Raw genomic sequence first — 144179 nt, forward strand, 5'->3', positions numbered from 1 at the left:
ATCCAATTCCCATCTCGGGCATTTGATTTAGAGTTAATAATCCAGTACATAATTGAATTGACATCAGATAAAGCCACCTGTCTATAAAACCGTTAATATCCTGTAGAGCAGGACATATTAATGCCTCCAAGGGGTAATTTGAATTTGGAGATATAATATATTACACTGCTGACTTAATGTGTTAATGCTCCAATTCAGTGGTATAAACTAACTCACCAGCTAAACTGTGTACGTGTCTGGAGTTTTCAAGGCCCAAAACATGACACTTTGTCGCACCCTCTCTCAAAAGCTGATGAGTCACACCACTAAGCCAGGAGAGAACAGCACTTCAGCACACAAGCACACATCATCCAAACAGGACTGCCAAGAGCTCTTTTCCCAGGAACCTCCCCCACAGGTCAGCTGAAGCATCAGTACAGGAGGAGCCCCCTCCAGAGAGCCGATCCCCCCTCTGAACCCCCCATCCCAACCCACCATCATTACATAAACTTCTCTGCCATCCGTGTGAGTCAACACATTTTAGTAGAAGTGCTACAGTCCTGGAGTACGAGATGAGCTCTAGGAGTTGTCATATTTGTTTTGAAAACTTTGCAGCCTTCGCTCTGTTTGATGGTATTTTCGTAGACCTAATTCTCAACACCAGTGTATCATCAACCATGCCAAGAGCAGGTGGAAAGTTTGAGTTCTCTGACTACTTTATGGCTAAACTTGTTTGAACTGAAGGTATTTTAGTAATCGTAGGTCTCTGATACTGCCAAAAAGGTCTCAACAAGATGGAATCACACCTGCGGTTGAGGTGAGGAGTCTAGCAAATTTGCACCTAAGTCATGCGGGTGCTGGCAGACTCTATCTGACGGGTGAAGACACCGAAAATATTAATCAAGGACAAAGAAATACACCAGTTCCTGTTGGTTGGCTTCTCAGAGACAAGCAGCCATTACTAAGTGATGACATTGCAGAGGGTTCTTGTGTATTAAGAGTCCAGACAGGACTTGCACATAGCAGCGCTACTGAAGTTGAGTAGACATCAATGTGGTCAGGCACCCTCACCTAGAGCTGTTTATCCAATGCCAAGACAAAAGGGATGTAAATTTCCCACAAATTTGATTGAACTTAATGACTAACCTTTCTGAACCCGTTCAACAGTTTCTATTCCACTGAACAGTTTATAAGATTTTTTACATTCCATAGTGAAATTAAACATGCCAGTTTTCAACAGCAGATCCAAGCCTCCATGTCTCACTGCAGTGAAAGCACATTTGACATATCACAGCCCTATTCTCAGCTCCTTTCTCACTCTCCCTGTTCACTTGATATGCCTTTGCTTGGATCAGCAATCATTTTGATGACATTTCACACAAGGCAAAAACAAACCATGCTGAGAATGGCACTTATCTTATCAGTCTCACTGGGGAGGAAATATTAATGCTTTTCCTACTGCTCAGAACGTGACAAGGTTTGGTAAAAGGGCAAGAAAGAGGTGCGGTTACAGAGAGGATTCCCGGGTATTAATAAAAGCTGCAGAGGAGAGGCTGGTAGTGACCCGACTCTTCATGAGCCGTCATGGCCTGGTGCTTTTTCACAGGAGGAGGCCCCCCTCACTTATGAGAAGGGGAACACACAGAGAGGCAGGGGTGATGTGTATGCCACACACTCACTTCCACTCACAGATACACACAATCTCAACGCGGACACACACACACACATGCAATTTAAAATCCTATGGCTTGATAGTCTTCCTAGGCATACTAGTTCACAAGGAGGAGTATTTCCTTTCAGGCGCAGTTTGAAAAAGGAGCTGTCATAAATTTGTTAGTTGAAGGGCCAGGGAGTTTTCACCGCTCATTAATTCTTCTCAACACAGGATCCACACTCCATACATGGCAATGCTCTGAACTCAAAAGATCTTAAATTTCAAAGCAACCTGAATCAGCACTCACATTATACCACTGCAGGATTTTCTAATGTTTTAACTTCAGGGATCGCGCAGGTAGATTCACAGTTAAGAAGTTCAAACTGGCCTGTTTTGATTATGTGGAATTACAAAATAACCTCGATGCCCTTGTCTGGTAGGTTATAAACGGCTTTGCAGCAATCCCACAGAGGTTGGAGGAACTTGCTGTGATGATAGTCTCTTGAGAAGGCACATTCTGTAGACCGTTAAAGCCGCCTCTGTCTTCTGACAGCGAGCTATAAGACGTGTGTGTGTGTGTGGGTGTGTTTCTTCAGAGAAAAGAGTGGAAGAGAAAGAGAAATAGGCTAGCCGGAAGGCGGGCTTGTTTTCCCTCCTGCAAATGGGACGGTTTAGTATGACCGCGTGTGCTGCAAAGTCACTGCAATGTCAGAGGAACGCTGATGCCAGGATGCTGGGAGAGAGGCAGCGAGAGTTTGTGTGAGCACCAGCTCACTTCACTCACTCACCTACCCGTCTGGCACATATGCCAACCACGTAGCTTGGATCACTCGACCGAAAACAACACTAATGTGGTGTGATCCGCATGAACGCGAGTGTCAGTTACGCTGGTAGAGAGAGAGAGAGAGAAAGGGAAAGAGAAAGAGAGAGAGAGAGAGAGAGTGAGTTGATGATGATACTGCAAACAGGATAAAGAAACAGGCACCATAGCCTGAACAGTAGAGAGCACATTACAAGCATGGGTGAGTACGCAAGTGCACTGCACAGGCTACTGCACAAGATGTCGCAGTGAATGTAAAGCAGACGTTCACTGTAGTGGCCTTGCAGTCGCGTGATGACACTGCAAAAATCCACAGTACAATAGATCTCAGCAGATTTCATTGAAAGATCCTAACCTGCAACTGCATCATAGTTCTGCCTAGGTGTGTAAGTGTAAGTGTGTGTGTGTGTGTGTGTGTGTGTGTGTGTGTGTGTGTGTGTGTGTGTGTGTGTGTTCATATTTTGTATAAATCCAGGATCTTCTACTCATGCGTGAAAGCACATTACTACCGATGTCCGTGACATAACCAAAAGATCAGAGACAGATTAGGGGTCACTCACGTGTTTGCTTTTTCTTGAGCCCGCATCACAAACCTACACTGTGTTTACGCAAAACAAGGGGCAAATACTCCAACAGCATGCCCTCAATGACCTTCCATAGACAGTGCTTCAGATAGAGACCATTGAGTTTTATTCCTTCTACAGTCATACATACATTCATATATATATATATATATTAAACTGTCAGAACATGAACTTGAGGGCCATTATTCCAATGAAATTCCAGGGGTGTCTGACATCTGTAGCCTACTTGCATTAAATATGGATAGATTTCCTAGTTTCCCTGATAGGTTTCCCTGTGGCTGTTCTAGGTCTTTCACTTTCTCTTCACTAATATAGCCTCCTCTCTTTTTTTTAGAAAACCTGTCAGTTTCAGGCCTACATTTAGCTGAGTACATGAGGCGCTGACATTTAATCATATTAGCCATTGCCGCAGCATGACCTATGGGAAGGACAATGGCTGACTGGGAGAGGTGCTGCTGCTCGGAGAAAAGTCACTCGCCCTGACTTCCTACTGTCAATTTGCAAGCACCTTTGAAACGGATGCTCAGAACATGAATTTCAATTCCACCCATCCATGACATAATGGGACATAATGGGAGCATTGGTATGCATGGCTGTCAGAGCTGTAAACATAATGTGTATAAACTGACTCGCTTGTGAGCGGGTAAGCCTATGTGTGCAGAATGGGATACCTGATTTTCTGTGGAAACCTGACTGGCAATGATTATTACCTAATTTAAGTCATCATAGATCTCTCTATAGATTCCTCTCTTGAATTTTCTCAGGGGGAGAAAAGATTCCATGTCCACTAGCTAAACAGTAGATAGAAATTGAGTTTATACTGACCCCTTCTATTATCTGTTATGAACTTGTCAAGAGCCGAGGAATCCGTGTAATTGGTAAGAGATTACACGGACTGACTTACTGAGCGAAACTAAAGTAAAAGAGGAACAAAGAGGGGAGTAGGGAATTTTGGAGAGGGAGGTGCAGCCCCTGCTAAGGCGGATGAAAGTGACAGGGTGAAAGCGAGGGGGGGAAAGTTGATGAGTCAAAAACGATTATCCCTTTCTGTCCCAGTTTTTTCTAATCAGACGTAGAGATTAAATTGGCACCACAGCGACCAAGACAGGTGCTTGCTGAGAGGCAAGCTGGCAAGAATTAAATTCACCTCGCAATATACCTCACACACACACACACACACACACACACACACACACACACACAGTAGGCTACTATCGTCGCTACAACTCCCCAACAAATGTCGGTCCACACAGGTGAGCCTAAAATGAGAGGGAGGGTGTTTGACCCTCGTGTTCCGCATGAGAAGGAATGAGAGGAACTATTTTGTATTCACCTCGACGCCAGGCTGGGAGCAGTCTGACTCATTGTCAGTACCAATTGGTAACATTAAGGGATCTTGCCGTTCAGACTACGCCTTTTCTCCGAGCTGATTGCGTCGTCAATCCTAGAATATTATAGTTCGATTTACACACCGGCAAGAGAGTGAGTCCGCGTGAGAGTGCAAACTGCTCATTGAGACTAATCAGCAAAGTGACCTTGTGATGGGAAGAAAGGGCGCTGTTGAAACTGGAAATCATTTTCTGCATCTAAATAGAAATGGGGTTGTTTTCTTTCCTTCATTTCCTGCAACCTTCTAGTTGTTTTGCTACTCAGTAGGAAGAATGGATAGAATACGTAAAACCAGGAGAACAGCTGTTCATTTAAATACAAAAGTGAAAGGCCTTGAGGTTCTCCAACTACGGACGTTCAAGCTTGATCACTCAAAACATTTGTTATGTGTAATCCTTTCCTTTCGTCATGGTTCATTTCGAAAACAGGAATAAAGGTAATCAACAAACAAAGGTCATAAGGATTTTACAGGGATTTTTTTTGTCATCGATAGACCATGCCTACCATCTACCCCAGTTCTGCGATGATAGGCCTACATCTATATATATATATACAGTACTGTGCAAAAGTTTTAGGCAGGTGTGAAAAAATGCTGTAAACTAAGAAAGCTTTGAAAAATATAAACAATAAATGTTTATTTTTATCAATTTACAAAATCCAAAGTGAGTAAACAAAAGAAAAATCGAATTCAAATCAATATTTGGTGTTACTACCCTTTGCCCCTTAAACTAGCATCAATTCTTATTGGTACACTTGCACAAATAAAACTGGATGAGTAACAGCCAAACTCTGCTACAAAGATGAGGTTGTAGAAGACAGTTTCATGTCAAAGGTCATACATTGCCAGACTGAGCACAGCAACAAGACACAACGTAGTTATACTGCATCAGCAAGATCTCTCCCGACAAAGATTTCAAAGGAGACAGGGGTTTCCAGATGTGCTGTTCAAGCTCTTTTTAAGAAGCACAAATAAACGGGCAACGTTGAGGATCATACACAGTGGTAGGCCAAGGAAACTTACTGCAGCTGATGAAAAACACATCAAGCTTATTTCCCTTCGAAATCGGAAGATGTCAAGCAGTGCCATCAGCTCAGAACTGGTAGAAACCAGTGGTACCCAGGTACACACATCTACTGTCTGGAGAAGTCTGGCTAGAAGTGGTCTTCATTGAAGAGTTGCAGCCAAAAAGCTCTACCCCGACATGGAAACAAGGCCAAGTGACTCGACTAAGCACAAAAACAGAAACCGGGGTGCAGAAACATGGCAGCAGGTGCTCTGGACTGATGAGCCAAAATTTGAAATATCTGGTTGTAGAAGAAAACAGTTTGTTCGCCAAAGGACTGGAGAGCGGTATAATAATGAGTGTCTACAGGCAACAGTCAAGCATGATGGAGGTTCCTTGCAAGTTTGGGGCTGCATTTCTGCAAGTGGGGTTGGAGATTTGGTAAGGATTAATGGTGTCCTGAATGCTGAGAAATACAGGCAGATACGTATCCATCATGCAATACCATCAGGGAGGCGTATGATTGGCACCAAATGTATTCTGCAGCAGGACAACAACCCCAAAAATACAGTCAATGTCATTAAGAACTATCTTCAGCATAAAGAAGAACAGAAAGTCCTGGAAGTGATGGTATGGCCCCCACAGAGCCCTGATCTCAACATCATCGAGTCTGTCTGGGATATCATGAAGATGGAGAAGGATTTAAGGAAGCCTACATTCACAGAAGATCTGTGGTTAGTTCACCAAGATGTTTGGAACAACTTACCAGCCGAGTTCCTTCAAAAACTGTGTGCAAGTGTATCTGGAAGAATTTATGCTATTTTGAAGGCAAAGGGTGGTCACACCAAATATTGATTTTATTTACATTTCTCTTCTGTTCATTCACTGCATTTTGTTAATTGATGAAGAATTGATAAAAAATTAACTGTAAAAACATTTTTGAAAGCATTCCTAGTTTACAGCATTTTTTCACACCTGCCTAAAACTTTTGCACAGTACTGTGTGTATATATATATATATATATATTTCTTTCATTTGTACCACAAAGTTAACAAAGTACAGTAAATTATTTAACATGCTGATCTCACTGATGGTAAAAAAAAAGGATGGCATTTGAGCGACTGGCCTTTTCCTACGCTGACATTAGACCCAATCATGCCACATCTGTAGTGCACTTCATACACTCGGGGGTTACAGCCAGCCAAAGCTAGTTGTGTGCAGTCCAATTCTTTTAAACCAATGGCACAGTATTCTTAAGTATAAAGACGCAGTTGGGGCCCTAAAATATTCACACAATACTCATTATGACTCATCCTAGTATTCTGACGCCTGAATGTATGGGTATAGAAAAAAATGAATAGCCTGCATGAGTTCATTTCAGCACAGCAGGAATGCTTTTGTGATGTGAAACGTGAATGCCATTACAAAGACCACCTGCGGTAATCTCATTTTGGTGTCCAGACGGATGATCTCGCTAATCTGGTTTCAAACTTCCACGTGCCAGATTACTGGCGGATGGTTTGAACAATAATCAATTACCAGACCATCATATAATTACAGCAAGGAGACTGTTTTACCTCGTGAGAAGATGAGGCGATTAAGAACTAAATAGAGTGTCTTAATGAAATCAACACTTTTCCCACACGCTTAGAATTTATCTGCTTTGATGTGATTTGGTTAAAAGTGTCTGGGCAAAAGGAACTAGGATTTTTCTGCTTTACTGGCAACATACTGCCACTCTGTGGCTGGAAGTAGGTACTACCCCTGCTTAAATTCCAAACTCCTTGGCCAATGTCTGCATTATGAGCAATAGACACACACACACAAAAAAAGATCTCCCAAATGATCTAAGGTTGTGCCATGCTGCGGTTGTGCGAATGGGTATTTTTCAGTGAAATCAAACACAACACCAGCTGTTCTGCCATGTGGTTTATTGTTGACTTGGGAAGCGATCACATATTCCTGACAGAAAAAGGGATGCCTTTACTACAGCCTCAAAACCCAACAACCACATCCCCCCCCCCAAAAAAAGAAAAAAATGTTCCATCGAAAAAAAAAATCTGCCAATCCTTCTTGCTTTAAAAAAACAAACAAACAAATAATAATAATAAAAAAACAACTGGCTGGTTAAAATTCACATAAAACATCTTTTCCCACAAATCTGAAACTTAAAAACTGAGAATCCAAAAGTAACGGAGGAAACCACAAATTAAATGTTAGATTAAAATCAGTTCTGCAATGATACCAGGATTTCTCTTTTTTCCAATGTCTTATTCAGATTGCAGGTTTTCCCCATGTTACATTCCTATTGCACATTAACCACATATAACTGCCTCTCTGAACAGAAAATTCCTCTCAGTATATGGACTTGATAAAAGTGCTCATTCCAAAACAGCAGTTGGGAACCGCTGGGCCCCGTTTCTGCCACAATGTCGTTACAAAATGCCAAACAGCCCTACCGTGGCCTTTTATTCTTAACCTTTTCTTGTCGTCTTCAACATCAGAGTTGATCAAGATGATAACACTGACAATTATAATATTAATAAAAGCAGCAACTTGTCATGTTCACTAATATTGACTGGGCTTCCAATTTAATATTTGTCTGTAAAAACTGGTTTTGTTGTATGGCCTGAACTGTGAGGGAAAAAGAAAAGAAAAGAAACAATCACATTTCCCTCTCCCCATTGAGTTCTCGTAAATTACCTTGAGACACTTCTTGTAGCCAACAGGCTCTAGAGGGCGGCGCTGGCTGAAGTGGTTTGTAAAGCCTGTTCTATACTGCTCAGCAGTAACACAACTGTCAGTTTCACAAACAGTTCAGTTTTCTTACATCAAAAGAGTGAACAATCTGTGAAACTTGTCAATCGCCTGTAGTCCAATTCCTGAACTAAAATGGATGCCAAACCTCCACCTCAAGGCTTGATTAAGTTCAAGGAGGAGCACTACTTCGCTCTCTGCTTGCTTTAACCCACGGGCATGGTCATGAATCTGCATTTGACAGCACAGGACAGCCTTCTACCTCAATCACTTCAGCTTAAGTGTCGCCCCCTGGAGTTTTGGAGGCCCCCCGTTTGTGTCGTACTTGCTAATTGCCTTGGTCAGCGGGGTTGGGCCAGGGCTCCGAGCTGCGACGCGTCAAGGTGGGCCGCCACACGCTCCACGGGTTGAATGTGCGGCTCAGCTCCACGGGCGATGCACCGCCTCCGACTACCAGTGAGGGCGAGGCACAGCTGCTGTCGGGGGGGCCGATGAGATCGGAGATGGGCGAAGTCGGGGCGGAGGAAGGGGGTGGGAAGGTGTCCCCGCTGGTGGACCAGATAGAGGGACTGAAGGGGACACCAGTCGACCACAGGCTGCTGTTGCCCAGGATGGACTAGAGAGGAGGAAGCAGAAACAGAATTAAGGCAGGCAGGGGTGATCTACAATACTGCCGTATATGAACCAGGTTTGAAAATGTCTACTCCTTGGTTCGCCATTAAAGATCACGTTTTATTGGAAGCCTCAAGTTGACTGTAATTTCTACATAAAGGACTGTGATACAGAGTGGCTATGGGAGGTGAGTACAGAAAGCTGTTGTGACTGTTCTGAGTACTGTTCTGTTCTGCTGACTATCAGTAACCAAGCGGAGTGGTCAGTACCGTGGTGGGAGTACTGGGTCCAGACCCGGAGCTGCTTGGCCAGTGGTGAAGTGGGTCGGTGGGAGTGCCGGGGGCCGCAGCCCAGTACGAGGAGGATGGCGCGGAACAGCTGAACTCGGACCAGCTCTGAGGTGGCTCGCTACTCCTGGGGGCCGTCATCCCGCTGAAGACTGCACAGGCAGAAACACACAGAGCGCGCTCACATACCCATCACACTACAGTACAGCTGCAAGATGCTAAAGACGGCGTCAGGAAGAACTGCAGCACACCAAGCCAATAACAATACAGCTGATGCAGCACCAGACACCTGGTACTTTCTGTCAAATGACTGCCTCTGCCACTGTACCTGAACGACAGCATCTTTTTCATCATTAATAATTAATACACTGGTTTCAGGAACAGGGATCACTGGTTGGTGAAAAGTATCACAATGAGATATACTCTGGAACTTCTGATTTAAGTAATCCATAGTGAACACCTGACCCACGTAAAAGCAATTGACACATAATATCGGCCTAACCAACAACAACAACAACAACTGCCAAGCACTGTTTGAAGGCTAAGGAGATTCGGTGTGGTTACCTCCTGACAGATTGAAGGTGTTGCTGGGCCCGAACGCAGAGAAGGAGTTGGCTGAGCTGAAGCTTGGACTGCTGACGTTACCAATGGGACTCCACAGCCCAGTGCTGCACAGAACAACAACAAAGGGGCAACATTAGAATAAAACATTACAACAATGTACAACATGTTCAATGAATATTTATCAGTTCTGAAGTGAGGAAAAGAAGCCATTACTGTAGGCTGCAATAGTGAAGCTTCATGACTATTACACAGAAGTTTCTAAACTTCTGAAACTACATCACTTCAAACTCATACATTGTGTATGGTAATTGGTGTTGAGATCTCCTATTGGCCACACATGCACACGCGTCTGACACTCCTAAATGAACCTCTACGGAGGTCAACTCTAAAAGGGTGGTTTCAGTCCCCTGTGTGTGACTGTAGCAGAATGCCTTGTAGGGCCTTTAAGGGGGTGGGGACCTTTGAGCTGTTCTGATGGGGGCAGTACGCTGGGTCTTACCTGTCCGATCCATCACTGTCCATAGAGGTGGAGTGGGACACCTTGTCCAGTGTCTCCAGTCTGCTGATGGCAGCTTTGGCTGGGCCGCTACCACCTGACAAGACACACACACACGAACTTCATATTAATAATTGACATGACGCAATTTTGGAAATCATTATCCGAGCAGGAACAAACACAGCTTGTTGTGAATATGTGACACAGATCTAAAGAACAAACATTTTTTAGCACGCGCAAAACAAAGGCTAGTCTGATGCATTATATAACAAAAGCTTTGTCTAAAACAAAACACAGTCAATCTGCCAGACAACACACGGTTTCATTTTATCAGCTGACTTTATCCGTTGCGTATCAGAGAGCAAGAACACTGAGCTGCTTTAACAGCAAACATACAGACTTGCTGTCCTCGTTCTTGTCAGCATAAGCAAATATAAGCTCTTTAAATATGAATTAGGAATGGCATTACACTGTATGTGTTTGTACTCATTTCAATAATATATTTATTCAGTCGGCCTCACTCACCTGGGCTTTTGTCATAGCCTGCTGCCACTGCCGCAAATGTGGGGTTGCCGTTCTGACCCGGCAGAGAGACCGACTTGGTGAGCTTATTCTTCACTCCAGTGGGGACCTTGGTACAAGCCTCACTGCAAATCACAAAGAGGAAAAACGTGATGTAGGTATAATATCAATTCTAAACCTGATTGTTCAAATCCTTGATTGTGATTGGCTAAAAGCCGTTGTAAAATCCAGCATTACCTTACAATTTGACCTGATTACATTCCATATTACTGCGCAGCGAATGGCAAGGCATTCATACAGCGCATTTCATACCCAGTGTTCCATCTGGCTGTTGCGTTGCTTCAAGGGTTGCGTGGCAACGATTTATTTAGGAACTATAACTTTTAGTGGCGGAAGAATGACGGTTTATCATTAAACTATTGTTTCTTAAATTGAATTGTCTTTATTTATGAAACCATATCAAATATGTGTAGTAACAGGTTTAGAAAAGCAATAAGCCCCGCGAGTCCGTGCTTTGCGCTGATTTTAGAACAGGTAAGGGGGTTTAACGGCACTCCGCTTCGCGTCGTGCCTAACAACTCCCTTACCTGTTCTAAAATCAGCGCAAAGCACGGCCTCTTGGGGCTTATTGCTTAAGTAAATCACTTACGGTGTCTGGATGGTGAAAAAGTGAAGCCACACCACATCAACAGAGGTCTTGACATCTGCTGTTAGCTTTATTAAGGATTTTGCTGATGACACTTACTGATTGACAGTTCTGCAACATGTATGTTTTATTTGGGGTGTGTTCTTTATGCATACACAATTTGTGCGGCACACACATGTTATCCAACTTTATAGGCTACACTTCTAGAGTAATGCTAAAATTCCTTTCTTACACTTATACTTTGATAAGCACAATGAAGACCGTTATTAAATTGATTATGTCTGTGGTAGCAACTCGAGGCAATGACGATGATGAATTAGCATGATTATTCCTAATGACCACCATTATGATACTGATCAGCGGTGTTAATGCACCCCTAATAGGTCCCTCCTTACCTGACAGTGTTCAGCACACTGCTGTAGGTGCCGCGGGGGGTCAGACTGGGGGAGGAGGGGGGAGGAGGGGAGTAGGAGGTCTGGGGGGCCGCGCCCACCCCCACCCCGACAGAGGAGGAGATGGCACTGCTGGAGCGCTTGAGGAAGTGGTCTGCATTCAGAGTCTGCATGGAGATCTGCTGCAGGCTGTCCACAGCTGGAGGAACAGAGGAGACAGGAGGAGACATGTTTACACTCAGATTAGGAGCTGGAAGCTGCATTTGACTATAGCAGAGGCTTGTGACAGGCTGCACTGGATTTACCTGTGAGAGAGCAAACCTTACCTGCATGTACTTGTTTACTTGTGTGGCACTAAAACCTTTGGTCCCATTTATACAATATACAGTTTGTATACTTTATTGAAATAGTAATACTAAGTAATACTACGTGCTTCTCAACAATATTATTGGATGTAACTGGCCAGACAGAACAATGCAGTTGAGTAATGGACGCTAACTTGATTGTTGGTTTATTATTATGAAACAGTAAGGCAGTTGCACAAGTAACTGAACAACGGCACTATTATTTCCTCCCTCATCACATCTCTATCGCTGACAGTTGCTTAGTTAGCAACTAGTGTAGTACAGTGTAGTGAATTGTGGGTCTACTTTGCTAAGGTGGGGTAGTTACTCACTCAGAGGGCATTTGTGGAGGGGCACGCAGTCCCACTCTGGAGGGGGCGAGGTGTCCTTCTCCCCCTCTGAGCCGCTGCTGGTGACCAGGTCCTGGATAGGACTGCAGGACAGCATCTTACCCAAGGGAGAGGAGCGGAACTCGGCTAACTTCTCTTCTGTTGCTGGGGGGGAGGAAGACCAATAGAAGAGGTCATTACCAAGCCTAGGTCACTGCTACACACTCCAAGATTTACACAGGGAATTTCACTGTCTTTAAAGACGCGGCCCTCAATTCTGACGAAAGGTTGTTGATATTTGAGCTCAACGGCCAATCATATTACACCCCTCCCTTCTGTGCTCCTGAAGCAATTCACTGAACAAAAGGTCTCCTGGATTAGAAACGCAAACTGGATCTTGAAACTATGTCAATTAGGCAGCAGATCAGACATTATGTAGAAGAAAGAACACAATCAGTCACTGACCTGTTGCTGGTTTAAGAGCTGGTCTTGGTTTGGGGGTATTTGCTAAGGCTTGCTGCATCAAATTCTTGGTAGGGAATTTTTTGCGCTGTTTGGTTTCCAGAGGGATTACGTATGGCAGCTCTAACGAACTGTTAGGGCAGAATTATGAGAAAAAGGACACATTGAAAGACAAAAACCTAACAGCTATTGTTATTGGATAGTTTTAGTGTTAAGAGTGTTTTTATGGGATCAGTAATATATCTTGCCTGGTCTTTGAGTCTGTTGGGGCTTCTGGCTGTTTGGTGTTGGATGCTTTCTTGTTCTGTGGCTTGGACTGGGGTTCTGGGGCTTCCTCTTTCTCTTTTTCCACCATGACTGACCGACCTTTTTTATTCACTGGCTCCTGTGTGAACATAACAAAAGCTACAGAATCCACATAACAGATAGAGGGACAATAAGGCCGGACGTATAAACAAAATGGAGGAATAACTGAGTGTTTGGAGTGGATGGAAGCTTGACGGATAAGTGGGAGGACGGCTGAAAGGCCTAAGTGATGCCTTGCTATTGAACATATAGAGATGTTTCACTGCATTGAAAGGGTCACATGAAAAGGGATGATTAGACGTCTGGATTAGAGCACAACTTGTCAAACATATGTGTGAATGACAAGGATGAGTTGCACTAATGCAGAGACGTCTAGACACCAGACATTACCTAAAGGTCAACAGCTTGCAAATGGCTAGTGACCTTCAGTGACCCCATTTACCTTAATCTCAAAAAACGCCAGTCAACTTTAACTGTCTCATATGACGTTCATAAAGGTTAAGTATTCAGCAGATGCTTTTACCCAAAGCCACTTTCACACAGGCAGCCTGCAGTGGCCGGGGACACGACGGCGACGCCAACCGCTGTTCTACCAAAACCCCCAAAACGAGTTCATTTTTAAAAGGTGAGGTCAGCCATACCTCTTTCACGCCGGCCTCCACGTCGGGGTTAGAGGCCTCGGTGGTGGTGGAGGAACTGTCATCGTTGTCCCCCAGCTTCTGCTCCTCTTCTACCTGGGGCTTGCTCTTGGTCCTCTTCTCCTTCTCCTCGCGTTTCTTCTGGGCCTTAGTCTTCTTCTGCTGTGGTTGCAGCGGCTGTTGTTGCTGCTGCTGCTGCTGCTGCTGCTGGGATTTTCCTTTAGACTGTGATGCTGAGGGTATAGAGGCAGGAAGGAATGGAATGAGTATTTTGGCCTATCTGATTGATAACTTTAAAGTTGAATTTAAACCCTGAGTTTGAAATCCAATGGCTTACTAGCCATTTTAAGATTCCCAAAAAAAAATCACACAAGAGATATTCAACTACAGAAGTACCCCAGGACCATAGGCAGAAGTTACACTGGGGACAAGTCCACATCCCTTTTTGTGATCACCTATTTCGGCTCCACCACTTTTGACGATTGAAACGCTTTTGAAAATAAAATCTCACTACAATGATTAGCTTCTCAAACTGCTTACTCCATAGTTTATAGATGAAAATATAATTAATACACAGAAACCATAGTTGTATGTAACTTTAGTGTATGTACACATAAATGCAGTCCTTTGATGACCCACAGCCAGATAATATCACTTTTTCAGTGCTGGCTAGCCTACGTTTAAATGCATGCTTTTCTATCAAATGTCAGAAACATGTCATCCTGGCGTTGTGTGGTTTTTAATTGTGCTAACAGAGTTTCTATGTATTGCTACCATTGCAGTTCTGGTTCGGTTTGCCAAGAACAATGAAAAGGAAGTGTTGCTGCACTAAAATGGTCAGCAACAAAAAAAAAAGTGGTGTAATGATAGCACTTTTGGCCAGGCTAAGCTCTAACTAGCTATCCTCTAGCTCCAATGTTCAATGTCCTTCTAGTTCTATGTCCATCACAGCCTACATTGCGCTTCATGAAATGATAGGAGCAAGGGTGGATACACGTCACACCCTGATGCAACATCTAGAGTTTCTGCGTGTGGCAGCGAGGCTCAAGCCGTGCCTCAGACCTGTATCTCATGCAGGCTGTGTGGCTGTTCTGACCTGTTAACATGGGCGCCGAAATGACAAAGAAGAAGTGTCCCGACTTTAACACACAGGTGAGGTAAGTGGTGTGGCACGGGCCCTACAAACCTTTATAGAACTTCCCAAAATACACGGTCACACAGATACACATGCATACAATCAGTTTGTAAGCATACCTTTACTCTGTGTGGACTGTGCTGATGTGGAGTGCTCATGGAACTGCTCGGAGGTGGCTGGAGATTCGGGTCGGTCCAGGTCCCGGTCCATAGCCTCCACTAGGCTGCTGTAGTCTGAATCATCCGAGCAGCGGCGCTGGCTGCTCTCCTGATGTGTTTGGCTCTGATTCTGGTTCTGGGTATGATTCTGATTCTGTTGGGAATGGCTCTGAGCTTTGGAGCCGCGGCCCTTGCGGTTACTGGGCTGCGCCGTGGGGCTGTCCTGGCCCTTGTGTGTGGTGGGGGTGGTTTGCATAGCTGCCTTGCTGTGGCCCCCCTTTGAGAGTCGGTCAAGGTGGCCGTTGCTGCTGTTGTGGTGGGAAGGGGCTGCGTTTTGTCTCCCGCCTGACCTGGACGATGTGTTGTTGTTGTACGCATTGCCCCGTGATGTGTGGTTGCTGTCACCGTTGTTATCATTTGAGCTGTTGAGAACCAATGGATGAGTTATTTTTCTCAGAAAGACAAGTACCATTACTTTAGTTTAAGTCTAAATAAAAACGCTCGACAGAAATGAGCTTGAAGGATACTTGAGATATTTTACTGGTGAGAGTAGGTAACGCTTTCAAAACAAAACCAAGCTAAGGAGAAACACCCGGTCTCTGGAGGTGGATATGGCAGAGTATTCCAGCATGTTTCAAATTAACTACAGATGTTAGAAGGAACAAGGAAAAAATAATGATTCTGCACTTTTTAATTCAATCTTCAGATGTCACATTATTTTACCCTGGGATTGGAAGGCAAGTAATTCCTCAATTAAAAAAAAAAACAAAAAAAAACTTACTTTGAATCGTTATGAATTCGTACTATTTCCCTGAGGTCAAAAGGTCGCCCTGTTTCCATGGTGGAATTGGATCCCTCGAAGGACAGACGTCTCTTAAAAGGCTCCCAGATCCCCAGCGCTTCAAGGTAGGCCGTGACCAGCACCAGCAGGAACATGGAGCTGGAGAACAGACACAGACTATCTTTACAACACAGCACTCAGTTCCGGTTCCAAGTCCTACTCAACATAACAGGCTATTTAAAGATGACTTCAGTATCAGAGTTTTGTCTGAACAAATGAGATCACAGATTTTTATCAACTGGTTGTATCATAGACGATGCACACAGGTGTGGTGGTTATCAAAGGTGGAGGCAGCTCAAAAGCCAATCAAATTACACCCATTCCTTCCAAGCTTTTGAAGCATTGTGTTGATTGGCTGGAATAATATAGGTCTGAGCCAATTTCATTGTCATTTAAAGAGCCAGCACTGTTAAAGGATGGTCTGGACAATTTCTCTGAATTCGATGGCAAGTGTAATGGATTATAATCAAGGACTGCACCTTTAAAGGGAACCAGACATTTCAGACATGGAATACCTTTTCAACAGAGCACTCAGTTCCTATTCATCCTGACGCTCCCTATTCCCCGCTATGACTTAATCAATCATCATTTAGTTTGGTCTGAACAGATGGTCTTCACCGGTTGTCAAAGGGACGATGCACACAGAGATGGACTGGCCACTCAAAGGAGACAGACTCTGTGCAGCATTCAAGGACTGACTGAAACTTATTAAGCATGTACTCAGTGAACCCAAATGTTTTCTAAATCACTGCTGGGCTAAAACAAGACCAGATTTCCATGTATCCCTCAACCGGTACTGCGGAGCTGTGGACACTGGGCTGAGTAAGCTCCAAAAAACAAATTACTTGTAAAACAACATTAGCCATTCTGCTTGATCTAATACAGCAGCTTTTGGACACCAAGTGTGGTTCACTTGATTGACTACACTGGATGAGAGCTGAAAACACATGTAAATTAGATTTTTTTTTTTAAATGCAATTTTCATTTTGTCCATGCGAGTACAGACGCTGAGCAAATGTAAAATGCATGCATGAAACAGCTGACTCTGTGTTTTCGCCTCATTAAAAACATTGACTCAGCCTTCGAACGTCATGACTGACATACCGCAGTTGGACCAAATGCCTTGATCGCATTTTGACATCATCATGAAGGACATTATGTCGATGTGATGTTATGCAACCTTAAAAGTCTCAAACCAACTGCTGTTTCAGCTCATGGTGATGAAAGTTTATGATAAGGCTTTTGTGAACGATTTCAAAGCTCGTCTATTAAATTCTGACATAGTGTTTTTTACAACACGATGACTACAAGCGAAGCGCCTGTTTTTTTGTGAGTGACACATAGCTTTCAAAGCCTGAATAACAAACACTGGGGTGGTATTCTCACCTCATGATGATGGAAATGATGATGTAGAGCTCCAGCTCCCAGGTGGGGCGTGGCAGGGCCTCAGCACACGTGGACAGCAGGTGGTAGGGCAGCGAGGCGTTCAGCACGAAGGCGAACGACGAGCCGCCTGCCGACACCAGCCGCAGCTCACGGATCACACGCGACGCTGTGAAGTCTGGCGTGAACCTGGTAAGACAGAGACACACACACACACACTGTACCTTGCAGGCTAAATTCATAACAAATATTATTTCCTCAGATATAATATATTGGAAGCTACTGAGGTTCTTCTTTTGTACAGTGTATAAATCAGACTAATAACAAGTAGACGTTTCTGCATAAAGACACTCACATTATAACAATGTCTTTGGACGCGTTTGGATTGAGCACAAACTCTTGACAGTTGACGACTTTGAAGCCATAGCCTTCACAGGCGTAACCGTTGATCTCCATGGCTTGGATGTGCAGAGGAAGCCGACCGGTGTTCTCCACTTTAAAGGATCTTCTGAGGCTGAAGTTGGGTTCTTTTAGTTTCAATTCTTAGAAAGACCAAAGAAGAAAAATCTGTTTTAGAACTACTGAGAAGAATACAGGACAATAATGTACAATAAATGCAAATTCAGGGAAAATTTCAAACCCATATCACACTCACACACAAACAAAACTGCTAATAATGGTTAATTTTGGATTCCGCAAAGACTGCAATACACTTATATCCCCATGCCTAATAACCAGTTATGTTTCACAAAAACAAAATAATAAAACATATGTTTTGCAAGTCATTGTATGCGCACTTTGGCTAGAAAGCTTTTCATTCTAGTTTAAGAATTTTTCTTCAGAAGTTCTTTCCCGTTGGCAACAGTCTCTGGTGGCCCGATTCTCTTGCACACTAGCAACCTAGCTGCTCGTCTAGGCTAAGCTCACACTTACTGTCTGAACAGTCACACAGGAGAGCCTCGCTCAGCTCACACTTACTGTCTGAGCAGTCACACAGGAGAGCCTCGCTCAGCTCACACTTACTGTCTGAGCAGTCACACAGGAGAGCCTCGCTCAGCTCACACTTACTGTCTGAACAGTCACACAGGAGAGCCTCGCTCAGCTCACACTTACTGTCTGAGCAGTCACACAGGAGAGCCTCACTCAGCTCACACTTACTGTCTGAGCAGTCACACAGGAGAGCCTCGCTCAGCTCACACTTACTGTCTGAACAGTCACACAGGAGAGCCTCGCTCAGCTCACACTTACTGTCTGAACAGTCACACAGGAGAGCCTCGCTCAGCTCACACTTACTGTCTGAGCAGTCACACAGGAGAGCCTCACTCAGCTCACACTTACTGTCTGAGCAGTCCCGCAGGAGAGCCTCGGTCAGTTTGAAGCGCAGGGAGCTGCCAGGCCCGGGCGGTTTTCCGGCCATCTTCAGGCTCTCGTACGTGCCCTGGCCCTGCACCAGCAGGAAGTCCACCACCGTCAGGTTGTTCCTGAAGCACAACACACGCCATGAAAACGGAGCCTTACAACAAATTACACTTCATCCCTGACACCACTACACACAAATAAATACAGTATTATGGGTCATTATCCTTCATTATACCGAAAATATTGATTCATGACTACTAAATATCAATGTTTAGAGCAACAATCATAGCAATTGTCGTTCCAATGTTGTTCCAATTACAGCTAAAATCTATAGCATGAAAAACATTCCATGTTGCAAGCACAGCATGCATGTGCCTCTGGAGTTCTGATGACAAACAGTTAGTAGAGTAGTGCAGTGCTAGTGCAGCAGATGGAGTTACATTCTTTCAGCAAACTTTTTCAGAAATGAGAAGCAGTCCATGGCTACAAGCAGCCAAGGCGGCTGGCCGCTGAACAACCCAGCTAGCATTTACAAGGGTTCCCATAATCAGATTTCACACTGACAGTGTCTCGAGTCAGATCCACTGGCATATTAAATGATTCCATGGGTGTGGGGTCTTGTGCTAAGCCAATCTGTGTGTGCTTGACGTATTTATTTATTCATTGTTTGTTTTTATATTGCATTTCTGATCAAACGCGTTTGCTTGTATTCTATCTGGATCGATTACTAAAGATATACTTTGTGGCAGAATCTATTCAATTCCTGGATTAGGATAATAACTAACCACTAATAGGTCTGCTCATGTTGTGAATTTTAATGGATGATCTGAAGCAGAAATATGAGCTCATCTCAGAATCTAGAGGTCATATCTTATTGCCCCCACCAGGGGGTGAGTTATAAAGGGGCGTCTTCTTGACTGCCATCCAGAAGAGCCCGCTGACCTCTGCAACCATTACTTCTGTGATAACTTTGCTCACATGGGTAAGCCAGAGACAGCTTTATTAGATAAGGCGGTAATCCATTCCTGCAATTGCCCCGTAACCACTCTCCTGTGCACAGCAAAAACAATCAGAAGGGAAGAGGGGCCCGATGGGACACTCGCTGGGGTTTTCCAGGGTTTGCCGACTAGTCAGTTAAATGTCTTGGGCTTTAGAATTGCAATGCATGACACAAGCTCACTTCTGCACACCTTAGAAAAAAGAAAATCACATTTCCCCCAACGTAATATCCCTGAAGAATTGCCCAGCTGAAGGTGTGAAGGAAACAAACATTTCCCCAGTCCCCTTGGCTAAACCAATGTTCAGCTTACTAATATAGTTCAAAATGTACGAGTGGTTTTATTCCTCAGCTTGTGCCAGAGTTTGTTTGCAACTGACTCTAATGTATCACTATGTATGTGGCGCTGTTCTTTACGTGTCCCCAGTGTACCATTTTCTAATTGCTAGTGTGATGAGATGCTGTGCTGTCCAGTACCTGATGACGAGCAAGGAGGTGAGCGTGTAGTTACTGATGGGGCTGAACTTCACAGTGAAGCCTTTAGCCTCCCCTGGCAGGAGGTGCAGGTTGTGTACAAACGGTCGGGTCTGCCCCTCTGTGAAGCTGCTGCTGGCTCTCGTCACGGAAGTCTAAAAAGCAGAACCACAACAGAATCACTCATGAGCCTCTCCGTGATCCATGACCTAGGAGGGATTTTTTTCCTCTGGGTTCCATGATAACATAAGGTGTTCCGAAGTGTCCGGAGCTGTGAGAGATTTACTAGCTAGCTAATGAAGAAAACTAAATGCCCACTCAAAAAAAGTACTTTAAACTAAAAAAAAAAACTAAAACATGGGCTCCCAAAATGTGTAATTGCATGGGAACTGAGTTTACAAACAAACTGCCTTGCTGTACAGTGAAGTCAAATGAATGCTTACAAAGCAATGCAGAAAACACAGAATAAGTTAAGACTGAGAACGGAAGTGAAAGAAAAGAGGAAGAAAAACCCAACAACCCTGTATGCATGCATACCAATATGCATACCATGGCACCACTTTGGTTTCTAGAGAAAAAAGGAGTGGGACTTCTGTGGAAATGAGATACCATTTCAGACCTATGGCGGTCTAAGACCTGGCCCTCATGCAGTATTCAAATGGCTCTCCAAAGAAAATGAAAACAAAGACAGAGTGGCGTCCCTGGCAGCATATTTACACACACACACACACACACACACAAAAACACACACACACACACACACACACACACACACACACACACACACACACACACACATGCTCGACTTTGGCCCTGTTATCCGACGGGCGGAACAACTCCCATACACAATAGCCAAGTAAGCTGAGATGAAAGGCGAGGATAAACCCAACATGGAGCAATATGACAGATTTTTTTATATATAAAAAAAAACACAACTGTTATCTTATCTACCTATTTTACTTCTTAGTCACATGCAGAGCATGAAGATGCTTTATGGAAAAGCAAGTCTAGACTGGTGACACCCAAACCAGCGATACCTGGGAGGCAGTGGGTGGCTAGAAATGATAAGGAAACTACAGCAAATGTGTGGTCCTTCCTCAGTTTCCTAGCAACATGCTAGAATTTGTACATTTGTTATCTATAGATATTAAAAGCATAAACAAAAACGTGAAACCGGGAAAAGTTTCTGGCAAAATGACGGTAAACCATTGAATGAAAACCCCCTAAAACTCTGATGACCTCATGCAGAAAGTTTTTATCTGATAAAGCCATATACATGAAATATGAGCCCACCCTCAAACTCAAAGAGGTTGTTTCGATGAGTGGAGCTGAAAAAGACCAGACCCATCGAGAATCACACCACTCACCTGATTCCTGTGTATCTGGAACTCTAAAGTGGTGGTGTCAATGCTGGGGAGATTTTTGACTGGGAGCCTGCCGATCAAGAGAAACACACACACACACACCCACACACACACCCCCACACACACACACACCCCCCCCCCCCCCCCCCACACACACACACACACATACACACACACACACACACACACACACAAACATGCACGCACGCACACATTTAAAGGAATGCATGCTACCAAACAATACTGCTTAACTTCAAAATGCCATTACACTGCACAACTATCAAAAAGAATATTGCTGTGTTGTTGGAAAAAGGGTGTTTACCTCTCTAAGAGCTTTTCTGCGAACGCTAAGGGATTGGGGTAGAGGGCCAGAGGGAGGATCTGGATGTAGACGGGAACGTCGGCTGGGTTTTCAAGCAACACTTCCACTTCCTGAAAACACAAGGGGACCAGCATGAGGATTTTATTTTTTTTTAAAGCTGAAGAAAACTTAGTCACTCTTGGACAATTCACTTGGATATTTCAAGTAAATATACCATGATGATGCCATACTATTACTTCAAAAAACAACAACATAGGAGAAACAACGTCTTGTTCAGGTTGATTGTGCTCAATAAATATCGCTTTATTTTTACACTTCCTTGTAACAGCTGGTAAACCGTCAGTCAAAAAACCTTTAAGGGGTATACAGACTAAAAGGCTATTCCCCGCAAGAGGAAGTAGTAGCCGACCGACATGCTGGTGTTGTCTAGTAAAGAGCGAGCAATGGGGATGCTTACTGAGGAGCTGTTGGTGTTGGTGAGGGGGAAGAGGATCCGCCGTGGTGACTGGATGAGGGAGGGCCACATCATGCGGGCGCTTACTCTGGCCTGGACGTTTTTCTGCAGGTCAGTATTCACTTCAAAGACACCTTCCACCCTTCAAATTGAGCAGGTGATTAAAACAACAGTTACTGGGTAAATAGACAATGATAACAAGAACAACATTGTCAACAAGAACAACAACAACGACAAACATTAACAACAACAACAACAACAACGACAAAAATAAAAAAGACAAAACACCAAATTCACAGAAAGAAATATCAGTGAAGTCAACCAAAGAATACATGTCATTATGTTGATGTTTTGTCATGATGACTGTACTCTCTCTATTCAGTCGCAGTGGTCCCGAGTGGGTTACTCACTCGTGTCTGGAGCTGTCCCTGATTTCCTCCCAGGTCCTGAGCAGCGTCTGGTGCAGGTCTGCATCGCCATCCAACAGGTCCTCCTGCATCACAGGTCCGTGAGGCTTTGGTTCGTCTGAATGACACACACACAGGGGAATAAGGCATTTTCATGTATCCATAATAAGACACACAACGGGTGTCCATGCAGATTTGCTGCTTGGACCGCAAGAATTTCATTTAGCAATTATCTGTGCTTTTCATTTCTTCATTTCAATTTTAGCTGGAGGGAAAAACGTTTAGTTGGGTATTTGCAGGTTAACTTTACTACAATGGTATAAGTCATTCTTGGTAGAGAACAGTTACAGAGTACTACAGTCTTGGCTTGAAGATGCAGACCGCTATACGGTTTCGAGAAAGGTTGTTGACATTTGAGCTAGCCAGCCAATCAAATGACAGCCCTACTTTCTGTGCTCCTGATGCCCCGTGTTGATTGGCTGGGATTGCTTATGGCTTGGTCCAGGCCACTATGTTTGTTTCCCATTTACAGAGCCAGGATTGTGTACAGAGCTTTGGCAACTAGAGGACTGTGACGAGCAATTTGCTGAATTTGCCAAAAAGTGTATTGGATTAGAATCACAGACTTTAAGGGGCATCAGGACATCACTAGAGGTGCCAAGATAACATGGGAGACCATCAAATTCATACATGATATGATCACATGTACTTACATTTTCTCAGGAAAGGCATTCCCACATAACAATGGTTGCCACACTGCAAACTGGCATCAAAATAAATATTTGCGACCTGCAAGAGACAACATTTTAGCAGTGAATAAAGACCCAATTCAGACTCCAAGTTAACAGTTAACTGTGCAGCATTGCTGAAGGGCTCAATATGTTTTTGACGGCGCTGTTTACAAGGGGGATCATGTTACTAATGAGACCTCCAGCACATGCCCTTCTAGACACCAACTACAGCCAACACTCCTCTCTGGAATATTAGATAATATGACCCATTAAATCCCATCCATTCCTTTTTTGCTTAGAGAGGGCATGTGTGTGTGTGTGTGTGTGTGTGTGTGTGTGTGTGTGTGTGTGTGTGTGTGTGTGTGTGTGTGTGTGTGTGTGTGTGTGTGTGTGTGTGTGTGTGTGTGTGTGTGTGTGCGCGTGCGCGTGCGCGTGCGCGTGTGCGTGTGTGTGTCTGTATGGAGGAGGTGGCTTTCAGGGGCTATACAGACATTTTTTGACATATGATAATTGCTTTGTGCATTCATCACTCTTTTTAAAAATTCCAAACATACCAGCGACGGGTATGAGCAGCTGACTGTACCTTGGACCTGCGTTTGGGTTCGATCTCGTCTCTGCTGTTCTTGAGGCGCTTGTGATAAAAGCGCGGGTCTTCTGTCAGGGAGCCGACCTGCTGCACCCTCACCCTCTGTGAGAATGAGCTGCTGATGCTCAGGCACTGGTGCACCACTTTGCCCTGCACACGACACAACATTGTATGTAACATAACAATGACGTACACTACAAGACAAACACACAAGTCACTTCACCTACACACACCCTAAACAATGTACTAGCTAAGACGTCAGACAAGTTGGTTACTTAGAACAGCACTATAAGTCCAAGGTATTATTTTTTGTATTATGTCATACACCAAACAGGCAACAAAACAGTTACTCACACTATCAGTGATTACTTCAGGACATGTGTGTTAAACACAAAACAAAATGCTTTCTGTAGGTACTAAAATCCACTTGTTTGTAGACTAAGTTAAGCTACATGGAGATAGGGTAGTTTAAATTCTGCAGCTCTCACTGGGAAAGATGGAGGAAGGATGATGTGTTTTGGGGAACTGGTCAAACTGCCCACTGCTACGACAGCCTTCACTGGAATGGTCAATATCTGGAAAAGGACAAACGCAAACAAGGAGAGACAAACACATTAGGGTATGAAATCCCATATGAGCGCTGAGGATGCTCCTCCCTGTATTTTAAAGGACTTCGATGGGACAACAATATAAAATACAGCTCAGAGTCATAAACCACAGGATACCAAGTACCAATAAATTAATATGTATGTTGCTTATTGACTGATCAAACCCAGTGAGTGGGACCCATAAAGGCCAACAGTAATAGGTCTGATTAAGGGTGCAATAGACTGTGCAAAGTCCATGAAGTGGTTGGACGAGTGTTACTACGCAGTTAAGAGAAAACATGAAACACACTCAGCCCCTAACAGTCTCTGTACAAACAAAATGAAAAGTTATGACTTGCAAATGCAGCCAAGCATAGCGTCTCACCTCGTAATCTGTCGTGATGTGCACCGCCCCGTCGTACACACCCTCCAGGTCCTTAGCAACCAACGTTACCCTGAAGGCTGCATAGTAACCAGAAGCCAGAATGACCTGGAGGGACACACACACACACAAACGTAAATCACATTTTCATACTGCTTTGCCTATGACTCAATTGAGAGTTGTGTTTGTGCTAGCTAACAAACAATGGTGCCTTCACAGGGGAGGACTATTTACCCTCCCATCACTAAAACCACTGTAGGAATGCCAGGAGGCTCAGGGCAGATAACTAAAGAGGGGTAATATTTATTTAGCCTTTTAAAGGTAAAACAGCAGGACGGTAGGCGTAATTGTCATAAATATGATCTCCTACACAGAGAATCATCCATCTATAAATGAAAAAATTAAAATTAAAAGGTGCTTGAAGGGCCTGAGTAATTGCATCAGAACCTCTCTCTGTTTTAAGAATTTCCATGGAGGAGTCAGAATATTGTCATCCACAGGGATTAGCATTATATGTGCCGTCAACTTATTCTTATCTAGCTGGCCTTCCTTGTGCTGATAGCCTAAAAAGTAAAGAGACTACAGTATGGGGGAGGGGAATTAGCTACAACAACAAAGTAACTCTTATTACGGTGGAACATTATGTAACAGACAGACTGTACTTCTTTATTCTTCAAAACTTCTCAGGCAATATCCTGTAGCCAGTTGAATTCATCACTCAAAACAAAACAGGAAGAAGTATCAGCTGACGCACCAAAAAAGGTTCCTCTTTTACCACAGCTCAACATCAAACAAGACCAAAGTTCTTCTCATCAACCAACATGGTGAATTATACCAAAATGTTACATCCTAATGATTTATTATGTTATTCCTTATATGATAAAATATTAATTAGGATGCACATTAGTCCTTGAGGTACGGAACGAATAAAACACACCTTTTTTCAGCTTGATCGAAAAAAAAGTGTTATGCAGACACCAAGCACCTTAGGGCTCAGATACACATACGCGTTTTTGTAAAAACGCGACGCTAGGAAATGCATTGATTCCTATGGTACGGGGCGCTTTGCGTGAAAGCGCGCCGTACCATAGGAATCAATGTATTTCCTAGCGTCGCGTTTTTACAAAAACGCGTATGTGTATCTGAGCCCTTACTGCTTTTGATGTGCTAACACTACTGCAAGAAAAGACCTTAGGCAAATTTGTGTAAGTGACCTTCCTATTGACCAAATTGTATCCATACTGTGTGTAACCTATTGACCAAATTGTATCCATACTGTGTGTAACCTATTGACCAAATTATAGCCATACTGTTTGTAACCTATTGACCAAATAGTATTCATGCTGTGTGTAACCTACTGACCATATAGTATTCATACTGCATCCTTCATGCTGTTAATTTTGTTTGCACTTTTTGTCCCCCAAAAAGAGCAGGGGATGCTTCACACAAAATGAATATATGGTACAGAGAAGAGACAAACTATTCAAAATGCATTCAGTTTACCGTTTTGTGTGTGGAGGCCGTAGAGTTGTGGAGCTCTTTGGTCCGGGTCAGCGCTGAGGTTCTGTTGCCCCTCTCGGTCTTCAACAGCTCCATGGACAGGCTGTCCCCCGTCACCAGCCAGGGCCTGATCACCAGCTGTGGGGCAAAAAGGGAAAGTTCAGACACTCGAGACACCTTATCTACCCCTCATGTATCTTTATATATTCATCGTGTTTCACTTCTTAAGTATACCGTTTCCCTTTAGTTCAACAAAAACAGCACAACTCTGCTGCCCACTGATGACCAGCAAGCAACAGAGGTACAGGACGGCATTGTTTAATGCGTAAAATATGGAAGACCCAACGTTTGGGTGACAAGTGCACTAGGACACACCGACCTTCAGTTACCTTAGCACTTCTCCCACCGTCTTTGCTTATTATTGATGGCTTCACTCTTTAAGCTGAATTCAAGATTCTTGACTACCCCGTGTCTTGCCTACAGTCCTTTACTGTGTTAGAGAACAAAGCTCTAGTGTTAACCACAGGATAATAGGTCACTCCAGGCAGTGCCACAAAGCTACAACTACCATGATTATTAACCCAAAACTATCACCCGTTGTTCATGTTCTCCAACCTTTAGGTAACCTGGCTAATCCACTATAGGGGGCAGATGCCTAACCCAAATGGCTTTCCCCGCCGTTATAAATGTCAAGGCAGATGTGTGGTTCATTAGTCAAACGGCGCCGTCTTTAGGGCCTCTGTCATGGCGTCCAGTTAAATGTTTGTTGAAGCGATCTGCAGATTCTGAACCTATATGTTCAGGGAGGGTGATGTTTACATTGCAGTAGGTAAACTTGATAAAAGAATAGCTGAGTTAATGGGGCGTAAGGCATCTGCTTTTACATAGAAACGTAATGGTTTCGAAACTAAGACATATTTAGATTAGATTAGATTCAACATAGTCATTGAGCAGGAAACGGGCACAAAGCCAATCAAATGCAGTCAGCATATAAAAAACCACACACGCAAAAATATGCTATATTTTACAATACGGACCATAGAGAGTAACAATGTAAAAATATTATTTATTTAAATTAAATACGCGTTAATCGCGCAATAATAAAGAAAAAAAAATTGGTGAATTTGAGAAACGGACAGAGTTAGAAAATAGAGGGTGCAAATGTATTGTTGTATACACAGTGTGAAGAGCATATGTACATTTGGTTAAGTAAGTAGACTATACAAAAGATATGTACAATTGGTACCATTATTTGAACAGCGTAGGTAAGTATATGTGCAGTGCAAACAGTGCAAATAACATGTTCTTTAAAGTACTGGAAACAGTGCAGTGCGGTGCATTAGTGCAATGATGCTATTAGAAGGGTGGTGTGGAGTTCAGTGGGGTCACAGCCTCGGGGAAGAAGCTCTTTCTAGGTCCAAGTCTAAGCATTTTTAGGTCATCTTATACAAAAGTAACCACCAGCTTTGGAGTAAAAATGGATATGTGTCTTTTGTAAATAGGCCAATGAAAGTGGGTGAGTTTTAAGATTATAAACATGATAACTTGGTGCGGCATGATGAAAATGTGCTCGGAAGTAATATTTAATTTATGGATTGGACAGGAAAGCAGATTCCTGATAAAGAAAAGGGTAATCTACCCGTCATCGTAGGCAGGGGTGAGGGTTAGAAATTACCTCTATGGGATTGCTGTTGACCACCACAAACACTATGCTACTGGTGTCTGTGGCACTGAGTACACCAAAGTCCAGGAGGTGCTCCTGTAGACTTGGAGGAAGGACCTGTGGCTGTGAAGGAAGAGGAACGCACAATAGAGAAACATATGTTAGGGACAGTAAGTCAAAGTACAAAGCCCTAGAAGCTTATAGTAGTGGTGGTAACTTCTCAATTACATTAATCGTTTTTACAAATTAATGTTAATGTATCAGAACAAGCAAAGTGAATAAGAACAAATTCTCTGAAAAGGCTTCAACACACCCCCACCATTGCACATGAAATGCAATTGTGCTGAATTAGTATTGATTCTCTCTAAACCAGGTTAAAACCCTGCTGACATTAGGAGTCTCTCTGAGGAGAGTGAATGGTGAGTGAGTGAGTGAGTGAGCGAGTGAGTGAATAAATGAATGAATGAACAAGCGAACGAGTGAGTGAGTGAATAAGTGAGTGAATGAACGAGTGAGTGAGCAAGCGTGTTAGCGAGCGAGTGAGTTCATGGCCGCTGTCTACCTCCAGGAAGCCGGTGTAAGCCCGCACAGGCAGGTGGAAGCGGGAGGCGTTGGTGACCAGCAGGATGTTGCTGTCGATGTGGATGGTGGGGCGGGAGGGGCGGAAGTGAAGCGTGAAGATGTAGCGGGCCTCGCGGGGCGGCACCAACACCGGCTCGCTGAAGTTCTGCACCTGCAGGGGAGGAAGAGGAAGAGGAGGAGGAAGAGGGTGACAGGAGGAGATAAGGGAGAGGAAGGATGGGGAGAGGAACAGAGTGGGAGGAGGCAGGGCACGGGGGGGGGGGGGGGGGGGTCGCAGGAGAAGAGGGGAAAGGGAAGATGAGTAGATAGAAAAGGAGGAAGAAAAAGCAGAAGGGAAAAGGAGAGGGGCAACAGAGGGACGTTTTGGCAGAGAGAGCAGAGGATGGATAAACAGGAAGAGAGGGGAGAGGAGGTGAAGTGAGGTAAGGATGGTTGGTAGTGGAGGAGGAAAAGGAGGAGGAAGAGAGGTAGTTAATGATTGTCACTCCTTTATATTCACATTCACAGAGCCATAGATTCATTTACAACAAAAATGCATGCATGTAGGCTTGCCAAACACACAGACAAAACTACATTTCCAATAAACTTGAAGTCTGCAAACAAGGTACACAAGGTACACATGCGAACACACACTCACTTTGAACATGGTTTTGGCCTCGTCCGGCAGCGAGACGTCATGGATGAGAATGGGAAAGTTAAAGGTGTTGGTGAGGACTATGGGCCTCTCCTGTGGGTCTGGGGGACTGTCTCTGATGTGGAACAGGGTGACTGTGTGATCGAATCCCAGATACCTGTCAGGGCAAGAGGGAATGCTTCTTTATTTACCGAATACCACATTTTTAACACTTACTTTTTTAATAATTTGAATTGTTGTAAAATATTATCCTCTTAAAAGCAACACATACCCCAACTGCACTTTAATGACTACTATTAATTCATATTTTAGCTCTACAAAATGCTACTAAATATGATTTGTTCATTCTTATTCTTGCTTAAATTATCTGAAAAAAAAAATACTCATACCCTTCTAAAACTTCAGTTTGATATGGAATTTCAAGTTTGGAGTAGCTTTTCTCTTTTGCTTTCACCGTTATTTTACCAGATATCTGCGACGGTCTTTTCACCTTGGACGCTGAGAAAAAGGGAAATGAAAAGTAAATTAGCCACATATACCTTATCATCAGAAGCACAATAAGATGCAACTCAGCTCACAAGACAACATGACTGCTTAAAGCTAAGAGTTACATGAAGCCCTTTTAAAATGGCTTTTCTTGTGAAAGATCATATTCCCTGTGTGTAGCGTTTTGCTATGTAAGCCATGTGTCAATCATTTCTCCCAGGACAAAACAAGACACATAATGCCTCCTGATGCACATCAGAAACCCAAGATCATGGATGATGAGCTGGCCACATTCTGACAAGCTCCTTCTGCTGATTTATATAACACTTTCTTGTCCTCACAGTAACTGTTTCACTCTACAGCAACTGGAAACAACAATGGATACATGGGTCCCATTCTTCAGTGTAAGGGTTGAATGAGGCCTCTGTCATTACATAACACTTGGTGCTTTCAGGTCAATGTGTGGTTTTGCGAGTTATTATGACAGCAAAGGAGGCCATGTTGCAGTGGGATTATATTTGATATAGGTAGGGATTATATGCAGGGATATTGTGGGATTATATGATCTTGCGGTAAAGGTGGTAAAGTGAAAATCTAGACTACAACACACAGAGATATTTCCCATGTGTGCAACAACACAGTCTCAAAACACAACAGCAAGTAACACAAACTAGTGTATCATGCAGAATATGCTATAACTAAATTTAGAACATCTCACTTTTTGTAGTGTGCGATTTCCTTTTTTTTCATGAAAGCTCAGTCACAACTCACGGGACTTACCATCAAAACTAATACTTGCAACTTTGGTATATTTATTCTCGCCAGCTTTAAGCGTGATTTGCTTGAATTCTATTGACACTGCATCATTTGATGGCGTTGGTCGTATACTCTGAGGAACAGATAACAGATGTTAGCAGAAAGGCCTGGGCACAGAATGCAGGTGAAAGTGAACAGTCAACAGTGTAATACTCACGGTAATTGGTACATCTTTCGTTCCTGAATTTAGCAGATGCAAATTCAAGTGCTTTGGTCGATCTGTAAAAAAAAAAAAAAAAGCAGACGACTGCTGAAGTACTTAGGTTTGAGGTTTCTTTAGTGGCCCTAAGGCTAATTCAATTCAGCATCAGCAGTTTTTGAGATGGAATAGGATGCGGACTTACCTTGAGATCTTAATGTACCAAAGTCTAGCATTTCAATGGAGGAGTATATACCAGGTGCTGTAAACAAAGCACAAGTTAATACTATAATGCCATTAAACATACATGCCAAATAGCCCTTTGCTTTTACGTTTACACCTCCCATAAGTGTGAATTAAACCAACCACATTAAAAAGAGCATGACATATTCTATAATAAACATGTACTTTCAAAACTGATATTAGTATCTACTTTGGTCCCTTCTAAGAACTGCTTAAAATCCGCTATCATTGGGCTATTCTGAATTCTTTGACACTTCCTCATTCTGAACGGACCTGCAGTGACCTCGACCTCCATGGGGAGGATGATGAACTCATCCTCGTCAGAGGCGTTGGTCTTGATGCGGATGAAGGCGGTGTGGTTGTCAGCATCTCGCGACGAGAAGCTCGCTCTCATCACCCCCTTCGTCTCAAAGGGAGGTATTTCCTGCAGACATGTGAAACACATCACGAGATATATCATTCTAGATACAACATTGTGTGGTTTTTTTGTATTCATCTGGCAGTCGGTCGGTTACCAGTCAATCTGCACAGCACATGAGTAAATAATCAAAAGGTGTGGCGGTTCATACCCATAATTTTCGTGTCCCTCCCTGCTGGCCTGTGGGCAGCTCAAGGTGCAGGTCGCCCCCGCTGGAGTACATCTCCACAACCTTGGGGGGGGGTATTTGGGATTTAAATTACCTCAGACCACAAGCAGAATTCCTACAACAATCTGGTAAATATAGAGCGACATGTGCTTAACCACAGAGTAATTTATTCTTGCAGACTGTGCCCGATTTCCTGATGGGAGGGGGGGTGTTTTCTCACCTGCAGGGGCTCACTGTGTGGGTTGTGGATGTTTATGAGGGGGGAGAAGCTGCTGTTGACAGGGACCCTTGCCCCTATGAAGGGCCGTAGCCTATATGGGTTGGGTATGCCCACACCAAACACCTTCAAAACAGAAATCAAATAGGATAATGAATGTCACTGAGCATTACCATGCACTGAGAAGTAGATGCTTGATGCCAACACAAACTTGTGATTAAGTGCTACAGGAAAATGTGGGCATATCAGTAGGATCTATGTGGTCTTTGTGAGTTTAACCATATAAACAACCTTTCAAAGCTTATTTGTGTCTGATTATTCACAGTTTCAGGAGTTGTGTAAGTGAATATGTATTTTTTACTTATGGGAGAGAGAAATGCCTACCTGGTATGTAAACACTCCATGGTGTGACGTGTTTATAAATAATGTATTTTCTACATTGCCTACTACTCGTGCTAGAAAGACCACATCAAATGATGTGTTTCCCCCGGGAGGGATGATCTGCAGAGAAGACAGAAGACACTGATTGACACTTCAAACATATGCCATGACAGGTAGCATTAAACATTCAGGGAGCCTCCAAAGCTAATGTTGGATTCAAGAACTAGAAAGCATTTAAGAATTAAGTTTCAGAAATGCTAAGGTCGACAGGAGTGGTATGCAGTGACATTGGTAAATGTGACAGAAGTTGAGCTTTAGCTTGGAAGGTTGAGGTCACCTACAATAGTCTTAAGGCTAACTTAGGCCATTCCAGGTTTGACCTTTATGAGGTAAGAAATGTCAGCTGGGTCATGACAGTCCAAATTCCAACCCTAATAATGGTTGGGGGCTGGGCACATAAGACACGTTTTCAGGAGAAACAATAATATTCCAAATAACAGGAGGGGTAGTTATGTTTTGGGGTCCTTTAAAACAACATCCTCATTTTAATTCCAGATGAACTTCCTGTTTGTATTTTACACTTGAAGCTTGCTTGTTTTGTGAGAGTGAGAGCTGGATTTGTCAGAGAACGTCAGAGTGTACAGTCTCCTTGCCATTGGTCAATACCACCAGCAACCTCCACTCCACTATAAGCTATTAACTTAAATTGAAAACATAAATGGGCATCAGTCCAATGCCAGTGTATTCACTGATGGTCAGCACTATTGAACACAAAATACTCCATAAGCTTATTAACAGAGATACTGACTCTAGGAGCCTTGTACAAGACGAGCATGGAATTAAGTGACAAAGGCACAAAGAATCACATTGCCAAGAAGGCATTTAGTGGAGTGGTAAGAAAAATGCACTGCTGTGACTTTCAAAACACTGGCCTTTTCACACTGAAAGGTTTACCAGGGCAGGATAAGGACACCAACTCCCCCTTTCTGTCTGTTGAGGTTCAAAGCGGAACTTACCCTGTTTTGAAAAAATGAAGCGTGAAAATGCGCTGTTGTCGCTGATATTGATATTAAACTAATTTCTTCTGGACTAGGATTGTGCAAGAAGACTTTTTCCATTTTTGGCATTCCAACAGGCCTGAGGAGAAAGACAAGACAAGACAAACACAAAGAGGAAGAGAAAGGGCAGATTTACATGGGAGTTCCCAACCACTTGCACAGATCAGAAAAGAAACACCTCTGATGTTCCTACTGAAATGTCACAATGGAAAATATCTGTGAACTCTACAGATATCAAACAGACTCTTCAACAAACAACAGTTCCATTGGTCAGGCTCTAAGTTCACATTTATTATTTACGAATACAACATTGAACATGTTCCCCCGAGTCATTTTGCAGGATATGTAGATGGCTATATTTGAAATGGTAAAGCATCAAATGTGTCTAAAAGGAAACGAAAGGGGCTTGTGCTTTTATGACACTGATCTCACACAGCTACTGACAGGAACAGTTTCCAGAAAGTTCACAATGCAAGTTCTCTTTCGGCCTATAACTTTGGGGAGGGACAGAAGGAGACACGTTCAGGCATGCATAAACTGTTGTCCAACTGTGGGACTGACTTCAGTTTAAAGACTTCTTGTTAGGGGCTATCGCTTCTCAGAGAGGAAAATAGGTAGTTCTGACAGACTACTTTAATGTAGTCAGTTCCTTAAAATCCAGAGTGTTATCTGAGTTTGTGAATGTGGAGAGCTACACAGCCAAAGGCATGAGTTGCTGGTTTATATGCATCGTACTGTCCATAGAAACACAGAACACAAGGAACATGGCGGGAACCCTGCTTATTGCTTGAACAGTTATTGACTATTCCCATGCTTGTGGACTTCTCTACAAAAGCTAGTCCAAATGGAAAAATGTTTGATCAAATTTTGGCCTGCTGAAAAAGGTCACAAAATTGGCCTTAAAAATAGAAATGGCTGTGTATTGGTTCTGAATCAAATTTCCAAGTAAGCGTAGCACATCAGAGGTTTAACACAGTATTCCAAAAAGACGGAAAGACGGAAAACAAAAACAGAAACCTTCCACAAGTAAACCTGTGTGTATTAATTTCTTCGACAGCAAATGTAGGACCCTCAGTGGGACTTATGGTACGTTTGTCTGCTGACACACAACACAAACTTGCGAAAAGAGTTGCACTTTTGTGGAGGTCTGCTGTGACATTCTTCAACCGATCTACAGGGTTCAAGCACCCGACCAACTAAAGGCAACGGTTAGATGCAAAAGCTACTGACTTAGTTTATTACAGGGAGAAAAAAAAAATGACATGGAAAGATGGCAGATGGCTTTCAAGTTTAAGTGTGACACCTGTATTTGTTCTGATGAAAATTTTAAAAATAAAGAAAACCTGCAGACTTTTAGAAGATGGAATGTAAGCACAGGTGTGTAGGTGTGTGTCTGTGTGTGTGTGCGAGAGAGAGAGAGAGAGAGAGAGAGAGAGAGAGAGAGAGAGAGAGAGAGGCCATGAGTTAGTGAGAAAGTGACTTAGTGGGTAGGTGAGACAGACCACAATTCTGCCCAACACAGTCAAACTTACTTCTACATAACAAAAACTTCTACAGAAGAAATCGATTTACAAAACAATCTCTGCTATGCACACTTAAGAGATGCGCAACTGCAGCTGTGTTCTTCACACAAACATAACTTTGAAAGATTCATCTGTTGCCTAGCAACACATGAAGTTCCACTGAATTTCCATTGCGAAAAGTGAACGGACTACTTGCGGAATGTTATGAAAGATGTGAATTAAAAGCACAAATCCTGTTGCCAATGGTCATTCATTTTTTGCAGTGAATATCAAGAAATGTCAGCCTTCTGGACATTGGGATGGGCCATTCAAATCAATGGAACTGTTTGCAACAAATAGTAACAAATTATAATAAATAGAAATAAAATACTAACATGAGATAATGATATGTATTGTAATATGAATTGTGGAACCTCTTTGGATTCATAGCCACAGGTGTTAAAAGAAGCAGATTCACATTAACCATTATGCCGAAGAACACCGATCCAACCCATCAATCCATCTTCTGATGTAAAATGCAAGATAAACACACGCAGACATGCGCACACACACAAACACATACCCACACCTTCAGATGGAAATGTTAACCACAACTTTCAACAGGAAACACTAAATGCAAAGAGGCTGGCTCACCCAAAAACTCTCTTCAGCACTCAAAAATAGTGTGCGGTATGATAACACATCCTGTTTTGGCACAAACAGGTACATTCCCTTTACCCAAATTTCCATCATAAAGACCTCCAGTGCTAACTAATTTCGTTCAGCAATGGCGTATTGAATTCATGAACACACCCCATTTACCTAGGAGCCGAGCCATAGCGTGACAACAGAAATATGCTAACATTAACAAGCTTGCAGCAGTCATTTAGCAGACACACTAATGAGGGAGAGCATATCTTCACTTTTGATAGCATAAAGTGCTTGCACTGCTTTAGAACCGGGAACCATGACTACTCTGTGCCTGTCAGGTCATGAACAAACTCAGCAGAAAGCGAAGCCAAATCATATCCCAAACTAGGACCAACTACAACATTAATCAGTAAACAAACTGAGGCCCCTCATGCGATCCCAAGGTGTCAATTCAACTTGTGTATAATGCATCAGCAAAAAGTTCAAAAAGGGCAGAAAAGGGGGAATTAGGAATGTTGTTGTGCATAACTGAAAAATATGAATACTAGATACTTGTATTTATATTGGCCTATACATAGGAAGGTCACAGGGTAAAAAAGCCACATACATATTTCCAAAATTAACAACTGATATTATGCATTTTAAAACTTTGGGTGACTTGAACAGCATTACAATCAATAGGGTTACAGAAGGGACAGACACGACATAAACAACGTCCCATAAGTCCACGGGATTAGGCCTGAGAGACCGACAGCTCTAGCATGTGGGCCTGACACAGGAGCTACTTACTGTTCGTGGAAGTCCAGCATGGGTGGCTCAAAGCGTATGGGCCTGCAGTTCCCTCTGTGCAAGGGCGGGCTGGAAAAGACAAGGGAGAGGAGGCATCAGAGCTGAGCCGTGGAGCAAGCCATGCCTGCCACTCATCGCCAACAACACGCGCCTCAAGCATAAGAAGGATGACTCACGGTAGACAAACCCGTGCCTTTTTTTGTTTTTTTGTTTTTCGTTTTGTGTGTGTGAGAGGGTGTGTGTTAGGGCTGATCAATTATGGCAAAAATCTTGAGATCACGATTATTTTATATGATTAGTTATTGACTCTGGGAACATTATCTGTGTTTCCCCCTAGGATTTTTTCAGCAGTGGTGCTGCTGTTCATGTTATACACTTTAACATCAATGCATATTATATTTTTTATATTACGATATATTAACCTATATTTTGTCTTCTTTAGTTACTAGAAATACTAAATAGATGTACGGACAGTGTTAATTTCTAACATCTTTAGTTCATTTGTGTACCGAGTACAATGTACTTTTAATTATTCAGTTGAAAAGATAAGTACTGTACGATGACATAGGCCTAAACCGATTAATGGTGCACTGTCAATTAAAGTTGTTGAAAGACATGGCTCTGGGTAATGTGTTCATGTGGGGATGTGACATGATGTGATACTGGAACATCCATTGTCTTGCATCAACTCAAACCAAACTGTTCAGGTGTTTATTTTTCAGGACTTCAATGTGTGGTTACTAAACATTTCATACTGAACACATTGACGGATGACAGATCAGATGAGACGCTATCACAAGGTCTGGTATTTACTTATTAGGCTAGTCTTTAACCTGGTATGATGCAATTACTAAGAAAATATGAATCGTGTCTTGAACAGGGGTGCAGCCTAGCTGATAACACCGGCATGGGTGGGGACAGGCCTGGGGTGGTAGTACAGGCGAATCCCGCTAAACCGGCCTGGTGGCTGAGTGTGTATCTGAGCATTGCACAATAGCTGGGTTTTCATCCCAGACATCCCTAGAGGAAAGTGGATTAACTCCCTGATTTCCATACAGTACAATTCAACTAAAGTTGACAGAAATGGGTTTATTCTTATGAAAACACTTGGTTAACATTTTATTACGTGTTTCTGTATTATAATTCAGTTTAAGTTGTTCTGACAACCTCATGTTATGAAACCAGCTGATGACAACTCTTTCCTTGATTTGGAGTGTAATTCGCATAACAGTACATGGAAACGCGTACAGCTGAATTTTCATAAATGCACTTAAAATGTGCGCACTGAAGTGACAAGTGGAGTACTTCGTCTTATGAAAAATCAACAACAAATACTTTAGAAAAACACTGTTGAAAATACAGGACTAAAACTAGAAAAAGTGAATACACCTGTAATCACCGACACACAAGTTACCCAAAACACAAAAAAGTTATTGAAACAAAAAAAAAGTACAACTGTGATATCCAATAAGCCTGATTGCATGAAAAAATGACCTATGAACACCAGAACTTTCTCAATTTTGCACCTATGGACTGAGTCTATCTGCATGTCTGCATCGTAGAGAAAAAATGCCCAGAGGAATTAAAAAATCTGATAGTGAAACAGGAACTTGGTGACCAAATAAAACTCATCAGGAAGTACAGAATTAGCCATAGCACCCCTAATCAGAGTCGCAGTGGCCTCCACCTCCACCTTGTGACCTTGACCTTTGACCTTGACATCTGAAAATCTAATAAATTATTGCCATTATATTACCCAATCTCCCCACAAAGTTTGATGGAAATCGGTCCATGCGTTTCTGCGTAATCCTGCTGACAAACAGACAAACAAACATACAGGGGCGAAAACATAACCTCCTCGGCGGAGGTAATGAAAGATGGCCATTGACTGCTTGCCCCTTCATTTAAACTGGAGCTGAATTTGTACTCCAAGTGTCACCCATCTTGCACGTAGACATTTGTTAACTAGGTTGCTTTTTTATTTTTTATAAAGTCTGGGTGTGATGGATAATCTGTTTCTGTGGGAATTTGTGGAAGTCTGTCAAACCTGTTCCAGACAAAGTACATGGCTGCTTGAACTCTTCGGCACAGCCGTAAGGCTCTCACAAAACAAACCTGTCACACGTGCTGTAATCTGCCCTATGTTGACATGATGAAGAATGAAAATGTTAGCTGTTAAAGTGTCAGCCATGAGTGACGGACGAGAACACTCAGTGCTGTCAAGTCTACGTCCAAGCACGTGTGAGTCTAAATAACCTCAGAAAGTTGCTATGTAGTGACAATACTGAGAACAGTGCAACATCCGGACAGGAGTGCTAAATGAAATAGTATGTGTTGTGTGGAGCTGGTTTAAAATTATTTTACGTGTGTGTGTGTGTGTGTGTGTGTGTGTGTGTGTGTGTGTATTCTATTTATAAAACACTCACACCGTTTCCTCATTCTTTATGGGCTGGCACCAAATTAAGGTATGCACAAAAAGCCAATCAGAGTACACACACATTCTTCTCTGCCACTCACCCTAGTTGTTTAAACTTCCACTAGTAATTCAAGAGTACAGATGTCAGCACAAACAGGCTGCTTGTGCGTGTGTGTGTGTGTGTGTGTGTGTGTGTGTAATCTATGTCATTGCCACTCATACTGAAAGCCATTTACTTATTTGGTATTTTACAGTTATGGTTTCAGGTGTAAATAAAAGGTAAAGTCGATTCTTTAATGTATCCCCTGGCGATCTGGCATCCTGCTAAATACAGTCTAGTGGGAATAAACTACACCCGGGACTTATAATATCATGGAAGACTGAGTGGGAATGAAAACTTGTCTATCCCATGTTGTTTTTACCAGATATATTAATGTTGTATGTGCAAGACGTGAATGAGAGAGATTGTACCTGCCACATTGCTGAAGTGTCAAAAAGATCACCTGTAACTCCTATAAACCACTTGTCAAAACACATGCTTATTAAGGCCATTCACTTTGCACATTGGGGATATAAACATTGTGATTATTCTAATGATTCTTAAGGTCAGCACTTGACAATAGGCTGATGGATTTTCAAACATTTTTGGCTGTCACTAAGGTACCGTCTGGATAATGTCACAGATTTTACACAAAACAAGTTGCCCAATCGAAGAACGCCTCAGTGTGTGTTTGTGTGTCTCTCTCTCTTTACAATTTAAAGCCAAGCCTCCTTCCTTCAGCCATTCAAAAGGCTGCACGTCGCTGCTCATCGGACTGGCTTGCAAAATCTGAAGAATTTCTCATGCGCACACACACACACACACACACACACACACACACACACACACACACACACACGACACACACATACACACACTCACCCTTACAGTGACCTAATCTTCCAGAATGCAACCAATGTGGATGCCACAGTTTTGTCAGCAGACTGGCTAGCTGAATCTGAAGAATTTCTCATGCACACACACACACACACACGCACACGCACACGACACACACACTCACCCTTACAGTGACCGTATCTTCCAGAATGCAACCAACGTGGATGTCAGTTTTGTCAGCAGGATTATGACAACAGCCATGCCCCATCTAGTGCAGTCAACATCCTTGTGGTCTGTTTCGTCAGTTTGATTTCTGCTTTTTGGTAGCCAAAGCTGCTGAATTTAATTTTGCACTTATTATTTGCAATGATATAGCACTATAAAACTATGTTTTTGGCAGGGCTGAAGTCTGAGCAGGAAGCAGTTTTGCTTTGAAAACATCACCTGCATTGATCATGAGGCTTTGACTCTCCTAGGAATATGGCGGCGACACAAACAATACATCTTTCAGCTCAGGTTTCAGCAGCTTTGCTTGCGGACACAGATTGGGTGGAACATGGGGGAAATGGGAATGGGAGCCAATGTCATGAACACGGCAAAGTTGGACCATTAATCTACCCCCTGGTGACCTAGTAATATTGAAGACGATCTTCTGAAGTAGGAATGCGAGCAGCAAGATTCCCATCTTCGAGAAGGGTTAGGAGCAGGAGGGTCTTCTCCACCCTCATTGACTACATTGGGGAAACTTTGAACTAGTTTAGTAGCTAAATTTAACTTGTAAAATGATAACAGGAAAAGGTGGAAAACCTCAGCATGCCTGAGCAGCTTAGGCAATTTAGCAGCTATATAGTTCGTATTAACACACTTAGTTTCTACATAGTTCATATTAACACACTTAGCAGCATATAGTTTGTATAAACACACTTAGCAGCTATATTTTTCGTATTTACACACACACTATCAACTGACAACTTCCAAAAAGGTTCCATAAGCTAGAGATAGCTGGGACCGTTAATAGCTAGGTTAACCAACACATGATCTCACATGTTGTACACCTTTTGCAGAGGTTCAGGCTACGTAGCATCCCGTTTAATACAGTCTGGTTAGAATACATGACTTTATCATTATGGAGGATTGAATGGGAAGGAAACTTGTCTATCCTGTGTTGTTCTTACCAGATATATTAATGGGTTTTGCATGTGAAAGGGGTAAGAGAGAGATTGTGTCAAAGAGCTTACCTGTTACCCTAATAAACCACTTGTCAAACACTGTGCTTATTCTCATGAGTCTTAACATCATAGATAACCTCAAGCACATGCCTAGGACACCTGAAAGCACTTAAAATGAAAAGGGGGGTAGCAAAACTCTTGGAAAAAATATCTGCAGCACTTGACAATAAGGAGGCTGAAGGCTTAAAGGATTTTGAAGCATTTTTAGGTGGAGAAGTGTCACTTGTCTAAAGTACCGTCTGGTTCTGAGTGTAAACAAAACAAGCCTCAGTTAGCCTTCATTCACTACACTGAGGAAACTTTTAAATAACCTTAAACGGTTTAAATGAGTACCATTTGCATAAAAAGATCACGTTAAAAAGCTGACATTACAGTCTTCCCAACTTATACAATTATAATCTCCTGAACATATAAAGTTATAATAGGAAAAGGTAGAAACCCTCAGGGTGCCTGTGCAGCTTTCTGCTTGTCCCCAAAATACATACATTTAACTTGGCAACTAGCCTAATTAATTCATATTAACACATCCCATCAATTGCCAACAGTTAAGATGGCTCCCTAAGCTAGGGTTAGATGGCTAGGTTAAATGTCATAAGACTTTAAAGTAGAGCAATAACTCACAGCCCAGTTGTATTTAGTCACTATCAAAGACTACACTATAGTTTGGTGGCAGTGCTGACTGCCTCTCATCTTGTGGAGGTTCGTGCGCATTACTTCGTAGCATGCGGTTTCACATGGAAATGAAGACATACAGAACTCTGCCATTCAGTTGTTAAGCTCAGCAATTCGCTAGCAGTAATGGACTGTGTATATCCAACATATTAACAGATTTCGGGCTTATGATACATTCATTACACAAAGTCTGTCCAGTATTTGTCATGGGTACTGTTTGTTACTTTCTTTCGTTTGCTATGTATCTATAGATTTTATACACTTCCATGTGTCAGTAAGAAACCTGAAACTAAATTTATGAAAATACTAGGCTATCAGAAAAATCGATTGTCTGTGAATAAATGAGTTTGCATCTATTTGAGCAAGGCAAACCAAAATAGACATGAGTCACCTAGCACTCAAAGTTAATAACAGTTTTGGGATCGCATTTTTCCAACAATGGGTTGTTGCTTAGCTACCTGTCTATGCTATGCAAGGGAGCTAGCTATCTAGCGCAACCAATTTTCACTGTGTCTCAAGCCCGAACATCCGTGGCATGCCAAACAGATGACATATCATTATGATTGTTCAAACAAATGGTGAGTTGGTGGTGAGGAGAGGGAGAAGCAACCTTACCTTTTTGGATGATATGAACTAATGTCAATGTCAGACTCTGTCTGCAAAACACAATCATTGAGAGATGTCTTTAGAATACAGCAATTAAACAATACAAGGATATGCACAATAACAAAACACCTATTTTATGACCAAATTCATTTGAGTTTACCTGTGCTATATGCACATGAATGTACTGCAAATCAAAAGAACCAGCCATGGTCACAATAATGGCATAGCTTTCTTTCGCTATCAGTTTCTATGCCTGATAGAAACACACTCCTGCAATCTACATTCATATCTAAATCTGTGTATTTACATCTCACCGCACAGACAGATTAAAAATCACATTCCCATCTGAGGCATGGCCAAACACACCAAGTGCTAGCTAGCTAGACAGACACACAGACACACAGCCAAACAGACATATGAAAACAGGAAGTCAAAACATACACACAGACAGGCAGGACAGAGAGACAGAAAGAAGTACTTAGACAGAGAGACAGACAACCAAATAAATAGACAGAAGGACACAGAGATCAATCAAGTGGTCCTGGTCTGCTTTGGTTAGTCTGGGAAATTCGCCAGGGTTGCCTATTAAGATCAGATTGCCTTGGCCAAAAGTGTGTGTGTGTGTGTGTGTGTGTGTTTGTGTGTGTGTGTGTGTGTGTGCACAGGCTTTAGGATCACATGTAGGGATAACACCACATCAGGGCTCATGGAAGCACGGGCCTCACGGAAACTTGTCCGTCCCTCAGGACCTAGAACTTGGGAAACCCGACTGTGCAGTCATCACATAAGTAAATTAACCCATAGCTGGCTACACAGCTATGCTACTTAGCTTAATCCTAGCAGTCTACCTGCTACCATTTCCTGTGGTGTCATATCAGTCAAATACAACCCCCAGTTCTTTCAATAGGTCATATGTACCACAGATAGGCCCATGAATTTCTGTTCATACTACCTTGTTGTATGGATAATCGTATTTGAGCTTATAACAGCCCCCAGTTTTTATGTTATATTGTTGTTATACAAATAACTGAATTATCCTGATGGCCTAATAAAATGGCAGAATTGTCTGTAATGGGAAATTACATTTTTATAGAAATTGTATTTATAATGCAGTAGGCTACAAAATATGTATTATTTAGGACACAGACCTACTGCTGGCAGCTATTTATGCAAAAAAAAAAAAAAACAGCTGTTTAATAAAAGGTTTAAAAGGAAAATAGAGTTCAAATCTAAGAGCTTGTATTTATTTATGAATAAAAACATTAAGGACCAGATGCATCATTTTGCATCAAGCATGGTTTTATAATCAAACCGTTACCTCTTTGAATTGCAATCGAAATCGTGGGGCCAGTGAAAACTCACACCTCTAACTGGAACGCACTTGGCCTGACTGACATGACACAGATGTCATGCAACAAAGCGACAAAGCATTAATGGAATCCTCAGCAGCTAGGGGTATTTAACTTCAAACCTTACCTGGAGAAGGCTATTTAGGTGACAGAGAGTGGTTTATCCCTGAACGCATTACACAGCATGGGTCAATGGGAGTCATACAGGACGGGCCGGGGCCCACACACACACACACACACACACACACACACACACACACACACACACACACACACACACACACACACACACACACACACACACACACACACACACACACACACACACACACACAGACAAAGACAGACACAGACAGACACACACAATAGGTCAGGACTGATAATTAGGATCATTATGAACTGGTCTTAGCTTACCTGCAAGAGGCCTCGTTCCCCAAAATGTAGCACCTCTAGGATGGTGTCTGACTGAATAAAAGCTGTGGAGACACAGACAGACAAACAGCTTGCATCAGGTTACTGTTCACACATATAATCTACTGCTCAAGTTCAGACGTGTTTTGACAGCTCAGATCAAAGGCAATGATGAGCCGTCATTAGAAATCAGATAAAATTAGATTTTATTGGCCTGAGCTGCAAAGCCAAAGATCACAGCAACACTGGCCTTTGGCTGCAGCTTAAGCACTTCAAAAAACAAACAAACAAAACAACAATGAAAAAGAATGGATGTTAATGAAGCTCACGTTTATGCCACTGTGCCTACCAGATTCCCCTGTGAACTCTCTCATAGGAAAATATACTAGGGCAATGGGGCTTTGTTTTGGCATTTTTCTAAATAAAAGACTTAGCCAGCTGATTGCAACCCAAGACATCATATGACCCTACATGACACAGGAAGTTGCAGAATGTCAGTTAAAGCACACTCGCATGCCGCATTAGACTCTAGAATATTCTCGTCAGTTTCCCGTAAATGTAGAAAATGGCTGCATACTACAGTGTTACTGGCACTTACTGACATGTTTGTACTGCTGGGCTCCAAGTTTGAATGCTTTTAAACATGCTGCAATGGAAATGACTACAGATAGACTGTCAAAATATATGATTGATTTGTTAGGGTTTTACCAGCCATATTTCCAAGTGGATAACTAGGGGGATAAGTGCATGTAGCGGTGAGACTCAAGGAGCAGAGAACAAAAGTTGCCTTGAAATGATGAAAAGTTCTATAAAACAAGCGGGTCCATCGTTTATTAACATTTAAAAAAAAAGGCAATTGCCAAAAAAGGAAAACACTGCAGTGGCATATCCTGTTGAGACAGCAGGCCTGTAGGTCAGCTACGTTTGAAACACCACCCAAGACGCACAACACCACCAGAGACGAACAACCACAACAGACCCCAGATCAGTCCAAAGGTTGCGCTCTGAGAGAGCAGGGTAACCAGACTCAAGAGGTTCCTGCAACCACGTGCAAATGAAAATGAGGGCCTGTTTCTGCCATTTCCAAAAACAAAAGCTACTCCCTTTTCAGCCTGAGCATCTGAGAAGGCATCTCATGAAAAGGATCACTCTGCCACGGCACGCCACGCCACGCTAGGCTGGCTGCATAGCAACAAGAAAACACCCAACGCTGCACACACAGTAACTTCACTGAGCTCACACTGTGACAAACCAAAAGTGTGTGTGCATATATGTGTGTGTGTGTGTGTGTGTGTGTGTGTGTGTGTGTGCGTAGTGCTTTAAACGGTTGCATCCTGCAGACATCTTCAAACACACAGATCTGTGTCAACTTGCTTGCGGATGTGCAGGACAGGAAAAGAACACAAGTCTAGTGACCGCAGAACAGCAGGAAGTAAAAACATTTTTCTCATTTAACATCAATTCTTGGGTAGACCACCTGCACTGTTAGTCTTTAGAGTATGCCATTGCGTGAAAGTCGGATCATTTGATTTGGTCCACCACAAAGAGCATGATGACAATAAGGATTTATTTCAAAAGGTCTGAAGACATCCAGCAGAGAGACTGAGTGATAGGGGGAGGGGCAGCAGGTAGCCAAAGTTTCGCTTTGGCTTTCAGAAACGGCCCTGCGAAGACCCAAGTTGACAGCGGCAACTCCAGTCAGTTCCTCGTTTTTGACACGGCCTGCCGTGCATGCCTGCATTTTAAAAAGCCACACAGGGCCTGGCGTATCAAACGCAGACTGTCAAACACACAGCTCTGTGCCCTGTCTCTCCCGCTTTTTCCTAGGCAGCTCATCCAAGCAAGGCCTTCAGTGGAAGCATCACTGGTTAGCAAACACACTTCACTGGCTGACAATAGAGTTGAATGATCCTCTGACCTTCACTGCAGAAACTAATCACTAGCAGCCAAACACCATGTTGCACACAGCTTTTCTCTCTGAAGCAGTGATATGCAGAGATATGAGCTGAATGTATCCATTTAGTTTGGAGATCACAGCTAAGTGAGGTGCTGTGATGGTAGAGCTATTTATTGATTTTTGTTTGTTTGATTGCTTGTTTTTTCAAAAAAAGCGAAGCGGAGGTTTCAAAACCCATCATGCCTAGCTTGTAGAGGAAGCCTGCTTAAAAATAGAAGTGCAGCTCTGCTGTAGGTGATGCTTGCTCTATGCAAGAGTTGCAATGTATGGGCTGTTTTTTCCCCCGAAGAAGACTAGGCTGTTCTTAAGAAGTTATGACGAGAAACAGGGGGGGGACATTAAACAAAATGTAAAAGTGTGTGGCTAATAGGAAATCCCAACACACTGATAGTGGAGAATGTTACACACGGACTCAGCACAAACATACAATCAGGACTGATAGCCAGATGACAGGCAACAGCGTGTTATCAGTGTATTAAAACAACCTCCATCACTGCTTTAGTACTGAGTTCATTTTTGCAAAGGAAGGAACTTCACAGCTCACTTCCTCTTTCGCTCAACGTTTGAACTTGTGTCTTTAAACTAGCGTATTTGTTATTGCAACAAACCCGCCTTTAGGTTTCAAGAGTTGATAAAGCAATAAATGTGACAAGCTCAAACAGACAGCAAACAAATCAAATTGCACAGCTCTATGACAGCATTTGATTGCACTGAAATTGTTATTTGTACTACTGTGTAACGTTGAATCAATAAAGACACGAAAATACTGCTATAGCTAAACTGTGGGTCAGAAAATAGAGGCAAACAATCTTCTTCATGGTTTACTGGCACAAGCTACTCTTTAGATTTGTGAAGGAAATATTACCAGAGGGTCCACAAACGTTCACAGAACAGATGCGAATGTGCTCGATAGCATACACAGGGCAAGAGAAATCGAGTTAATTAAATGTTCAAGCTATATCGTCTACTTAACCCACCCATGTTGGCGAGGAATTACAACATTGCCTTCAACCTCAACCTTTCTGCTATTAAATGTAGTATTCTTCACATGCATCACGTTTAGAATCTTAAGTAGAGTAACGTTAATCAATAGAGCAACCTGCGGCCAATCTATCCAGAGCCTCGGGGGTTCGCTAGCTTACTTGTAGTGAAGCTATGCTAGGTAGCCTGCTAGCTCAATACAATTACAAACACTGCAGTTCTAGCTACATACTAGGATATATCTGTGTGCCATTTTGACCATTCAAGCGCGACTCAAGCGGCTGTCCGCTGACACCAGCACGATATAGACCCTAAATTATGAAAACGTTGATAATTATATTGATTGACATGAGAGCAATACAATGCTAACCTGTGAATATAATGTTAAATCCTGCCAGCTACCTAAATCGGCTAACCAGGTAGCATACAGAGCTAGTTGATCCAACACCGAGTTTTGAATGCAGCCGCTGTGGCATTTGCCCGATACAAACAACCAAAATAAATACCAACCTTGCTTGTTTGCCTGTGCCACCTGAAAGACAGCAAAAAACAAAAGCCGAAAAAATAGAAGGCATGTTGACTTTGTTCTCTGTGACAGCTTATGAGGACTCTGAGTTCTTTCCGCGTTCGCCATGCTGCCGCGTCTATGTGTATGTATGTTCCCTGTGTAGCCTACACTGTGTTAACCTTCGCCGCTTGCAGATATAAACATTAGCGAGCTGATCTAGCTCAGCCCGCACACTACACGAGTATCACTGCGCTGACACCACCTACCTATGGTTCTAGTCATAGCACTAAACCAATTTCATTTTCTTTTCATAGTGGACATGAGCGTTAACTGTACATTTGATGTCATTGTTAAAATATTATGTATAGAAGGTGTATATCACATACATAGAATGAATTTGAACTTTATAATTCAATGCATATTGAATACATTAACCCAAGTGGTTTACAGCCATAATAATTATTATGACAGTGCATGCTGTATTAAAAGTATTGAAAAGGCTTCACACTGGCATACAATAAAGCAAACTAAAACTGCAGCAACCATGTGTTCTGACTTTTATTTTAGAATGGGCACTATCTATCTGATAACAGATCATGAGTTTACCAAGGTCCAAGACCAGATTTAAATAGACACACATTCACTACATTCACTGGCTGGGACTTCAAAGATGAAAGATGTATTCATAGTTCAATGAAGATAGATAGCCTAGAATCTCAACTCCGTTATTCTCTATTTACTGAAGATTAACACAAAATCCAAACACTTATTGCGCATTCTAGGTTTTTACTCAACTCCAGAGGGCAGTGTTGTCTTGGTAAAACTCCAATCACCAAATTCACTGGAAATCTTGCAGCATGGTGAATATAACATGGGCTGTAATTGGTTACATTTTTTGTACGCAATCGATTGATCGCAACTGGTCATGCCAACATCAGCTACAACATCAAAATTATTTTTAGTAATGTGTAATTGTAGTGAGCAAATAAGTAGACTACGTGTGGTGCAATTCAAAAATGAAGTCAAGCCTGTTTTTTTTTTTTTTTTTTTTTTTAAGGAAGACTTTTTGACTTTAATTTCCTTGTTTTCTAAGCTTTAGGCATCAGGAAGGACAAAGGCAACTTTGTCCAGTTCTATCTCCAAACTATTCCATAATGCCAGTAGTCATGGACAGGATCCTCTAGAGCAGGCTATTCACTCATATTGTCCTCCCTCCACAGCAGAAATGCCATTAAGAGGACATTTCATCCATCCTTCCATCCACATTAAGCCACCTAGCCATGATTATTGCCCTGTATTACATAACACCACCCCAGGATGGGAGAGTGGAATTGATTAAGCAGGTCCTGCAGGGCACCATGGGCTCTGCTGAGACAGCACTTGCCTATCCTTTGGGCATTTTCTCATTCTCATGATGACATAGCGACCTAGAGACATCATGGAGGACTGCATCATAGTGCAGAGGCTGTCTCCTAAAGGGATGGTGTGAATTTGGAGGTGTTGTTTTTTTTAATCTAAAAGGTGCTATAGTGTAAAAATAATGTCAGTGAAACAGAAATAAAATGACACTGAGTTTATTGAAGATTTTGTGAAAGAAACTATTTTAGCCAACTCTTTGTGATATCTTCAGCAGAGATCAAAAGATAATGCTCAGTGGGGATGCTATGATCTTCAAAGTTCTGTCCTTAACACTGACCCTTATGATATGATTGTAAAAAAAGGAATGTTGCTGATGAATTAATTTATTTTCCAAGCATGATCATTTTTTTCCAAAAGAAATGGCACAACCATTAACTCAGGATGCTGAAATAAAATAGTGAGATCACACACATACGTCTCCAAGATAAAACTTAATGTATCCACAACGTAGTGCATGTTTACAAGGTTTGTACTGACTCCCCTTCAATTTTATTTCAAATGAGAGACGAATTAGGGGAAAAGTGTGTTACCATATCACCCAGGGGACAACCCCCTAAAGCACGACTGCATTAAGGAGATCTCATCTGGGGATTCATGCATTAGCTAACAAATAGGGACCATGCGGTTGAATGAAGTCAAGCAAATGTCGGTTTGCCAATTATAAATACACATGGGCCCAACAATTAGTTGAGACACCAACAACAACTCCAAACAAGCTGCTGTCTAGAGACGATCAGAGTGTTCAGAACGCAGGGCCTACAGGTGGTGAAAGCAGAGATAGAGGCTGAGAGATTACAATTTCTGCCTGCAACAGGAAAAATAATCTTTCATGTACACATATCTTGTAACAAATATGCTTAAAAAAATAAATAGTCTTCACTGCTCTTCCTATCATACGTGTTGTTGATATGCTATACATCATGGACAATATGGAAAGTAAAACCCTAGAGGTTATTCCTCTCAACATACATTCTGATTGAAATAAACTATTTTTTATTATTCTCCTGAAAAGATCAGGCAGTGGGAAGGAGCTAGAGAGTAGTCACTCTGTGCTTTTGGAAGCAACTACATCTACAGTATAAGGTGTGTTTGTCTGGTGAGAACACCATATTCCAGATCACCTCCTAGAAGCCATATGACCCACTGTTGACATGTGTCTTTGGTTTCAGGTTGAAATGACATCAAAAGATTAGATCCAATCTCATTTGCTAACGCTTATCCCTGCTAAAAGATGGCCTGTGCCGTCTGGTAGGAGAGCAAAGGCTTTTGGGATGGCTTGAGCAGCAGTGCATGTATGAATGCAGTCTCATTTAAAAAGTATGTTTAAGAGAGGTTGGACAGGGGGGTGACAGTCTGTATTCAAGCATGTTTTGAGATATTGTTGATAATGTGAAAAAAGGCAAGCATTCAACAATAACAAAGCCCAAACAAATCATATGGCTTTAGGAAAACAGCAAGCAAGTGATTCTGGTCTCTCTTCAGTCAGGTGACAATATTAAAAAGCACAATGACACATAATCAAAAGTAACAGTTTTTGACATGCTGCATTTGATCCTCTGTGATGAAACACCAAGATAGATACGAGCAAAAAAGATTTTAGAGAGGAACTTTTTGAAAAGCCTAAAGCATTTTCAAAGCAAAGAAAAGTATATCCATAAGATAGTACATGTCTCTGTGATTCACCATAATCATCTAACTATGCTAAGGTAATTTCCTCTCTGATGGAAGATCATGAAACTGGTTGCTTGCACTTGTTGCTGAATAACAATGTTGTGCACAACATGAGTTACAAGATGTCATGTGCATCCGTAATGAGCCTTCATCACCTTTTACCCTTCCCATAGTATGCCCCGAACAACCATAATTTGAGTGCCACAGTTTAAATCACTCTCTTCTCACGTTCTGACTATACCTCTTTGCCGTTAAGCCCTACATGAGAAGCGCTTAAAACCAGGTCCAGGGAAAAGCATTAGGTGGCTCAGGGACACACTTAGCTTGAGATAAGATTAGATGCTCCAGCCACGGCTCACCAGATTGCTGGAAGTGTGCATGATTGGGTGGGGCCTCTGATGAAGCAAAAATGGGTGCGACTCTTTCTGGAAAGGTGAGCCTCACTGCACATTTTCAAAAGCATCCTCCTGGGATCCCAAACAGCGCTGTCTGTCTTGTGCAGGATATCCAAGGCAACAGCTGGGGGTGGGGGGTGGGGGGTAATTGTTTATGCTAGTTAGGTGTTTCTGGTAATGCCAGGTGTTGTTCGACCTGGGGAAAAAAATGAGTTTGTAGAAAGGCCTAAGACACTATAAAAACACTTGTCTACAAGAACATTTTCATGTACGAAACATAACTCTTGAAGCCACTTGTATTCATACATGTATGCATAAAAGTGAGGTGTCATTTGGTCATAAGGAATAAGATTTAAAATGTCATTATTGTTACGACCCCCTGCAGACTCTGTAGTGACCATTTATACAATAAATATGCTGAAGAAAAGTGAGATGAAGTTTTGCGCTATTAAACCCCAAACAAATGCACGAATGTAAAGGATATCGCTGTGGAATCATAACAATTCGGCTGTATTTTTTCATATGACAATGACATTACAACCATTCGGTTCACGTCAGAAGTATAAACCCATGTTGAGATGAACAATTGTTTGAGAAGCCGCACTACAGCTTGCACAGAGGGAGGTGCGTGACAAATCGCATTTTGAATGGGGAGGAGGGTGGGAGGGAACGCCAACCGTTACTCAGCGGGGAGCTGTTCGCGTTCAGTGGTGCTGATATGGTCTGATACTTTTTTAAAGTAAAATGTCTGATCGTAATGGGGTTTTCACTGCAGAGCAATGGATGTAATATTTGAATTGTGCGGGAAAAAATCTGTAAGAAACACGGAATTGCGAGTGTTCGAAATGGGATTATTTCACGGTGCATGAGAGGATTTGAGCTAAACTCTTCAACTGGCAAAGGAAACAAACGTAAAGAAGCGGTTTTATGGTCGACTTCAAGGTAAATTACACATTTAACTCGATTTCCTGTCAAGTAGATATGAAAAAAACAGACGTCCCTAACATTTTGCTTTGGTACACTGTAGTTCTTACTTTTCTTAAAACACCTGAAGACTCAAGAGTTACAGCCACCAAACTATCAGAGAGAAGATTTTTTGTTTTGGTGGATTGTAGAGATTTAGCACGACGGAAGACATGACACGTTGTGAGTAATATGAAGTTGTTTAAATCCATTACAGACACCATCTATGTTGGTATAAAGGTTTCCATTGATTTTCACAGGTATGCTTGATCAGTTATCAGTATGTTGTTTTAATACAGGTTCATACACAACAATACAAGGATCAAGACTTTAATAAAATCAACATGGTAGCATACTGAGCTGAAGCTTAATTTCCAAGGTCTCAACACTTCATATTGACATGCTTCATAATGCCTCTGAGCCTCATAATGCGTCAAGAACACATGATAGCCTATGATCACTGTGAACCACCCAGCAACCACCCTGCACAGATCAGCACACATGCATACCATGCAAGGTAGTGCAGCAAATCAGTGGATGTTAAATTAATTTACTGATGATACATATCAGACATGCATATGTATTTGATGTTTGATTTGAACGTATAACGCTAATGCGTCCCCAGGCAGAGCCTTGCCAAGCACATTAGGCAGCATTGGTTGTGCTGTGCAAGTAATCTCATTACTGTAAGCTCTTTGAGTGGCACCCTCCTTGACAACAAGCCTATCCAGAGTTATAATTTTGCTATAGTTAGAACATTTAGAATCAGCTATGTAAAAATGCCAGGCCTGAAATACACCTGAGAGGAAAGTAGGAAAAAGTAGGGGGGGGAGGGGGGGGGGGGGGGGTGATGTAGATGGACAAGCACCCTAGGTATTATGGAAGATATCCCAGAGAAGATATTCCGTGGCTATACAGGAAACACCTCATGACTATACAGTTCACCTCGTGTGTGTAGCACAATATTTCTTACAGTGATTTGAGGTAATGACAGGTCATGTTGACATCACCCCACCTGACCTTCCATGGTAACCAGACCCTGAGCCAGTTGGTATTTGGGACTGTTTACATTCGTAGGCATAGCTCCCGGGTGGCAGAATCAAGAGGTTGCAAACTGTTTTCCTTGGGCCATGGACAGACAAAGCTCAGTAATCTCCTGCAATCCTAATGCGATGTGGTGGACAAAATAGAAAGGCACATGGGGTTATACTTACCCACCTCCTTTTAGATCATCATGCCCTGGTCTCCATCTGAGAACCCAGACTTACTGAATTCTAGGAATAGAACACATTCAAACATGCAGCTTAAACTTCATCCTTGTGTAATTGCTTTTCAAAACTGTGCAATTCTTTACAGTTAGCACCTCATTTCAAAATGAAACAAGGATGTAAAGAAATCCTAACATAAAAGAAGAATTGCTTATCCATCTGGCTGTTTCAGATGCATTTGGCTAGATGCACCACTTTGGAAGAATTTAATGAAAACAATACAATTCAGATATAATTGTTATACAGTGTGAACCATATAATGCACAACTGTACAATATATCAACTTTCTGAATACCTCCTTTCTAGATAATTCTTGGACCTCTGGATGTGCGCCATCAGTCATTTGATTTTGTGGAAGTCTTGAAATAGGATAGGTTCAAACATCTCGAATGAAACAATAAAAGTAATTAAATCTTAATATGTGTCGTCAGTGTAAAAGCTCTTGAGTATTTACAAAAGTTCCTTTCTTTATTCCTCAGATTGCCATATAGGTCATATTTTCAACCTGTTGAATACTAAACCTGTTCACATGATCAAGGTGTGTATGTCCGGGCTGTACTAAGAGTCTTCTCCCAACTACAGGCTTCCCTGAACAGCCTGCGGAGACGAATGGCATAGAGTGAGGAACCATGCCAAAGATCTGCACTCAGCAGTCCTCTGCCTCCCCTATGACACGTGGACATGACCTGGAGCAGATCGAGAGCGGTGACGACAGGTGAGAGAGCACAAACACGTGTCTGTGGCCGCAAGCACATAAACACACACTCTCTCACACACAAAAGATAATGTATAGATTTGGGTCAAAAAACTGTAGAGGATACGTTCTTCAAGGCAACACACCAAGCCAGTGTTTTCTGATCTAAGATATAAAGTGCTTGAATGATTCTATACAGGCATTTTCTTAACCTATATTTTTTTTTAAACCTGCAATACAATTGTATTCTATATAGACTGAATAACATAGATTCACTATTGATAAGTGTGCTTCTCTACCCACGTTCTTCATAGGGAATATGATGATCAAAGAGACTCCTCTACTGGCACAGGAGCCATGTCCAGGTAAGACTACAGCTTCACATTTAAACAGTTGAATGGCTTTGAATTGACAAACAACTTACCTTCCCCAAAACAAGTTCCAATACACACAACCCATCTCACCCATGTTAGTCTTTGAGTAAAATAGAAGACAATACTATACTAAAGACAATATGACAAGGTCATGAGCTGAAGTGCAAGGAGCTTACTGACCATAACAGTAAGATTTGTATGTACATTTTACAGATTTGTGTGTACATTTTGCTTAATAAAATAGCTTATTGGTAATGTAAAGGTGGGATTTCTTACTGGGCTCAGAATATATGACAGAGATATAATATATATAATATAGGACAGAGATCATTCACTTTGTGTGAAATCTTAACTGATAGCAGCATGCGGTTATTTACATTTTAGGCATTACACAAAGAATTATGTGAAGGATAGCTAGTTAATAGACCTGTAGGCTTACTGTTTTGCTTATAGAGACTAAAATGCTCTTTCTTATATTCACATAAAATGGCCAGCCATGGTGAGACTTAGGTGATTATGTCTACATTAAAGTAGTAGGAGAGGGGGTGGAGGTGGACACGGAGAGAGCAGAGATGGACAGGATGAGGATTTATACGATTTCATGAAATGCTCAAACCTACACTATGATGCCTCTTGGAAACTAGACCTTCATGAAGGAAGAAATATGTGCTTAGAAGCTAAGGCCTCTTTCTCTCTCTGCTTCGACTCGTCAGAGTGTCTCGGTTTGTGCACGCGGTGCAAGGCTGGATGCCCTTTGGCCAGGGAGAGGAGCGCCAAACCTCCTTCATGGAGCACTCCCAGGTGGAGAAGCTCCAGGACACCTGCTCCGAGACCAGAGAGCAGGCCCTCAATTTACGCAGAAGGAAGTGAGTCTACAAATACCCAGGAGCTGCTTTGTGTAACTGGTGATAGAAGGGCTATAAGTGGGATTATGCAATATTTTCTTAATATGATGACGACTCAGATTCAACAACGGAAGACTGGACTAAATACCATGGCCTGAAAATGTTTTTTTTTTTTCTCTTTTGACGAATTTTAACCAAACAAAAGAAAGAAAATAAAGATATTTCATAGTTTGTTTGCATATTACTGAATTTGAATAATACATAACACTTTAACTCTTTGTATCTCTTCTTTCAAGTCATGTCAGCCAATGGCCTCTCGCCACACACAATATGAACAACTGCAACAACACAGACGAGTAAGTAGCATCACCATCAACTGTAACTGCAAAAGATTCTCAGTGGTTAAATCATCCCTATGTGCAACTGCAAATGCCTGAAGGCTCCAAGTTTGCAATTCATTGACAGTGAGAGTACCACTGCCCCCTGTTGGGTGCAAATATGAATGCATGGAAATTCTGGGTATTTCTCTGTGTGGTTTAGATTATTAAACAATATCAGAATATAAAATTAAGATACATTGTGTCTGAATGAATGTTTGGTCTTCCATGTCTCTGTAGCAAAAAAGATGACAAAAAGGAGGAAATAAAGAAAGACGAGAAAAAGGACGAGAAGAAAGACGAGAAAAAGGATGAAAAAAAAGACGAGAAGAAAGATGAAAAGAAGGACGACAAGAAGGATGAGAAAAAGGACGAAAAGAAAGACGATAAAAAAGATGACAAGAAGGATGAGAAAAAGAAAGAAGAACCTCCGTAAGTACAGCAGTAGAGAAGGGAGGCAGAGCAAACTAGTCTCTCAACCATGGGGTATAAAAAAGAACACTTCAGTAACTTTCACAGTTTATTCAAATACTGATATGATTTTTTTTTTCAGGAAGGAGTACTGGGTTATGGATCCTTCTACTGACATGTACTACCACTGGCTAACAATAGTTGCAGTCCCAGCATTTTACAATTTGATGATGCTTATCACAAGGTTGGTACTCAGATCATGTTTTGACCTGTCTAAATCTGTTCACGTACATAATGACACTCATAAATAATACATTATTCTTCAGTTGTAAGAAGAGTTCAGCTTTATAACATGACTATAAAACATACATCTGATGACTTATTGCAATGCTAAGTGACATAACAGAAATATTTGAAAGTAGTGCTGATCTTTTTCCGGGTTTCACAATATTCTTAACGTTTAAAAATCCTTTGTTTCCACAGGGCCTGTTTTAATGAATTACAAGCAAACTATACCTATCTTTGGGTTGCTCTCGACTACTCGTCGGATGTGCTCTACTACATTGACACCTTTGTGAGATCAAGGACAGGTACATTTTTTACTTTTCTGCTGAGCATTAATTGGACAAGAAAGTGTATGAATATGAGTATACTTACAACCCCTGAAAATCTTTCACAGGTTTCCTGGAACAAGGCCTGTTGGTGAAAGACATAGTGAAGCTAAAAGAACACTACAAGAAAACAACACAGTTTAGATATGACGTGTTTTCAATGCTCCCAACTGATTTACTCCTGATAATGATGGGCTATGACAATCCTGAGGTTCGTTTCAACCGCCTGTTCAAAATGGCAAGGCTCTTTGAGTTTTTTGACCGGACTGAGACCAGAACCAACTATCCCAACATTTTCAGAATCAGTAACCTTGTGTTGTACATCTTGATCATCATCCACTGGAATGCCTGCATCTTCTTTGCCATCTCCAAAGTCCTCGGCTTCGGTTCCGACACTTGGGTCTACCCAAACATCAGCCACCCTGAGTATGGTCGACTCGCCAGAAAGTACATCTACAGTCTCTACTGGTCCACCCTCACCCTTACCACAATTGGAGAGACACCACCGCCTGTGAGGGATATTGAGTACCTTTTTGTCGTTGCTGACTTCCTGATCGGTGTGCTGATCTTTGCTACCATTGTCGGTAATGTAGGTGCCATGATCTCCAACATGAATGCTTCCCGTGCCGAGTTCCAGGCAAAGATTGACTCAATCAAGCAGTACATGCAGTTTCGGAAGGTCACCAAGGACCTGGAAGCCAGGGTGGTCAAGTGGTTCGACTACCTCTGGACAGAGAAGAAGACCTGCGACGAGAAGGAGGTGTTGAAGAACCTTCCTGACAAGCTCAAAGCCGAGATTGCCATCAATGTGCACATGGACACGCTCCGGAAAGTACGCATCTTCCAAGACTGTGAGGTGGGTTTGCTCATTGAGTTGGTGTTGAAGCTTCAGCCACAGGTGTTCAGCCCCGGTGACTACATCTGTAAGAAGGGTGATATTGGACGCGAGATGTACATCATCAAAGAGGGCAAGCTGGCTGTGGTGGCAGATGATGGGGTCACACAGTTTGTTGTATTGAGCGACGGTGCCTACTTTGGCGAGATCAGTATCCTTGGTATCAAGGGCAGTAAGGCTGGCAACAGGCGAACGGCCAACATCCGAAGCGTGGGCTACTCCGACCTCTTTGCCCTCTCCAAGGACGACCTCATGGAGGCACTCCTGGAGTACCCCGAAACAAAGAAGGCCATTGCAGAGAAGGGGACAGCCATCCTGATGAAGGACAACCTGATAGACCTGGAATTGGCCAATGCGGCCGGAGACCCCAAAGACATGGAAGAGAAGATCGGCCAGCTGGAGACTAATTTGGAGGTCATGGGCGCCAAGCTGAAGAAGTTGATGAGCGACTGGTCAGAGAACCAGCGGAGGATCAAGCAGAGGATCACCAATATGGAAGCCAGGTGCAAAACTCTCAGAGAGGAGGATCTCTCAGAAGTTGTGTCAGATAAGAAGGAAGAAAAGAAATAGACTCACACAGTATTACAATAACATGCCTATATACCAAAAAAAGGATTGTAAGGGCATTTTTCTTTTTTGAGTTATTCATTCACCTAATATATTGGTCCACCTTTCAAAGGAACTGTATGCATAGAAATATACTATGTATTGATACTCATAGTGGAAAGGCTGTGAAGAACAGAATATTTGTGAATTTTTCTTCTTCTTTTTAAAACAAGGACTACATCTTAGTTTAATACAGGACCAATCTCATATTTACCCCAGTCCATTTGTTTGAAAATTAAACAAAAATACCTGACAGAATGTGGTCCGCTGTGTATTGTTTATACTCTTGTAAATGTCAGAATTTTCATTGAATAAAAGCTGCTTTGACAGTTGAAACACATGGCATGCCTCATTAAGGTTATGGGGTGATCCTTACATTCTGGTTAAACACTAGGTGAGAATGTTTTGGCATTTGCACTTTGATCACTTCCAGCTCATACCTTGAAATATCCCTTATTATTTTACGGCTCTTCAGAATGATGCAGACAGTCCCTATGATTTGAATGGGTCAACTCAATGTTCAGAGGTCCAATATTTATTTATTATGACCTCTGCTAAACATCTGGGTCCTGTTTATTATTTGATTGATTTTTTCCCCACAATGACCAAACAACTATAGATTATCCCTCACACATGTCTTTGGTTATCATTACAAATTTAATAAAATGCCATGGTCCGACATTTGTGAATGACAATTCACAATTTTTGTACTGCCGTTGGCGAAAGAACGCAAATCTCCCAGTTGACCAGTACACACAATCAGTCTATAAAATGTATTTGCTACTACTGGTACCCAAAGTAGTACAGAAAATGTGTACATTTATTCAGGGGGACTTGATCATTCCACTGTCCTTACTATTTATGGAATTATTTTAAGATCAACGACTTATTTAAGGTATCCATGAAAAGGTGTCTGTAATAATGCATTTTCTTAGCTAAAAGGGTCAAAAATAATAATATATAAAAGAATAACTTCAGTTAAGCCATCGTTGCTATCTAGTTGAGCTATCATGACTATAGCTAGATACTTGTGAAGCATGATTTCTAGACACAGGTAGGGGACACTTTGCTCCAGGGCCATTGAACATGTCTGCTATGAAGAGAATTTCTGAATCTGTAAGACTTACAGATGCAGTTCCTGCTTCGGTTTTGCGAAAGGTTGTTGAGATTTGAGCTCAACAGCCAATCAAATTACACCCTTCCCTTGTGTGCTCCTCAAGAACCATGTTGATCGACTAGGCTTGTTTACGGCTCCTTCTGAGCCACTATGTTTGCTTCCCATTTACTGTATTGATAGCTAGTCCATTTTAGATTATTTAATTCTACTGACAGGTCTTAAACCTCTGACAGGCCTTTTTGTAACGGTTAACTGAGAAGGACACTAGACATAAGACACTGAAACTCATCCATGAGGGTGCATATCTTTGTGATAGTCAAAACCAGAATGTACTCGCCATTAAATACAAGATGGAAAAAAGCAGTCACTTTTATTTAGCATTAGGTTTTACACACCACGTGATACTTTTCATCTCCCTCCTAAATATCAACCTTTTTGTTTGTGTTTTTATAATTTTTAGAGGAGCGACGGTCTGTCAAAACAAATCTACAACAAGGAATGGCTTCCATTTGGGAATGCAACCTCATTTTTCTTGCATGGCTCTAGAGTCCTTGTGTGTGTGTGTGTGTGTGTGTGTGTGGGGGGGGGGGGTATAGGAGGAGGGTGGGGAGGGGTAGGAGGAGCAGCAGTAGCAGCAGTAGCAGCATCGTCACCAGCAGTTCAAAACGAAAGAGGTACTCCAGACAAAACAAAAAGAGACAAGACATAACAAACAAACCACCCCAAAACAGTAAGGGTCAAACATGAGTGCAGTGGCTCAGAATGGTTACGTGGCAAACTGACAGGCTGGTTCCTGACATGCAGAGTTGTGCTCTTCATTTTTATCTTTTATCTTAGTGGTTCACCTGGTAAAGGCTCGAATAACTAGTTTAAAAAAAAAAAAAAACATTCTTTACAGCTGTTCCTGAATTGGTTGCACCGTTCAATTCGTCAAAGCTTTGTTATATTCCATGAATTATGCAGGTTTTAATGATTTAAAAGCTATATTGCTATAGTTACCATCATGGTTTAGTTGGGCAGCGTCTGCAATTGAAGTGGGCTGCCATTGCAAAAGTGTAACATATATTTTAGATAACACTGAAAGAAAAAAAAAAAACATAAGAATGTGGGTTGTTTAAACCTAGCTGATAGTGGGGGCTTATGTGAACAAGAGACCATCATATCACCTGGCTTAACAGTCAAACTATAAATATACTACTACTGTACGATGCTACCACATTACGCTGCTGCACAGACTGGCATTTAAACAGACAAAGTCACCAGTTATTGTTAAGTATAGTCCCATTCCATACATAATTTACTGTTGACAACAAGGGAACATTTCAGTTAGCTTTATAAAAAAAAAATTATACAAAAATGAAAAGAAAATACAAGTGCCATGTTAAATGTTCAGTAATGGGAGACTACATTTATTCTAAATTCTGAGTCCAAAGCATCTCAACATTGACAATTTTAACACCTTACTGCATGAATACTCCCTTCATTTGGCAAAACAGAATGAATGTAACAAATTAATGGCTAGATATAAAAATCATGAATTTTATTTCAATATAAACACGTTTTGGAAAACCATGTGAACTTAACTATGGGCTTAGGATTTAAACTTCAGTGTGGCGCTTAAAAAAAAAAAAAAATGGGTGGAAACTGTACGCTTTGACAAAAACATTCGAAAAATGTCTAAGTGCACTTACACCGTCTCGGTCGAGAAATTAAGTCCAACTCCTTGGTTCTTTCAAGCGCTTTTGTTTTTCTTCTGTAGAAAAATGGATCTTCTTCGACGAAATGTGTCCCCCAGACGCATCTTTGCTTTGTGTTGCGTTTTCCTTTTCCCACTGTAGATGTTTGAATGAGAATGAAATGCATGTAATGTACAGCCCCTTACAATGACACGATACATGTGGGCACAGATGAAAATGGAAAAATAAAAAAAATGGAGGGTTTGGATGGAAGGTTTGGACAGAGAGGTCGATGGGAATCTGGGTGGTGAAACTCCTCTCCCACTTCACATAGACAAACAAGTAGAACAGGAGTAAATGGGACCGCATGCAGCAAAGAAATTAAACTTCCTTTCCTCTACTTATGTGTTACATACATCACTGTTCCATTTTTCAGACACTTTTTTCTGTTTCTACCATATCTGTCTTAAATAAGCATTTGTCCTCCTTTCATTTCTATTGGGGGGAAACAAAAGAGAAAAAAATAATCAGGCAGTTTAAACCTTAAAATAAATAGTAAGGAGGAAAATGTTCTGTACATATGAGGCATGTTACACTTTCACACAAAGATGACTGAGGGAGCAGCTGGGTTGGGTGTGTGTGGAATTTGATCATATGCTATCGGTCTGCTACTCCACTGAGCCAGACACTGGTAGTTGAAAATAAAAGAAAATATGTAGACGGGGTGGGGATGGGAGGAAACAAAAGGACAACTAGAGCACACTAACTTTATGCACCATTTTGGATTTCTCAGTTTTCTTTTTCGTTTTCATTTTATTGTGTTTTGCTTTGTTTTTTCCCCCCGGTTTATCTTGTTTTCATTTCCTTGTCTTCAACTCGTAATGTGAATCACTTCCTCATTTTTGTCGTTTCAGTTTATTTTTATGTAAGATAGGGACTAGAGATGTGTGTGTGTGTGTGTGTGTGTGTGAGAGTGTCTGCGTGTGTGTGTGTGTGTGTGTGTGTGTGTGTGAAAAGGAGTCCGTGGTAGTTTGCCTGAGCGGGGCAGGCTCAGAGCATGCCAAAGCCTTTGGCGTAAGTGATGGCTTTCAGCAGTCTGTCTCGCAGCTTCTCCGTGGTTGTGTACTCAGGCAGGAGCAGCACGTTGAAGCAGGTGTGGGACGTGGGTAACCTGCAGATCAAGGGAGAGTTAAGCACTGAAAACACACATACATACATTCTCCACTGTGAAACACAGTATACAAAATATTGCACATGGAAAAGTACAAAACATTTATTTTTTATTGAAATATATATATATATATATATATATATATATATATATATATATATATATATATATATATATATATATATATATATATATATATATATATATTCAAATAATTTATAAAACCTACATACAACAGATTTCATGGCTTTTCCAAAACTTGAAAGAGAATTGACTGAAATTCATGAGTTTCTAAGGCCTGGAAAATTTTAAAATTCTTGACTTTTCTAGGATTTCAATGACCAGCACAACCCTGTACCCAGATCAAAACTATTCCTATAACTGTGCTTAATACTACACAAGAATTTTACTATTTTATAGTTAATTAGGTAATCAGAAGCAATACAGGCATGTTCTACATGTCCAAAGTCTGTGTTAAGATTTTATACTTTATAAAATATAAAAGGTGCAGTCTGTCAAAAACACTGGTGTTTGTACACTATCTTGGCACTGTAAATTGGCAACAAACACTGCGGCTCGGACCGAGTCAGAAACAAATCCAGTTCACCGATCAACACATTACTTTAGGAGTATGGAAGGGAGGGGTGTAACTTGAAATGTCTGTTGAGTTCAAATATCAACAACCTTTTACCAGAAACTCAGACCCTGCCTTCCATTCCAACAAGTTTGATAGGACTTTGGTTAGTCATTAGGAACCACATTCACAGCCTCAAAACATCCCCAGGATTTCCAAGAGCTATCCGGTGCTGAATTGGGTCCGGCTTTAGAGTGGAATGCTGCGGGAAGTCACACAATTGCCCATTACTGTAACAGTGCTTAGTACACTGGGCTTCTTGGAACAGCGGCATTCCAGAGGGAACTAGCAGACCAATAAGGATGGGACAGGATCAGCCATATGTCAGCCAGGTGTATAACATTCCGACATTGGCAGGCCAGGCAAACGTTTAAGTGCAATTTGCAGTGAGAGGAGTTTTTCCCAAAGTAATTGGCGAGATTGACTGCACACACATAAAGGCATTGTCGGACGTAGAATTTGACCAAAGCAGAACCTACCAAAGACTGACCAAAGACTATGACTGGTTCTCTGAACACACTGCATTTATAGCCACTGCCACTCTTTCATTCCAACTGCTGTCTTTTGTTATAAATGGCAGATGAAATTAAATTAGTTTTCTTGACTTACGGCTTTAAAAGCACTTTCACCTTCCATTTGCTGAATTTTCCTTTTTGTTTGCTGTCGCTTGCTTTTGCCATTTTGTTTCAATCTGAACATGGAGTTAGCCTAGCCCTATTTATGTTCATTAACATATTATAATGAGTGTAATTGAGGGAGGAGAGAGGGTGGAGTGAGGACTCATCTGAAACTCAACTCATCCTTGTGCATGTGGGCTCAGTTTCTCATTGATCGGGGTTGGACAAAGAAAAGGTACATAGAAACTTACGTGCGCAAATTAAAATTTAATTCACATTTCCTGAATCTTTTTTGTCCGTATGAAGCTTTCCAGCTCTGTGCGTACACTGTCTTAATATGAATTATACGCAAGGCTTTGTACATGAGGGCACAAGTGTTTCTTACCTGTCGGTGTCAGGCCCGTTCTTGGCGATGATCATCTTGAGCTTGCCCAGCCCTCCTACAGGCGCTCTGTCTGTGCCCGTTGTGAACTGCAGAAATAGCCTCTTCTGCTCCTCGCTGAAGGAGTGCAACGTTTCCCAGAAGTCTCTGCAAGGGAAGTTACCAAAAGAGTTTGATGTATGTGTTACTATTCTATTGTGCCTAACTCATGCTTATTTACCTGCTAAAGCAGCAATATGTTAAAGGTTGTGAGCCTTGAAACTCAATTGTGTGGTAAAAACTACACATTGCAATATAAATTACTAAATTTACCGGCCCCTCCCTGACCTTGCGAGGGTTTGTTGTGATAGTTGCGGCTAAAAGTGACTGATGTTGCTGTGGGATTTCTATGGCGAATACCTGCTGCAAGAATTCTCAAAAATTGCTGTTGAACGCAAATAATGCAGATTTTTTTTTTGCGGCAATATGCTGGTAATAAGAGAAAATTGCAACCTGCAATTGCAGTTGCAAGATATCCACTTGCATGTATTTTTGAAAATGCAAGATTGCTAAATCCTAGAGGGACTGATTTATCTTCCTTTGCAGATATGGCAAGTCCTCGGATCATGTAAACCATGTTAAATTACCACCTTCACTATAAACACAGACATGCTGCTTACCTAATAATTCGGCAATCTCTACTGTAGCCTCCGTCGTACTCTGTGGTCTCTTCAAGTGCTTGAAAGTCTAGGTTCTGCTGGATACGAGAAAAAGGTAATACAAAAAATGTTTAAAAAAAAAACAAAAAAAACACACATCTATGACTTATGTATTTAAAGGAAATTATGTAATGCACCCTGTGTCCCTTAACTTACTCTGCTTCCACAGATGAGCAGCTCAATCTCCTCTGGCCGAAACAAATACTTAAGGGGCGACTCGTTGGTCACCATGTGGAAACCTCTCCTGAAGGCTTTGAACTGCTTCTCCACACTCTTGTTCAGCATGTACTCTGCATACTGGGCCACAAAGTCCTATACACAGAGCGAGAGGGAAAAGGTGCCAACGTTAAACATCTCTTCCGGCAAGGTTTTATACAGTGTGGTGTTTAGAAAAAAAAGAAATTTGGAAAAAAGGAGAACTGAAATCCTGGGGCTTTTTATTTTTCAGCCAGTAAAACACTTTCCATTTCAAGCCAATGCTATGAATGTGAGGAGCGACTATAACAGACCCACGTGTATACAAAGACAGCCAGCATAAAGATCCAAGGTGGTGAGTGAGCTGATCTGCACATGAAATCTGAAAGCTAAACAAGGACTGCTGCCATTAGATTAGCATGTCACAGACATGTGTACAACCATACTAATGGTATAATTATTGGTAGTTAATAGACTAGATATAGTTAATGGTAGGTTAGCTAACTAGCTAAGCAGTGCACTTGTCCTTTAGCTGAATCACAGCACAGCACACAAACAACATAGCGCAGGAAGAAAGCACTAGGCCCGGGTAACATTCTATTGAGCCATGACTAGGGCATCAATGTTTCAAAACAGGTCCTTCAATAACAGCTCAAATAAAACAAATTAATATAATCACTTTTCTGTTGCTGTTGGTAACAGGGATCTTGTCGCCATTTTCTCGTAAGTCGTACATGAGGTTGTTTCCGAAAAGGTCTGTCTGGGAGATCTGGAAGGTGATCATCATGTCCTCCTCGACGGAGCCATCATACTCCATCAGCTCTTTCAAACTCTGAGACAGAACCTGGAACACAGAACACGGAACACCGCACACATTCAGGCCAGTCCACTTCTCTCCCCTGTACATTCACAAAACATCATAAGAGACAGTGGGATAACCAGTGACCGAAGAGAATCACTCCATGCCATCACTCCACTATAAAAGTCTTACCTGCTACTTGTGCTGCTGAAAACACCACAAATGAAAGTGGTGCAAATAAAAGGTTCATTTTTTTTTTTAAATGTTCTAATGCCACGAATCAAAACAATTGTGTCCTCTGTATAGATTCTAGCATGCTAAAGAAAAGGTAATTTATGCAAGATGCACCATGTGTTTGATGATCAGGGTGGCTTATTTGTTCAAGACCCTCTGGCTGGACAAAAACACAGACAATCTGTACATTTTATTACTTCACTTCAACTTGGGAGAGGCATGTACCGGATGTGAATCTGCCAGATCCCGGAAAGTCCCTTTCTTTCCCATGAGCTTCCTGTAGACCACCATGGGGAAGTGAACGTCCAGGATGCAGTTGTTGTAGATGGCTAGGCCCAGGACGATGCCGATGAGGGTGAACTGGCCCTCGTTTTCAAATGACGACGGGTTGAACCAAAAAAGCCTTGTGCTTTCGTCATACGCGAACATTCCTGTATGAATCCACAGTTGTTAAGTCCCAAGTCCCCAAACACAGAGATAATACAGGCATGCTATACAAAAATAAATAAATATCTAAATATATATATATATATATATATATATATATGCTAATATGTGGAACATGTAAAATGATTACATGTTATTATCAATATGATGAGGTCCTGTGTCATTTGATTTGATATAATTTGATCGCTCATGGAAATGGAAGGTCTATGGAAATTTTCAGTTTAATCCATTTTCATTTTTTACATTTGTGGACACCTTTGATTAACGTCTATAAATGAATCTCTATCTGGCCTCACATCAGGAAATGGAATAAAGAGATTGGAGTTTCTACCGATATCTGGGTTGAAGATCTCCTCCACCACCAGCTGGAAGAACTCTTTGGACACACCCCCTTCGTCGACACCTTGCTCTCCTTCAAACTCCACATACAGCTGCTTCTTCAAGTCTGCAGGATTCTCCATGGCAATCATCTCAAGCTGTGGAGGAAGAGAAGGCATCAAAACTGAAGGTCAGAGGGGCCTGGCAAGTCTCAATCTTAATCTAAGGGATGAGGATCTGAATGACGGCCAAAACAAACACTTGCATCACCAATACAAAGCAGAGACTTTGGAGACCTTATCCTCAAGAAAAGCTTCTTGAAATACACACTATGAAAGTCATAACATTACCATTATGGACACAACATCTTTAACTATGTCAATCATAATGGCGCAGGTATTCTATTACACCATATCCAAGTGTGGAAAAAAATCCCTGTATGCAGTCCCTAGATCAATGGCAAAGCTCTCATTTGACATTCCCTTTGAATTTTGAGAGATGCTTCTATTTGTGTGATGCAACTCTGCCTCAGTTTACACCTCAGAGCAGTGGTCACCTAGCATAAAAACTTTGCAACCACACGCAAAACGGAATTTTCCAAGAAGGTAGTGGTGTCGAGATTCTGTTCCGTGCGACTGCCGCAGCTGTAAGCAACTATGATGACTCAAACCTCGCAATCTTGGTAGACGCCAGGATACGTCTTAGTCAGGAGAATCCCTCTCTAAGCATATGGGTTACCCCCTGATGTTGGTCCTTCTCGTTGCATTTACAAACAAACACACAAACTAGACAACCTCTCCAACAAGGAGTGCCACTCCCAGATGATTTATATGTCAGTTGTAATGTTGTTGGTCATCTATATGAGCATAACCAACAATGACCTACTAATGTGTCATCTCCCAAAATAGCCACAGATCTATAATAAAATACTTTTTGCATTAACCAATGAAATGAACCCATGCTGGTGCACACCTCTATTGAACCAATTAAATGAACCCATGCTGGTGCACATCTCCATTGAACCAATGAAATGAACCCATGCTGGTGCACACCTCCATTGAACCAATGAAATGAATCCATGCTGGTGCACATCTCCATTGCTGGCGGGGGGGCTGGGGGAGACACTTACTCTAACCAGCGCGTCGTCGATGATGTGGTCTCGCCGTACTTTTAACCGGAGGTAGGGGTTGAGCTGCTGCCCCTGGACCAGGCTGTAGAGCACAGTGATGCGCCGCTCGCTGTACATGCGGATGCGGTTGTCGTAGTACAGACCCAGGTTCTTGGTGACGGGGTTGAGGATGAATGGACACGTCATGAAGGAGAACTTGTTCTCTGTCTCCACCTTGAAAAAGGTGTAGTCCTTGTCCATCTCCAGCACGTCGTTGAGCGGCTCGTTAATAAACTCATCGAAAGGGATGAGCGGCCGGCGGCAGTCGGTGGCGCGTGCGCCCAGCTCAGTCTCCAGTGGGTCCACGCGTGGGCCCTTTTTGTTGCGGCGCTCCTCGCCCAGCAGCTCCTGCAGAGTCAGCTCGCTCGACTCCGGCAGGGGCTCCTCATCGTCCTGTAGCAACAGCAACACAAGACATGGACATATGAAGACAGGAATTTTAAATCAGGGGAAAGAATTACAAGAGGGACGAGGTGGGAGAATACTCAGTTCCAAAAGCTACAACCTACTTCAGCAATACAATACAGTTCATGGCAATAGAATAACAGAGAAGGACACACACACGCAAATTCCAACCTACTTTTGACAACACACATATGAATGGAAAAATCATTGCAGGTAAAGAATGACAGCTGGGCAGTTTACTCAAGGCTAGCCGTGGCTTCCCATCCTCTTTCAATGACACAACATTAACGAAAGAAGGTTCATTACAGGCCAAGAATATCAGACAGAAAGGTTGACAGACAGCTCAATTGAGTCTAAATCTTCTTAATTACTGTTAAAATAAGAACGCAAAATGCTCCGAGTCTGTGCATGATTAGTTAGCCTTTAGCCTTTTCCTAACAGACCGCACGGAAACCTTCATAACACATTACACAAGCGTCAGACAGGATAGGCCACTAGGCATGACACCTCAAAGTGCCAATGCCATTTAACACAAAAAAAGTGTGATACTGACTGAGGGTCTAGCCAATCTAGCTATATTTAACAGAGTGAAAATGAGATGCCATGGAACGCTGATGTATGACATCCTGTAATAATAAGAATATACTTGAAAACACTAGTCAAACCAGCACTTAGGCTACAAAAAGTCAGCATTTACTTTGAACTGAAAGATAAGCTAATTATTTGCATAAAAATACATTACTGCATACCTAAACACCTTATCAAATTACTGATAAGGTTGAGGATAACATCTGAAAATTATAAAATGTAGCCTATAGCCTAATGCCACACTATATGCAGAGTGATAGGGTGGCATACAGAAATTAAGAAAGTATTTTTGTGTTCCAATCCTGGTTGAAAGGATGCATCCTGTGTTTTTTCGCTCTTTTTTTCATAAACTTGATTTATTTGACCCATTCTGAATCATTGCAATTCCCTTATTTAATCCAATCCAGTTATCAAAAATATCCAAATCATCATTTCAATGTCCACCTTTCTATTTAACTCATCAAGATCTGCCTGTGGGCTTGCACTATCTTACATACCCAGACCCACTATTCTGATGCAATAAGGATACTTTGCTCATGACACATTTACTGAAACAACTCCAACTACATATCTGCCCTTCACATACAGGACTGAGATGGTGGGCCTGTTTCAGACCCCTGTGCTGTTACCTCCTCGTTGTGTTCCGTGTCTATGTCACCTCCTAGCACGTTTGCAAAGTAGACAATCTTCAAGCACTTGGCGGAGGCCACCACGGCATCGTCGTCGTTGACCAAGTTGCGGCTGTTGAATTCGTTGCTGATGACCTTGTAGGTGATGAGCTGCTGGAAGGTCTCCATCATGCGCCGGATGTGGTCAGCTGGGTAGCGAGCCCACAGCCGGGCTAGCTTGGCCTGCGCTGGGAGCGGGAGCTTACTCATGGCCTTGCAGAACTGCGGCAGCGCGATCTCCAGGTACTCTGGGCTGTGTAGGTTGCTGTTCTCCATGACGATAACAAAGAGGTTCAGGTAGTTGGGGTCACGCGAGTAGACATTGTGGTAAGTGAGGTCGCATTCTACGTTGGGCGAAAGGTAAACCAGCGCATTCAGGAAGGCCGCCTCCACCCTGTCGTTGGACAAGAGGCGTCCGTAGACGCGCCGCACAGCCTCGATGTCCACCGAAACTTCGTCTGGGCCCAGCTTCTGCCCGTCACCCCCTTCGCCCGGCCGCGACGATGAGGAGGCCTCCAGGTCTGTGCCGCCCTCCTCCATGGCGGTGTCCGAGCAGGCTGCTGCCTCCTTCTCGTCCTCGTCCTTGTCCTCATCTTTGGCCTGCAGTGACTTCAGCTCTTCCTTGGTGTGCAGCTTGGAGCGGCGGAAGCTCTGGACCAGGCCGTCGGCGCTTGAGAAGACGCGGCCGATGACACGGATGAGTGGGGAGTAGTCTTCTTTCTCACCGCAGATATCCAGGATCTCATACACCTTCTCTTCCGTCAGGAAGTTCACGTCTGGAACAAGAGAGAGAGAGAGATAAGGTGGCTGGACGTAGTGAAGTTATTTTCAGTGTGGCTCTACTGGCCAATGGCCAACCTTCCACTTGCAACTTTACCCCCATGGCATTTTGTTATAGCCCTAATATACCTGCTTCAGCTAATCCAGCCCTTTGGGGCCAACTGAATATTTAAGAATAACAGAACACGTATCTGGACACAGGTTCAGGAAGAAAACTGGAATACTTTTCGCGGTTGAGGATATTAGACAGGGGAGCTAAACAGAGAAGTTGCCTTCTTGTGTCTGCATTATGTTCCTCCCTTTAAGTAATAATGAACCCTATAGAATGGCCTCTCAGGGACTCAAAGGTGTGATAAATGGGTAATTCAGAAAAGCAAAGCACATTATGGGGAGATGGCTACATCTGGGCGCAGATCCACATTGAAGCATATGGGTGTTTGCCAGATAAAAATCAAACATGAAAAATACATATGCTTCAGTTAGCAAAACAGATATTTCAGAACTACAGGGCACAAAAGTATGGGACAGGCAACACCAGTCGGAAAGACAGACGCAGATTCAAAAATAGTTTATAGCTTGTGACATTCACAAAGAATCCAGAGGGGGTGTGGCTTGGCCCAACACAAAGGCTGAGAATGCACCTTGGGTACAACATGGTTTATTTGCTGCGCAGTTCACTAGAAGGTTCTTGCACCACGGAAACCCAGTCCAGCTCCCAACAAAACAATAACAACATTTTTGGAGTGATGCTAAACCTGAGGGACTCATTATGTAACAAAACCCCTTAGTGCAATACTTTTGTGTTCGTTTCAAACAAAAAGACGAGAAAAAAGCTTTTACCAGGGCGTTTTCTTTAAGGTAGAGCTTGAATATCTCTGACACAAAAAAAAAAAAATAAAAAATCACAGCTCCACTCTGAAATTGGAAAGAGAAGGCAGCTTCACCAGACCACCTTCTAGCAAAGAAAGTTTAAACAAAAAGCAGGCCCACAAGCCTAAAATCATGCTAAAGGCTTTTTTTTTTTGCTGCCCTCACCTTTGAAATCCTCCCGAACTGAGTGGTTCATCTTGCGGTTGCCGCAGGCTCTGTTGACGGAACTGTTCTCCAGGTACACAGAGCTGGTGCCCTTCTTGGAGGGGTGGGGGTCGCACAGCTTGGCATTGACCTTGTAGAGCTCCAGGGCCTTGACGGCTGCTGCATTGTTGTCCAGGCGGTGGGAGCTCGGACAGGAGGCACAGCAGTCATTGCTGCACGACTCGTTTCCGCAACCCTCAGTTAACTGGTGGTAATAGCGTTCAATGAGATGCTTGGCGGCTGCTCGCTTCCTGTGACAAGAAGAGTGGGACCAAGTGTTTGGTTATTCAACGGAATAGGAATCCTATGACAGAAAGCTGACATAAAGTGAGCAAAGTATCGAAGTGATGCTTCCTCCCCCACTGAATCTCATTTAAATCACACCACATTTGATTAAAAACGGTCAGGAATCACACTTCCTTGCACCACAAAAACACTGCAGCTTAAAACAGGCACAATTGAAATCAATAGCCTGCAATTACTGTACTGCTTTAAAAGGGTGTGAGAAAACAGTAATGCACCTCTTCTCTAGAAGTAGTCACTAGAGCTACAGACAGAGAAGAGGAACCAAGTGCATACAAACAGGAAAGAAAGGCAACAGGAGGCCTCAGTCTGCAACGCTAAACACTAAACCCAAACCCTGGACATTGCAGGCAACTCGAGAAGCATTTCAGCACACAGTCTTGTTTTACAGTGAGCATCATTAGAGATTCATTCCCTCACACAAATACTGACTTTGACCTAAGCCATGAGATTTTTTTCTTTTTCTACAGTTAATAAGATTCAGACTCCATTAAGAATTGGCATAGAATCTTTCACACAATGTGTATATGCATGTAATGAAGCTGGTTTCATACACAGATATTTAAAAAGGTCACCAAAGAAAAAAGCTCTATGTTGCCAACACTGCTTGGACGATCAAAACTAGAGTACTGCCCAAGCTCATATTTGCATGAAAGGAAGAGTAAAGTTACTGACATAACTTACATTCGGCTTGCTTCAGCGTTTTCAAAGGTGGACTCCTCTTCTAATCTAGTGAGAACATTTAAAGTGCAACAAACATTAGATTCGTTTTACGACTTCATAAATACTGCTTTACATTATGGGTTGGAGCATCGCAGTAGCTAGTTTACAACTTCAGGTGCCTTCATAGTGCCAGAAACATAACGTTTCTTAAGCGTGCATAGTAGGAAAAGTCACAACACACCACATTGTCGCGTAAGAGAGGGGTGAGATAGAAGACGCCGATGGACCAAATGCGGTGAATTCACAGTTCAAGAAATAACAATGTTTAAACACGACAATCGTTGATTTTAAATTGGCTAGCCTACCCAGCTAACGTTAGCTACCTCGCTATGATACAGCAATTTCAGGGGACCTCTTGACAGCTAGCTAGACTGGCTATGCTCGCTCACATAATCGGCTAACGATGCGCAGGCAGTTGCTTGCAGGTAGCTAGCTAATGCCAGCCATCTAGCAAACCTAAACACTTAACAGTTAACAGTTAAAACATTACTGCTTTAGCTAGAGGGGCTCTTGATGACAGATTGATATGTCGTTAAGTTTAACAACAAAATAGTGTAACATGTCTGCTAGACAAACGATATCAATGCTTCCTCAATGATACATACATTGTAACACTTTATTCGATTATAAGCTAGCTGTGCTCGAGAGCTAACTATCGCCTCCTGCACAACAGCATTAGCTTGATAACGTCAGCTAACCGGGCTAGCTAATGCTATCTAACATTCAATTATACTGAAACACATAAGGACCAGCCATGCAGACCAGTCGATGGGCCAGTTTGCAGAAAAATGTAATATATGGCAAGGTGAATAAAGCAATTCATGTAGCTAGCAATCAAACTTATTATTTCAACTTGTTTGTCCCATTGACTTATGGACTGTTGGAGGCGGTAACGCTGTTGGCTTACAGTATCTTGGTAGTTTTCTATCGCTGGAAATTCAACATAATAACATTAAATTGGATATCATTAAACTTGCTAGCCAACTGACCGGCATCTTGTCGGTTGTTCAGTTTGCAAGCAAAACAAATATTCCAGGCCAGGTAACTAACAAATAAATGTTCTCAAACTAATGTTTTTATTAATTCAGGCTGTCGTAGATATCCAGCTAGCGACTGCATACGTTAGCGAGCTGGCTAGCATGAGATACTGAAAGCTGTTCGTGATCAGCGATGAGTTTATGGGAAAACAGAATGCAGTTAATGCAACCTAATGCAATATTTAATGCTTCAAGTCGCACTAAGTGTCTAGCCGAATTGGCAGTGACAGTGACCGTGTTGCTATATACATAATAGAAACACTGTGACGTTCGCCTGTCAACTGTATACAAATTTACGGTTGTGCTAAGAAGCTATGCTAGCAACCTACGTTTCCGTATAGGCCATTAGCAATCGGTACATATTGGCAAGCTAACACTTTGGAGCTAGTCTGACCAGTGGTAGTGTAATAAAATAACGTAACTTAACAATTCAGTATAAAGGAACATCAGCAAAGAAACCCACTCATACCACTAAGATCCACCAGATCAACCTGACCATTTCCTAAAAGTTAACTGTTGTCCCCTCCTCTCCTGTAAGATAACCTTGGCTAAGATAACATAAGTTTTCCCGGCCAGGCACCGCTCTCTCTTAAAGCTTATACCGACCTGTCGTATCCTCCTGTGGGGTTGGATTCGGCCTGTGGTGGCGCACACTCACAGTCCTCCTTCTCTTCGGAATTCATACGAGACTTGATCCCTCAGTTGTTAGTGCGCCTATTTTTGTGTCAGAATTTGCAATCCCGCCACAGATTGGATGCAATCGGACAAAATCTATTTTTGCTGCTGCAACTGGTCTTAAACGATGGTATCAGATGCACTCGCAGGGCTGGGTAACTTCATTTAAGGCCTGTTTCACTCTCTGTTCTGATATTACTATCTTCTGCCATCTTGACTTCCACAAGATACATCGAATACCGGGGGAGACATCCCAGCATGCAATGTTACTGCAAGACTGTTTTGTTCAAAATCAAGCCTTGTACCAGCAGCGGGGAATTTCTTCTTGCAGTGCATGCATGCAAAGCGGTTTGGGGCCCTTCAGGTTTGTAAAACGTTCAAGTTGGAGCAATTAACTTTTATGCAGACTTCACATCAAATATTATTTCTATGTTTGAGCTTGCATTTTGTTCCTGGAAAGTACACATGAATGAAACAAATATGGAATCGTAAAGGATAGCAACAATAATTTACAACCTTCGTCTTAAGATAAAAGATAACTGGTGTGGCACGTGTTTGGACCTTGGAGGCTAATCGTTAGATGCCCTGTAGCTAGTATTATTAAATTGAAACACAACACAAGTGTTGTATGATTTTAGTTTGGGCAACAGAAAGGTAGCCTATTCCACGACGGCTTGGTGTGATTCTTCTTCATCTTCAACGGTCTAAATGAGGGAGAAAACTTTGAATAGTCTGGAAAGTTCAATCTGTGGGCTGTATTAATCATGTTTTAAGCATGTTTAAAAACTCTAGGCTAATGGTCACTGTAAAAAATAAATGTGAATATGCACTTGCTTTATACGACCACCAGATGTCAGAGCTGCCAGTGAAATGAGGCGCAGTCAATACAAACCAATGTTGCAAACAAGTGATTACAAAAAAGTAGATAATGAAAATAAAAAATAAACATCAGAAGAATAGAATGTAAAATATGTAAAGTGAAAACCATCCTAAAAATAGGTCCTTCATTAGGTTGTCTACTACAAAAACGAGATAGCTCTTTCCAGGGGGAGACCCACAACCATAGAAAAAAGGAAAAGGAATGCTGTCTCCAGACATGTATAATACCTTCCACATAGTTTGAATGTTAACCAGTAAACACATCCATTCTATTCACTGTGCACTATAGAACGTGGAGCCTGCAAAGGGATTCTTTTAGAGATGACAGGGACGGCAGACTATAATCCTAGTGTGTTCCCTGGAGAGAGAGCCCAATATAGTGGCCAAATCTGCCTTCGGTGTGAACTGGTGAAACTGATGCTGAACGCCCTGGCCTTGTGCTCTAGTCTGTGAGACCAGTTCAGCTGGCATAGGGTTGAGATCCTGGGGACACATCTCTGAAAGGGCAGAGACAACTGAATAAAAAAGACATCTACCTCTCCTGTGTTGCAAATGTTGGCATACATCTGTGAGTACAGGTACTTGGAAATTCACATTGAAACACACCTTTGTGTTAAAAACACTTCATGTCATAGCAAGAGATGTTATAATACCTGCAGTCCAGGCATCTATGCTTATTTCACGTGGTAAAATATAAGCAGCCTGAATCGCTGAATCAGGTAAAGCAAAGTGAAGACAGAAGTATCTGTTTCAGCAGTATGCTTTGTCTTTATAAATTGGAAGCTGTGTACCAGAATCAATCATAAAGTGTTGGCAGGGGGACTGTTTGCAGACGTGGACAGGGCCAGTGACCTACATCGCACAAACAGGACCTTGAGGATTAATTATTTGTTTATAAAGGGCACAAAGCCATGTCTCTACAACAGCCTAAACAGAAAACACATATGAACTGGCATGGGCATACTTAACCCCTTGCCTTTAAAAAACAAAACAGAAATCCATACTATAATGCTGCATTTCCTGAGGCTGTACAATGGCTTATTCTGAACCATTCATTTGTAATGTTTTTTCCATGATAAAACCATGCAAGATACTCATTTATCAACTTTGCTTGATTCCCCATGGTTTTAGTTTTGTTCGTTTTTTATTTATTTATACAATTTACCACCTAAACCCCACGTGGCTCTTCATGCCAAGTAGTAGGTTTAACTTGACACACTTTTTTCAGGGCAGGGTATCAGTTCTCTTCTCTAATTGTCATCCCTGGATCGGGCCCCAGTTTTGTGTGTGTCTCTAGTGAGATAAGAGACGAGCAGGGGGGGAGCAGGGGAGGACGCCAGGACCCCAGTGCGCTTCAGGAACCGAGCTCGGAATGTACCACAGCCCTCCTGTTATGGCATTGTCACCGAGTCTCTCACAGACAAACAGTATACCTTCATACATGTGTGAATGATCCATTCACATTTGCAGCATGGAAATGTATCACTGGTCAGCTGTTTTTTGAAAATGTGAGATCTTTTAGGTTACGAGGCATCAGCAGATGATTCAGATCATGTGGATTATGCATGCAACACTTGACATCACTTGGATCTCAGTTGACATGCTCTGGTGGGCTAAATGTTCTTTGACCAATGGAATAAGTAAAGTGTTTTGCCAAATGAGAGGTGTCCTGAGGTACAAAATGAATACACAAAGTGGAGGCAAATTAACATTTCATTGTGGACAGTGGACCCAGTCCCAAACAGCATCTCTGTAAGGGATCTTGCCCCTTCTTGGATAACAGATCATTGCCAGATCTGTTTTGCCGTCTGTGAGGGTACCACCCCATCCAAGGAAAAACACTTTTTTTTAAACACCAAAATGACTGCTTTATGCATCTGCAAAGAGCTGCCTGGAAGATCTTTTTGAACTACAGGTAATATCTGTGCTATCTGAGGCAAAAACTGCCAAACACTGCAAAACTGGATAATTATGTCTCCAAGTCTCCTTGATATTATACGAGCATGTGACTTAAGCTGGTGAAGCACATGTACTCACATGAAGCACTCATCAGGGTGTATGGAAATCTATGAGAATGTCCTGACATTCTTTGTCTACATAGGGTAGAATGAATGGGATATCTGAACACATTGGCCTAATTTATGTCATCAAATTTTCCAATTGGAACTGAATCATACCACTGTTTCACCTAGGCTACTTGATGAAATATCAATTGAATTTGTATAATGTTGTGCAGTGCATCTACTATACAACACTGCATGAACTCATAACAAGCTTCTGACAATAACGGCTCGGCACACATATAAGATCATGTAAAAGAAAGTAACATGTTGAGAAAAATATTCTCAGAGAGAGTTTGCTCTGAGGCAAAATCTCCTTTCACTTCTCCCGACAATCTCATGGGCCTTGGAACTGACTGCATCTTTGAACAGGAACCTGGCAGTTTGCTCCTGTCTTCCAACTGCGAACATACTGGACGGACTGTCCATGCCATCAGGGAGAGGGGAACACTGGAGTGAAGTGATTATGAATTTATTGGGCACTGATTTCAGAAAGAATATATTAGGGTATGATTCACATCCAGATGATGATAACACAAGGGAAGCGAGATGGAGGATGGGAGAAAAAAAAGACAGACAGCTCAGTGGGAAAACTCCGCTTGGCTCAAAGGCTTTGGTGTGCGCTAACTGAATATGGAGCTGTTGGTTTTCAAACAACCAAGAGAAGTTTGTTTTTGTCAAATCAGTTCTCCATATAATATAATGGCAGTATCTATGTCATTTGAACAACTGATGAATTGATAAAACTTCCAGTGACTGGACTGCTAGCTTGGAACTTGCATAATTACATGATTGTGGAAAATGTGAAATCAGGCCAATATTGAGGTATACCGTGCATTCAAGTACTCAGACCACTTCACTTTTACATATTTTGGTATACTTTTACATATTTTCCTACACTCAATACCTCAAGTGAAAACAGGGTTTTTGAAATGTTGGCATAAATACATATCACATTGACATAAGTACTGAAACCCTTTGCTATGATGCTTGGAATTTAGCCTAGGGCCCTCCTATTTCTCTTCATCATCTTTGAGATGTTTCTACTTCCTCCCATTGACTAGACATGATTTGGATAGGCAGACAAGATTGTGTCGAGGCACAGATCTGGGGAAGGCTACAAAAAATATTCTGCTGCACTGAACAAAATGGAAGAAGTTCGAAACAGCCAGAACTGCTCCTGAAGTTTTGCTGCCTGGCCAAACTGAGCAACTGCAGGAGAAGTGTCTTGGAATGCGAGGTGACCAAGTACATGAAGAAGGTGAGCTCTAGAGATACTGTGTGGAGATAGGAGAAACTTGCAGAAGGACAACCATCACTGCAACACTCCACCGATCTGGGCTTTATGGCAGAGTGGTTGGGTGAGGTATAAAACACAAGGAAGAACGCTTGAAGTTTTCAAAAAGCACCTAAAGGACTCTCTGACTGAGACTCCCTGGTTTGATGAAACCCAGATTAAACAGTTTGGCCTCAATTCTAAGCGTCATGTCTGTAGGACACCAGGCACTACTCACAACAAAGTTCAGAGATATTCTTGAGCGCTTAGGACCTCAGACTAGGTCAAAGGTTTACCTTCCAGCAGGACAATGACGCTAAGCACACAGCCAAGACAACACAGGAGTGACTCAGGGACATGATGTCTGTGAATGTCCTTGACTGGCCCAGCTAGAGTCCTGACTTGAACCCAATCGAACACCTCTGGAGAGACCTGAAAATGGCTGTTCACCAATGGCACCATCCAACCTGACAGAGCTTGAGAGGATCTGCAGAGAAGAATTGCAGAAAATCCCCCAATCCAGGTATGCAAAGTTTGTTGCTTCATATCCAAGAAGAGGCTGTTATCGCTGCCAAAGGTGCTTCAACTAAGTACTGAGTAAAGGGTCTGAATAAATACCTGTTTTATCCGTGAGGCTCCGTGGATTTTCATCATTTCTCATGTCTCACGTACATGACACTGAATCTCACATCTCACTAATTCTCACGGATTTTCACCCCCGATAGCATAGAATAATAATTACAAGCCAATTAGACTGCTGTGCAGTACGAGTGAGAGGCTGCCATGTTTGCACAGTGCAACTCACTCCGTCTGTGTAGCAGTTTTAGGCTACTATTCATCGATGAACAACTTCTTATCTCGAGGCGAACCAGGCCTGTTCACGTAATGCCTTGCTAATGTAACAATATGGTTGTACGTGTTTGCACTACAATATAAGGGTATTGTAAGTCAAAGAAGTCATCAGCCTGTTGGAGTCTTCATTTTTGGCACATGTAAAAGCAAAACAAAAAGAAATTTCATTACAACATTAAAGCAAAACAAAAAGAATTTCTCAGCTATGTGCTTATGGTCTCAGTAAGGGACATGAACTGTAGCATGAGAGAGACCCATGCATTTTTAATCATATGGATTTATATCAAACTGAATACTACTTACATACTCTAGGGAATGGTCCTACCATCTGCTGAAAACATACTGGTAGCCTACAACAATTTATTTGGCCCAATCGTCATACATTTGAAGGAGCTGTTAATTATTATCCAGAAGCCTTCATTAAGATCACATTAACATTGCCTTGGTGATAGATAATGAAAGTATATGACTGACTCCCCGACACCTTAAGATATTTACTAGCGACAGAGGCAAGCACCCATGGGTTTTAGCGTCCTTGCTAGCATGTCTGCCTCCCTCCCATACCCAAGGTTGGTAGTTTGAGTACTGTAGGGGATTGTGCTTGTCTACACAAAGCAGCTTGCATATGCAGACTAAGATTCCAGTTAAAACAAACCATATACAGTATGCATACATCTATATCTAAAGGCTGAGCTGTGAGATTCCTGAGTAAATACATAGATGTTAAATTGTAATATATTATTTTGAACTGTTATATTACTCATTCTTGGCATACTCTTAAATATACTATATATTTGATTTTCAGAGATAAACATAGAGGAATTGATAAATACCTAATTAATCCAAACTTGTTTTTTATATACTTTTGATCATTCAGTGAGTGAATTGTGTTTTAGCTGTGATAAATATATAATTTGGTTTTATACCCAGCTGAGGCAATTCAATGATTCAAGAAAGATATCAGATAAAAACAGTTTCATATCTTTGCTGGAGACATAAACCGGGCATCCCACTTTGTTCTATATTTCACTGACTGTTCTTGATAGTCATAGATCATGCTGTGCACTAATCTAACGCAGACTCACTGGGTGAATCTCATAAACAGTACTCTAGTATAGTTAACTAGTTAAGGTAACATAATGTTAATCATTAACATGTTTCGGATTTGATGTGATAAGTGCCTAATAAAGTCTGCATTAAGCATAATTGATCAGTTATTAGATTTATATTTGCTAATGCCATTTTCTACAATGATTCTGCAACTATAAGTGTCATATTCTGACAGTATACTAAAGGCTATAAACCTTGTATAATAGTCAGCTTAGGTTAAGACTAACTAGTTGGTTATTAAAGATGGACCAAGAATGAATGACCTATTCAATGAGAATAAGAGCTTGGTGAATACTGGCTTAATAAATATTTACATTTAGTCATTTAGCAGACGCTTTTGTCCACAGCGACGTACAAGGGAGAGAACAGTAAAGCTAAGAGCAATAAAAACCTGGTGTAACAATAAATACTTCTTTACATAAGAAATAGAAAAATGACATAGAAAAGAAAAAGAAGTGCAGGAATGTAACTGCAAGTTAAGCACTAGTCAAGGTGCAAGTTAGGAGGGGAGGTGCTCCCTGAAGAGTTGGGTCTTCAAAAGCTTCTTGAAGGTAGAGACGGACGCCCCTGCTCTCTATTAGTCTTTTAAAACAATCATTAGTCTGTGACACATGGTATTCTCTGATGATTTTAGTTCTTCTTTCATGCTGGGCTTTTGGATTCATAGAGAGCTATTCTCCTTGCACATCTTCCTAAACCTAGGGTGATTTAATTGCTTTGTTTTTTGTTTTATTGACTGTGAAACATGTTATTGCGTCGGCCAATGTCATCATGTTATTGTCGTTTATGGTTGCATGGAGGTTAAGCACTTCGGTCTCAATTAGTGTTCATTAGTGTACGAGTCAATTGACCAGGCATTCACTTTTTGTTGTCTCCACATCACTTCGCCCCACTCTGAGGGCATGTACCACACTGCTAACGGCACTGCCTTGTTGGCTGGATGGGCTTGGGGAAAATTAACCAGCATATTGAGCGCCATGCCTCATTGACTCCCTGGCAGTTTTCTCCTACATTTCAAGACCCATTCAATTTCATCCCTCCATCCATTCATCCGTCCACCCATCCATCTATCCACATTTCATCCAAACATCTATGCATCTGTCCATCCAGCCACACATCTATTCATCTGTCCATTCATCCATCTATCAACTGGCACATTCTTCTCATATGCCCCTTTCCATGTGTGGAGCCTCATGCTCCGTACTGGCCTTCCCATCTGTCACAGGAAGCTTCTCTATCTCTGTTCTTTATTTTTAACAGAAGTGCTGGGGGCCTGGTGGGTACAATATGCTGAATGTTCTGTCCTTGCCCATCCCCCTTTCCTCTCCTGCTAAGGTTCAAAGAGTGCCTCTGTCAAGGGCAGAGCCAATGTCAGCTTTACACACAGAGCCCACTGCCCAGGACTGTCGCCATTTTCAGGAAACAGAAAGGGTTTGGTTTGGGGCATTGTCCATTAGAGACCATAGCTCAATGAAAGTTACCATAAATCCTGAGTTTGGTAATTGAGTTGTTTATTGCGTCGGCATCTTATTTTTTTTGGCTTGTGATCTATGGCATTTTTATGGCCCTTTCAGAGATGCTTTAAGGATGTAGTCCATGGTTCGGTTTCGTAAAAGGTTGTTGATATTTGAGCTAAACAGTCATTCAAATGACACCCCTCACATCCATGCTCCTAAAGCACCGTGTTGATTAGCTAGGATTGTTTACGGCTAAGTCCGAGCCACTATGTTTTTTCCCCAGCCTGGACTTTGTTCAAACTCTAGAGGGTTTTTTCAGTGTAAATACTGAAGAGGCAGCTAGAGGACCATAAAGATCAATTAGAATTAGGGATTAAAATCGCGGACATTACCTACATTTTATGTTACACCTCTATACACCACCGCAGAGTTTTTTTACACTACCTAATTTACAGAAATAGATTTAAGGTATATTTCTTAACACTTTAAGTTGTATTTGACATATTATATGTATGTATGTATATGCCTACAACAGGTTTGTGAGTAAGCATATACGATTTAAAAAGAACATAAATCTTACAGACTTGCCAATGGATTATCAGTTTTGTAATTTGGGATTTTGTTTTGCTTTCAGAGCTACCAAAGCATGAGCTGGCCAGGCAAGTATTTTCAGTGCAAGAAAGTAGGCTGATTATGTTACCTGAATAACATGGCATTTCAGTCTACAACTGGCTCCAAATCTAGACCACCCTTCTTTGCCTTTTTTGGCATAAAAGAGGTCACACTCTGGCCAACTAGGACACCCTCCGGATTTGTAACACACCGGGCTTCAAAGTACTGGTCCTGTTCGTACAATACACAAGTCTTTATTCACCTGCAAATTGACATTGGGCTTTGAAAATAACTGCTTTTACTCCCAATTTTCCTCAAAGTCAGCCAGGAGTTGTGCAAGCACAGCAGTGGACAGTGAGTGCTCCATTTGCAGAATCTGCATAAATACAGCATGGCTAGACGTTACAAGGAAGCAAAACTCTCTCTTCTTTACGCATGACAACCTTACCTGCGTCCCAGCCAGGAATATTGAGTAATGCATATATTGCGTTGATAGCTTTCAGTAGAAATAAAGTGCTACTCTAGATGTTGGAATATGCATAAAAACTGACACTCCCGCTCCCCTCATTTACCCGACGTGAGAATCTACCAGTTTGCTCGCGCAAAAATTCTACCGACTGCGTTGTTATTTATTGTGGTCACGTCGACACGACCTGCTGAGTTGAGCTATTTCAGCACCTTTACAAATGAATGTGTTATTCCTTTCGTCAAGCACTTCCTGCCCCCCCCCCCCCCCCCCCCCACACACACACACCACAACCACCAAGTCCCCCAAATCACCTCAGCCACTGTATTTCACAAGATGTGAACCATGTCTGCGTCCGCTGTTATTTTGAGGGGCGCTTTTACTGTTTTACATTCAAGTCCTCTCTAGCTGTCGGCGCGTTGTGTTGGCTCGTGCTGAAAAAAGTCCCAGTTAAACTGGAACTTGCCTCTCGTTGTGCCTTGGGGCAGACTCAGTAGAAACATTACTGTTACTGTACGGCAGGTAGGTGTGGGTGACCTGTGGGTAGCCTGACCCCTGCTTGTGAAACCTTTTCCGGTGAATAATGGGCGGCTGTAATCACCCCAGAATAGAACATCCGTGGCTCAATTTTACACCATGAGATAGGAAAATGTAGCCTAGGCTGTGGCAACCTGCAGAAAAAAATGGATGTACAGTAATGTGCTAAATATGACATCGCTATTTCTGGTAGCACCACGCAACACAGCTACACAGCTACTGCGGTTTAAACGTTAGCAATTATTATGCCATTATGTACACCAGTGCTTGTGGCCTTATATGGCTAATGATCCTCTTGCCTCTCTTGGAAACACCACTTAGGAAAGATGGTGGTATGATGTCATACACCGATGCTACTGCTGAATTCGCAGTTGCTCTTCTGAAATTCTATTAATGTAATTGCATTAGCATGAAAGGATGTGTTAAAACGAACACAAATTAAAATAAATTATTACACGTCAATGGATGAGTTTAGAGATATCGTTTGTTGTGCTAATTTGGACACATTCACTGTGTAAATGATTTTAACACAGTGAATGTGTCAGGAAGATTAAAAGATGTGTAGTGTTAAACATGTGCTGTGCTTGGCTACAAACATTTTGTGTTTAAAATATAGAATATAGAATATACAGAAATGTGTTATTATTTGACACAAAATTAGTTAATGACAAAAAAAAGTACACATCAATTCATTACTTTTTGACCATTTATGATGAATGACTATAACAGATTGATTGTCATGAAGTATTACACAGAAATCAAATAATTTTTGTCCCCAGTAAACATTTTGTCACAAAAAGGCCTGGGTTGAAAAATCCCAAAGTTTCCCTTCGATAATGTCATCCCACGGGTGCTCACTTCTGGCACCATTTATGCAAAAAGCCAATTAGGCACCACATAACATATGGCAAAAAATAGTACTAAAAATAGTATGTTGTTTATGCGAATTGATGGATGTTCTTGGCTTGAAAACTGGCAGCTCATGCACAAGATTAGTGTGAGCCTCTTGAATGAATGCGTTAGTGACTAATGTGGCATTTCTATGGATCATAATCATCTGCTAAGATCATAGGGTTACCTGTGGTTACCAACCTTGCCCACCCTCACATGCCCTCTGCTCAGGACCTATGGCTGTAATATCTGTGCTTGAAATCATGAGCCGCACCACCCACCCAGTTAAACAGTAGCCACAGAGCTGCACCCAAACCCTCAGCACTCTCTCACCCCACTCTCTCTAGAGACTTCCTGTTCATAGGCACATTAAAAGCCTCCCCCAAAATGATTTCCTACTAGAACTGCTTTTTCCCATACATGCAATCTAAAGAGCTGGCAGAAGCCTTTCCGGAGCTCTCCTGCTTGGGGCATGGAGGCTTTTTGTGAACAGCATTAGTGAGAAAGCGCCCGTAAGGCACTTTGCATGCTCAGAATACTAACATCCAAGGCACACCTTCTCCACCAGTGGCCGGTGGGGGGGGGGGGGGGATTTCATTGCAGTCAATGCTATGGTTAAAATCTCTCCAAGCTCTCTAGGACACTGTGAGTAGAGATGTCAATGAGTCTGTGACAGAAGGGTAAAAATATGTGTATTGTAAACCTTAGAGAGTTGACTGTCACAATGGATGTCTGTATTCCTGTGTTGTATGTCATTGATAAACGACGATGCTTCCCCTCATTGGTTTGTATAAAACAGTTAAAGGTGATTACATTTGTCCCAGGTATTACATTCTATTAAACTCATTTTGAAGTAAGAAAATCAACAAAATGTTCAAACTATATCACACTAGAGGTGACGATAGTGTGTGTGTGTGTGTGTGTGTGTGTGTGTGTGTGTGTGTGTGTGAGTGTGTGTGTGAGAGAGAGAGTGTTTATGTGTGAGTGTGAGTGTGTGTGTGTGTGTGTTTGTATGTGAGATGTACAATCTATTGTGTTGCAGGGGGCTTGATTACCCATGCAGTCTGTCTGGTCTCATCTTGGCCTGTGGTCACTGCAGGGTCCTGGCCAGCTTCAGGCAGGGTATCTTTAACTCCAGCTGCCCAGTCCTGGATGGACAGACCATGAACAGGCTTAGAGTAAACAACAAAAAAAGAATATACCCAGGGCAGAGTGGCCATCCAGACTGCCTCTTCATTTGCTTCAGGGCCTCCAGGTTCTTTATGAGCTCATAAACAGACAGCCGGGAGAGCACCTAAAAGACTAAAGCGGTAATGGAGGACTTTTGTGTGAATCTCTGTGGGGTTGCAAGTAGATGAAATCATGGTTCAGTGGCTCACGGGGAACAAGGTAATGCTCAGGCAAAAAAAAAAGAAAGAAAGAAAATATCACAAGTGAATGGCAGGGCGTCTCCTGAATGCACCTTTCACTGTCTGTTCCAGACTTTACCTTATTCTGCCCTTCCATGAGAAAATGGATTAATGAGAGGTCTCACTGTAGCCGTAGACTATTTTGTGATTGCTGTGTATGACCACAAAAGACAAGCTGCTAAGACTCTTAACAGAATGTAAAATTACACAGCGTGCTGTATCAAATGTGGTTAACGCCTGACTATCCTGGTTTTAAAAGATTTCTAAGCTTTTAACATGACTTTGTAAAACCCTTATAGGATTATAGCGGCATTTGTTAAATAACCCAGAAATCTTTGCTGAGAGCGACACTTTTATTCTGCCAGTTACTTAATCGGCCTCTCTTCCCTAGGTTCCATAATTCCATGTCAGCAAATTCACAAATTGTGTGGGTGGTCGAGCAGTGGGGTGGGGGCGGGGGAACCCTACCAAGGTGCAACGACTTAAAGCATGTAGGATTAATGTAGTGTGATGTGATCCAAGGTTTCATAGAATTAACTGGTGTGTTCAGGCCTAGTTCACACCCTATTCTACCCCCGCCCCCGAACTCTCAGGTAGAGAGGATTATATCAGGATGTCTGATATTGTAATAGCAATGATAATTATCTGTTCCAGAGTCTGGAAAGGTAACATTTTGTCATTTGATGTAATTCATAGAATTGAAAAAAAAAAAAACAATCAATAACTTGATTTATATAATTCTAATTAGACAGTAAGTTGTTCGTTTAATAGCATATAATATTGTATAGTGGTAACTATCTATTTGACCTGCATCACTGACCAACACAAAAGGCATAATTATTGATGCAGTTGAAAGATGATGAAAATGACAAGTGTCTGAGACGAAGAGAGAAATATTTATTCTTCAGAAAATAAATAAAAAAAATCCTTAAATATTCGGTGCTTTCTTACCCTTTACTGACCAATAGAGCAGAACTGGTTCACAACAGCCAGTATAAAAGCTATGGTTCAGTGGTGCACCTCATTGAAATTCATTACTGAAATATATTACTTGTAAAACTGCGGCCTGTTTATTTGCAGAGGGGGACACTTTTCACTTTGTAATGGGGTCTGGATAAATCTAGATCTACCTAATTACAGTGGATTCGGCTCTATATACTACACAAGTATCTCTTGTAGCCAGCAGTAAGTTACAGATAGGGGACAGTTTTGTTTACTCTGCAGAAGCGAGTGATTGTGTGCGGACTATGCTAAAAAAGAAAGATGTTTACAGGCCATATTGTGCAACGTCAGTTCATAACAATATGAACCCAGATTCAGAAGAGGGCAACGTTGTTGCAGTGGAAAGCAATAACCAGATAGGCAACTGGAATGAAGATGGACAACCCCTTCAATAATTCCCAAGTAATCAGCTCTGAGTCTCACTGAGTTCAGCAATACTAATAGCAAGTAACAATCAAAGCACTGCTGTGTTCGACAAAAGCTGAGCTCCATACTTGGCCTGTGGTGGGCTTCTGTATCCACTCGTAAATCCCACAAATGTTCTCTTTTCATACGGCAACTCCAAACTCTGCAAGGTTCTCATGCTACATTTCCCTCTGGATGCAGCTAAAGATGAAGTGCCTCGGGACAGCTTCACCTCATTCTACCTGCTCTCCTACATTCTCCCATTCTGAGCCCTCATAGAGCCCAATGGACATTGTCAGTAATAATTCCTATTTTTCATCCATTGAAAGGTGTGAAACAAGTCTGGATAACATGCTGCAGATAGCGATGGACGGTTGATTACAGTGACTGTTGGGCTTAACATTGTATGTAGAAATGAACCCTTTCACTGGCAAGTTCTAACGGTCTGTAGTAACTATGAGTGGCAATATGTTCCCAGTAAGATGAGCATTGTCACCACACAGAAAACCAATCAACACATATTCACATGTTCACTCAACCTCACAAAAATGAACCATTGTACATACATCTATGGAGCTGTCCTTATACATATGAAAGCCCCTAAGAGTCACAATGTATACCGTACATCTAAGCTAATACCTTTTTCTATGTTAAAAAACACTTGCAGTCACGCTGATGCATAAACGTTACTCTCCATGTGGCTATCACAAATGATTCAGTAGCTCCCACGATACATTCAAAATGAGGAGGAATTGTTTCCGGAGCTAACAAATTCACTTGGGGAAACACAGTCATTCAAATTAGGGATGTTTTGAAAATCTTTGCCCTCCCTAGGGATTGCTACTTTTAGTGTCACCAATTATACTTGCTGGTGTTAAGGGTAGATGTATATCAAATGTTGGCGCTTAACACCCACATCGTTAGTCATCTTATGCTACCAGGCCCACCGTGTGTCTTGCTTGGTCCCAGGGACAGAATTATCTCCAAAGGCCCTCTTTCAACTGAATGATTTTCTCTGTTCTAAGCTATTTTTTAAATGTATAGCTGTTTGATATGAGAGTGCACAGGCAGACCCATATACTAATTAATAATAAACCTTTGTGAAGTCACATTTTTAGTTTATTTTTAATTACTGTTTTTAGTTATATGTGAAATTTGGATTCCCAATTGTTCATAAAGAATTACTAAACCACACACTACAAGCAGTATGAGAATGCATATAATAAGACAACTGAAATAGTTTTGTGATAAGTCTTGGGACTGACTGTGCTGATGGTTCCCTTTTGGTTTTGATATTTGGTATTTGTGTGTCCTTCCTCATAACTATTACAGAAATTCCATAAAGTTTCTTCAGACATCATGCCATGACATGTCCTTGTAGCTTATTCCAGTGACACTCAAGAGTGAGTGGCTACATTGTATTGGCAAGGCAAGATTAACAGTGTGCAGAGAGATGCAGGAGAGCCTTAAGGCTCCCAGGACTTTAGTCTGTCTTAGCAAGAGACCCACTGATGAGTTTAAAAACATCAATGTGTGTGTGTGTGTGTGTGTGTGTGTGTGTGTGTGTGTGTGTGTGTGTGTGTGTGTGTGTGTGTGTGTGTGTGTGTGTGTGTGTGTGTGTGTGTGTGTGTGTGTGTGTGTGTGTGTGTGTGTGTGTGTGTGTCTGTGTCTGTGTGTGTGTGTGTGTGTGTGTGTGACTGGGTGTACATGTTAGCATTTGTGTGACTCACCTTTGTGTGTTTGTATGAGTATATGACTGTGTGTGTCTGTGTGTTTGTATATAAAAAATGTGAAATGAGCCAGAGGGGGGGGGGGGGGGGGGGGGGGGGACGGACGGGGGGGACTTGTCAGAGATGCCTGATGGAGTTCACCTAAGCATTATGAATATTTAAGGGAATTTTGAAATATTTAAAGGGCATGACCATGGTTCTCATGCTTGCTTGAATGTACGCATGTCATATGGGAAAGCTCAGCACCAGGCAGCACAATGCCAGAGGCGATGTAAAGAAAAGAGAAAAAGAGTGAGGGATGAAATCAATGGAAAGAGAGAAAGAAGTCATCAATCACCAGCAGAGGGAGTCAGAACCCAGTTCTCATCTGACTGTGGTTCACATTGAGGCATGCAGCAGCCACCAGAACTAAAAGCTATGAATCCCAGCTCTAACAATAATCATATAGACAAACTCTGTACAGTGGTTTGGCTACTTCGATTTGTTTACCACAAAACAAGTATATTGAAATATAGAAAGGCGTGGCATATTGCGAGGTTCGTGGCATAATTATGTTGAAATGTTTACATACATTTCTTTTCCATGTGAAATCAGATGTCTGAAATGTAAACCAATATCTGTGTTTGAACAGTCAAGTTACACATCCATTTTAATTTCTCTAGATAGTCAAAGCGGCTTTATAACGGTTAAGTTTATTTTTGAACACTTGTATTCTTGAGCCATAGTGTTGAAATATCAGGATTGTTCAGTCAAGTCATCTACATAAACATACATCAACTGAGATATCTGATACAGAGATGATGCAGTTATATGTTTATGTAAAACTGTGTACGCTGACCCTCATGCTTACAAAAGCTCCATATGACTTGTGGAACGATCTATTCCAGCAGAGAGCGAAGAGCAAGACACATTAAGTCAGCGAATCTCAAACTGCTTGTGCATTTCTGAAATCCGATCGACAACAAAACTCATTGTGATGGCATTGACTCGCCTAAGCTCACGTGAAGTCACAAGCAAACACTTGTATGGAGACATGAGATGCACGCCTGTCATGTGTGGATTCACGCATCTTTACCAAGGCTTTTAGACATCAGTGTGACGCATTTGTGAAACACTTGATGGAGGTGGTGGGCGGAAAATAGTTCTCTGAGAGCAGATGAGGGCCGAGATGGTTAAGGATATTGTGGATGGAGCCCATAAACAGAGAATGAGTATAAATAGCCTTCTCCATCTCTTGTTGCCTAGAGATCTTGCTCTGTGGACTATGGTGGTGTGAAAGCTCGAAAGCCTCTCTCTCTCGCTCTCTCTCTATCAATCTCTCTCCGTCTTTCCCTCTTGGTGGAGAGCCGAAGCTAATGCAGAACAAGAGTGCTTGACAAAAAGAGCCCGGGAAATGACAGTGCAAACCCCCCCCCCCCCAACCCCATCCTTTAAAACACTTTAATAATTCTGGCTTAACTTTGAACATCATAATCCTCAGGGCTACATTTATGTTGCATCATTCAGGAGCGCAGAATAGTACAGAATTGTGCTTAAAAACAATACAACTACAAAAAACTACAGACAACTGGTCAGGAATGAGTCATATTATGTGTCTCAAAATGACTTTGCATGCTTGCCAGGTATGGTGTAGACATACGATTTAGACAAGAAATCTGAGGGGTTGATAAAAGTGATATTAAGGTGCATTTAATACATTTTAGAATGTATTTTAAAGCAAAATATTCTATAATCACTCCACTCCGCTACCACACACATTTGTAAGCAATGAATGGAATTGGCAACCAAGATGATTTGCTACTGGTAAGCTGCTGGGCTTTAGCATGGTATCAAATTGAAAGGCTTCCTCACAGGAGGAGGAGTCAGAAAAGCCCAATGCCCCCTGCTGTCCAAGTAGCCTTATGATTCAGGGCAACCCTCACTGAGCGGGATAATATAGCATGGTAGTTACAGAGCAGGCTGTAGGGGATGTCTGGTCCAGCAAGAAAGAAAACAGGTAATTTTTCAGGTCGACTAAAAACTGATCTAAATCCGGCCCTTGCTTTATCCTTTTGCATCTAGCCTAGTTTCTTACAATAACAACATACACCCACACTGCCATTTTATTGACTTGGCCTGCTTCTGTTGCTAGCATTTCCCCGTACCTTAAAAAAAAAACTAACAAAATCACTCTTCAATTCTTAACAGAATTTTTTTCCTTAAGCATTATTCCCCTAATTCTTGACATAGTTCCTCGCACAGCCCAGGTTGATGAATGTTGTGGAGCTGCTCCATGGGAAGATAGTGCAACCTTCAGCAGACGTTCACCTCGCAAATGTGGGACTGAAATACAGTCCACCCTCACCAGCTGCTGCTCGCTCTCTATTCCCAGCTTGCTCATAATGAGCCTGTCCCATAGATATTGCCTCCGCCACCAAGATAACGGATGGGTGTCTCACTCAAAGTTCACTTGTGGTGCTAGCTAGCCTGCAAAACATGCTGAGTCCCAGATCAATCTGCTGTAATGATATCCAAAGGCTTTCGCGGCTGATTCCTGAGATATATAACTAACAATGAGGAATTACACTGGGTGGGATTTGTGGCAGTAAGAAACTGCGGGTAGTGTGAGTCGAATAGCATCTCTGAATGGAGTGCCTGAAATGACAATTGCACATTACAGTGATGCATTTGTTTTGGCTAGTCCTGCTTTTGTAGCGGAATGGCGGTAACTTGTGTGTCAGGGGGCCCATGCATTAATGTCCCCTTGAAGGTCATGACAGAATATATAAGCACCACTCAACACTTTGCAAACTGACCTTCATGGAAAAAAACATCAGTTCTGCCATATTTTATGGTGGTGGTAGTGACTTGTTGGACAGAAGACCTTTTCCCCGACTCTTCAGTCTTTGCCACAACAAGCCCTTAGGCTCACCTTGAAGGTGACATTGCATTGAAAAACTGGACAAAAATATGGATATGCTCTGATTAAAAAGGCAGGGTTCAAGATCAGGGCAGATGGTTTCTATGACTTCAGCTGAATCAGTTGGTAAAAGGTAGAAAGCGGATAGACCATTGATCAGGTAAACAAGGACACATCATGGACAGCATGTTCTTCTCCTGAAAGGTAGGGCTTCAATGGCACTCACTGATGTCATCTAAGTGACTCTAAATCTCTAGATTCTGAGACCATTTAGTCATTTACTCGTTCAGAATATGAAAATCAATATATGTCATTATACCCTCTGAAGTTTACAGTGCTGCTTGAATATAATAATTTTGTGTATACATATCTTCAACACTCTCATAGATCTTTTATCGCTACCTCGTGGGTTTGGTGTTGTACCAGCTGAAAGTGTAGATGGCTCCAAGCAGTTCAAATACGCTGGACTAAAGCCAATAAAGATCAAACAAAACACATGCATGGAGCATGTGTTTCAATGTGTGGAATCCCATAATAACACAAAAAGAATAATGAATTTCAATTAAAAGTAGTTAGAATTAAACATCAGCTAACAACGTACACAGTGCCTGCTATTTAAAACGTATCTTACTGGGTTAAGGCTGTAGCCTGGAGTAGACAACTCATAATTTGCATGCAACAAATTGTCTTATGGTATATATATAGCATTTACAGTGCAATCCTCACAAGGTAATTGAGGCCTGAAATATAATGAAAAAGCCATTTGCGGGTGAGGTGCTGTAATATATTCCTAATAGGAAGTAGTTTGGTTCTCAAACTGTAGAAATGCTGTATACCAGGCAGTGCTGACTGTACATGGGAAAAGGGATCTCTGTAAATAGGTTAGTGCTCAGCTGAAGTGTGTCACATGCTTTTTAAAACAGACAGGCATCATCAAACGCACAACCGTATTCCCACAGTTACAAAAGGGAGCCTTTTGATGAGCGAACATTCACTTCTTCCCCACGCGCTCTCTCTCTGCTGCAATCTTGCTGTTGAATTAAAAAAGAAAAGTGTGTCAGTTTGGAGGGTAGGAGGAGAGGGTGGTTGAGAAAAAGCACAAATGGAAACATCAGAAAGAATTTCTTCTCAGGGTTCGAAGGAGCACACACTTAATTTCACTCGAAGCAGGGTCATTAGCGACAGTGGAAACAGAAGTGATGTGACCTCTGATGATGTCCTAGATTAAAAATGATAATAGGCATTTAAAAGAGATTACGAATGTAAAAAGTCGCCATGATTCAATTCAAAGTTTAGTCATTTTTCAACACATTTTTACATCATTCAAATTCATTTTGGTCTTTTCTGAGCTGGGGTACAGCATAGTATCTTTTTCATGTCAACATTTCAGAGAGCCATGCTGGGTAGAATGTAGGCCCCTATAGACGCAATCTTGCATTACCATTAACAAATTCTGTCAACAGCTCTTCAAAGGGGACTTCTTACTAGAGAATCCAAGAGATAGAGTGAACGTCTCTGGACTTTCTGGGGCCAATGGCACGTTTTAAAGTAATTTCCCCATACTTAAAAAAAAACAAGGAAACAAAGAAAATACAGCTGTGAAAAGAACTGTGACTTCTTCCTTTCAGAGCGTGACAATTTTTATGAAGTGCCAGATATAATGGTAATGTATAATTTCTTTGTGAGACAATCTGTTTATGACTGACTTTCAATTCAATTAAATTAACTTTTATTTATATAGTGTCAAAACAATGCAATTATCTCAAGGGAAAAGGGTGCTAGTACCTTTCGAAAGGTGCTCTACCTCAAACGACACCACCTAACTCTTTTCTCAATATCTTAATCTCGCAATTTTCTCATGTAGTAGTGTGTCGATAATGCTGATTTCGCAGTTTTGTTAAAAAGTATTTACTGGTTTAACTTGATCATTTGAGTTATGCACATCTCGTTGAGGTTACTCAGAAAAGGGCTTCGTGATAGGTTGCTTTACCTAGTTAAACCAGCAGGTTTTTTTTTTTTTTTTTTTTTTACATTGCTCAAACATATTGATGGACATCAGTTTGTGACCTCCAGCGTGTACCTTAACTGAAGTCTATGCTAACATGCTAGCCTGGCCTGATGTCAGATCTGACCTGATGTCAGAGTATATAGGTAAGCCAAGGGAAGCGGCAGTTACTAATCCCTGTGATGGCTGTCCTACACTAACAGTTTCTATAGACCTTTGCTTATAGCTCATCCTCAGGCAAGGTCCTCTAATTTGTTCCCATTATTTCATGGCTAGTTCCCTGCCTGCTCACCTCCCCCACCACACAGCCGATGTATTTAAAGCCCACTGGTGTAAAATGACTGCCATCACAACATCCAGGGGGCTGCCGCACATAGGTAGTGGTGAAATGAATCTCCTTATCATGTACAGTATGCAAGCCATTTTGGTATTAAGATACCCATTAATATACCCATTAATATACCTTAAAATAACACAAGTATTCTAGGCAGAACCTTGACATTCAAGTCATTCTTGTGATGGGGGTAAGCAAACCTCCCTTTTCCCTAAATAACAAATCCCAAAGCCTTTTAGGTACAGCCCAGACAAGTTCTTCATAGAAGATCCCTTTATATTCTAACATGTCTCAGTGCATTCTAGCAAGAACCTTCACAGATACTTCTGTGGGGACAAGCTAAGATTCCTTTTCATCTTAACACATCCCAGTGCATTCTGCTCAGAAGAAGCTTCACACATTTTATTCCTGGGACAAACAAAGATACCCTTTCCATCTTAACATCTCCTAACACTTTCTAGCTAGAACTTACACGGGTTCTTCAGCGTGAACATGTAAAGATCCCCTTTCCAACTTAACATGTCCCAGTGTGGGGATAAGTGAAGATTTCTTTCCCTCTCTCTCTCTCTCTCTTCTCTAATACCCATCTTCCAACGTCTCCTCGTTCGGCGGTGAGTGAGTGCCACCGCCGGCGGAATGTGAGTGAGGGCAGCAGTGTCCCTCACTGGCTGAGTGGGGGAAGGTCAATGGGTGTGTGAATGATGAAGTGCTGGGTGGATGAGTTAGCTCTCGCTCTCGCTCTCTCTCTCTCTCTCTCTCTCTCTCTCTCTCTCTTTCTATCTCTCTCTCTCTGGTGAGCAGAAGCTCTAAATACTGGCGCGGTGACAGTGGGGATACAGAGGCACATAGTGCTGAGGGGGCAGAACAGAGACTGTAACACGATTCAATTAGATTTTTAATCCCCCTCAGTGCAATTATGCTATAGAGAAGGTCTTGCGTACATCACTTAGGGGCACATGGTCGCTTCTATGGAATATATCTATATATTAGATATACACACACACACACACACACACACACACACACACATATACAGGCACAGATGCACACCTATATGTGAGCACACACACATTCTTTCTGTCTCTGCCTGCCTGTCTGTCTGTCTTTCCTTTTCTCTTTCTCTCTCTCACAAACACACAAACGCATTTATGAATACACACTCTCTGTCTCTGTCTGTCTCTCTCTCTCCTTCTCTCTCCCTCTCTCTCTCTTTCTATCTCTCTCTCTGACACACACACACACACACACAATCACACACTCTTTATCATGCACACTTTGAAGTACACACCCTGGCAAATTCCCTGACACACACACACACACACACACACACACACACACACACACACACACACACACACACACACACACACACACTGAGAGAGACATACACAGCCTAATAAAGACACTCATGAGAGTGATGCTGGCTCTCTTCCAAAGTGCCCTCTACACTGCATGACCTCAGCACTTCCCCTGATTGTGACAATGATTCTGTCATTAACACTGGAGGAAATGCTCCACCCATTCTAATGGATGCACAAGAGTACCGGCTACTGAGTTCTGCCAAGGATGGTTATCTCACTTTTTCACTATCTCCCATCGGAGCAAATAATGGAAGCCTCTTGATAAATTAGAAAACAAAAACCCAGAGATCACTAGTCTTGGGATGTGTCCATATTCTACTCAGCTGTCTCTCAATACTACAAAAGCACAGGTGGCAGTTCCAAGTGCCCCATGTTGTTATTTCAGTGACACAGCACTATAGGTATTTAAGGACTTCTCAGCAGCTGTTTGTAAAAATAATACATCTTAAGTGAAGATCTGTGATGAGGATTATATTGCTAGAGACTTTAAGTCATGATGGCTTTAACATATTTCATATAACCAGTCTGTGTAAATCCTGGTGTGTGTGTTTGTGTACATTCATAAGCTCTTTTGTGTCTTCACAGTACTTTGTAGCAAGCGATAGTTTAGAGCTTGATTAATTTGTTGTTATTTTCCAGGTGTGTCTTGAGAGAGCCTGTGATGAATAACAAACACGTGTGGTATGTAATATCAGCAGATTGTGTGTGTGGCCCCTGACTGAGATAAGTTCTTGGGGGAAATATGAAACAGGCATGTGTGTGTGTATGAGTTCACTTAAGTTTGTCTGTGTGTATGTGTGTTCACCTGAATGTGAGTGTCACAAGTGGGTCTGGTTTGTCACACACAATGACAAGTGTGCAGCACAGTGCCCCTTGCTGTACAGATAGTGACAGGCATGACTTATGGACTGAGCCTTTAACTGTCTGACAGGCCCATTTCAGGTGAAAATAATCTCTGTTGTGTCACGGCATTGACCACCACCCAACAAATCATCACATACACTCTCAATCCAGGGTCTATGATAATATTTGGAGGCGTGTTTAATCTCTGTGTTACTGAAAATCAGCTTAGTTTACTACAGGCATAAAAGGTAAGATACTGTGTGAGGGAGCAGAGACATGGAACACTGAGCAATGCAAATAATAAAAAAAGTATTGTTATCATGAAGTTGAATAATATAAAGGGTTATGACACATGAAAGCAGGGCCTATAGCCATGAGACTTGTGATTATTTCATTACAGTGCCTTGCGAAAGAACCCCCCGGTATTGGCACCTGGAATTATGAATTTTATGGGGATCATTTGAAGATACACAAATATTTTTTATTGTGAAACGAACAAGAAGTAAGACAACAACCAGAAAACCTAAGCGTGCATAACTATTCATTCCCCCAAAGTCAATACTTTGCAGAGCCCCCTTTTGCAGCCATTACAGCTCCAAGTCTCTAGGGGTATGTCTCATCCCATCTCCCATCTAGACACTGGGATGTTTGCCCATTCTTCAATGCAAAACTACTCTAGCTCCTCTAAGTTGGATGGGCTCCACTGGTGTACTGCGATCTTTAAGTCATACCACAGACCTCAATTCAATTAAGGTCAGGGCTTTGACTAAAAAACATTCAAAACATTAAAATATTTCCCCCTTAAAGCACTTGAGTGTTGCTATAGCAGTATGGTTAGGGCAATTCTCTGGAAGACCAAATATGGTTCTCCTCAAGAATTTTCCTGTATTTAGCACCATCTATCAATTATCAAATTTTGGTGTTGGCCAGACATAGTGTTTTCCTTGAAAGAAAGGTTAATTTTATCTAACCAGAATACCTTCTTACATATGTTTGGAGAGTCTCCCACATGCCTTTTCGGCAAATTCCAAATGTGTTTCTTTATTTTCTTCTTTAAGCAGTGGCTTTTCCCCGGTCACTCTTCTATAAAGCCCAGTTCTGTCGAGAGAACAGCTTAAAGTCGTCCTAAGGACAGATACTCCATCACCACAGCGGAGCTTTCCAGCTCCTTCAGGGTTATCTTTGGTCTCTGTGTTGCCTCTCATTAATGCCCTCCTTGCCTGGTCCATTAGTTTTGGGCGGCCCTCTCTTGGCAGGTTTGTTTTGGTGCCATGTTCTGTCCATTTTGTAATAATTGATTTAATGATGCTCTGTGAGATGTTCCAGGTTTCGGATTTGTTTTTTAAAATCCAACCTTGATCTGTTCTTCTCCAAACTTTTTCCCTGACCTGTTTAGACAACTCCTTGCTCTTCATGGTGCCACTTGCTTGGTGGTGCCCTTTGCTTAGTGGCGTTACAGACTGTACATACACGATCATGTGAGACTTCAGAGGGTAATTGGTAGCACCAGATCTCAGCTTTTCTTAGAATTTTCATCTTTTTTTTTTTCATTTCACTTCACCAGTTTGGAATATTTTCTGTAGGTCTAATACATCAGATCCAAATTAATAAATATGAATCAATTTAAATGACAAGTTGTAATGCAACAAAATAGAAAAAACACCAAAGGGATGAAATATTTTTGAAACTCACTGTATAGTGGCTAGACTAATGTGGACACAACCAAAAGGTCATTCACATTTTCATAGAGAAGACAAGTCACCAGTCCTTGTCTCTACCAAATGTATACAACTGTCATATCATGATAGAGCATAGTACTCGGTACAGTTAGTAGCCTATTACAGTACGAACACAGCTTAGCTTTGGAAGCGTAACGGTGCAAACCCATGACACCGTAACGAGCGACGCGATATTCTAAATCCCATGCATTTCAACTGGAAGCAAATCATTGTGAGGTAGACCATCGTTTTGGGCGACGCGACCGATAAAAGTTTGAAAAAGTTGAATACTATGCAAATGAGGAGCGATTTTCCCCGGCAGCGGCCAATCAGATTGTTTGGTGTCGTCTCTGAAGGTTTGAAAATTGCAGGACTGTGGCATCGTTTGGTCGTTTAATTTGCTAAAAAGAAAGGCTTGGATGGCCTTGTAAGGGCTCGTTGTTGTTCCTGGTATGTTATATATTTAATCCTGGGCTTATTTGAACAGAATGACAGTTTTGATATAAAGACAAGGGACTAGATAGCCTACTAACTGGCTAGCCTGCTAACTAGCTCACTAGTCCAGTTTGTTATGCTATTTCCACATGCTACACCACGCCCACTCAAAGCGATGGAAGTGTATCGCGTCCCTGTCATGGGTTTGCACCGTAATTCTAAATCCCATACATTTCTGTTGGGAGGCAATCCATTGTGACGTAGACCAGCGTTTTGGGACTAGCGAGCAACAAAAGTTGAGGGAAGTTTAATCCTATGCAAATGAGGAGCGATTTTCACCGGCAGCGGCCAATCAGATTGTTTGGTGTTGTCTCTGATGGTTTGAAAATTGCAGGACTAACGGTGGGTGTCCACGGGACGACACATCGTGTCGCTCTCATTGGGATAGAATGGAAGCGTCTTGTTGCCTGCCGACAACAGCTGAGGAAAAAGTCGGCTCTCCTGGCTGCTGAAAGTTGGGGATTTTTTAACTCTATGCAAATGAAGGCGACTTGCTGCCTGCTGAGAGCCAATCAGTTCGGCGTGTGGGTGATTTGGAAGTCAGCGTAGCTCATAGGGGCGGGAGTAACCAAAAATATCGAACAAAGATGGCGGACTCACGGCACTCAGGTACCGGGACATATTTTATGTGAATAAAGGTTATCTACACGACTTTTTATTGTCTAATCAACTCGGTTTGTTGTTTATATGCTACACGAATGCTGTGAGGTCAAACAGAATATTGTAGGTCTTAAATAAAGCTCTAATTAAGCTCTCAACTATTAGTTACCTTGCCGCTAAAAACCCATTGAAAAGCCATTGTAGCTAGCTAGCTGCTAAATATGTTACAATACCATGCTTTCGTGATTGAACTGGCTGATTATATATGGTTTGGATAGAATAAATTCACAAATAACAAATTAAAGTAATCAGCGCAACATCTTTACTGAACTCTGAACTATTACTGTTAGCTTGTCGCGAAAACTTTAACCGAAAACCCATTGGAGCAAATAGTGGCTAGCTAGCGAGTTGCTAATAAGTTTCATATACTTGAACATTTGCTACAGCCAAACTGAATTTTCTGACCACGCCCCCCAGGCAACTAGTCGCATGGCGACTAAACGCAAGACATATCTATCGTGGACACCCACCGTAAGGCGTCGTTCGGTTGTTTGTTTTGCTAAATAGAAAGACTTGGATGGCCTTGTAAGAGCTTGTTGTTGTTTCCGGTATGTTAGATATTTACTTTAACAGAATGACAGTTTTGATATAAGGACAATTGGCTAACTTGCTAACTAGCTCATTAGTCCAGTCTGTTATGCTATTTCCGCACGCTACGCCACACCCACTCAAAGTGATGTATTGCTACTCTGGCATGTGTTCATACTGTAAGGTTATACAGCGTCTGTGTCAACATTATTCTGATGTGAGTTTATTTTTGAAGTAGTAGTTGTGGAGTACTGTGTCGTTTTGTTTACTGTTTACTTTAGTTAGGCTAGTCATTCCGAGTTACCCGGTCAACACCTTGGCTAATAACAGTCTTAGTTAGTAGCTCTGTCTAATCTTAACGGTTTATTTTGATCGTTTGACGACAAAAGTATGTATGGCAAAATAGGAGCATGTCTGCGTGCTTAGTTGCAGACAGTGTATGAGCGATTATTCAAAATCCCTGTTATTTTCCCATAGGGAAAATAGTTTTGCTTTGATACAGAAGTTCATTATGAACTACAATATGATGACACATTATCTGAGGGGCGGAAGTAACAAAAATTGCTTGCTGTAAACGATAAATGTCAATTGGATATTTTAAATGGTAGACAGTAGTTTATCAAACAAATTGACAGTTTACCATTGTTTTTTTCAGTTCACATCCAGTTTTGCCACTCTATTTTTCAATTCACATGCATTTTCATCACCTCCATTTTTATCATTTAATATTTGTAACATCCACCACTGGGGTTGTTATGTAAATGAGAATTTGGGGTTGTGAATGATGAACGATGATTTAATTATATCACGTTATATCATATTATTTCATTATATTTCTGATTTCATTATATCTCGACTGTTCAAATCAACTCCAAATTACTCAATTCTCTTGATAATTTATCATGGTTGACATGCATTTTTATCCCCTCAATTATTATCAATTTATTTTGGTTACACCCTTCATACTTTTTCGGTACAGCAGTCCTTAACGTCTTGTGAAACTGGTAGTGTCCCGGTAATAAAACAGATTTAATTCCCACTTTATTCTCACAGTTATCCCTTCAGTTACTTGCCCTTGACAACACTGCCACACCTGCATTGCTGTCGAGTAATTATGTTTTTTTTCCCCACAACTCTTGTTTATCTGGTAGAGGAGGTGGAACAGGCTTTCTAGTCTCTAATGACATGAAATTCACACATCTACTGCCTGTGTGTAACTTTGACGATTCCTTCAAGTTATATCTGGTGGTAATTTGTCATCCACCAGGACAACTTGGCAGCTTTGTGGATGAACTGGACATTCTGCTACTGTATTTGCACTTCCAATGGATAATTGGATTACTTGGTGGTATGAATATTCATATGGACAATTCTCATTCAGCAGATGTCCATACTTGTTGTCCCTATTTCTGCACTACAGAAAAGCTAATCAACACTCCATTACTGTATAAGATGCTCTGTGCATCTCCTGGAACCTCCTACTGTTACTCCTCCTGCGGCTTTGCTTCGTCTTAGAACCTTAGAAGTCTCTCAAGCAATGGGTTCTCCTTCTTGGTTGCATCTACTCTACCTACTCCAAGCTCATTACTGTCATTAGAGGTTAATGATGCTATGGTTACTCTTTGCTCTACATTGAGCTTTTGTGTGGATGATGTATGTCCTCTATCCACCAGACCGACATGCTCAAAACCCTGTCACCCTTGGCTTACTGATAATATTTGTAAAGTAGGGAAGGAACTTAGAGCTGATCCAGCGATGCCAGTGAGCTTGATAACTATCAGTCTCAGCTATCTGCCTTTTCTTCCATAGTCATAGCTGCCAAAAAGGCATTTTACAAAGAAAAGGTTACCAATGCCACAGACAGTAGGAAACAATTTTTTACTTTCAAGTATTTCTCTTTAACCACAATCTTTGCCATCAGTTACCTCCTTTTCTGCTGATGATTTTGCAATTTTCTTTACTGAAAAAGTGGGCTCCATTTATGCACAATGTTCCGATCCTCCTAAAAGTATGTCACATGGTCTGGATATTGGAGCATCATGGAATTCATTCTACCCTCTCAATTAAGAAAAAGTCTCTATGCTTCTTCAACATGGTCATCCTACAACATGTCTTCTGTACCCCATTCCAACCACCCTTCTCCAGTCAATTTGCCGACAATTTGAACTACCATCACGCATGTAGTCAATGCTTCACTCAGTTTGGGGAGACTTTCCTACATCATTCATACAGGCTCACGTTAAAGAGAGTTTCACTTAAAATATTTGATTTGAAGAATTATAGACCTGTCTCCTTCACTTTTCGTCAAAGATTCTTAAAGATTCTTCATGCAAGATTATGATTTCCTGTTTCAGAATAATTTCAAAGAAAATTTGTACTTTTACAGGATATTTCAAGGCTGTTGAAACATCTTCATCTATTTAACAAAGACCCACAGTTTGGTGCTGTTGAAACAACTTCAACGGGATTAGCTATGGCAAGCTAAGAACAACCACCAACACCCCAGGAATTAACATTAGCCATGTCCCAGCCACCACGGATCCCTTCATAATTGCCTCACCTGTTGTAGCTGCTGCAAATCCCGCTAAAGTTACCTACAGCTTAGACCATGCATGCCAATCCGCCAATGCTTGTCAGCAGCCTTTGACACATTGAGCAATGACATTTCCTCTACACTGTCCAAACTGGGAATTACGAGGAAAGTACTCAATTGGTTTTAATCGTACCTCAGTGAATGTTCACTCAGTGTCTTAGCAGGGACACAAGTGTCAAAATCACCCCGCCACCGGTGTACCTCAGGGTTCGATACTTGGACCCTCCTATTTTCTGTTAACACCACCTCCTAAGGTGAGATCATCCATTCCCATGGGTTCTTCTATCACTGTTATGCGGATGATACTCAACTGTACTTTTCCTTCCCCCAGATGACTCCTCAATATCGGCTCAAATTTCTGCATGCCTCAGTGATATTGCAGTATGGACGAGGGTCCATCATCTTCAGCTGAATCTTTTGAAAACTGAGCATCCAGCCAATCCGGCTATCACACAAAATATTAACATCCAATCCAATTGCATCTTTACTGACCCCAACTAAAACTGCATGAAACCTGAGTGTTGATCGATCGATTGATCGATTGATTGATTGATTGATTGATTGATTGATTGATCGATTGATTAATACTTTCTCTGTACATGTAGCTTCTGTCTTGAGATCTTGTTGATTCATACTCTATACTGTCTGGAAGATCCGACCCTATCTCACACAATATGCTACACAACTTCTTGTTTAAGCCGTGGTTATTTCTAAACTAGGCTATTACAATGCAATTTTAACGTTGCAGATTATCAGAATGGTCGTTGATTAGCCTAAGAGGACACATGTAACTCCACTGCTGGTCACCCTTCACTGGATCCCTGTATCTACTAGAATTAAATTTGGTGTCTCTGTGGTATAATTACCTACCTATTGCTGTCCTTTCCAGCAGACAGCTTAATACATCATTTTTTTATGTTTTGTAGGTTGCTTTGGACACTATTGTCTGCTGATAACCTTAACTATAACTGTAATATACAGGTCAGGAATTCCTTGAGGCATAAATAAACATGATTGGATTAGGAAAAGACATATCATTGCTATGCCTTTGAACATACTAAATGTCATAAACAATGATACATTTAGAGAGAGTAGGTAATGTCCACGTAGTTTATGGAGGATGCTCATCAACATGAATTTTTAATTGCCTTGAAGAAGTCTTGTTCAGACAAAGCAGATCTGGGGGGTTTAGATGCATGTAGTTCGAACTGCAAATACATTTCACAGCTCATGTGGCTACGTGCTGTTCGCAGATTGTCCAGGACTAGACACAATGATCTACACAATTCTCACTGTATAATTGGTGTTATTTGTCCTGGGATTTGACAAGAATACCAGTCACTGTAGAACATACAATATACATTTTATGATGCAGACAAAAATGATTATGACGATGATGATACCAGTAAACATCACAACCAACATCCTCATCATTATTGTTCACTGAAGGAGGTGAACGTTTTATTGTATTCGTTGCCTTTAAACTGCAAACTGAGATTAGGCATTCAAAAAGTAAAGATACAAATTGAGAAAAAAAGTGTATTCAAACTCTTCACTCTACAAATGAAGGTTTTAGGACAAAACTTTTTTCTACCATGACCATAGCATTTATTTGACACAATAATGCTTTGATGGACATAGATTGCCAGAGATCACAGAAAAAAGTGTAAAACAAATAAATAAAAGTGTTGCTGGGAGTTCTTAAATAACATTATGTTTGAATTACAAGAGGGGAATCGGTCCATGGCTGGATCGGCTCAATGTTAATCTTATGTGTGTCTCGTTGGGATTTGTCTTAACATACTCTTTTATGTCATTTGCTGTTGCCCCTCTGCTCCACGAGACCCTGCAGTTTTAAAGGGGGCCGCACAAAAGGCGTCACCCTCTTACCTTTCTGCTATGAACATTAAAAGGCTTGCGACATGACAGACCATTCATCATTCGCGTCGTTTTTTTTTTTTTTTTTTTTGGATAGCGGCTGGTCCAATGGCACATTTTGAACATTTCAAGCTTTATTGAGCGTGACCGTCCGTGCTTCGGAGCAGCTTTTGCTGTTATCGGTGGTTGGAGGCTGGGGTGGTGTGTGTGCTGGAGGTGGGAAGTGGGAGGGGGTCGTACGTGTGAGTGTGTGTGTGTGTGTGTGTGTGTATGTGTGTGTGTATTTGTGGCGGGGGGGGGGGGGGCCTTGCACAGGGTAGCTCTCCTCTTGTGGCTTGCTCGCTGTTTGATCCACAAGGGCACTTGTCACAATGATAAATGTACCCATGCTGTGGGTTAGGTTAACTGCTAGTGATATCCTCCCAGCACAAGGAGCAGGGCAGGCAGACATACCTGAGGCGAGAGGCCATTTTAATTCACCCCTTTTAAGTGGCTTGCCTTGAAATGTAACAGAAATGTAACACGGGATGACTATTGCCATTACTGAAAGGGTAGCAAATAAGTAAGGGGAGAGGTGAGTATAAGAAAATAATCTGCTGAGTGAATGATAATTTGCCAATCATTTTTGACAGCAATATTCCCTCGGTTAATTATTGTTTTACAACCTCTGAATGACTTGGGGGACAAGGCTCTAATAAGGTAGTTACTGGCAGTCAGTGTTTTTTATTGGCTCTTGTCCCGTACTGTTAAACGCATCAGTGTGTCGCTGATCTGTGGCTGTGTGTCTGAATTGTCTTGTAGCCTGATCTATGTCTCTATACGTACTGCTGCCTGTTTGCTGTTGCCTTTCCCTCTTGGCCGTGTGATGAAATCAGTGTTTTGATCATCACTGGCATAACAGGTTCACTCTTCCATCCTCTTTACTGAAGCTTGCCATGAAAAGCTTATACCTTACAAGAAGAAGCAGATGTTTTCTCTCACATCAGTGACATCAGGGCAAATCTCACACATCAGGAATGTAGTGGTACCTTACCATGGATATTGAAGTGCTACTGACACAGTCCTGTCTTTTCTTTGAAGGTGTCAGACATTACAGCCTAATCCTCCGGGGTGTTTAAGGAAGAATCGCTCTCTCTATGTAATCATATTGTGGGTCTGACGCAAAAAGATGGAAGGTAGCGCTTATGACAGTGGCACTCTAGGGTTCTCACTTAATATGTCCACACACTCTCTCAAGGTGTCAAGAGTGGCTCAACTTTTGATAATTAAATTGAGTTTTTCATTGCTTGACTCCGTCATTACAGTCTTGTGTGGCATGTGACCCAACTCACAAGTATTAAATTCTGTGTATCATTGCTTTGTCCTTAATTGTCATCATCAACCACAATCACCATCTTCATCGTCGTCATCGTCAACCCCATCAGTAGTGGTGCTGAAGCCACCCATTCGCCCCATTTTGTGGAGGAGACACGAGTCCATTGCTTTTCCGTTTTGCAATTGCCTTTCTTCTCAGCACTCCAATCACCCCCCACCCCCACCTTTTTTAATATCACTAATTTAGATGAATCACTTCAGGGGTAATATTTACACGGCCCCCTTACCAACCAGCATGGGAATTGAACTCATTGCCTTTCTCCAATTACGTGATTCACGAGCCCATTGTCATGTATCAAATCTATTAATAACCTGTCATCCTCTCATAACTTTGTGTGGATATCTCCGTGCTTCAGGGGGTCTACTGCTTCACTATGACCCCCCCCCCCCCCCCTCTCATATAGTCATCAGGGCTTCCCTGATTCTTACCAACAATCCCACTATGAGTTATATCAGTTAGAGGCTCCTCAAGACCATTCCGGAACATTTATTCATATGGTGCTCATTCTTAAACCTAATTTTAACTGAAGACAGGTACACATTGTACTTTATGCTGTCGCGCTGGTTCCACATTAGAGAACCACACAGACGTTGTGATGTGTTACCTGGATGTATTCCCAAAAGAGCAGAGATGGAAACCAGTGGTGAAGGTGACTGAGTCTACTCATTTCCAAACGCCTGCAGCCCTTTCCCAGTGGCTTTAGCCGTGAATGTCATTGGGTCTGTGGTGATCGACCATGAAACCAATGGACTATCTGTCAAACCTGTGTCAGCTACCCCAGTGGTCCTTCAGGAACAGGTACAGTATTTGTAAATCTAAACAAAAAATACACCATTTATTCTGTTTTGAAATAATGATCCTCAGAGTACAGTTGACAGGGAAACAACACAGTATCACACTAAGAGACTCTGATTTGTCATGTCCTTGCTTTGGTGGTGCATTTTTGCATTGGGATGCTTATTATGCCCCCCTCCCCCCCCACACCACCACCACCGCCACCACCACCTTACACATGCTGCATCTTGTTTGGAATCTTGAAGCTCATTGCATTGATGATATATGCACGGCATTGAAAATTGGATATGAGTTGGCTTGCTACAGCGAATGCTAAGCAGACCACTCACAGTCACACTCGAGCAAGGGTTTCCCATAATCGCTCTCTAGCCCCTCACACACCCCACTCGTGGCGGTGCATTGTTTATGGTTTCAGAGGTGCTTGGCTGAGGAACAGAAAACTCAGAGAAGACTATAAAAAAGGCAAATTACCAGCAGCCTCTACCGAAGCTCAAAATGCTGAATGCAGTTCTTTTCGCAACATGAAATGATGATATGTAATATACCTTTGGGATCGGGATCCATATTTCTATTATGAAAGTTCAAGCAAGACAGATTAAAAATCTATCAAGGTTCACCCAAGGGTTTCATTAGGCTGAGAGAGGCCTGAGAATGGTGGCTTCAGCCGCAACCCTTTTTTGCCTGTAATTATTCATGTATTGGTTATTACCTGGAGGAACTGTGAGGCGGCACAGAAATTCACCCCACCAGTCAATATGGAAGTGTCTGGGATCCTATCTCCGGCCAGGATAATAGAATCATATTATTCCATTGCAGTTGTATATGCTGGCTTTGAACATGGTGCACGTTTCAGACGGAGAATCACAAAGAGGAAGTGTTGAGAGCTTTCAGCCTTGTCTGAAATCACTGCTGCCCACATAGCTAAGGTAAAAAGTCTGCATAGTTTCTTTTAGAATTCAGGTGTGTTTTCAGTTATGTTTTTGATTTATTGAATCATATACATAAAATATATGATATAGAATATATATATATTCATACAAACATATATATATATATATATATATATATATATATATTGTGCGTTGTGTGTTTGTGTATGCATGTGTGTGTGTGATTGCATATGCATATAAGCGTGCACGTGTGTGTGTGTATGTGTTCAACCCAACAATGCACCTGTCCACCAGTGGGTTGCTATGTTGAGTGATGGTTCTAATAAGCCTTCCCCAACATGTATGACGTCCATACAACTCCCAGAGGCAGGCCGCTGGTTATCATCCCCTCAATCCCACACATCATCATCAGTTTTACCATTTGACATTTCAGTAATGGCCGCTGTCACCTCCTTGATGGCTTGGCGTTTTGGAATTGGATAGTTTCTTTCTCATTCTGAAAGCCCCCAGGGCACAATGATGTAATTTGCTCTTGGTTTAACATCAAGCGCCCGTTTAACCACCTTCATGGCTCTAACAGACAATATTGTATGGGAAGCCAATATAATCACACCACCATCTCAAAACACTAGCTGTACAATAATAATGTAAATATTATAGAATCTCTTGAAAGACCTGTGTATTTCTGTTGGGCTGATGGGAAGATGTTACGCCAAGGTCACAGGTGAAATAACACCACAGCATGTGTTTTATTTTATTGGTCAGCTTTAAGTTGTATTTGCAATGGCACACAAGCATATATGGGCAAACGACCACAGGCACAATCTATTTGGTAAAAAAAGCATTCTCAACATTCTCTTCCCTCTTTTCAGGACGCTCTTTAAGAATGGAAACATGACTCATTATTCTACTCATAATGCCACAGAAAGGTCAAAGTTCGGGCTGCCCTGTGAATGTGACATTTATGGCCTTTTGCATTAGTATGTTTATGATTATTAATGAGGTGAAACAAAGGATTTCCAGCGGAGTAATAGCAGACACAGAGGAACATACATCTGAGGCAAATAAACTTGCATTTGGAATTCAACTGTAATGCAATTCACAAGTTATTGTAAGCATCAACACTATGAAATGAACTCAAATATTGACAAAAAGATCTGTTATCTTTCAGTTGTGCTAGCAAAAAGTTTACATAATGCCTTTGGTTACCATTGGATTGGTGTATGCATGACAAAAGGGGTGTTTACCTAATTGTTATGTAGCATACTTTTAGGGGTCCATGTCTGGAGGCAAAATTACATTATTTTGGGGATTAAAAAGTTTGGAGTGCCCTTTCACAAAATGAATGTCTACATTCTTTCACCTATCTAAACTACTCATATGTTGTCTGTTTATCTCTTTCGTTGCCACATTTTCCCAAATAGTACGATAGTGCTAGTAAACTTAAATTATAAATTCATCATAAAACTCGCAATAGTCTTTTTAGACAGACAGAGAAAAATTCTCTAGCTCTGCTAGCCTGTTAGCAAGACACTCGTTGGGTAGTCCCCTTTGTGCTCAAAAAGAACAAAACATTACTATAATATCTGGGTTGACTGGTGTAAGATCATGAATGTGCATGTTATCAGGTTTAATTGAATGAAAATGTATTGATTAAGTCTGCTATTTCTCAATAAGTTAACAATCTTTATTCATACATACTTTGACTATTGTTACAAAAGTGAAGGAGCTGGATGGACAATGGTAGCAAAACTTGAAATCATTGATGAAATTACTTTGTTTGCAGCACACTGACAATACAAAAAAAGGAAAAATAACCAAACAGACACAAAGACAGTTAGTTTTTATCTACAAACACTTTGTAGCAGAACATTGAACAATTCAAATTTGGCCAAGGCCATACAAAAATTAGAAGCCAGCAATCATGAATGCACCTGAAGTGAAGCATGATAGTATAAAAATGCATGGGACCGAGCCATGTCCTGTCCACCCACAGATAAACTATTAAACACATACTCAAGTGATGACGCCATCACAGTAAGCATCTTATTCACATTCTTAGACACACATGCCTACTGGTTGATGAAAGGTATATTGAAATGAATGTAAGGAATGTATTGTCACAATGGCTACGTACAGTAATCACATGAGGGTTATATTTCCTTGTCATTCACACCTACCAGGTAATGTCCATAATACTGATCACATTATTGATGTCTGAATGCTGACACATTAACACCAAGGGCATTATTACTGGCTTTTCAAGTAAATACGTTAATATACAAATATATATTTGAGCAGATAACCTCTTGATGCAAAATGCAGAAAATAATCCTACAGTCTTATCATTATGTTGATTGTCAAGTTTTAGTCAATGTCGTGCTGTCCATTCAAAATTTTGGGTACAAATATATATAAAAAAAATTGGTTGTACACCAAGAAGAAAGTGACAGATTCCATCTCAATGATATTTGTTATCAGATGATAAATAGTAATATTGTTAATATGTCTGCAAATACTTCATGTGACACCCAGTCTCAGCACTCAAATTGGGCATAATTCTAAATACCTATCTATGTAAATTGTTGAGTATATTTTTCATTATTTGTCCTGGTCTGTTGGAGCCTGAATGTATTCACATAACATGTCCCCTCCTGAATGTGAGGATATATCTGACAGGTTTCATACCACATTCCACTGCATTCTCAGTGGTATTTGGAAGCAAAGTTGTCCCACCACCATCTGCTCTCGAATTCAGATACAGATTTTAAGACTAGCCATGTAGGCCAAATGGAAAGGACAGCTCAGTCAAAACATGCCAAAGGTCTGGTATTATTATGTGCATCAATAAAGTAGGCAACGGTTGCACAACAAGCACTCTTTTAACCTTGATGCATGGGGCAACAATCCATTAACACGGCCCCAACAAACTTGAACACTGAATTTGCACAGAACTCAAATCACAAAATTAGATTCTCATGTATGTGGACAAAGATGCTGGTTTAACCCATCTGTCTATGACTTTATTCCAGTTGTTAGTGCGAGTGGCTGCTGCATGACACAAGAGAAAAAAAGGCATTGGATTGGTTTCCCAGGTCATACTTATTGCAAGAGAATGTGAATGGACTGGAACAGTGTGTTGTGACAACTCAGCTCACAACTTGCTTGGACCATTAAAAAATGTTCTGCCTGAGATTTGCATTGCAGTCGGTGTAATTAGGGCTCCCTGTCCTCCGTAGGTGAGCTGTGCTCACTTTCCTCACACAGATCGGGCCCTCTGTGCAGCCCATGTCATAAATTGCGAACGAAAATAAATAAGATAATTAAGATCATCATGAATTCCTCATTTCAGCTGACTTCTTTTTAAACATTTAAACTAAGCATCTCATTCAGACCCTTCAAATATTTGTTCTTTTCTGTAACGTACACATAAATAGTCATACATTTGGCAAAAGAAAATGGGGACTTGTCCTGTATGATGTATGGAAAATATAATTTATGAATACAATGCATGTTTTATGAGAAGCTGAGAATACTAGACGGCTCCTTGCAATGTATATTGCTGGGGATTACCAATAGATAGACTGATGATATTTACATGCACACAATAGGAAAGATAACACAGTATTACTCTTGGAGAATGGCAGATTCCTCAGTATTTGCAATGCTTGTACAACAAACACATTTCATGCGGCCACAAAATTGTGTACAAACATCAATGGATCCGGCTTTTAATGACGGAAGGGACATCAAATATACATAAATACACAATTATCCAGGTCCTGAGATGTCATTACAGAGGTCAATCAGCCATACATGTTTAATGACACAATAACACATGATTTGTGTCCTTTACAAATCTGTTATTGTAATGGTTATATTAATTGCAATAACATTTCCATTACATTCCAGGAAAATTCTTCGAAAACATAACATATATTCATTTAAATTCTCCCGTCACAGTTTGCACACATACTCATAAAATTGCATTCAGTTGCATCATCAGTTTCATGAATGCATGTCAAAGAATACAACACTGCCTATACAGCACCACTTTACAGTAAAGTGGCCGATATTTGCACTTTAAAAACTCATGCACACCAAAGGCAAAAAACAGCATGAAATATTACTATATGGTTTTGATGTTTTGATGGACAAACAAAAAAGGGCAATACCACATAAAATCACAAACGCACACACACGTGCTTGTGCACACACGTGTGTTCACACATGAACACACACACCCATACATTCACAAACACACACTTTTTAGAACTGGTTCCATTGTGGTGGTGTTTGTGAGACTGTCACTGAGATATATTGCATTCTTACATTACATTGCTCATGGGCAATCTTTTAGTTTTCTACCTCCTTACGCCAAAAAAAATCCGGAATATATTCCTTCATTCTGCCATTCAGAGTTGGTAGAAGGGAAATATTTCTGGGGAAAAAAACCCACAAACTTGGCTTAAATATATGCCCAACCAGTTTTTTGTGTGAAATCCTGGTGTCAACAGTTCTCCAAATATCAACTCCTGCATGTAGAAAAATGTTTTCAGAGTGGACCTACACCTTGTCCATGTCCAGCAAGAAAAGTCCAATTCAATTGCAAAAAAAATGCAATGTAAAAAAACAACAACAACAACAAACGAATAAAGCAAAATCTCAAAAACAACAAAAACGGAAAAGTCAATCTTGTCGCATCACCCTCTCCTCTTCTAATTGACGTAATAAAGCCAGTAAATCAGATTGAAGAGGGAGAACACACCAGGAAATATCATGCGTGACCATCGGTCGATGGTGTTCACGTCCGTCAGGTCGGGGATTTTGATCTTGAGCTGCGATGACCGGCGGCGGAGTTTGCCGCGTTTGGACGCTGCACTGCGCTCCCGCCCCACCGCGCTCTGTTTCCGGTACTGGATGCCCGACGTCTCAAACGTGACTGAGTTCCGCGCGTCCGCCAGACTGGTAGTAACCTCATTGCCTGCCACCTCGTTGTGGATCTCCAGGGTGGTGAGCAGGATGTTGCCATGGGCCTCAGCCTGGTGAGAAAGCAATGAGATAATTATTATGGGGTGGCCTTACAGACAAGGCGGCTTCAGCGAATGCATTGCATAGTAATTATGTTGTTTGATGAAGATACAAACAATATGATTACATATGATTATGAACATTTTTGGGACACAGGTTTTTCAACATGGTTCACCTATATCTACTCATGCACTTTTTAACACAGATAGGACAAACATCAGGCAAAGTCATGCCATGAGCGATGGACCAAGAAATAGAGAGATAATGAAAGATGATTTCTATAATGTAGCGGGTCTATAAGCTCATATGATTTAGTCACAGGCAAGAAGACGACTGCTCGGCGGCGATGCGTAACAGGAGACCACGGACAGGACACCCGCACTCACCCCTCGCCCTCGCATCACCCGTTTCCCTTGCACCTGATTGGACTGTTTGCCCGGTTTACCACCCTCTGCACCAGGCTGAGCCAAGACAAACAAAGAGATCTTCCTCACCCAAAACTTTTTTTAACGACATCCATGACAACTGAAAACCACTGAGAACTGTCAACATTTCTGACAAAAACGTTTAACAACTTTGGTCTAGTGTCTGTAGTATCTGGGTAAAACAAAGGCTAACCTATATCATCCATTCATTTTTGGTAACAAGTAATGACTGTGTATTTAACATAATAAAGGGTATATTGTTCAGGTAAATATAACTATTATAAGGTATATTTCTCATTGGAAGTGATGAAAACATATCATATTGGATATACCAAATGTTGTTAAAACAAGCTCTAGGCTCTCACATTTTTGACTCGTTCGTTGTTGGCCTTCTCAATCTTCTCGGCTAGCCTCTTCTGCATCTGAGGCCCTCGGCCGAAGAAGATGTAATTGACGAAGGCGTACTCAAGCAGGGCGAGGAAGACGAAGACAAAGCAGCCCATCAGGTACATGTCGATGGCCTTGACGTAGGGGATCTTGGGGAGTGTCTCGCGCAGATGGGTGTTGATGGTAGTCATGGTGAGCACAGTCGTAATCCCTATTTGGGGAGGAAAGATAACGTTAGGTTAGCTAGGACAAAAACGTTTTAATTAAACTTAAGAAGAGGCTTTTGTCCAGATTCAATGCAGGCTTAAGTCATCAACCAACTTGATTTGAGAGACCAACTCTTGACCCTGAAGATTTTCTGGTTTAGTGTGATACAAGATAGTAAGAAGAGTAGTTAATGTTTACTCTGAACAATGTGTTCCTGTACTGCTACAATTAATGATTTGTAGTATTTCCTTTGGTTTTGGGCTTGACTGTGACACGCACCAAAGCCTACTGCATTTCCTGCAGAAACCATTACTTGACAAGAGAGGTCAGTTTAGTAGTAGGGGCCGTATGGAGGCCACCTTATGATTCCCTTGCGGTTCTGGTTGTGACCTCAATCAACGAAGTGGCCGATAACTGAACTGTACAGAAGGGCAATAGAAAATGGCCCCCGGGTCCACAGCTTGTGTAGCTTGTGCAAAAGTCACATTGTTTTCTGCGACACCCCTGACATTACAGTCACCTTATGGTAGAGGGGCTAAGTATTACTCTCTAATTTCCTTATTTTATGTGGAGTAAATATCACCACTATAGGTCAGTGCCTTGTGGTTACAAGGCAATGGCCAGGTCCTGCAAATATGGCTACCATCCAAGCCCCACGGAGATGTTCATTTTTTTCATCTTGTTTGTGTGTGTGTGTATACCTCTCTCTGTCTTCTGTTTTTCTTCCTCCTTTTACATAATGTTTCATTAGTGTTAGAGTTCATTACACAGGTCAGCTTGTCAGGTTGTGAGCAAATGCAAGGTAGAAAAGAGAGGAACTGGTCTCATTTGAATTTAAAACAAGAGCCACCATTCTCCCTCTGGATACAGGCCTAAAATAACTCATTTGAATATTGCTGTATGTTTTGCTCTTAGCCGTGGTTGACATTAGCAATGAAGGGCTTTGAAATGCTTATGTTTTCATATCTTTTGTCTGTCATATCCTGAGGTCAGAAAAAACAGCGAACATACCCAACCAAACACAAACTGTGTATCACTGTACACCAGCATTCTCTACCCACAGTAATAAAACATGCTAGCATGACTGTGACATTGAAAGTCATGGCTGATGTTTTTTTTTTTTTTTAACCGACAAGAAATAAAAAGTACCCATCAGCGTTTAGTGTCGCCATAAAGTTGGAATTGGTGCTGGAATGAAACATTTCCCTCTTAAATTCATTTACTGGAGTGCTGAGGAGAAACTGGAGTTTTATGTCATTGTGTGTACCTGTTTGTGAGTGTGTACTTACATGGACATCAGTTCTGGTAAGTGTATGTGTGTGTGTGTGTGTGTGGTTGTGTGCGTGTGTGTGTGTGTGTGTGTGTGTGTGTGTGTGTGTGTGTGTGTGTGTGTGTGTGTGTGTGCCTGTGCGTGTGTAAGTGTGCCCGCCCACTTCAGTGTCCCTGCATCTTTGGTTAAATGTGTGCCCACCATCTATTCAATCAATTTTCTTTCTCTCTCTATGTACAGTATGTGTGTGTACCACTTCCTCCCATATGACAATCATGCCCACCCTGGTTTCTCCTGGGGTTTCCTTCACAGTGTCCTTGTTTTTATTGGTGTTCCTCTGTGCTTCTATAACTCTGCCCCACACTGTGGGCCGTCCGTATCCCAACGGTTTAATCAAAGTGCCCTCTACCTGTGGCCTCTTCCACACACCTTTTTCATCAGGACAGCTGACTCTCAGGAAATAAATAACTTTTTTTTTTTACGATGACAACCTCCACTGATTTCCCCCCCTGCTCCTCGGATCTCTGTATCTCTCCCCCTCACTTCTCTCTCTCAGAGCGACGGCAGGAAATGGGCCGATGAGACATCTGCAACGCTCAGCTGTGCTACTTGCTTGAATTGTCAGAGTACAGTAACTTTGGAAGTGTAAAAAATAAATAAATTATTAATAAAAAGAAATAGCTGAATCCCAAAACCTCCTTAGTACACCCATGCCCTCCCACACCACCCAGAAGTGGGACAGTATATCAATCCCTTGATGAGCAGGCTGCTGCATGAAAAAACAAAAAACAATGGCCTGATTTCTCAAGTACTGAACAAAACAACACTCAGTCTGATTTGTGTTTTACTTTAGTTTGCCAATGCCCTAAAAAACCTGATAGAAAGCATATCGACTCAAACCTTGAAAGGCATTTTTATGTTCTACTTACAAATGTTCACCAGTTTTTTTTTTTTTTACTCCTGCTACCCTGTTGTGTGGAAAAATTCTAGAGTTCCTTGAGTGAAGGCGCCACTGCAGGGCATTTCCTGTTGATAAGCAATCATCCATGTGCCATCACTAGTTTGTGCGAAGTACTCTATATCCGGAGGTAAGCAGCTTTTAATGGGCCAATCAATACTGCAATTGTCCTCTGAAAATAAGATAAGAACATGGAATGTGATGGGCTTGTATCCAATCAGTTTGAATAGCCCATATCTGATGCACTCAAGTCCAAGAGTCTGGGTAAGAAAGGCTGCATTACTCTTCGTCACAAGCCATTCACCCTCCGCAGATATTAGGGGTGGCTCATAGAACTTGGAAATGCGTTTTTCTCTTACGTGTGGTTTATGTGTGGAGATATGATTGCTGTACCAAAATAGAACACGCCATATGGTCACCTTCTCACATTTCAAAAAGCCAAATCCGGCTATGTTTGGCACACGGTGGCCAACATTTCCCTATGTAATCGTATTAGTGAGTAGGGAGGGGGTGAGAATGTACTGGCTAAATCCATTTAAAGGGTTAAAAAATCTCAGCTTTGAGCGTTGACAAATGGTAGCCACCATCGCTGTACCGCTGAAGCTGGTACAAAAATAGTCCCAGAAATCTCTGGCTGCTTACATAAAGCTAGTGAGATGTGTGTGTGTGTGTGTGTGAGTGTGTTTGTGTGTATGTGTGTGCGTGAGTGTGTGTGTGTGCGTGTGTGTGTGTGTGTGTGTGTAGGTTGTGCGTGGGTGGGTGTGGGCAGAGAAGACAGTGTGGCTTGGAATTGATTCCTGTGTGACACAGTGAACACCAGGAAACGTTCAAACTGTTCCTACAGTCTTTGCCATTGGAATACCATTAAAAGCTGTGGTACATGTCATGTCGTCTTTACATGGTTTGCAGATATCTGAAAAATAAAGCCCAAAAAGCCTGGTTTATATTGGTGGTTATATTTTTCACCATCGCTCCATTTCTTCATCATCCTGATTCATTCACTTAGGACACATCCCTGTGCCGTCTGCGTATTCACAATGCATTTCCTGTTCCAATTAACTGTAAATGAAAGGAAACGGCTCCCCCAGCATGTGCAGGTGAAATAGCCTGGAGCCACAATACACTAGCCGTCTTTTAAATCAAATTTGTCTCCAAACGGTTGCATTGGTCTCTTGATTATAGCTCTTACCTGCAGATTGGTAATGACTAAAAGTACTTCATCCATCACGGGGGGGGTGGGGGGGGAGGGTTAGGTGCGGACGCTAAAGAACTTCCTGCCTGGGAGAGCTGAATAGTGCAGAGTTGTACGAAGAGCTCCTGTTTCAGGGGCATTATTCTCAGGAGGAAAGCCCCTACCTGACTGGCCCATACATCAATAGAGTATACATAATACCCAGAGAACGCACAGGTGCACGCACACACACACACACACACCTACACACATACACACATACACACACAGACGGAGACAAAGACCACACATATACAAATAGGTAGACCACACTCATTTAAACAAATAAGCTGACTGTTCACAAAAACTGCACAGGAAAAATGCATGCATAGGCAGAGAAACGCGTTCTCTCTCTCTCCCTCTCGCTCTCTCTCACTCACACACACACACACACACACATTCACATTCACACCTGACACACACACACACAAACACACACACACAGAAACACATACATCTAAAACCTGAACAACACTAATCAGTGTAAAGGCTGCCTTTTCCTACTGTTCTGAGCCCTATTACAGGGCCCTCCATGTTCATCATATTCTCCTTCCTGGTGTGGGCTTAGGGGAGGGGGACCGAATGACCTTCCACAAATACCTCTCTCATTTCAACTGGTAATCTCTGAACATCCCTCAAATCAATGTGTTTTCCACTCTCTCTGTTTCTTTCTTGCTCACTCTTGCAAGCCTTATTTCACACACATTAATCAATAATACGTTTTTGTGTTTGTTTGTTTGTCTCTCTCTCTGTCTGTTTGTTTGTTTGTTTGTTTGTATGTATGTATGTGTGTGTTTGTTTCAGTTTTTCTCTCTCTCTTTTTCCCTCTGTCCCTATCATGTAACCAGGAACCTTTTGCCAGAGGAGGACTGATGTCCTCTGCAAGTGATACTCTGCTCCAGGTATTCTATTCTCTATCATTTCCGCCCCCCTTTTCCTTCCTCTGTCACCTAAGGCATTCCCTGGGGGGAGACCCCTCTAGTCTTTTTTTTTTGCAGGCTGTCCTTGACATTGCCCTTTTACAAAACAAGAAAAAAAACATGAAATTCAGGCTGAGAATTTCTGCTATAAAGCGTCCATATTTGTTGTGCCACCAAGCCGAGAGAGAGAGAGAGAGAGAGAGAGAGAGAGAGAGAGAGAGAGAGAGAGAGAGAGAGAGAGATAGAGAGGGAGATAGAGAGAGAGAGAGAGAGAGAGAGAGAGAGAGAGAGAGAGAGAGAGAGAGAGAGAGAGAGAGAGAGAATCAGACGCCGCTAGTTACAGGAACGCTAGCTGTGTTAGCTCTTATTTTCCCCAAAACTCCTCCAAAAAGTGTCAGCGGCTCCAAAAAGTGTCAGCGGCTCTTGGTTCTGTTGCTTATGGCTGACGGCCAGCACAGGTTGGAGTGATTCAGAGGCCTGTGTGTCTCATTATCCTCCCCTGCAACTGCCATCATCCGCTGCTGATGGTGCCACTACCATTCCACACTGGGCCCCCTGCCAACGGCCCTCCCGAAATATGCCCTCTTCAGGGGACCGGTGTTGTCTGAGAGACCACAAGGAGCGCTGATGACAATGTTCTCCCTAGACTATAAGTCAATGTGTGTGGATGTTCCATGCTAGAAGGAATATATGCTAATATGCTATATGGGTCACTGCACTGGTTTTTAATCTGCTGTCTTCCATTCAATTCAGTTCAGTTCCATTTATTATGAGTACTACCGTACATATTTCCATTCTACATAGGAGCTATACCTAAGTCCCCAAGAATGGGGGGAAATAGAAGTATCTAGCCTACTATGGTCTTGTTGCTGTGGTGCTGCCGGTGCCACTGGTACACCTACCCAATGCAACTCGTGCAGCTGAAGCATCGTAGTTGATCCAGAATGACACCCAGGAGAGGATGGTGATCAGAATCGAGGGCATGTAGGTCTGGAGGATGAAGTATCCGATATTTCTTTTGAGTTTAAAACTCAGAGACAGTCGTGGGTAGGCACCTAAGGAAACAAAATGATTGGGGGGAAAAAAACAATGCTTACATGAGGTGCACACAACGATACTTCACATTTTGTTTTAGTTGCTATGGCAAAGGCAGCATAGGTTGGATTTATCACTATGGTAACAAACATCTCTGGGACCACATTTTGCAGCGATTTCATACTTTGCCCTGAACAAAGTGGTGTTGTTGTCGATTCAGGCAAGGTTAGTGAACCAGCCTACAAGTCACCATGCCAGACTAAGCAGATACAGTGTTCGAACCGTTCAAGAGTTTTGAGGCCGACTGAGTAAGGAAGTGTGTCACGCGAATTGTGATTCAATACACCTTTTATCTTACCACCGCCTTGCAGCCGAGTTGCATGGGGACCACGCATGCATATTCCCTATCGCTTGAGCACTCCGGAGCGCCAACGGAGTGGGCAGGCGAGAGGTGGATGGCAAAAAAACCCTGCTTGAACGTGGTGTCTGTGGGCGTGCTAGTTGCCTCCACCACGACCAATCAGTTTTGCTAGGACTTGACACCGAGATGCTACCATTGGTGAGGGGGAGGCATGTGTAATGTATATATGTGTGTGTGTGTGTGTGTGTGTGTGTGTGTGTGTGTGTGTGTGTGTGTGTGTGTGTGTGTGTGTGTGTGTCGTGTGTGTCGCTCATGCGGTGTGTCACTGAACTGACATGAGAGTGGCGGGGCAATGGTGACATTTCACGTGGGATGAGTGGCAATGAATACTAACTAGCAGCTCTCATTACAACTGGAGGGGAGAAAGACAGAGATAGAGAGGGAGAGAGTGAGAGTGAGAGTGAATGAGTGAGTGAGTGAAGAAATATGGATATGGAGAGAGGGTGAAAAGAGAGGTGAGAGAGAGAGAGAGAGAGAGAGAGAGAGAAAGACAGCGAGAGGAGATAGACAGCTGAGGCAGAGTGGGTAAGGAATGGGAAGAGAAAGGAGATTTTGAGAGATACAAAGAAAGATTGAACAACGGGGAGAAAGCGACACAGAGAGAGAGAGACAGAGAGAGAGAGAGAGAAATGAGAGTGCATGAGGAAGGAGGGGTGGTATGTCATTACTGCAATGTTTTCTGTGAGTGCATAGAAGAGAATAATTTATGTCATGGGTCCTATGGCTCTTGAAAACATGATGCCCTATATTGAAAGTTCCTCATTTTTATATAACAAACCAACCCCCCCACCCTTTCCCCTTCCCCCTGCACTCCAACCCCCCCACCCCCCAAAAAGAAAAAAAAAAGAAATCAAATTCGAGGTGGGGGTAATTGCCATGCTGCCATCCATAACTCGTTTCTCTTGTGATTCTCCAAGCAGGAAGCACATGGTGCAAACCTGCTAATTAGACAGTCTTTGAATCTGGCTTTGAAGTGCTCCACTGTCCTCACGGGAGCTATGGGAAGAGGGGGAGGGAGTGTGTGTGTGTGTGTGTGTGTGTGTGTGTGTGTGTGTGTGTGTGTGATGAGGGGGGTTGCTGGACAGGAAAAGTTAATGGCTGTTATCACTCTCGTAAATACGGTCAAGCACCCCACAGGCATGGAAAACAACCCAAGGATAAGAGATGAGTGAAATCTGAAGTCATGGTGGGGGTAATAAGCACCTTGGAATACCTGTCTAGGCTGAGGGAAACGGAAAACTGGCTAATAATGTATTTCTTTGTTTTTATTTGCGTGTGCTAGAAAACGCAGGATTTTATATCCTTTCTGCCAGTGGAGGAGGCTAATGTGCATACACTCATTGACGTCAGAGTATCCCTCCTTTTGGAATACATTCATGTTTGAAAAGATGGCCCAGTTCGGCTGATTTTATGTGAGTTTTAATTAATCTATCAAGAGGTCCGAAATGCCATCTATCTAAGGTACACAGGGGTAACTTTTCGCATATTTGAAATTTGTGTCTTTCACATATGTCTGAAATGTATAACTTTTTACTATTCTGGATTTACTCCAAAATTAAATCTTGTAGGCAGTGAAATAAACATCTTTGTTCACATCTCAGTTTTTCCATCTGAAGCTATACCTTTGCCTTGCATCACTGCTCAGACACATGTCTCTACAAATGAGCATGAACAACAGCGCTCATCGTTTCTGAACAGAAAATCTGGGACGCCACCCCGTTCCCAATTTGCATGTGCTATTTCAATGTTCTAAACCAACAGAATAAGAGAGCAATGCTGTGGATGCATACATAACAAAATCAAAACAAAAACACTGCTAGGTAACTATGCAACGATGTGGGCCAAGAAGAAAGTAGGACATTTTTTTTTTTTGCCTATTCGGAAATTAAATCCACCAATCAGCTGCCAAAAAGAGTATTCAATTATTTGTCTAACTCACAAGGTCCAAAGCTCATCTTTGTGAAATGTGAGAACACATCACATTTACATCAAGATACTTAAAAACTACTTGAAGAATGCTTTTATCTTACATAATATGTTACACTGTGAACACATACTGTACATGTCCTACATGGGAGTTTAAAAGGGAGTTTCAGTTTGAGAGAAAAGTGAGTTGTCTGTATCATTACATTTATTCTCAGTTTGTCTTCTTTAAACTCTGAGATTAGAGACTATTTTTCCAACCCTTATGAGAGTTTGTAGAAACTTTGTAGCAACTACCAGGCAAGTGGAAGCATTTGGAGGTTGAATAGGTTCTCTGAGGAACATTTACCCTCTCAACGGCCCACAAAGTGCTAAAAGTGCGTTCTACAGTATAATTTGGACTACACAACAATTGAAGTGATAGCTGTTCTTCATGCACATTACCAGGTCCAGAATGAAAACAAACAACACCATCCAGATGAGTTTTTATATTATAAAATCAGAACATGTCGGGTCCATTGGTTATGGATTATGTGAGGGTTCCTTTGTGTTGATTCAATCATCTTAACACTGGATTGAGAGCTCTACTATTTGTTAACATCAGGAATCATGACCTTCAGTAAATAACATCATATGTGGTTTATTCTGTGGTACTTCATAGTAAGTTCATCCTACCCGATTCATTACTGCTAATGCTAATCAAAGGAACCTCAATAAAACGTTATAATCATGTGATGGAACCGGAAATATTGCTATTCTGTTGTTGCTTCTTCAAATTTGGCATGCTCATTTAGATTCTATCACATCTATTTCAGGTTTGGAACTAGTATAGGAGACTCTCCTGCATTCACTCATGCACCAGATATGTTGGACTTGTTAGACAAAGGTCCTGTTCTTTAAACAGGAGTGTCCACCTGTGAAAAAGACAACATTCCTGGAGACCAAAGTCATGTTCTCTAAACAGGAGTGCTCTCAGCTGTGGAAAAGACAACATTCCTGTAGACCAGGGTCATGTTCTCTAAACAGGAGTGTTCTCACCTGTGGAAAAGACAACATTCCTGGAGACCAGCTTGTAGTCCACTATGGAGAACTGAGGCAGCTCGATGCGGGAGACTCCCGTCACAGCGTTGTCTCCTCCTTTCCAGTAGAACTCAATGTCATCTGTGGTGTAACCATCTACACACACACACACACACACACACACAAAACACAGACACACACACACACACACACGCACACACAAACACACACACACACACACACACACACACACACGTACGGTCATTTCTAACCTTTTAACTAATGTAATTTAAAAGGCTTGACTACACCCTATTATTTTTTTATGTTAGATAAAACAACATTTAGATCAACTACTAATAGGGTAATTATACCCATACACATGGTAAAACCAGAACACAGCTTAAGCATCTGAACTATTGCCACGTTACAACATAACCTGCCTGACACGATTCTCAGTGTGAACGGGAGAGGCGTGAATGGGGCTACCTATGGTGCTGTCACAAACATGCTTTCAGGCACTCCATGCATGGAGTGCAAGGCTACGGTTGTGCAGTGCGGTGCTGGGCACTGGTGTTGTGTGCCTTTACAATCTGGAGCACATTATGCAACACCTCTCAAACGCTGCGCCCAAAGCGAGTGTGCGGGGACTTGATGTTCTGGCCTGCGCTAGTGGTGTTGTTGGCTCCCACGATTGGCTTTGCCACTCCTCATGCTGGATGAACAGTCTCTACAGCTTCTGGAGATTATTCACGTATCTGTTTGAGTTCTGAATGCAAATTTGGTTCTGTCCGCGCAAGATGAAGCATCCACAGGCTAATGTTTGGTGGCAGTAAGAGCATTTTTCATTTCTGTTGGAAGAACTTCAGATGGAAGAAGTCTGTGCCTTTACTTTCTGAAGTATCTATCCAAGTCACTAGTCACTCCTCTGTCAAACAACATCCTATTCTATATTTCCAGAGGTTCTTTACAGTAGAGGAAACTTCTGAAGATTGTCTTTTCTGCCAAGACACACTGCATTATTCAGAGCCCTTGATTACTGACCAGAGCCCAACTATGAAGAAGTGATTCAGTGCATTGTCAAAGTTATAACGCTTTCAGTGCAAATATGTGTACACGTAAAGAGAGGAGGAATGAGAGAAAGAAAAAAAGAGAGAGTGAGAAAGAGGACAGGGTAAGGGTTAGGGTTAGGGTTAGCTACTTACAGCTCTCTATCTCCAGAGTGCAGTTCTGCTCATCCAGTGGGTACCTCCTAAGGTCCATCATACAGGCTGCAGTCGTGGTTATCCTGACGTGGAGAAAATACATTAAATGAAATAAAATAATAAAATAAAAGGGATTCTTTTTTTACACAAAAAGATTCTGTCTTACAAAGAGTCTTCAAGCACATAAAACTGCATAATGGGCTGTGAAACCTTGGGTTGTGTACAGCATAGAGACCTAAGGAAAAGACTTTCAAACGTCCATAGAAATATCAAATTAATATTCCATGGCAAGCCTGCATAAAAGCTTTGACTAAAAGGAAATTCAATGAGAAACAGTAATGACTTCATTGTGTTTCTTACATCAGTCAGATAAAGGCTTAGATTTAACCAACTAAAGGGAGCCAACGCTGAAAGGTCAGACAGTTTTCACTAGTTAAAATTAATTATGTAGTAATATATGTCAGAAACCCTTGTGCCTGCATCCACACCAGAGTTAATGATGGCTATAGATATAGATGATAAACTTTGCCATACCATGCAGGACAAAGCCTACACACAAGCATCTCCACACATTCACTCTCTCTCTCTCTCTTTTTCTCTCTCTCTCTCTCTCTCTCACACACACGCACAAACACACGGAGACATGCGCACACAAATGCAAACACACTCACTAACACATTGACTTACACCTTTGCAAAACACACACACACTCACACTTAAAAAATAGCATACCTCCCACTGTGAAGATACATCTGAGTATTCTCCCGTTATAATACATGTCTAGAGGTGACGACTCTAGGAGCTATAAAACACCCCGAGCTGCCCACTTTCACACAAGCATGCCCTATTCATCACAGCCGCAATTAAAAATACAGGGCTCGTCTCGCAAACATTGATCTGCTTAAGTGAAATATTTAAGGCCATATTCCTGGAGTGGCAACAACGAAATGTTGGCCAGTATGTCATCCAAGTTCAATCCCTATTTTGCGTACATGCCAAGTCACACACTTAAATGCCTCGGGAGTTGAGCCCACCAGCTCCTGAGATGCTCCACTGACAGACATCATGAGGAAATTCTCTGCGATGCTGAATGTCTCTGATTTGTCAGCACTCTTGACATTGCATATGAACGTATCTATACTGACTCCACTGTCTAATCGCAGCGGTATTCTCCATGGACTTTCCATACACTCAACACTTGTCATTAATGATTTTGTGTGTCCTTGTCTTGGGGCAGTGTAGACACATGCGTGAACATATCCCATTTCACACATCTCATCTCAATCATTTTTCAGGACAAATGGCATATTGTCCTCAAAAGGCACATTTTTTATTTATATGTAAATATTAAACCCAATATCTGTGCAGTTGGTCCTGGAAGTGATTTCAGACAGCGCTTACCTTAGCCCATAGAGCACTGTCCCGTCTGGGTGAAGTCGGATCATGCGGTTCTTCACCGTCACTCCGTGGACAAACGACTTCTTGTCATTCAGGAAGTAGGTGTCTGGTACCCAGAGCTGGTCGGCCACCCGGTTGTCCAGCGTCAAGTTGAGGGGGATTCCCATGTAGGCCAGCCGCTTGTCCCTCCAGTACTGCTGGAAGTACATGGTCAACGTGTAGTCCTACAGAGGGGAGACCACAAAAACAACAACAACAAAGAAAGGAAGGAAGCATTAATCTTAGTGAGGTTATGGCCTTTGAAAGGGCTCGAAATGTATGCATGTGGGGTCTATAACTACTGAACCTGATCCTTTCCCATTACATTAAACAGAGATGAAAGAAAATAATAAATGAATAAATAATTCATTCAATCAATTGTATTGATCGATCTATGAATCTATCTATCAAATCTATTGATCAGGTAAATCTCAGATCTCTCTCTCCTTCTTTGTATCGGTAAATCATTCAATCACTCTGTCTGTCTGTTGACCTGACCTACCTCCCCTACCCGGCCATATTTGATCTTTGGAAAAACGATGTAATTTGCTTGGAACTAGAGCACAGGAATGTATAGATTCTCTGTATCAATGAGGCAACTCCTTCAAGCTGCACTTCATTCTCAGGAGAATCCATGCATCACAGTTGTTGACATGGTTCCTTATGATAATCAAGGCAGAGCTTTTCCACTAATGAGAGCAATATGTAGGTATGCTTAAGGTTTCTCATTCTGTATGAATTATATAACACACTTCAAAGAGACCATGTCCCAAAAAAGACCTTAAAATCTTCACATCAATAAAAACCAGTGAGCAAGGCAAAGCATCATCTGAGCTCTCCTGTCTCCTGTGTCCACAGTTCTGACTGGGGCTGAAGGAGGGTTTAGGGGGACACCCCACCCCCAAAAGGGTCCCTGATGGGGGAGGTCTCCTCTGTGCTTTCCTCCTCCACCACCCCTGCACGGAGCCTGAGAGCATTGCTTCCTGTGCGAGGGAGCCATGTGGGCAGTCTGATTCAGTGCTGGGCAGCGCCTGCGATTACACAACAACTTTTGGCTCGTGCGTGGTCCAGGCGTCCGGCCAGGCCCTCCCACCACCCAACCCACACCAAACCACATTGCACCACAACAACACCCCCAATTCTCCCTCGGAAACACCCAGGCCCCTCCACCACATACACCACATAACAGCGCACCACACTGCAGCGCACCAACCCCGCCACCAAACCCCCCCACCCCCTATAAAACACCCAGCGTTCACAGGCTATTAGTGCTACCTCTTAGCTCCAGGGCCCAGATCTCTCCTCTCCCTGCCTCTAATCGTCTCAGTTACGCTCTTAACCAAGCGAAAGTTGATTTTAGATTTGTGTGCAGCATCAACGACATATCCTCGATTACACTTTAAAAGGATACAATCTCTCTCTCTCTCTTTCCAGCTCACAAGACTGCACTCTGTATTGGTCAGCTGGCTCAAGATGGCACTTTTACATGGGGGGGGGGGGGGGGGGGGGGTTGCAATAAATAAATGATTACATAAATGATTAATGATGACACTGAGGTGAATTGCTGGTACAAAACCATGTCTCACATAACGCAGGACTTTAACTGCTTGCAGTATTTACAGGTTCAATCTCAGCCAGGACCAACAGCAATGTAAAGAGCAGGGATTTATATGAAAAAAGAAAAGGTAAGCCGATTTAGAATAATTATTCATATATTGAATCTATGGTTTAATCTGATTAATCTAATTAATATCATATCAAGATATTAGATTATCATATTTTATACTCTATTTAAGGGTGAACATAAAATCAATTTATGCTCTATTAAAACGTAAAACACTGCTGATTGACACTCTACTGACATTGAATAATAAGTGCTACATTTGAAGTTAGCGTTTCAGGTTAGGAGCTGTTTGGTCGAGAGCTTGTTGAGCCTTAGAGACTTCGCTTCTGATATATCTACTTCTTAGTTTCTCAACCATCCTAAATGGTCCATCCAAACAGAATAGCATTAATAGTCAAATTCCAAACACTTCTACATATGTTTTAATGACCTGGGCCTTCACACATTCTCCAAGGAAGGAGCAGGCAGATCTGTGCTCAACGTATGCTCCACACGTGCACTCCCACGTTACACCGCCCCCACCCCCACCCCCCCACACCCCCCTCTGTCACTCGACCCTGCTGCGCTTAATGACCCGTGTCAGCGCTGCTCTAATCTCACACCCTGTCGCATCTGTCCCCTGTGTCCAGCAGATGTTTCCTGTTACCCACGCTGCGTATTTATGCGCTCGCCCCTGACACCTCTGGGTCCCTAACATGCTCACCCGCTCAGGGGTGGCTAAACAAAGCCGTCCGTAACACACATAGCTGAAGCTGAGCCGATGCCTCTAGCCCAGTCAAAAGCTGCTATACATTTATTCACTAAACAGACACGGTCAACCAAAGCATCTCACAGGACAGATAGGGTGTATTTTTCATCAGTGTGTGTGCATGGATTGAAGTCATGACCTCGTGCTGTTTGCTCTAGCAAGTTGAGCACCTTGTGCAAAGAAAGACTCATTAAAAGAGATACATTTTCCTAAATATTGAAGATTGCCATCTTTACATTGTGATGCTAATAAAAAACACTTGATTTAAGACAAGGCGTCTCTGGGGCTCCCCTGACCTCTGTGTAGTGGGCAGTTTTGAGATACTGTACAAGCCGATTACTATAAACAACTTGTTAACTGGCTCCAATCCCAGTCTAATTGTTTTCTCATGCTATCATAACCTGACCCTGACCTCAACCCCTGCCTGAACCCTAAAGTTAAGACACCCATTTTAAATTAACAGAAGAGTTTTTTTTTTTTTTCTTCTCTGTTCTTTCAAGCAGGTGTGAAAGCACACCCTGCCAGATTGCTTTACAGGCAGGGAGATATTATTCGTCACCTCTGTCATCATTTTCGCATCCTCTAAAAAAAATACTTCCTGGATCTCCTTTCCCTTCCTCCAAAGTTAAACGATACCCATGATGAGAACCTGAGATGGAAATGTACAAAGGCATTCTTATTTGAGAACTTTCAAACTTGTCCAGGTCAATGTTGAAGAGCATAGGTCAATTTAAATAGCTCCGGTAGTCACTGCATGCTTGTCTCGTTGTGATTCAGGAAGTGTTGCTCACGTTGCTTGTTTCAGGATTTAACCTTCAACTTTTATGCCCCCCCCCCCCCCCCCCTTTTGGTAATTCATAATACACTGAAACAAAAATGGCAAACATAAACCTGTAATGAAGATTACGTTGCCAGGACAATCTAGCCAACGTGCCCACAAATTCAAACAGGGTGCTTTGAGAATGAATAACCCACCGCCACCACCCAGCAGTCCCTGCAGAGGATCTACACCTTCTCTACTTTTCTCTGTTCGCCTGGGTGAGTAAGGAAGACAACTCATCAACACTCCACTTTCTGATTCCAACTTGTTTCCTTGGCAACAGGTGACTAAGGAACAGTTTCCCCCACCAATCTTTCAGCAGTCTGCCGGGTGAGATCCAATGCTTCCTGAAGACGTGAGGGCTTTCGCTGCATGCTTCATAACCATGAACCATGAAGCCCACGTGTACTATTCCACTGGTGTGTCCATGGATACCACCACATGCCACCATGTGCTAACACATTAGCTGTTTATATAGATCTGTTGAGAGAGACTTTGTAACTGTCCATTTCCAGGATTATGGACACATGTGCACTTCCTGACTCCAGGAGTGTATGCCTCAAGTGTTCTAAGTCAAGAGAGAGAGAGAAAAAAAAGAGAAAGCAAGAACACCAATGACATGACTAAATCTGATTCAGATATAGTAAGTAGCATATGGTGGGGGAATCGTTTGCTCCTTGTTGAAATCTTTTCGAAGAAACATGTTTGTTTGGCAGCTGCTGCCCCGCACGATGCACCTGAGTGTGTTTCTCCTGCAGCTTTGGGGAGACCTGAAGTCATTACGACTGGAGAAGATCTGAGAAGAGGCTGTACTCGTGCTGAGCCTCTCTCCAGGAACCTCAGGTGGAAAAAAGGAGAAGAAGAGGAAGGATACAAAAAAAAAACATGACCAAACAGACTGAACCCAACCTCTGGCAGATGGGTATGTGTGTGTGTGTGTGTGTGTGTGTGTGTGTGTGTGTGTGTGTGTGTGTGTGTGTGTGTGTGTGTGTGTGTGTGTGTGTGTGTGTGTGTGTGTGTGTGTGTGCGCGTGTGTGTGTGTGTGTGTGTGTGTGTGTGTGTGTGTGTGTGTGTGTGTGTGTGTGTGTGAGTGTGTCTGTGTGTCTGTGTGTCTGTGTGTGTCTGTGTATATGTGTGTGTGTGTGTGTCTTTATGTGTGTGAGGGTGAGAGTGAGAGTGAGAGAGAAAGTGTATCTACCTAGTTCTTCATAAATTCTGTTAGTTTCTCAATTATGCAGAATGACTTTGTCCAAAATAAAAATCCACTTTCACTATTCCTACAAGCCATCTAACTAACTCCTAAACCAGAACACTTATCCAGACTTAAATACACCGTATATCTAGATAAATAACCTTTTTCATTTACAAGTCTACAAAAGTAAACTGTGTTTCTTGCACAAGCAAATAATCATAATTAGTGACAAACTCTTTTACACAATTACCCAGGTGTTTTCCACGTCTCCTTAGAGGCATGAGTTCTTTACTTCAAACAAGTCAATATTAATGAAGAATGCATAATATGAGCCACAACACAATTCAGTAAACTGTACACGATTTCTGAATGCCTTGAACACCAGTGACTGCACTGGGAGCAAATGCATTTCGGACTTTACCAAGTCCGTGTCTTCAGGACCATGGACAGCAACCAAATTCACCCACTCAAACACTCGCCTTCTCTCCCTCTCTCTCTCTCTCTCTCTCTCTCGCTCTGTGTTTGTATATGTGTGCATGCTCGACTTGATTTGATTAACTAGGATCGAAATAGATTTCGCATACAAGTCCACTTTGCGGCGATTCTGAAAACGACACAAGCATTCCCTGCAACCGAAACTATTCGAAAGTCCCTACTAAAGTGACGCTCCACCTTTTGATCAACACCAAGCCGTGCAAGGCGGCACAAAGTCGCACTCACCATGTTGACCTCGGACACCATGTCAATGCTTGCCACGTCTATGCTCATTCCTACAGCAACCGGGGCACCTATGAGAAAAAAAGGGATTTAACATGAAGAGCAGTTTTATTGGACAGTGGGGGTGAGGTTTTCCATAGGTTTAATTTGTTTTATATATTTCAAATAGGTTAAGGCATTGGCAGCAAGATGCCTATGTCCAAGGAAAGTATATAAATCCAATAATGAGTCCCTTCCAGATAAGTACTAATCTATTGACATTATTGTATTGACTGAATGAAGCTTATACATCAAACATGACTTACCACCAAAGTCTGGTCTAAGGCGAATGTCATACCCCGATAGTAGTCTATCCACTGTCTCTTTCACAAATGACATATTGCCCGGCTCGTTTGCGCTGTAAAAGAGAGATGAGGTCGGTTAACCCTGCTGGAAAACAAGCTACCGCTCCAAGCTTAACCTCCGCCACCAAAACACTCACCTTTGCGCGCAACAAACAAACGTTATAAGAACTGGCACGGAAAGTACACCAAACAATCTTGATTTCGGAGCCCCCGGCATTCCTCGTAGGTTTTCGGCAAAGACTTATATTGAAATCTGGTAACCTAACGCTCACTGCATTCCATGGGCAGCGCACTTCATGAAGGGAAGAGTCGACGTTTGCTCTTCAATTGCGTCAAAATCGTTTGGCATCACTCGGTTTAGGATGATCGGACGAAATCGCAGCTGGTAACATTGATGCATTTCACCGGGGACGCGTATGACTGAAGCCAGCAAAAAGTATCTGTTGCTGGTCGCAAGCCAAGTCCGCACTTTACACCCCTCGCTCTGCCATCATGAGTACCTTCATTCACAGCAGTCAAATACCAACGTTTCCCATTGCGAAAAGTATCGACTTCTTACTAGAAATGACTGAGACGACTGACAATAACATCTTATCACTTGTCTAGTGATGTCAGAAAGAACACTAATTCTCCTCTCACAGTCCTCGTCGCGTGGAACTAATATATTGAGAGTTGGTCATATCAACTTACAAGTGAGCTTTCGGAAATTGCAATTCTAGGCACAAGTGTATCCGTATGCTATAATTGGTGCCGTCACGTGACCTGGGGCACCGTAGGTAGTTTGATCTTGAAATCATTGGCGAATTGTTTTGACTGGTAATGAAAAGTTTACAGAAATCCCATATCGACAAATCGGTTAATATGCAACCCGGACTGCGTTCACGACAGAGACACAAATGAACTGTTAAATCTTGTGTGGAGCAGAATTCACGCAAGACACGAGGTGTTCTCTAGCATGGTTTTGCAAATCTGGATCAATCATTGGAGGAAAATTCTGAAGACCCCCATAGTTGTACTTTTGTTAAAATGGTGGGTTGGTCACAGAATCTGAGCCTATTCGAAACATTCTTGAGGAGGCGGTTAGTGGTGAAAAAAAAAAAATCAAGACTAACATTTTCATTAGATAAGTGATTGTTATGACACCTTAACAAGAAGGTTAGGAAAGCGGGTTCGTCCAAAAGACAAAAGTTCTACATCGACTTTGACAATACAACATTGGGCTACAAACAGTTCTCTGTTCATTTTTACACTTTATGAAAACGGTGGGCTTTTTCCCCAAACAAATTTGAATCAATATGACAGTTCCTTAAAGAGGCAGTAAATGTACTCACCTTGTGTCATAAATTGCGTACAACTTCTTATTTCCATCGACTGCATTCCTGTGAAAAATAAAACAAATTCAAAATGTATTGATTTACAGACCCCTTGGATGTAATTACACTGTTATAATTTCATTACCATTTTGCATTACATTAATATGCCAGTAGCTGTAAAATAATGTATTCATATGAAAGCAGATGAACTCTTACACAACCAACAGAAAACAAAGTTTTTTGTCAACTTGAGGGCATTTTAGACATGTGCTACTGAAGGTTAACAGCGGTTGTTTACAATTGTGGCCCTTGAATGTCTGAAGATTTGAGATACCAGTACAACAAAATTGAAATCAGCACACGACTGCCTATAACTGAGTATTTTAGTCCATATTTTCCTCACAAGTACTGAATTTCATGTTCCGGTATGATTTAAATACTGCGTTATGACCCCTTCGATTTGTGCGTGTTATTGAACAATATTGATTTAACGGGAAAATGTTGGATTAGAGGTCCCTCTTACGGCGGTCTTAAAAACTTCTTTCCTATATACCCCATTCACTCCCAATCATTCTGTTCCTCTCCTCTCCCCCTTTTCCATCATGAAACAACCCCTCCCATTTCCCATTCTCTCTCCCAATACGACACTCACCCACAAAGAAACATTGCTTCTTTATTTTCTTTTGGCTCTTTAGCCTACTGTAGATAGGGTACAGCTCATAGACTACTCAAAACTGTCCACCTTGGCTTGGGTCTAATATCAGTTCTTGAATTATACACCAACCAAAGACAGGTCGCAGATTCAGTGTAAGCCCTTTCAAATCACTTCTGATATTATATCATTAGATATAAGTAAGATATAATTTTGAAAATATAGCTTTTATCGAGCTGATTCTCTTTTTCCCTTCACTGGCATTGCCTACGGAGGAAAGCTGACGAATTCCCAAAGTGGGGGAATGCTAAGTAAGCAGAAATGACGTCGGGTTGAAGATGTAGGCGTTTTGGTACTCTTTTATCGGATCCTGAGGATATAAGCATTCTTTCCCCTTGAATTGGACGGAGCGCCCTGCCCTTCAACTCAGAAAAATGCCTCCCTAAGGACTTAATTATGGCTTACGAGGCGTTGTGACGTCCCGTGCGTTGAAACATATTACTAGCCACAGCATAATGAATAGTAAGAGTTGGGTCTTGGGGAAAGCGACCTAAACAGCACCTGAAAGCTTCAGGGTTTTGTTTTGCGGAACGAACACTATTATAGCTAGTAGAATCATTGGACAAAAAAAAAATAGGTGCAGTGCATAATGCAAGCTGCGCCGGAGGTGAGAAGGGGAAAAGTCTCTCCCGTGGAAAGGGCGGGCTGCCCGCTGTGACAACCACTGGACAACCAACTTCCAATCAAGGGTATGCTAGACAGTATTGTCTCTCCAGTGAATGCTGAGTTGATACTCGTCCGAGGCTTTGGAGAATGCGTAGCAGGACGGAGGCACGCATCCCACGCTGTGAGTTCCCAGTAATTTCTCGATTGAACAGGAACGAACAATACAAGAGTCCTACAACCAGAGGTGAAATCGGAGCGGACAATCTCCCCGAGACGGCGACCTACCTATACTCTCAGTGTTGCGGATTTTGAACCCCTCCTCAATGGCATGCAACTGGAGCCGGTAGCAATGGCACGAACCCACTCAGGTATGCTTTCTGCTTTATTGATTAAAGGTATGTAAAATCAGTGAATGAAGTGCTCCCCTCCAGTGTCTCTTCCAGTGTATTTTCACGAAAGCGGCAAAATAAGGACATTGTCCTAGACATAGTCTGCCTGTAAAATCATACGCAGTGGAGCATAGTAATGCTGCAAACACTTGCAGCAATCGGGAGACATTTAATTCTACAGCAATAATAGGCTCAAAGGCGTAATTGAAAAAACACAGTCAAGGACATTGGCATTGGTACCGAACGGAATAGGAGGCAAGCGTTTACCGGGCTGTTGAGTGCGCAACTGTTAATATGTTAAATGGGGAGGTCGCTTCGAGGTAAATTTTCGGTCTCATCGGGAAAAGCCAAGATGGACCTACGAAGGTGGTGAGAGGGGGATTGAGGATATCTGGACTGACTTCTGTTAAGGATCGGATCAGCCAACACTCCAGACGTAATTGTGTACAGCCTGAAATGCTTTGTATCGTGAAATCAATGTCTGAGAAAAAAAATCGAAACGTTGTACACCTTCTTACACTTTCACGTTGACAACTGTGCGCGTTGATAACGCTTGAAATAATAGCAGAGAAAAGTCAAGCATACTGTTTTATGTGTCTGTAACATCTAACACATTTATCTCCTTTTTCCCTGTTCCAGGGCAAGAGAAGGGGATGGGCTGCGTCTTCACACCGAGGCGCATCCTGGCGTCTATGCTGCTGCTGTTCGTCACCTGCCAGACGAGGTAAATCAAACTTTTCTCTCTCAACGCTGCCCGTATGTTCCATTCTGGCGGTTAATCACAGCGTACACATTTCCCACCTACATCTGCATCTGCATAACTGATACATCGAACGTGGCCTTAAAAAAACTTTTAGAAGCTCAAAGTCGTTCATTTCACTTTAGGGTCAGCGGTGTTGTTCAAGCCAATGCATGAACCACACCATACCATCGATACTAAACATTAAACATCAACCATTTTCCACCACATATGTTTTGCAGTTATTCTGATACCACAGAAGAGCCCCTGAAAGAGGTTGAGGCAAATGACAACATAACTATATTTACGCGAATATTAGATGGACTACTGGATGGTTATGACAACAGACTACGTCCAGGTCTAGGAGGTAAGCAAACATACCTGGACATATATCAGATCAGATAGTGGCTTAAGTTGTGGAGGGTTCATAATCATAAATGTTTAAACTATGCTTGTCCTAGCTCAAACGGGTAAATGGGTCAATAAATCAATGGCCTGATATGATGTATAGTGCACTGTGTGTATAGACAAGAATGTGTGTGTGTGTGTGTGTGTGTGTTTCTGCCTGAGTGTGTGTATATGTCTCTGTGTGTGGGGGGCATGCCTCTGTCCTTGGTTCTGTGCATGTGTATTTGTATTTGTGCTTGTGTGTGTGCGTGCGCATGTGTGTTTGTGTCTGGTACACCATCTCTACACGTGCTACACACCTGGGGAAAATGATCCCAAATCACACTAAGTTCTGGCAGTATTCATCCAGCTGCACTCATCGCGGGGTGCAGAATTAGAGTGTAGCAGACTGAGCCTCCCTTTTAGAGCCGTGCAATCACAGTAATAGATCAAGCTCGAAGTGAAAATGGCTCCCAATGCCCAAACCTTCCATATATCACAGTCTTCTTAAAGATCACTTCCTTCTTCAATAACCTTGAGAACCAATACAAATGCTCTTTTCAACGAGGAGGAGGAAGTCCACTTTCTGCATTTGCTTAAAGGGCCAATATGTTGACACGATCAGAGAGGCCACTGTGGAGAGGAAAGGCAGTGAGGGGATGAGTGTGCATGCAAGCTACATCACTCTTACACTCCCCTCAGCCGGAAGGGCTCTCTGCTAATCTTAGTATTTGTGTTAGTAAAAACCCCTAGTAGGGAAAATAAGAGAAAACAGAAATGAAATAACACTAAAAATGCATCTCAAAGATCTCAATGTTGAGGAAGAGGAAATTAACATTGCATGGCAATGGTTAACCATTCTATCAAATGCTATTCACATTGCATGCTTTTTTCCCTTTCTTCTGTGTCATAAACATCCATTCTCTCGCATCCACAGAGAAGGTTACTGAGATAAAAACCAATATATTCGTTACAAGCTTCGGCCCAGTCTCAGATACTGAAATGGTAAGTTGCTGATGATAAATAATTGATGCTCTCCTCCTTTCCTGGTATTGCATTGTATTGTTCAATATTAAAACATATTTATATATATATATATATATTTATATGTTTGTATATTTTAAATATTTTCTCATTTTAATTTCTAGTGTAAATATGTGATGTTGATGATTTGGATATCTGAACTAAAACATATACCTAAACTGGCTTAAAGGTCAAATTTGCCTCTCATGCAGCATCATAATGTACGATTAGTATGTTATCACTGCTTTCTCTCACACGGTGTCTTTTCTATGACTCAGGAGTACACCATCGACGTGTTTTTCCGGCAAAGCTGGAAGGACGAGCGGCTCAGCTTCAAAGGGCCCATGGAGAGGCTCCCTCTCAACAACCTTCTGGCCAGCAACATCTGGACTCCTGACACCTTCTTCCTCAACGGGAAGAAGTCCATCGCTCACAACATGACCACCCCCAACAAGCTCCTGCGTCTACAGGATGATGGAACACTGTTGTACACCATGAGGTAGGACCACATGTCCGCCGCACCACCCCACCCCTTCCCGCCCCCCATGTGGCTTATAGCAGAGGCTGATTACAGAGAGTTGTCAGCCTCTATCTCATGCAGTATGCTATATCTCATGCTGAATGCTGAAGTTAGCTTTTTATGCTTCACAAGAAACATGATAAATATTGCGGCTATGTGTTCAGCAGACTAGCGACTTGGCAGCACACAGGTGGATTGCTATGTAGGTTTAACCTGTGTGTACTCCGTGGGAATTAAACCCATGACTTTGGTGGTGTTTGCACCTGAATCTCGATACTTAAGCTACAGGAACGCTGTGTGTTTGTGGAAATGTTTCTTGCACAGTGCATCATAAAATATGTCCTGCCCAATTCAGAGCGAAAAAGACCCAACCTTGATCCCTGAATATATTTGATTTAAACACTTAAAAACGGCATCTTTAGCTTCACAAAATTCCACACTGAATATTGGGGAAGAATGTGTTTTAATGGTGTTCTACATAGAGCTTTTTATCACTCAACGCAGAAAAAAACTGTCATGGCCACCTTGTCCACAGCCTTTCCTAATATGTGCTAGTTAATGCTGAAAAGATTAATATTGTTTCATTAAATGGTATTTTAATGGTATAAAATGTATTTTCTACCGGCATCTGGGCAAAAAATACAGGGCCTTGATACTGAAATGCATTCATTTTTCATAAACTCCATGGTGCATATCATAGTATCTATGTACCATCAGCAGTTTGAGAACAAATCGAAGTGCACAGAGCATTCAACACACAGTATATCAAATGTTACAGTGTGAAGCCTCTACAAGATTGTTGTATGAATGACTAAGGACCTGACCCCTGAAGTGGGGAAACCAGACACTTTTGACAGACTATCATGAAGTCTTGTCTCAAGGGTTATGTCAAGCCAGGGCAAACACAATTTATTATTCGCAGCAATGAAAAAAAGGACTATGAGGACTGTCGTAGACATGCGTGGTGTGGTCTGGCAAAGTGTCTCTCCTCAGTCAGCTGTTCGGGCAGGCTGACCTGATTGAAGGTTTGCTGATTTGAAGCAAGCGGGCATGCGCGTGCGATGATCCGCTGACGCCGCCGTATTGCTTGGGGATATAGTTGAACCCGAGGCACATTGTGATCAATAGCTCATATAGAGATCGGATTGACAGTGGCAGTAAACCAATTACAAATAACCTGCATGGTCACGTCTCCTGCTCTTAATCATCTGCAGAATTGCCACGCTAATGAGAAACGGAGAGGAGATGGATACAGCACTTGGACTAACCCCAACACACACATGCGCACACACACACACACACACACACACACACACACACACACACACACACACACACACACACACACACACACACACACACACACACACACACACACAAACACACGCATGCACACACACCTGCACATAAACACTAGCACACACACACACCTGCACACAAACACACACACAAACACACACACACACACACACACACACACACATATACTAAAAAACACACTAGCACACACACACACACTTACACACACACACACACACCTGCACACACACACAATGAGGCACTGAGGTGTTGGGTTTAATCAGCTGCTGCTCCGTCCACTTCCAAGTAAGTTTCCATTTACAGGGCCAGGACATTAAGGCATAGGTTTATAATGTGCACAATCTTTCAGGAGCCACAGGCAATAAAGATCTCATCTTATCTAATCTCGTCTCGTCTCGTCTCGTCTGGCAGGCATTGTGTCGCATGTGCCTGCATGTGGAAATCACGGGCGGCGGGATAATTAGCTGGGAGAGGCAGAATGCGAGCAAGAGAACATGCATCACGCAAATGAAACGCCGAGAGCGCGTTTAGGCACTTTGTTGGGATTAGACAGAGAGCAAGCTGCAAGTGCTGCCCGTGCTCAAGGCACTGTAAGTTATCACCGGGGAGAACCGCCGGCTGTGTCCACCATGAGTACAAACAAGATGAAAAAGATGTGTTGTGTTTCCTTCGCGCCATGCCAAGAGAACACCCCCCCCCCCCAAACCCCCACCCCGCCTCCACCACCCCACCGCCCCACCAACCACACACTACTTTTTTTCCACCCAGACTTGCTGAAAGGACATTTTCTCAGTCCACTCGATCAGCATTGTTGTTTTGGTGTGTTGCCACAGGAAGGCACTGTTCCCAAATCTCTCAAATGTCAGGCCGTTAAAACCTCATATTGCCTTAATCCCCAAGATCATTCAAGACTGTGCTCTGTTGTTTGTGTGTGTGTGTGTGTGTGTTTGTGTGTGTGTGTGTGTGTGTGTGTGTGTGTGTGTGTGTGTGTGTGTGTGTGTGTGTGTGTGTGTGTGTGTGTGTTTGTGTGTGTGTTTGTTTGTGTGTGTGTGTGTGTATGTGTGTGTATGTGTGTGGGTTTGTATGCCGTGCCTCATGATTCTTCTGCTATGATGAGCAATCCAAAATGTATTTTTATCCAATTAAGTCAATTTTAATTGGGGTGTTCTAGAAATCATCTGACTGCTTGTTGTTCTCTCACTGTGAGATGTTTTAAGGGAACTTCTGCCTTCTCTGAGATGGGGATTAAGTGAAGAAGCATACAGTTTATCCCTACTGCTGTTGTTACAAAGACCTATCCCATAAACAGTCGAGAGAAAGAATGCGCACAGGGATGTCCAGAAGATGGCAGTGTAACATTTTTTTGTTTTTAGAATAGTGTCTAGAATCAAATCTGCACACTTTGCTGAAAGAAGGAGACATTTCTCATTTCTCTTTCTTTTTTCCTGTCTTTTTCTCATATTCTGTCTTGCCTTCTCTCTATCCCAGAAATAGATATAGGAAACAAACTCAAACACAGGGAAACATAGTTATTATATCCCTCTCTTTCTGTTTATCTTGTTATTGTTTGTAATGCTCTACAGTCTACATGTCACATAATTATTGATTAGAATGCCAAACCGTCATTGTTTTAATCATTGTGCCTGTAGGTTAACCATATCAGCCGAGTGTCCCATGCAGTTGGAGGACTTCCCAATGGATGCCCATGCCTGCCCACTGAAATTTGGAAGCTGTGAGTTCCTCATTTATTGCTGTAGTTGTACCCAGACAGGCATGTGACTGTCTTTAAAGACTCACGATCAGTGTTTCATTCACATGCATTTCCTGAACTTTCACTGGTGTCTGGACTCTTCTGAAGATAATGTTTTGAAGTGGAGTCATGCATTGGACCATGTGAATAATTCATTTTCATAGTGTTTGTGACGAATGGAAAATGCCTGGTGCACGCACAAAATCATTCTCTTTTTCATTTGGCCGCAGTAATTAGCTATTATCTTTCAGTTCCTGACTTTTCAATGGCCCTATCAAGTGTCTGAAACATCAAAACCTAATTAGAAATTATGAACACATTCAGACCTCATATTATGATTCATACAACTTCTAGTACTTTCTAAAAGAACTGATCATGAAGAAGCTGATATAAATCTAAAATATTCATCTTTCCTATTTTCATTTAACATTTGTATCCAATATTTATTCACTGTCAGTCATCTTAAAACTCATGCATGTATCCTTGATGGCAATTGATCCATGCAATTTGTGAGAGGTTACTTCAGTTCAACCCTGCTTTCCATATCAGAACAGTTATAACAGAACAGTGATGACGTTACCATGGTTACTGCATGTCAGCGATGTTTTGACGATCAGAGATGTATAGTTTTGCTTCTACAAAATGTATGCCTGCTCTCTCTATAACTGTGCTTTATGTTACCTACCTTCAAATCCCTGCTCAAAGGCCTCCTGTTAGTGTGACTTTAGGACACTAGTAAGAGGATTGCGGGCCCACGGGTTGTGGCTGTGGACTTCAGGACACCACTGATCGCAGGCTTTATACTAAGACACCGCGTCAAATTGCTTTTACCTACACTCGTCAAACGTTATCATACACCGTAGTGTAATCTGTGTTATGAAGCAATCGGTGTTATGGATGCATGTTAAACAATGTGGAGATGTTTTTTTTTGTTTTCGAAAATAGAAAATGGTAAAAGGATACCTTCGAGTTGAAACTTTGTTTGATAGTAAAACACATAATACTTGACAATACGTATAACTTATTCTCAGTAGGTTATATGGACAAACAAAGTCTTATTCATTAAGAGTTTAAGGTGTAGAAATATCTTGAGGATCACTGACACAGAGAACAACTTTTTGAGGAATTCTAAGGCAGTACAGCAAGATGGAGGCTATTCCTCTGTAAGACAAGGAAACAAGGATGTAGATGCCTCACCCAGTTCACTTCATTCAGTCACACAAAGCAAATGCAGACCCATGTTAGTCATTAGAGTATGTCAGTGACCTACAGCATACTGTATGAGATCTAGCTAGAGAAGAATCTTTTTCTGCCTAATATGGCAACTGAGGGTACATTTTCAGAGCTTTTTCATTCTCTTCACAGAGCTCTCAAAGCTTTGAAGATCAGCAAACTTTGTTTCCCCTGTTTGCAGAAAATAATCAGTGCATCAATTCGATTTTTCTTAAAGCTTGCAATCCATCAGATATCTTGATCTGGGCTTGGCACATGAGCAGAAGCTTGCGGTCAGTTGAAAATCCCCCCCACCCCCCTTTACGCAAACACTCAAAGTGGAATATAAATGGGTCTGACGTATGAGAATTCACTCAGTGGACCAGGTCCAAGTGGAGCTGATAGACACTCGTAGTGACGACATCACAGGATTTCCCGATCTCCCCAGAGGGGTCATAGTGCGCTCAGGACAGTATGTGCTCTACTGGAGCCAAACCGTCCCATCTGGACCGAACGACTAGCACCAGCACATGCCCCTAAAAACCGTGAAGAAGTTCCTCGAAAGTGCCGTGGTCCTGTTACATCACAAGACCACCAAGCCAAGCTATTACATCATTTATGATGCTCGCCTGCATGTTATGATGATATAAGCCCACACTGACTTGGGTTGTGTCGGCTTAGCATAGGGGCTTTAGCTGATTGAGAAGGGTCTGATCGCAGGCGTGGCTAGACACTTCTCTCATTGGGTCACGTCATAGTCATCAGATGCGGGAAGGGATTGTGGGATATTTGTCGTATACTGTTTTGACATCTTTTATGGCATACCACATTGATTCAGATTGCTTCATGTGGTATTGTATCATCTGACCAACAGTATAATGTATGCTATGAGGTAAGTCATATTTGTGTCTTGTATTGTCTAACTGCAGATACCCTTAGTGTTGTCCTACAGATATAGTTCCTAGGAGGATAGCTGGCATTTCACTACATCCATCTCTTCTAAGCCACATTTGGCATTTCCTCATTATAATTTCTGCCCCTGTAAAGGAAGCAAGTCAAATAAATAAACACAACTAACCCTGGCTGGCTCATATTAACTGGCACATTTCTAATCAGACTCTGTGTTTTTGTGAGAAAAACATACTCATAACCTCCTAGTGTCCAAATGTTACCTTTGGAGTTAGCATGGCATTGCATGCAGAGCTGCCAAAGGGAATGGATGTCCCCTGTCCTGTGATAACCGTCCTCGTGTATGTCCCTTCACAGCCCAATGTGCTAAAAGACCTTTGTTCCTGTTAGTGTGCCTTTGATATACTTTCCTCACAAAATTTTTTAGACATGTCCCATTGCGTCTGTTTGGTCTCATATATTTGCCATTGCGTGTTGTCTTGCAACTTACCTGGGGCACTGGCCACAAATAAACCTGAGTTAAATAAATAATACTAAATACAACTTTGGGACTTGAGGACATCTGTAACTCATAAACGTTTCATCCCTAGAGCTATTATGCAGGCAATATAGCATTATAATCTGATAAATAAACACTTTTGGAATGAAGAGTAAAACCTTGGTAGGAGAGAAAGAGAGCTTTTTACAACTGATGATTTTGGCTTATGCCATGTTATGGTCACACAGTATCTTGCTTCTTCTGATGTTTTTTAACATTGCTAAAAGAGAGCTGTTAGACTGCACACAAATGATCCCAGGATTTAATTTTTAGCTGTCACTTTCAGTGTTTGGAATAGAGCTTTACTGTAATTCTGTAACACTTGATTTAAACACTTGATTCCTTATGTGTGATAACTTCAGTGTTATCTAATAATGTCTGTTAATAATCATTTAATAATTTGTTATACATTAACAGATCATATATTTTTGATTGAGTTAACATTGTAATTAGCATAATTGAGCCCTTAAGGCAACATAAGTATTGTCTAGTTTTGAAATATATACTTAGCACTCAACTGTGCCACAGTTTACAACATGTAGTTGCATGCAAACAACATATTTTTTTTCAACTACTCTCATGTCTGTGCCATTTGTATCCATTGTGTTTATGCAGAAGTTTGGCTTTGCTAAAGAGATAAAGGCCTTAAGTGCCCTTTGATTGGATTTCTGATTGATATAATTTAAAGAGTCTATTGGTGAATTGACATTGACACTGGCCTTTTTATCACTTGAAGGTGTTTAACTGTGAGGGGGGAAAAATGAAATGAAAGAAAAACCTAAGGTATTGATCCTGTGTGTATTTTCGATCCGAGACAGAAGAGCACAAGCTGCTTGTGTGTAGACGTCTCTGCATGTGACAGGGCTTAAGGGGGACACTAGCCTAAAGCCTACTAGATAGAGAGTGAGGGAAGTGTCTAATCCAGTAGGTAAGCACACAAGCTAAAGTATCGTAAGGATGCCCCACACCCCAGCCATCCACACACTCACGCTCATGCTCGTACTCACTCACACGCCTCTGCCCCCCCCCCCCCCCCCCCCCCCCACACACCAACACTAATTGTCTGCTAATGGATTTAGGTTGTTTATATTTAACATAGAGACCTTAGCCTGAGAGGTCTACAATACAATAGAGAGAACAGTTGTGCACAAACTCTTATTTTAATGAAAGTGTTAAAGGGAAAGAAAAAAAGGAAGTGAAAATTGCTATAAAAAAGGTTTTACTGTTATTGTAATCTCAGTATCCATATATATATAAACTAAATTAAACCCACTTAAACCCATAGCCTAAGATATAGATATGATTCTGACCTGGAGTATCTAAAATAAATATTTCCTACTGAATTTTACTGAAGCACTATATTAAAAAAGATTAAGTTTCAAAATTATCAAACTGGAGATTTAACATATAAAACCTTTTTACCCATTTTGAACTTTTCTGCCTTGATGCCTCAAGAGTTGCCCTCATCTGCTCTGTAAACTGAAGCAGTGAGGATACCGCAGTCCATGATGGTACATTGGAAAAAAGTTACAGGCAACAGCAAACCCCGTCCCTCTGTTTGTCCAAATGGCTGTTTGGGTTAAGGCCCCCTGCATCTGACTCGCTACCCCACAGCCCCTGCCCTGGGGGTGTGGTGTTGGGGGAGGGGGGCGCTCGCACTCAGCTCAGCGTTCTGGGTCAAAGGTCACTATGACTGTCAGCTCTAATCACAGCCTGAGCGATTAGCGGCACGCAGTGCAAACACACACTCCGCCAGGCGCCTTGCTCTGGGCCAGCGATTCGCACTGCCACACCACAAACATCACCAGCTGACTTGTACATGCTCTCTCTCTTTCCTTCTTTGTCACTCTATCTTTCTATATCTCTCTTCTTTATCTCTGTATCTCCCTCCTTTTTTTCTCTCCCTTTTCCCCACCCCCTCACTCTCTATTCTTCTGTTTATCTCGCTCTCTCTCTATTTATCTCTTTCCATTCTCTCTCTCTCCTCATCTGTAACTCTATATCTCTCTTTTTCTTCCTCTCTCTTTCTGTATCACACCCTTTGTCTCTCTCTCCATTCTCTCACTCCATCACTAGCTCTCTGTTTCTCTCTCTCTTTCCATCACTTCTTTTACTACTCTACTTAATCTTCTACTACTTCTGTATCCCGTCCTATGGCACAGAATCCACTCTCCTATCTAATTTAGGTTTAAGGGACACACCTGGACGGATTTAGCTGTATACACCGTATATAAGCACCAGTCAAACAAGCGTTTGCTTTATCTGGCTAACCTTAGCTGAACAGGCTGTAGCTCACCTTTTGGGTCACACAGAGGCTACTAAACAGCCAGGTTCACCGCAAGAACACATATTCACCAGTGATGTTGTATGCATCCAAAGCTGACAACCTTGTATTCTTTCAGACTGGCAGAGTCTGAGGTACTTGGCAGCTGGAACTTGAACCAAAACATCAAAGACTTAAAATATGCCATTACTGCCAAGGATCCAATGATAATTAACGTTTTATAGGCCAAGGAGAGGGAGGACAGGAGCGGGAGTCTGTCCTTGTGTCTGTTTTTGTATAGATGCTATATTTTTATTGGCTCATGAAATTTTGGCAATTAAGGAAGAAGTCATTTCTGATCAAGAGTGAACCTAATTTTGAAAGGATTCAGGATCTAAAAATCTGAGAGTACAGAGATAGTTATTGTAGGTTGAAGCTTAATGAGTTTTGTTAACAGCTCTCTCCTTTCCTGGCTATTGTTAATCTATAAGCTAATATTTCATTCTAATAGACTTAAGAAGTATTAGTGTTTGTTCTGTGTCTTTCTGTATCTGTGCTATATGTATTTATTTATGTGCTTTTCGATGTATTTGACATTCCAGAATATGTTTCATCTCTCCCCCACCCTCATCTCTCCCTCTCTCTCCTTACCCCACATGCCCCTATCCCTCACTCTCCTGCCCACTCTACCCCACTTTTATATCCTCAGATGCTTACCCGCTCTCTGAGGTGGTCTACATATGGACCCAGGGCGCTGCTAAGTCAGTGGTTGTAGCTGAGGATGGGTCAAGGCTGAACCAGTACCACCTGATCGGGCAAACGGCTGGCACAGAGGACATCTACACCAGCAGAGGTATGAGTTCCCATTACAAATGCTGGAGTACATTCCACATTTATAGATGGATACAAATAGATGACCCCAGCTGAAACTTAGGATTGGACTGTGTTGAAAACACTTGACTATGCCGCCCACACATTTTGAGAATATGCTTAATGGCAGCTTGTCATCAGTGTGTACATTGTTTTCCTATTCTGAGAACAGATGGTCCAGGTGGCCCTGAATTAGAAA

General features: G+C 42.0%; 4 protein-coding genes across 6 annotated transcripts in view; 1 reads left to right on the forward strand and 3 right to left on the reverse strand.

Moving 5' to 3' along the window:
• Positions 1 to 7460: 7460 nt before the first annotated feature.
• Positions 7461 to 47345, reverse strand: LOC308362650 (transmembrane protein 131-like; the record flags this gene model as incomplete). The annotated part of the gene is made up of 41 exons (XM_080835379.1): positions 7461 to 8803; positions 9069 to 9238; positions 9651 to 9754; positions 10150 to 10243; positions 10672 to 10793; positions 11710 to 11905; positions 12383 to 12544; positions 12845 to 12972; positions 13090 to 13226; positions 13789 to 14018; positions 15040 to 15500; positions 15860 to 16018; positions 17306 to 17491; positions 17658 to 17844; positions 18641 to 18783; positions 20136 to 20287; positions 21500 to 21566; positions 21819 to 21928; positions 22276 to 22414; positions 22683 to 22797; positions 23393 to 23468; positions 23994 to 24146; positions 24485 to 24571; positions 24969 to 25073; positions 26469 to 26603; positions 28141 to 28251; positions 28691 to 28861; positions 29348 to 29501; positions 29734 to 29842; positions 30611 to 30719; positions 30804 to 30865; positions 30991 to 31047; positions 31302 to 31452; positions 31598 to 31678; positions 31836 to 31958; positions 32217 to 32333; positions 33230 to 33350; positions 36214 to 36282; positions 42023 to 42063; positions 43777 to 43838; positions 47222 to 47345. The coding sequence occupies 41 exons, from the start codon at positions 47343 to 47345 to the stop codon at positions 8516 to 8518; spliced, it is 5568 nt and encodes a 1855-aa protein (XP_080691505.1). The 3' UTR covers positions 7461 to 8515.
• Positions 47346 to 53564: 6219 nt separating this feature from the next.
• On the forward strand, positions 53565 to 57712 carry LOC308362409 (cyclic nucleotide-gated channel cone photoreceptor subunit alpha; the record flags this gene model as incomplete). The annotated part of the gene is made up of 8 exons (XM_080835027.1): positions 53565 to 53650; positions 53944 to 53994; positions 54717 to 54869; positions 55145 to 55204; positions 55466 to 55657; positions 55779 to 55880; positions 56120 to 56226; positions 56316 to 57712. 8 exons carry the CDS (start codon positions 53565 to 53567, stop codon positions 57710 to 57712), a joined length of 2148 nt encoding a protein of 715 aa, XP_080691153.1.
• A 2672-nt stretch (positions 57713 to 60384) lies between these two features.
• On the reverse strand, positions 60385 to 73685 carry LOC308361586 (ubiquitin-protein ligase E3A). 3 transcript variants are annotated; one of them, XM_080833980.1, is made up of 12 exons: positions 73389 to 73685; positions 71707 to 71751; positions 70681 to 70970; positions 68827 to 69641; positions 67166 to 67597; positions 66050 to 66194; positions 65497 to 65702; positions 64918 to 65082; positions 64200 to 64355; positions 64005 to 64078; positions 63349 to 63492; positions 60385 to 61712 (listed from the first exon to the last, which is right to left on the reverse strand). In XM_080833980.1, exons 1-12 carry the CDS (start codon positions 73463 to 73465, stop codon positions 61592 to 61594), a joined length of 2670 nt encoding a protein of 889 aa, XP_080690106.1. In that variant the 5' UTR covers positions 73466 to 73685; the 3' UTR covers positions 60385 to 61591. The 3 variants fall into 3 exon arrangements, with proteins under 3 accessions (XP_080690106.1, XP_080690105.1, XP_080690107.1); XM_080833979.1 differs by having other exon boundaries at positions 64005 to 64081; XM_080833981.1 differs by having other exon boundaries at positions 64005 to 64081; positions 71698 to 71751; positions 73389 to 73470.
• A 37550-nt stretch (positions 73686 to 111235) lies between these two features.
• LOC308362238 (gamma-aminobutyric acid receptor subunit beta-3-like) overlaps positions 111236 to 144179 on the reverse strand; it is a gene marked incomplete at both ends in the record, with an annotated part of 34455 nt that continues 1511 nt past the window's right edge. The window contains 10 exons of the mRNA XM_080834804.1: positions 111236 to 111559; positions 111935 to 112009; positions 112339 to 112571; positions 117849 to 118001; positions 121364 to 121501; positions 122548 to 122630; positions 123949 to 124169; positions 129089 to 129156; positions 129391 to 129482; positions 130761 to 130808. Coding sequence (XP_080690930.1) covers positions 111236 to 111559; positions 111935 to 112009; positions 112339 to 112571; positions 117849 to 118001; positions 121364 to 121501; positions 122548 to 122630; positions 123949 to 124169; positions 129089 to 129156; positions 129391 to 129482; positions 130761 to 130808 — 1435 coding nt within the window. The remainder of the gene's footprint in view (positions 111560 to 111934; positions 112010 to 112338; positions 112572 to 117848; positions 118002 to 121363; positions 121502 to 122547; positions 122631 to 123948; positions 124170 to 129088; positions 129157 to 129390; positions 129483 to 130760; positions 130809 to 144179) is intronic.

The sequence above is a fragment of the Sprattus sprattus genome (genome assembly GCF_963457725.1).
Source record: "Sprattus sprattus genome assembly, chromosome: 3".
In the NCBI taxonomy this organism is placed as follows: Eukaryota; Metazoa; Chordata; class Actinopteri; order Clupeiformes; family Clupeidae; genus Sprattus; species Sprattus sprattus.

Bases quoted from the DNA above. Each gene is read 5' to 3' on its own strand.
- LOC308361586 (XM_080833979.1), bottom strand. From the start codon at position 73,465: ATGAATTCCGAAGAGAAGGAGGACTGTGAGTGTGCGCCACCACAGGCC. The intron at 70,971-71,706 runs GTAAGTTATGTC...TTCTTGTCACAG, and splicing joins AACGCTGAAGCAAGCCGAAT to GAAGCGAGCAGCCGCCAAGC. The intron at 66,195-67,165 runs GTAAGTGTCTCC...CTTCCTCCACAG, and splicing joins TCGACGACGCGCTGGTTAGA to CTTGAGATGATTGCCATGGA.